Genomic DNA, 110,468 nt, shown 5'->3' on the forward strand with positions numbered 1-110,468 from the left:
AAATGTAGGTAGGTCATAGGCTTGTGTGTGACTCAGGGTTATGTGAGATGTCACCAGCAGTCATGAGAAATAGCAGAGTGAGATAGAGGACAATGGAGGATGATTTGTGGGTGTAAAATTTGTTTCTGCTTCTGTAGATTGGTGAGTAAGGTAGGTGAAGGTAATGCAGGTCAGTGGAAAAGGTGAAGGCTTCTTTGCTGCACACTTGGCTGGAGTAACAGTGTTAGCAGTCTCTGCTGCTTGAGAACATGGTCTGGGACACTGAGAGTTGAGCTCTGTGTGTCCAGCAGCTGAACAGCGATGGTGGTCTAGTAGGCCCTCGAATCAACTTTGTTTTTGTTGTGATGTTTCTTCTCAGCACTACTGTGTCATTTAGCACCATTTGTAACAGATTGTAGGTGCTTTAATATCTATGAGAATAAGATAATATGGAGCTGAAATAATGTGGTTTATTCCCTGTACAGAACTAAATTGCAATCTATCAAATCCATTATCTCTGCGTTGGTCTGTGTTTTAATCTGGTGTAATACAGAGGAGATACTCTTTATACTCTGCACCAATCAGCTTTGGTATAACAAGCAGAACACTGAGGTTTTACACATATTAGGCCTGTTTTATGTTGGATATAAGTCCGTTGTGTAGTGTGAAGTAGTCTTATGTATGCCCAGAAATGGACCTTATGCCAATGAAAGCAACACAGATCCGGCTGATTCAGGTCCTGTGTCTGCCGTATGTCCGCATGTTTTCAGCACTGTCTTTTGTACCCACTACAGGGCCAGAGTAAATGCCGGCTGATAGTGATGACTGGCACAACATCAGAGGCTGGCAGGGATGGGGGGGCAGATGCCTCCCGGGGCCGGTCCCACAATGAGCTACCTTGGGCTGGGTCTCTGTGCTAACTGCAATTGTTTTTCTCTAAAATGTTCCTCATAGGCTGCTGATTCGAGTTTCGCCCCCTGAGCTAAATTTTGCCATCCCTCCCCTGCACGACACAGCCTTTGATTTAAAAGTTATATGTATGTGCACCAGTAGCTATCGCAGACAGCTGTATACAGCTAAGATAGACTAAATAAATGCATCGAATGTGTACAGTATGAATTGCAAACAGGTTTATTTATGTAATTAGTATTAAAAAAGTTTGAAAATTAAATATATATATATATACAAGTTAACCCGTGCATGATACTCATGCATTCTAGTCAAATCAAGCTACTTAAGGTGTTAAAAAGGTTCTTGTCATGCATTTGGGCCATAGCCCAGGCCTCAACCACCAACCACTCCCCACTGTCACCCCCGGCAACCACCAACCACTCCCAACTGTCACTTCTCCTTCAAGAAATATATATATTTTTTTTTTAAATCTTTATAAACACTTTTAACAATTAACAAATTAAAAATATCTTAGTATACCAAATTTCAGCCCTTTCTGAATTTTTTTTTTCACACACACTAAGAATTTAGTAGGTCAGTGTATAACTCTGCCCAGCAGGTGGCGCTGCAGCTTGGTTTTATATTTTCCACACACACACAGACAGACTAACACACGCCACTAGACATTTATGTTATAGATATATATTTATGCTGATAAGTTTCTATTTTATGCTCATATTAAAGTGTTCTGGGTTCTGATGAGACCTTGATTGCGCATATGTGTGCGTGTGCTGCAGTCTGATCTGTATGTCATATGGAAATGTTCTTGAGATACGCATGTATTTGAAAACGGTCGGAGCAATAGACAACTTTCCCGCAAGTTGCGTTTCGACTTCATTTAGGCCCTTTGTATTGTATAGTAATTATAGTATTAAATTGCTGTACACAATTCTGTTCTCTATGGAGGACATTTCTGACAATTGGTGCACAGATGTTTTCTAAAGGGTATTTATAAAATCAAACGTATAATCTGAGTGGTTGCTATGGGTTACAGCACCTTTTGCACCAGTTTAAAAAAAATGGCCCCTTGATAAATATGAGCAAAAATTTTAAACCTGCTCTACGGAATTTTCAGCTCGCTTCATATTTGGCGGAAATTCCAGTCCTACCCCAACCACACCTAACAGCGGAATGAATTGGACATTGCCCCAACTCATAGGATATAAATACAGCAAAATGCAATTTTACAAATTCAATTTGAAATGGCACAATGTCTGGAGTGTTCCTCAACAATTTTAAGTTTGTTGGTTATCTCTACCTCTCATCTGGCCATCAGTATCTGCCCGCACACACCACCTTTACTCTATGTGGTACTTTAGTCATTAACTGGCAGTGATGTGCAGTTGTTAGTTTACCAGTTGTCCCAGTTTAGGCAGTAAGGGTCTGATTGATGAGTCATCCCAACTTTCGGCACCTTTGTCAGGATGGTTACATTTTGGGTGGTACGTTACACTCACTTGTGTATGTGGGAAGGATTGGTAGTCTTTAGAGAAGTTAGAGGCAGCCTAGAGTATCAATACATCTTGTTTCCATACCCACTTACACCTTCTTCTCTGCCACTCATTGGGGCTGTAACTTCTCAGTGAATCCAGGTAGATCGCTGGGTCAAATTCTTAGGAATTTTACAGTTTGTGACAGTTTTGTTTTGACCTATGATGTCACAGAATCTATGCACACACAATCCTTCGATAGCTCAGCTGGTAGAGCGGAGGACTGTAGTGGAAGTTGATGCAGAAATCCTTAGGTCGCTGGTTCAATTCTGGCTTGAAGGAGTTATTTTTTTTGTTTTGAATAAGTTCTACAATTCTCATTTTTTATAATAATAAATTACCCAAAAAAATACAAAATATACATCACTCATCTTGATTTAATCTTTTTAATGTAATTTTTCTGCTACATATTAATCATACTGCATGCTGCTGAGCCTCTATTACGGTGATTACGTTTTACCACACTACATGTAAGAGCAGGGCACAGACAGCTGATAGAGACACAATTCCTGATCCTGGTGACACTTTCCATAGCTCAGCTCACTGAGAGAGAGGAGATTCCCTGGGATTAGCAGGCAGGTAAAGGGTTACCAGGTTATATAGGACATACACATGGTGTCTGGCTGCAGGGCAGGTTGGTGAGATGTCTGTAAGCAGCTGCTACTTCAGAGGCAATCTCATCAGATCCCATATGGTCTAGCGGTTAGGATTCCTGGTTTTCACCCAGGCGGCCCGGGTTCGACTCCCGGTATGGGAATATGATATTTTATTTGTGCTAATAACAGCTCTACTTGGTTACTTGGCACAAAAATCCATGAGAAAGTGTACTATGGTCATGATAAGGGCTCCCTCACTTCTTATCTTCAGACATCCCCACCATCATCATGGGTGACTTCAACATCCCCATTGATAACCCACCTTCCAAAGCTGCTTCCAAACTACTCTCTCTAACATCCTCACTTGACCTCTCCCAGTGGATTGAATCATCTACTCATAAGGATGGCCACTGCCTTGATCTTGTTTTCTCTAGACTATGCTCAGTTTCTAACTTTATTAATACACCCTTCCCCCTCTCGGATCATCACCTTATCAGCTACACTCTCACCCCCACTGCTCTAACCTCTCTACTGTCTAACTCAACCAAGCCTCCTCATACTCGTAGAAATCTGAATTCTATTAATCTTCAACAATTTTCCACCTCTCTCCAACACCTTCTCTCCCCTATCTCTACATTCTCATCCCCTGAGATGGCAGTACCTCATTTTCACCTAACCTTAGCAACGGCCCTTGATCAAGTGGCTCCAGCGACACTTCATACTACACGTCGACTTCGATGTCAACCGTGGCACACCAAAGCAACACGAAATCTTCAAAAACTGTCCCGTAAAGCAGAACGTCACTGGCGTAAATCTCGAAACTCTAATGACTTCTTCACATATACTTCTGTCTACCACTCCTATCGAAATGCTCTGGACACTGCAAAACAAACATACTTTCAATCTCTTATCTATGCTCAGGCTTCTAACCCCAAACGCCTTTTCAATACATTTAATCATCTTCTCAATCCTCCCACCCCGAACCCTCCATCTACTATCAGTGCTCAGGATCTTGCTACCTACTTCAAGGACAAGATTGATAAGATCAGACTAGAAATGGTATCCTCTTCCTCAACAAGCCATCAGCTCATTTCCTTCCCACTACCCTCTGACACCCTTTCTTCATTTGACCCCACAAATGAAGAGGAAATTTCTACGCTCTTCTTATCTTCCTACTCTACCTCCTGTCCTCTTGATCCTATTCCCTCGCAAATTGGTAGATCCCTGTCTTCTGTGCTCATTTCACCTCTAACTCAAATCTGTAATCTCTCACTCTCTACTGGCATCTTTCCATCACTATACAAGCATGCAGTGATTACTCCTATTCTAAAAAAACAAAACTCCGACCCAAACTCTCTCTCAAATTACCGTCCCATCTCTCAGCTCCCTTGCCCCTCCAAGCTTCTAGAGAGACTTGCCTACACTCGCCTCACACGCTTTCTTTCCGCAAACAACCTGTTGGATCCTCTTCAGTCAGGCTTTCGTTCTCAACACTCCACAGAGACTGCGCTGACCAAGGTTGTTAATGATCTGATCACTGCTAAGACTGAACGCCATTACTCTCTCCTAATTCTCCTTGATCTCTCGGCTGCATTTGACACAGTTGACCACTCTCTTCTCATACAAACGCTGCAATCCCTAGGTCTTCAAGACACAGTTCTATCCTGGTTCTCATCTTACCTCTCTAATCGCTCTTTCACTGTTAATTTCTCTGGAGCCACATCTGCTCCGCTTCCCCTATCAGTTGGGGTACCACAAGGCTCGGTGCTAGGTCCTCTGCTGTTCTCTATCTATACCGCTTCTCTTGGAAATCTAATAAGTTCCTTTGGCTTTCAGTATCATCTCTATGCGGATGATACCCAAATCTATCTATCCTCTCCTGATATCTCGACATCTGTGTTGTCCCGTGTAACTGACTGTCTTTCTGCCATTTCATCTTGGATGTCCTCTCGTCAACTCAAACTTAATCTTTCTAAAACAGAGTTAATAATATTCCCACCCGCCAACAAGAGCATACCTGACATTTCTATCTCTGTTGATAACATGACCATAAATCCCACCCCACAAGCTCGCTGCCTAGGTGTAATCCTTGATTCACGCCTATCCTTTGTTCCCCACATTGACTCTATATCTAAATCATGTTACATACATCTAAAGAACATTTCCAGAATCCGCACATATCTCACACAAGACACTGCTAAAACCTTAATTCATGCACTAATCATCTCCCGCATTGACTATTGCAATTCCCTCCTTACTGGTCTTCCCAAAAACAGACTCAAACCCCTAAAATCTATTTTGCATGCTTCGGCAAGACTGATTTTCCTTGCAAATAGCTATTCCTCTGTTGAATCACTCTGTATGTCTCTACACTGGCTGCCTGTCTTCTACCGAATCCAATATAAAATACTTTTACTAACCTACAAGGCCATCAACAAAGCTGCACCAACATACATCTCCTCTCTTGTCTCAAAATATCTCCCAACTCGGCAACTCCGTTCTGCAAAAGATCTGCGTCTCTCATCCACCCTCATTACATCCTCCCATTCCCGGTTACAGGACTTTTTTCGGGCTGCACCCACTCTATGGAACTCTCTCCCTCGCACAATAAGACTCTCCTCTGTTCTACAAACTTTCAAGCGTTCTCTGAAAACCTACCTATTCAGACAAGCGTATAATATTCCTCAACCACCATCTTAACCTCACTACCTTTAGCCTGTTACACAATTTCACACAAGACAATTACCCCCGAACCAACATTATTGTGTGACAGGATCATTTAGCTTATGAGTCACCCTACCTTTGCAGTCTGGCTGGGCCAAGATGCAAAATGTATACTTAACCTCATGTGTCAATCTCCCATTGTCCCATAGATTGTAAGCTTGCGAGCAGGGCCTTCTCACCTCTTTGTCTGTTTTACCCAGTTTGTTTATTAGTTTATTACGTTTGTCCCCAATTGTAAAGCGCTACGGAATATGTTGGCGCTATATAAATAAATGATGATGATGATGATGATGATGATAAGGGAAGTAGGACAAATTCAGAGGTTTCATGTACTTCCCAACATTTCTAGTTAAAAAGTCTGGAGAAAACCGGTATGTCATTGTCATCAATGTCTATTTAAAGGGCACCACTGATTCTGTACTGCCGCACAATCATCAAACAGATGTGACATATATGAATACAATAACTATAATAACTCATAAATAAATAATCATGAGCTAACAATTATAGCTATTAGCATGAATATAGGTACATATTCCATGCACATGAGTAAACAAACAGCAAATCATCCGGCTTAAGAGAGGACAACAGAGAGCTGCACATGCGCGTTTTACTTACAACACTCGCGGCGCCGTTAGCTGCTGGTGAAGAGTAAGATTACTTTGTTGCACAGGGCAGTCTTCATCAGGGCTCCAAGAGCAGCCTGGCACAGGGAATAGCAGAGGTTTCCGGCTCAAAGGAGTTATTTTTTTAATTTTGTAGAATTCCTAAAATGCTCACTTTTTAAAATAGAAAATTCCCTCAAAAAAACATAATATACATTACTTATCCTGATTTCCACTTTTTTTATATGAGAGAAATAATATTTTTGCTACATGTTAATCATACCGAATGCTGCTGAGCCTCTCTTATGGTGATTACGGTTTACCACGCTACATGTAAGAACAGGGCACAGACATCTGATAGAGACACAAGTCCTAATCCAGGTGATACTTTCCATAGCTCAGCTCACTGAGAAAAAGAAGATTCCCTGTGACTAGCAGGCAGGTAAAGGGTTACCAGGTAATATAGGACATACACATGGGGTCTGGCTGCTCGGCAGGTAGGTGAGATGTCTGTGGTCAGCTGTTAGTATGTGTGTTGGAGAGGGGGTTGTCAAGTGGCGATTTTTGGCTTAGTTCTGGGTGATTATATCAATGCCAAACCACTTAAATATGAAGAGGGGAAGGGACCACAGTTAAGTTACAAGTACATTTACAGAGCAAACAGTCCTAACATATCTTTCAAAACTGAAAGTGGATAAATCAATGGGGCCACATGGGATCCATCCACGGATTCTAAAAGGGTTTAAAGGGTGCTGGTAACACCATTAACAGAATTATTCAACCAGTCACTAGATACAGTAATTCTGGAATAGGGCGAAGGTAGCCCCAATGCACAAAAGTGGAAGCAAGGAAGAGGCGAGCAACTAAGTGAGCCTTACATCAGTAGTAGGGTAAGAGATGGAAACACTCTTAAAAGAAAGAGTTGTAGAATATCTCAAATCCAGCAATTTAATAAGATACCAAACTGCATGGATTTACTGGGGGGAGATGTCAAACAAATCTTAATGACTTTTTTGACTGGGTGACTAATGTAATAGATCAAGGAGGGGCTGTAGATGTAGCTTATATAGATCTCAGAAAGGCTTTTGATATTGTCCCACATTGCAGACTGTTAAATAAACTCAACAGTTTGAGATTGAATTCTAAGATGGTTGAATGGATAAGATCTTGGTTGCAGGATAGAAAGCAGCGAGTTGTAGTAAACGTAGTACATCCACAGGAGGGAAAGGTTACCAGTGGAGTACCCCAAGGATCTGTACTTGGACCAGTGCTTTTTAATATTTTTATTGGAGACATTGCAAATTGTAATGGAAGGAAAGTATGTCTTACTGCAGATGACACAAAGATATGCAACAGGGTAGACGCATCAGGAGGGATAATAGAAATGATTGATGATCTAGGTAAACTAGAGCAGGGGTCGGCAACCTTTTTCTGTCAGTGTGCCGGCTAAAACCTTGTCAAGCCCAGGTGTGCATATATATATATATATATATATACACACACGCAAAGGACAGATATTTTGTGTTAAATAGGCTTCACTGTGCAAAAGCCTCCTTTAGGGGTTACCTCCAACAATAGCAGTATTATACCCAGAGGTAACCCTCTGAAGAAAAAGCCCACACGATTTATTAAAGGAAAGTTTTGCTTACCCACCAGCCTCAGGTTACAATTTTCAGGTTCAGTTATGTGGCGGTGGATGCGGTTTTGCCTTTGTTCCTTTACGTCGCTTCAGATCAGCAGCTATTAACGCTGCCTACCACATTCAGGAGAGCAGAACAAAAGGTGAGAAAAGAGGAGATGTGGAAGACAATGGGTTAGCAGGTGTTGTACAATAGGACTGTGGGTTGTGGGGGCACATAGGAAAAAAGGGGAAACAAATGGGATGGGAGGGACAAGGGAGGCATGCACACAAAGCAGGAGAGATAAAGGAACAGGCAGCCACAATGTAAGACAGGTACAAACAGTTTGGGCACACATGGGCAGGGAGGACAGATGCACATATGGGCAGGGGAGACACAGTGACACTTGGTGCAGGGGGGACACAGGCACACATGGGGCAGGAGGGACAGAGGCACACATGGGGCAGGAGGGACAGAGGCACACATGGGGCAGGAGGGACAGAGGCACACATGGGGCAGGAGGGACAGAGGCACACATGGGGCAGGAGGGACAGAGACACACATGGGGCAGGAGGGACAGAGGCATATATTGGCTGGGAGACAGAGGCACACATGGGTCAGGTGGGACAGAGGCACTCATGGGGCAGAGGCATGCAAGTGGGTGGCAGATGCACACATTGGGAGGGAAAAATGGAGGCAGGAAAAGGCAGAGTTGTAATGCAGATGGGAGATCTAACTTACTTCAGGCTTCTCTTTTACAGTGCACCACGAGAGAGGCACTCAATAATAATGAGTCAGAAAGGAGACGAAGAGGGGAAAAACAGGTAGAAGGAGGCTGTAGGTAGAGGATGTAGTGCTGCGGTACTTGAATAAATGACCGCACGTGCGCTACAGTTCAAATGGAGACTACCTGTTCCCCCAGAGACACTAGCGGCGGAAGCTCGGAGTTCCCGAAAACAGCGTTCCCCCTTGATGTCGGGACGTGACCTGGGGGCCGGCGTACCAGCGAAAACGCCCCGCGTGCCACGTCTGACTCGCGTGCCGGGGGTTGCCGACCCCTGAACTAGAGGAATAGTCAAGAGAGTGGTAACTACAGTTTAATGCCAAAATATGCAAAATCTTGCACTTGGGTCTCAAAAATCTAAAGCCTAAATATAGTATTAATGGCACTATAATGGAAACTACTGAGGAGGAATGGGATCTAGCAGTCACTATTCCAGGTGACATAAAGGCAGGTAAGCAATGTAACAAAGCAATGAGGAAGGCGAGTCAGATGCTTGGTTGTATTGGGAGAAGAATCAGTAGCAGAAAGAAAGAAGTAATATTATTCTTCTTTATTTACATGGCGCCACAAGGTGTCCGCAGCGCCGTACAAAATACAAATATACTGTACAGACAGAAATACAAGGGTACGACAGTACAGAGTAGAACAAATATAGCCAAGACTTCAATATCTCCAAGCATAGCAAGTAGAGTGGTATAGGAGAAGAAGAAATGGTATTGAGACAGAAGGGAAGAGGACCCTGCTCATAAGAGCTTACATACTAAGGGGAGGGGAAATGGACAGCAGGCACAAGAGTAGTCAGTAGAGGGGTTCAAATACAAGAGGAGACAGGAAAGTGGGAGGTGATGAGAACGATAAGGTTATGTGGATTGTTTGTAGGCCTTAAGGAACAGATGGGTTTTGAGAGCCCGTTTGAAAGAGCCAAGATTAGGGGACCGGCGGATGGAGGGAGGGAGATTGTTCCAGTGAAGGGCGGCAGCACGGGAGAAGTCTTGAATTGGGATGAGGTGATCAGTGCAGAGGAAAGGTGGCGGTCATTGGCCGAACGCAGGGAACATGCGGGAGTGTGGATGGAGAGGAGGTTAGAGATATAAGGGGCAGTGGAAAGAGAGAGGGCCTTGTAGGTGACAGTGAGGAGTTTAAAGAGGATTTGGAAGGGGAAAGGGAGCCATTGAAGGGCAAGGCAGAGAAGGGAGGAAGAGCAGCGTGAGAGAAAGATAAGTTTTGCAGCCACTTTAAGAACAGAGCGAACGAACGAAGAGGGGCAAGATGGGAGTGGGGGAGGCCGATGAGGAGAAGGTTGTAGTAATCGAGACGGGAAATAATGAGTGCATGGATGATGGTTTTTAGCAGCCTCCTGAGAGAGGAAGGGCCAAATGCAGGCAATATTGTGTAGTTGGAAGCGACAGGAGTGGGCAAGAGATTGAATATGGGGGGCAAAAGAGGGAGGAGTCCAGGGTGACACCCAGGCAGCAGGGTTGGTGAACAGCAGAGATGGTAGTGTTATTAATGGTGATGGAAAGTTCACGGTGGGTAGAAGATTTAGAAGGAGGGAAAACAATGAGTTCAGTTTTCGCAATGTTGATTTTGAGAAAACGCGAAGACATCCAGGAGGAGATAGCGGAGAGGCAGTCAGAAACATGAGATAGGAAGGGGGGGGAAGGTCAGGAGAGGAGATTTAGAATGTCATCAGCATAGAGGTGATACTGGAGACCAAAGGAAGAGATGAGTACAGCCAGGGAGGTGGTGTACAGAGAGAAAAGAAGAGGGCGAGAACAGAGCCCTGAGGGACCCCAATGAGGAGGGCACAGGGGAGTGAGCATGAGTCAGGAGTGGAAACAGAGAAGGAGCGGTTGGCAAGGTAGAAGGTGATCCAAGTGAGGACAGTGCCAGAGAGAGAAGGGTCTGCAGAAGAAGGGGGTGGTCCACGGTGTCAAAGGCCGCAGAGAGGTCCAAGAGAATGAGCAGGGAGGTTCATTAGTGACTTTGAGTGGAGGGGGCGGTAGGGAGGAGGTCAAGTAGGGAGTTAGCAGAGAGTGGAGTGGAGAGGCGGTTGAAGACAATCCGCTCAAGTAGTTTGGAGGACAAGGGGATAAGATATATGGGGCGGTAGTTAGCTAGAGAGGTGAGGTTAAGTTTAGGTTTCTTAAGAATGGGGGAGATAAGGGCATGTTTGAAGGAAGAGGGGACACTGCCAGTAGAGAGAGACAGATTGAAGAGGTGTGCAAGGTGGGCGTAGTCAGAGGGGGAAAGCGAGCGAAGGATGTGAGAGGGGATGAGATCCAGTTGGCAGGTGGAAGGAGGAGAAGAGAGAATGAGGGAGTGGACTTCATCACTCGATATGGGGCAGAAGGAGCACCAGAGCGCTCCTTCTTCCCTCATATTTGTGAAAAGCGAGTCCAGGGAGCGGGTCAACGTCACAAATCACATAATTTTGGCCCTGTACATTCTAGGAGTGGGCAAGTATGCTTGTGTGTCTTGTCATTCTCTGTCTGCCTTCCTGAGTCAACATAGGGATTATCTGTAGTACACCACTGCCACCTAGTGGCTAAATATACACTCTGTTGCAGATTATTGGTCATATAGAAAAAAAAAATGAATCGGCAGGATTTGAACCTGCGCGGGGAGACCCCAATGGATTTCTAGTCGGCCACGACTACAATTACTAAAATTCTAATTTTTTTAAAATAGTAAATTACCTCAAAATAAAAAATATACATTACTCATCCTGATTTCAACTTTTTAATGGAGAGAACTAGTCATTTTTTTGCTACAAGTTAATCATACTGCATTCTTCTGAGCCTCTATTATATTGATTACGGTTTACCACACTACATGTAAGAACAGGGCACAGACAGATGTTAGAGACATAAGTCCTGATCCTGGTGACACTTTCCATAGCTCAGAGAGAGAGGAGATTCCCTGTGATCAGCAGGCAGGTAAAGGGTTACCAGGTTATATAGGACATACACAGGGGGCCTGAGTGCAGGGCCGTAACTAGGGCTGTGCGACAGGGGCGACCGCCCAGGGCACAACGCTTAAGGGGGACGCAAATTAGGAATATTTTAGGTTAATTTGGTTAAAATTGAGGGCTAGGGGGGTGGCGTTTGTATTTCTCGCCCCAGGAGCTACAATTCTAAGTTACGGCTCTGCCTGAGTGATTAAGGAAAGTAAAACATAAAAAAGTATGCACCTGGGCAAAACCATGATGCATTGGAGGGGGAGGTAAATTTAAAATGTGGGGACAGATTTATAGTTGGGGTAGGACATGGCCCAGATCAACTTTAAATTTTAGTGTAAAACTAAAGCTATCATGTAATTGTGTGCTACATGAAAAAACAGCCAGATTTTTACTTATGTGCAAAACAATAAACTAATTTGCACCCCTTGTATTGTAACATGGTTTGTCTAGGAAAAAATTTGCATGTTTTTTTTTGTGTTTTTGCTTAATGTCCTCAATGACTCAGACCCCTGGTGTCTGTCTGCACAGCAGGTAGGTGAGAGATCTGTGTTCAGCTATTACTATGGAGGGGGTGGGTTTTGTCAAGTGAGGATTTGGGTCATTTTATCAATAGCAAACCACTGAAATTTAGCAGAAAAACTGCTGGGTGTACTGTTACTATTTTAATTAATAAAGGTGGTTCTATTAGTATTTTTATTTATAAAGGGGGCATGTATATGATTTGTTTGTTTTTTTACTCAAGGGGACACAGAAAACAGTTTGATTTATTAAGGAGACACATTTTTTTTAACTTGGTATCGGCCAGATGTACCATGATAATGGCAATGCTGCTTAGTACTGGCACAAGTTGTATCCCTAGGTAAGATCAGGACCCCCCTGTGGGGCACATCCCCAGCAGTGTGAATGTTAATATCACTGGTGAAATGCTTTGATGTGCGGTGGGCTTGATCTCCCTGCCAAACCCTCACATTGATAAATTCCCCCCATGTAGTCTGGTTGCATTGCAGGTAGATGACATATCTGTGTTCAGTTCTTATCACACGTATCCTGCTGTCAGGTCACATAGATTCTAGAGGTTAGGATTCCTGATTGTGGCCCAGGTTCAACTCCCGGTATTGGAAATTTAAAATGTATTTGTACTTGTAGCAGAGCTCTTAGCTTTAGTCATTTATGACTTTTCACCTGTGCCCACCCCAGACTTGTGCTCCTATATAGCAGTGCCCACCCCTGACTTGTGCTCCTATACAGCTGTGCCCACCCCGGACTTGTGCTCCCATACAGCTGTGCCCACCCCAGACTTGTGCTCCCATACACCTGTGCCCACCCCGGACTTGTGCTCCCATACAGCTGTGCCCACCCCGGACTTAGTCTCCCATACACCTGTGCCCATCCTTGACTTGTTCTCCCATACAGCTGTGCCTGTCCCTGACTTGTGCTCCCATACAATTGTGCCCACCCTTGACTTGTGCTTCCATACAGCGGTGCCCACCCCGGACTTGTGCTCCCATACACCTATGCCTGTCCCTGACTTGTGCTCCCATATAGCTGTGCCCACCCTTGACTTGTGCTCCCATATAGCTGTGCCCACCCTTGACTTGTGCTACCATATAGCTGTGCCCACCCTTGACTTGTGCTCCCATACAGCTGTGCCCACCCTTGACTTGTGCTCCTATACAGCTGTGCCCACCAATGACTTGTGCTTCCATACAGCTGTGTCTACCCTTGACTTGTGCTCCCATGTAACAGTGCCCACCCTTGACTTGTGCTCCTATACAGCTGTGCCCACCCTTGACTTGTGCTCCTATACAGCTGTGCCCACCATTGACTTGTGCTCCCATACAGCTGTGTCTACCCTTGACTTGTGCTCCCATGTAACAGTGCCCACTAAGACTTGAGCCTGTCCCTGACTTGTGCTCCCATACACCTTTTCCCTCCTGGGACTTGCAAGAATCCCTAAATAAGTTTTGCTTAAAATGTGATTGCTCGGCACACACAGACTTTTTGGCTTTGTAATTATGTTTGTTTTATGTTTACATTTACATCTTTTTACAGTTTATGTAAATTGAATTCATTAAAATGTAGTTGAACAGAACAAATGAATTATCTTTAGGATACTATGCTGTTAATGTCATCTCTACATATGTTGGGGGGTTGTCTATTATTTCAGATGACCTAAAGGTGAGTAAACAATGTAACAAAGTAATGAGAAAGGCAAGTCAGATGTCTGGTTGACATTCAGTACAAGCTGGAAACCTGTTCCCAAGAGGGTGGGCGCTGGTTAAGAGAGACGGAAAAGGTGCAGAGAAAAGCAAGATATATTTATGTAAATTTCATTCATTAAAATGTAGATTTACAGAACATATGGATTATATTTTGAAGACACTTTTCGGTTAATATCATCTCTAAGTATATATTCATTGTTACTTAATTATTTCAGAAATATATTAGACTTTTAAAGGGCAGTTAAATAACGATGCTCCTGAGTATGATTATCCAAATATTGTCTTAATCACACTTACTTGTACAGTTCTAGCAGCAGTAATAATAATACATGTGATCTGACTTTACTTCACTTGTTTCATGATACCTGACTCCAATGTTTCTTGTATAGATTAATTAAAAATATTGTTGCGTTGGCCGGGAATCGAACCCGGGTCAACTGCTTGGAAGGCAGCTATGCTCACCACTATACCACCAACGCTGTACATTGCTCACTGAACAAAGCTCCTCTTTTCTGTACTACCTCATACACAGACGTCTCCTTTTCACTGGATCCAACCTTCAAACTATCGCATAAGTATAATATAACAATATGGGAATCGTTCACTCCTATTACTGCCCATGGTTTTGATTTTACTTAATTTTGATAATGAATTGCCAAGGTAATAATAGTATTAATAGAGTGTTAGCAATAAAACTAAAATTGAGCAAAATAAACTAATAAATAGTGAAAATAAAGTGATTAATGTGATTCAGAATGTTCGGCATGCAGGAATCTGTCCAAACTTGATTCACCAGAGTTCTTTTCTTTTTTTTTTCAAGAAACTTTCTGCCTTTGAGGGCAACTCCTGAACTCTTTTCTTATCTTATTCTAATATTACCAATAATTCTTCATTCGCAATGTTATTACTATTATGTAAGCCTATTGTTACTATTAATATATACTTTGCTGTCATCTGTCTCAGTGAAGAAATAAAGTATACAAAAGGGATTCCTTCATAATGTTCAGTCATTATATTACAGGTGATAAATAAGGTTCAAGCTTGCCCCATTGAGGGTGTACCAGTGTGGGTAGTGTAGGAGGCAGTAGGGTAAGCTCTAATAAAGAGGTGAGTGTTCACAGAGCATATAAAGATTTGAAGCCTGGGGTTAAATAAGATTATGTGTTATAGGGAATAGAATAGATAGGTAATAGCATGGGATGAGTCATAGAGACAGGAGTGAGAGGTGTTTATCAGGGACAAGGCACAGGTCAGTGGTAGATCTAAGAGAGTGAGAGGAAGTGTATCTTGAGATGAGATTTGATTTATATGTAGGGCTGTTTTATTGAGGGCTTTGAAGGTAATGTTGAGTAATTTGAATTAGATTCTGGAGGACACAGTAAGACTGTGTGGGAATTTGCAAAATGGGGCAGCAGATGTTAAGTAGCAAAGGAAGTAGATCAATCTTGCTGTGGCATTTAGGGTGCTTTGACGTGGGTGTCCGGTTAGCACATGCAGGAGTGTGATCCTGCTTTTTGAACTGGGATAACTAGACGCCCCTGGAGGCGCGCGGAGTCTAACAGGGTGGAAGGTCTTCACCAGGGAATCCCGCAAGGGAATTTGGGCTTTGCAGCTCCCACCTTGCAGGTCGCGGTCCTCCAGGGAAGTTCCCAGTATAACAGTTGGGAGAACAGAACCAAACAGCATAGAAGAGGATACGATTTAAGTATCAATTTAATAAAAACTGTCTCCACTAGAATTGAAACGTAAGTACAAGTTCAAATGAGGAACAGGATACACTACAATGAAGAACCACGGCAATAGTAGTAGAATGGCACCAATCACGAAGTTCCACAAATATGAGCAGGATATATAATAACTGTAGACAACAGCAATACCTCCTAGGGAATGAGATATAAATACAAAGTACACTGAAGTGCTGAGATTACTACAGATGGAGGAGCACAGCTTGATACTATAGGAGAATAGACACAGTAGCAGCATCGGCAACAACGAATATTCCTAACAGTCATTAGAATGAAAGTTCAACTGTATCCAAATATGTAGCAACGAAGAAAGGACCCAGTCATCAGTGAGATATGGAACGAGTCAACAAAGGTAAGTGATCCAAGCAGATTAGCTAGCAGGTTTTGATAGCAGAAGTCAGTGGAATCAGAAACACCGCAAGATGAATCATAGCTTACCACAAGAGTGTAGAGCAATTCAGCAGTAAGCAGCGATACATATAAGAGAGGCAGCAAACGTAGACCGCAGCAACAGCACAGATGACATAGAGCAAGTGAACAAAGAAACAATGACCCATGACTTTACCACAAAGATGTGGAAGGAGTAACAGCAGTCAGCGGTGTATGCAGAGTAGCTTAGCGGGCATTGGTCACAGCGATTACCACAGGTGAGTGGACCAGATGAGCAGAAATCAGCGAACTCCGAACATGCAGCAATGATGACCCACGGCTTTACCACATAGATGTATAAGAAGTAGCAGCAGTCAGCAGTATAAGCAGAGTAGCTATAACAGAACAGGCAGCTGAACAAGGCCAGGTGTAGACTGGAACCAGCAAAAGACAAGTAAAAGGAGGAGCCTTATAAGGGAGGACTGGCCAATAGTAGAATGACTAACCACATGTGTGGATAATCAGAGATGTCAAGCGTGGCTGACAGCCTATACCAAGAAGTTTAATATGAAAATCAGTACTTTGAGGCTCGGGTAGAGATACCTGGGGAGCAGAGTGTGACAGTGGGGATAGATGGGTGAGGAGAATAGCAGATAGGAGGAGGTTACAATAGCCATGGCGGAAGAAGATGAGAGAATGATACTAAGTTTTAGTATCATCTTCGGTATGGAACATATTCTAGCAATGTTTTGAAGATGGAGGCGACAAGACTGGAAGACAGACTTGATGTGAATGTCACAGCCTTCGGCTACAGTAACCCCTGGCATAGAGTTTGGAGAGAAGGAGAGGCTGTGTCAATAGGTGTCCATTACTGTAAGTGAAAGTTGGAGGACACAGGGAAAGCCCAAAGACACAAGTAAGAGAAACAGGCTTTGTTGTGGCAGAGACACTGTCAAAAGCAATGTTGAAATTGTCTAATCTAACTATAGGTAGGTCATAGGCTTGTGCGTGACTCAGGGTTATGTGAGATGTCACCAGCAGTCATGAGAAATAGCAGAGTGAGATAGAGGACAACGGAGGATGATTTGTGGGTGTAAAATTTGTTTCTGCTTCTGTAGATTGGTAAGGTAGGTGAAGGTAATGCAGTTCATTGGAAAAGGTGAAGGCTTCTTTGCTGCACACTTGGCTGGAGTTACAGAGTTAGCAGTCTCTGCTGCTTGAGAACATGGTCTGGGACACTGAGAGTTGAGCTCTGTGTGTCCAGCAGCTGAACAGCGATGGTGGTCTAGTAGGCCCTCGAATCAACTTTGTTTTTGTTGTGATGTTTCTTCTCAGCACTACTGTGTCATTTAGCACCATTTGTAACAGATTGTAGGTGCTTTAATATCTATGAGAATAAGATAATATGGAGCTGAAATAATGTGGTTGATTCCCTGCACAGAACTAAATTGCAATCTATCAAATCCATTATCTCTGCGTTGGTCTGTATTTTAATCTGATGTAATACAGAGGAGATACTCTTTATACTCTGCACCAATCAGCTTTGGTATAACAAGCAGCGTTGTGTAGTGTGAAGTAGTCTTATGTATGCCCAGAAATGGACCTTATGCCAATGAAAGCAACACAGATCCGGCTGATTCAGGTCCTGTGTGTGCCGTATGTCCGCATGTTTTCAGCACTGTCTTTTGTACCCACTACAGGGCCAGAGTAAATGCCGGCTGATAGTGATGACTGGCACAACATCAGAGGCTGGCAGGGATGGGGGGGCAGATGCCTCCCGGGGCCGGTCCCACAATGGGCTACCTTGGGCTGGGTCTCTGTGCTAACTGCAATTGTTTTACTCTAAAATGTTCCTCATAGGCTGCTGATTCGAGTCTCGCCCCCTGAGCTAAATTTTGCCATCCTTCCCCTGCACGACACAGCCTTTGATTTAAAAGTTATATGTATGTGCAGCAGTAGCTATCGCAGACAGCTGTATACAGCTAAGATAGACTAAATAAATGCATCGAATGTGTACAGTATGAATTGAAAACAGGTTTATTTATGTAATTAGTATAAAAAAAGTTTGAAAAATATATATATACAAGTTAACGCGTGCATGATACTCATGCATTCTAGTCAAATCAAGCTACTTAAGGTGTTAAAAAGGTTCTTGTCATGCATTTGGGCCATAGCCCAGGCCTCAACCACCAACCACTCCCCACTGTCACCCCCGGCAACCACCAACCACTCCCAACTGTCACTTCTCCGTCAAGAGATATATATATATTTTTTTTAAATCTTTATAAACACTTTTAACAATTAACAAATTAAAAACATCTTAGTATACCAAATTTCAGCCCTTTCTGAATTTTTTTTTTCACACACACTAAGAATTTAGTAGGTCAGTGTATAACTCTGCCCAGCAGGTGGCGCTGCAGCTTGGTTTTATATTTTCCACACACACACAGACAGACTAACACACGCCACTAGACATTTATGTTATAGATATATATTTATGCTGATAAGTTTCTATTTTATGCTCATATTAAAGTGTTCTGGGTTCTGATGAGACCTTGATTGCGCATATGTGTGTGTGTGCTGCATTCTGATCTGTATGTCATATGGAAATGTTCTTGAGATACGCATGTATTTGAAAACGGTCGGAGCAATAGACAACTTTCCCGCAAGTTGCGTTTTGACTTCATTTAGGCCCTTTGTATTGTATAGTAATTATAGTATCAAATTGCTGTACACAATTCTGTTCTCTATGGAGGACATTTCTGACAATTGGTGCACAGATGTTTTCTAAAGGGTATTTATAAAATCAAACGTATAATCTGAGTGGTTGCTATGGGTTACAGCACCTTTTGCACCAGTTTAAAAAAAATGGCCCCTTGATAAATATGAGCAAAAATTTTAAACCTGCTCTACGGAATTTTCAGCTCGTTTCATATTTGGCGGAAATTCCAGTCCTACCCCAACCACACCTAACAGCGGAATGAATTGGACATTGCCCCAACTCATAGGATATAAATACAGCAAAATGCAATTTTACAAATTCAATTTGAAATGGCACAATGTCTGGAGTGCTCCTCAACAATTTTAAGTTTGTTGGTTATCTCTACCTCTATCCTGGCCATCAGTATCTGCCCGCACACACCACCTTTACTCTATGTGGTACTTTAGTCATTAACTGGCAGTGATGTGCAGTTGATAGTTTACCAGTTGTCCCAGTTTAGGCAGTAAGGGTCTGATTGATGAGTCATCCCAACTTTCGGCACCTTTGTCAGGATGGTTACATTTTGGGTGGTACGTTACACTCACTTGTGTATGTGGGAAGGATTGGTAGTCTTTAGAGAAGTTAGAGGCAGCCTAGAGTATCAATACATCTTGTTTCCATACCCACTTACACCTTCTTCTCTGCCACTCATTGGGGCTGTAACTTCTCAGTGAATCCAGGTAGATCGCTGGGTCAAATTCTTAGGAATTTTACAGTTTGTGACAGTTTTGTTTTGACCTATGATGTCACAGAATCAATGCACACTTAATCCTTCGATAGCTCAGCTGGTAGAGCGGAGGACTGTAGTGGAAGTTGATGCAGAAATCCTTAGGTCGCTGGTTCAATTCCGGCTCGAAGGAGTTATTTTTTTTGTTTTGAATAAGTTCTACAATTCTCATTTTTTATAATAATAAATTACCCAAAAAAATACAAAATATACATCACTCATCTTGATTTAATCTTTTTAATGTAATTTTTCTGCTACATATTAATCATACTGCATGCTGCTGAGCCTCTATTACGGTGATTACGGTTTACCACACTACATGTAAGAGCAGGGCACAGACAGCTGATAGAGACACAATTCCTGATCCTGGGGACACTTTCCATAGCTCAGCTCACTGAGAGAGAGGAGATTCCCTGGGTTTAGCAGGCAGGTAAAGGGTTACCAGGTTATATAGGACATACACATGGTGTCTGGCTGCAGGGCAGGTTGGTGAGATGTCTGTACGCAGCTGCTACTTCAGAGCCAATCTCATCAGATCCCATATGGTCTAGCGGTTAGGATTCCTGGTTTTCACCCAGGCGGCCCGGGTTCGACTCCCGGTATGGGAATATGATATTTTATTTCTGCTAATAACAGCTCTACTTGGTTACTTGGCACAAAAATCCATGAGAAAGTGTACTATGGTCATGATAAGGGAAGTAGGACAAATTCAGAGGTTTCATGTACTTCCCAACATTTCTAGTTAAAAAGTCTGGAGAAAACCGGTATGTCATTGTCATCAATGTCTATTTAAAGGGCACCACTGATTCTGTACTGCCGCACAATCATCAAACAGATGTGACATATATGAATACAATAACTATAATAACTCATAAATAAATAATCATGAGCTAACAATTATAGCTATTAGCATGAATATAGGTACATATTCCATGCACATGAGTAAACAAACATCAAATCATCCGGCTTAAGAGAGGACAACAGAGAGCTGCACATGCGCGTTTTACTTACAACACTCGCGGCGCCGTTAGCTGCTGGTGAAGAGTAAGATTACTTTGTTGCACAGGGCAGTCTTCATCATGTCTGTAAGCAGCTGATACTTCAGAGCCAATCTCATCAGATCCCATATGGTCTAGCGGTTAGGATTCCTGGTTTTCACCCAGGCGGCCCGGGTTCGACTCCCGGTATGGGAATATGATATTTTATTTGTGCTAATAACAGCTCTACTTGGTTACTTGGCACAAAAATCCATGAGAAAGTGTACTATGGTCATGATAAGGGAAGTAGGACAAATTCAGAGGTTTCATGTACTTCCCAACATTTCTAGTTAAAAAGTCTGGAGAAAACCGGTATGTCATTGTCATCAATGTCTATTTAAAGGGCACCACTGATTCTGTACTGCCGCACAATCATCAAACAGATGTGACATATATGAATACAATAACTATAATAACTCATAAATAAATAATCATGAGCTAACAATTATAGCTATTAGCATGAATATAGGTACATATTCCATGCACATGAGTAAACAAACAGCAAATCATCCGGCTTAAGAGAGGACAACAGAGAGCTGCACATGCGCGTTTTACTTACAACACTCGCGGCGCCGTTAGCTGCTGGTGAAGAGTAAGATTACTTTGTTGCACAGGGCAGTCTTCATCAGGGCTCCAAGAGCAGCCTGGCACAGGGAATAGCAGAGGTTTCCGGCTCGAAGGAGTTATTTTTTTAATTTTGTAGAATTCCTAAAATGCTCACTTTTTAAAATAGAAAATTCCCTCAAAAAAACATAATATACATTACTTATCCTGATTTCCACTTTTTTTATATGAGAGAAATAATATTTTTGCTACATGTTAATCATACCGAATGCTGCTGAGCCTCTCTTATGGTGATTACGGTTTACCACGCTACATGTAAGAACAGGGCACAAACATCTGATAGAGACACAAGTCCTAATCCAGGTGATACTTTCCATAGCTCAGCTCACTGAGAAAAAGAAGATTCCCTGTGACTAGCAGGCAGGTAAAGGGTTACCAGGTAATATAGGACATACACATGGGGTCTGGCTGCTCGGCAGGTAGGTGAGATGTCTGTGGTCAGCTGTTAGTATGTGTGTTGGAGAGGGGGTTGTCAAGTGGCGATTTTTGGCTTAGTTCTGGGTGATTATATCAATGCCAAACCACTTAAATATAAAGAGGGGAAGGAACCACAGTTAAGTTACAAGTACATTTACAGAGCAAACAGTCCTAACATATCTTTCAAAACTGAAAGTGGATAAATCAATGGGGCCAGATGGGATCCATCCACGGATTCTAAAAGGGTTTAAAGGGTGCTGGTAACACCATTAACAGAATTATTCAACCAGTCACTAGATACAGTAATTCTGGAATAGGGCGAAGGTAGCCCCAATGCACAAAAGTGGAAGCAAAGAAGAGGCGAGCAACTAAGTGAGCCTTACATCAGTAGTAGGGAAAGAGATGGAAACACTCTTAAAAGAAAGAGTTGTAGAATATCTCAAATCCAGCAATTTAATAAGATACCAAACTGCATGGATTTACTGGGGGGAGATGTCAAACAAATCTTAATGACTTTTTTGACTGGGTGACTAATGTAATAGATCAAGGAGGGGCTGTAGATGTAGCTTATATAGATCTCAGAAAGGCTTTTGATATTGTCCCACATTGCAGACTGTTAAATAAACTCAACAGCTTGTGAATGAATTCTAAGATGGTTGAATGGATAAGATCTTGGTTGCAGGATAGAAAGCAGCGAGATGTAGTAAACGTATTACATCCACAGGAGGGAAAGGTTACCAGTGGAGTACCCCAAGGATCTGTACTTGGACCAAAGCTTTTTAATATTTTTATTGGAGACATTGCAAATTGTAATGGAAGGAAAGTATGTCTTACTGCAGATGACACAAAGATATGCAACAGGGTAGACGCATCAGGAGGGATAATACAAATGATTGATGATCTAGGTAAACTAGAGCAGGGGTCGGCAACCTTTTTCTGTCAGTGTGCCGGCTAAAACCTTGTCAAGCCCAGGTGTGCATATATATATATATATACACACACGCAAAGGACAGATATTTTCTGTTAAATAGGCTTCACTGTGCAAAAGCCTCCTTTAGGGGTTACCTCCAACAATAGCAGTATTATACCCAGAGGTAACCCTCTGAAGAAAAAGCCCACACGATTTATTAAAGGAAAGTTTTGCTTACCCACCAGCCTCAGGTTACAATTTTCAGGTTCAGTTATGTGGCGGTGGATGCGGTTTTGCCTTTGTTCCTTTACGTCGCTTCAGATCAGCAGCTATTAACGCTGCCTACCACATTCAGGAGAGCAGAACAAAAGGTGAGAAAAGAGGAGATGTGGAAGACAATGGGTTAGCAGGTGTTGTACAATAGGACTGTGGGTTGTGGGGGCACATAGGAAAAAAGGGGAAACAAATGGGATGGGAGGGACAAGGGAGGCATGCACACAAAGCGGGAGAGATAAAGGAACAGGCAGCCACAATGTAAGACAGGTACAAACAGTTTGGGCACACATGGGCAGGGAGGACAGATGCACATATGGGCAGGGGAGACACAGTGACACTTGGTGCAGGGGGGACACAGGCACACATGGGGCAGGAGGGACAGAGGCACACATGGGGCAGGAGGGACAGAGGCACACATGGGGCAGGAGGGACAGAGGCACACATGGGGCAGGAGGGACAGAGGCACACATGGGGCAGGAGGGACAGAGGCACACATGGGTCAGGTGGGACAGAGGCACTCATGGGGCAGGAGGGACAGAGACACACATGGGGCAGGAGGGACAGAGACACACATGGGGCAGGAGGGACAGAGGCATATATTGGCTGGGAGACAGAGGCACACATGGGTCAGGTGGGACAGAGGCACTCATGGGGCAGAGGCATGCAAGTGGGTGGAAGATGCACACATTGGGAGGGAAAAATGGAGGCAGGAAAAGGCAGAGTTGTAATGCAGATGGGAGATCTAACTTACTTCAGGCTTCTCTTTTACAGTGCACCACGAGAGAGGCACTCAATAATAATGAGTCAGAAGGGAGAGGAAGAGGGGAAAAACAGATAGAAGGAGGCTGAAGGTAGAGAATGTAGTGCTGCGCTACTTGAATAAATGACCGCATGTGCGCTACAGTTCAAATGGAGACTACCTGTTCCTCAGAGACACTAGCGGCGGAAGCTCGGAGTTCCCGAAAACAGCGTTCCCCCTTGATGTCGGGACGTGACCTGGGGGCCGGCGTACCAGCGAAAACGCCCCGCGTGCAACGTCTGACTCGCGTGCCGGGGGTTGCCGACCCCTGAACTAGAGGAATGGTCAAGAGAGTGGTAACTACAGTTTAATGCCAAAATATGCAAAATCTTGCACTTGGGTCTCAAAAATCTAAAGCCTAAATATAGTATTAGTGGCACTATAATGGAAACTACTGAGGAGGAATGGGATCTAGCAGTCACTATTCCAGGTGACATAAAGGCAGGTAAGCAATGTAACAAAGCAATGAGGAAGGCGAGTCAGATGCTTGGTTGTATTGGGAGAAGAATCAGTAGCAGAAAGAAAGAAGTAATAATATTATTCTTCTTTATTTACATGGCGCCACAAGGTGTCCGCAGCGCCGTACAAAATACAAATATACTGTACAGACAGTATACAAGGGTACGACAGTACAGAGTAGAACAAATATAGCCAAGACTTCAATATCTCCAAGCATAGCAAGTAGAGTGGTGTAGGAGAAGAAGAAATGGTATTGAGACAGAAGGGAAGAGGACCCTGCTCATAAGAGCTTACATACTAAGGGGAGGGGAAATGGACAGCAGGCACAAGAGTAGTCAGTAGAGGGGTTCAAATACAAGAGGAGACAGGAAAGTGGGAGGTGATGAGAACGATAAGGTTATATGGATGGTTGGTAAGCCTTAAGGAACAGATGGGTTTTGAGAGCCCGTTTGAAAGAGCCAAGATTAGGGGACCGGCGGATGGAGGGAGGGAGATTGTTCCAGTGAAGGGCGGCAGCACGGGAGAAGTCTTGAATTGGGATGAGGTGATCAGTGCAGAGGAAAGGTGGCGGTCATTGGCCGAAAGCAGGGAACATGCGGGAGTGTGGATGGAGAGGAGGTTAGAGATATAAGGGGCAGTGGAAAGAGAGAGGGCCTTGTAGGTGACAGTGAGGAGTTTAAAGAGGATTTGGAAGGGGAAAGGGAGCCATTGAAGGGCAAGGCAGAGAAGGGAGGAAGAGCAGCGTGAGAGAAAGATAAGTCTTGCAGCCACGTTAAGAACAGAGCGAACGAACGAAGAGGGGAAGATGGGAGTGGGGGAGGCCGATGAGGAGAAGGTTGTAGTGATCAAGACGGGAAATAATGAGTGCATGGATGATGGTTTTTAGCAGCCTCCTGAGAGAGGAAGGGCCAAATGCAGGCAATATTCTGTAGTTGGAAGCGACAGGAGTGGGCAAGAGATTGAATATGGGGGGCAAAAGAGGGCGGAGTCCAGGGTGACACCCAGGCAGCAGGGTTGGTGAACAGCAGAGATGGTAGTGTTATTAATGGTGATGGAAAGTTCACGGTGGGTAGAAGATTTAGAAGGAGGGAAAACAATGAGTTCAGTTTTCGCAATGTTGATTTTGAAAAAACCACGAAGACATCCAGGAGGAGATAGCGGAGAGGCAGTCAGAAACATGAGATAGGAAGGGGGGGGGGAAGGTCAGGAGAGGAGATTTTGAATGTCATCAGCATAGAGGTGATACTGGAGACCAAAGGAAGAGATGAGTACAGCCAGGGAGGTGGTGTACAGAGAGAAAAGAAGAGGGCGAGAACAGAGCCCTGAGGGACCCCAATGAGGAGGGCGCAGGGGAGTGAGCATGAGTCAGGAGTGGAAACAGAGAAGGAGCGGTTGGCAAGGTAGAAGGTGATCCAAGTGAGGACAGTGCCAGAGAGAGAAGGGTCTGCAGAAGAAGGGGGTGGTCCACGGTGTCAAAGGCCGCAGAGAGGTCCAAGAGAATGAGTAGGGAGGTTCATTAGTGACTTTGAGTGGAGGGGGCGGTAGGGAGGAGGTCAAGTAGGGAGTTAGCAGAGAGTGGAGTGGAGAGGCGGTTGAAGACAATCCGCTCAAGTAGTTTGGAGGACAAGGGGATAAGTGATATGGGGCGGTAGTTAGCTAGAGAGGTGGGGTTAAGTTTAGGTTTCTTAAGAATGGGGGAGATAAGGGCATGTTTGAAGGAAGAGGGGACACTGCCAGTAGAGAGAGACAGATTGAAGAGGTGTGCAAGGTGGGCGTAGTCAGAGGGGGAAAGCGAGCGAAGGATGTGAGAGGGGATGAGATCCAGTTGGCAGGTGGAAGGAGGAGAAGAGAGAATGAGGGAGTGGACTTCATCACTCGATATGGGGCAGAAGGAGCACCAGAGCGCTCCTTCTTCCCTCATGTTTGTGAAAAGCGAGTCCAGGGAGCGGGTCAACGTCACAAATCACATAATTTTGGCCCTGTACATTCTAGGAGTGGGCAAGTATGCTTGTGTGTCTTGTCATTCTCTGTCTGCCTTCCTGAGTCAACATAGGGATTATCTGTTGTACACCACTGCCACCTAGTGGCTAAATATACACTCTGTTGCAGATTATTGGTCATATGGAAAAAAAAAAATGAATCGGCAGGATTTGAACCTGCGCGGGGAGACCCCAATGGATTTCTAGTCGGCCACGACTACAATTACTAAAATTCTAATTTTTTTAAAATAGTAAATTACCTCAAAATAAAAAATATACATTACTCATCCTGATTTCAACTTTTTAATGGAGAGAACTAGTCATTTTTTTGCTACAAGTTAATCATACTGCATTCTTCTGAGCCTCTATTATATTGATTACGGTTTACCACACTACATGTAAGAACAGGGCACAGACAGATGATAGAGACACAAGTCCTGATCCTGGTGATACTTTCCATAGCTCAGAGAGAGAGGAGATTCCCTGTGATCAGCAGGCAGGTAAAGGGTTACCAGGTTATATAGGACATGCACAGGGGGCCTGAGTGCAGGGCCGTAACTAGGGCTGTGCGACAGGGGCGACCGCCCAGGGCACAACGCTTAAGGGGGACGCAAATTAGGAATATTTTAGGTTAATTTGGTTAAAATTGAGGGCTAGTTGGGTGGCGTTTGTATTTCTCGCCCCAGGCGCTACAATTCTAAGTTACGGCTCTGCCTGAGTGATTAAGGAAAGTAAAACATAAAAAAGTATGCACCTGGGCAAAACCATGATGCATTGGAGGGGGAGGTAAATTTAAAATGTGGGGACAGATTTATAGTTGGGGTAGGACATGGCCCAGATCAACTTTAAATTTTAGTGTAAAACTAAAGCTATCATGTAATTGTGTGCTACATGAAAACACAGCCAGATTTTTACTTATGTGCAAAACAATAAACTAATTTGCACCCCTTGTATTGTCACATGGTTTGTCTAGGAAAAAATTTGCATGTTTTTTTTTGTGTTTTTGCTTAATGTCCTTAATGACTCAGACCCCTGGTGTCTGTCTGCACAGCAGGTAGGTGAGAGATCTGTGTTCAGCTATTACTATGGAGGGGGTGGGTTTTGTCAAGTGAGGATTTGGGTCATTTTATCAATAGCAAACCACTGAAATTTCGCAGAAAAACTGCTGGGTGTACTATTACCATTTTAATTAATAAAGGTGGTTCTATTAGTATTTTTATTTATAAAGAGGGCATGTATATGATTTGTTTGTTTTTTTACTCAAGGGGACACAGCAAACAGTTTGATTTATTAAGGAGACACATTTTTTTTTAACTTGGTATCGGCCAGATATACCATGATAATGGCAATGCTGCTTAGTACTGGCACAAGTTGTATCCCTAGGTAAGATCAGGACCCCCCTGTGGGGCACATCCCCAGCAGTGTGAATGTAATATCACTGGTGAAATGCTTTGATGTGCGGTGGGCTTGATCTCCCTGCCAAACCCTCACATTGATAAATTCCCCCCATGTAGTCTGGTTGCATTGCAGGTAGATGACATATCTGTGTTCAGTTCTTATCACACGTATCCTGCTGTCAGGTCACATAGATTCTAGAGGTTAGGATTCCTGATTGTGGCCCAGGTTCAACTCCCGGTATTGGAAATTTAAAATGTATTTGTACTTGTAGCAGAGCTCTTAGCTTTAGTCATTTATGACTTTTCACCTGTGCCCACCCCAGACTTGTGCTCCTATATAGCAGTGCCCACCCCTGACTTGTGCTCCCATACAGCTGTGCCCACCCCGGAATTGTGCTCCCATACAGCTGTGCCCACCCCAGACTTGTGCTCCCATACACCTGTGCCCACCCCGGACTTGTGCTCCCATACAGCTGTGCCCACCCCGGACTTAGTTTCCCATACACCTGTGCCCATCCTTGACTTGTTCTCCCATACAGCTGTGCCTGTCCCTGACTTGTGCTCCCATACAATTGTGCCCACCCTTGACTTGTGCTTCCATACAGCGGTGCCCACCCCGGACTTGTGCTCCCATACACCTATGCCTGTCCCTGACTTGTGCTCCCATATAGCTGTGCCCACCCTTGACTTGTGCTCCCATATAGCTGTGCCCACCCTTGACTTGTGCTACCATATAGCTGTGCCCACCCTTGACTTGTGCTCCTATACAGCTGTGCCCACCATTGACTTGTGCTTCCATACAGCTGTGTCTACCCTTGACTTGTGCTCCCATGTAACAGTGCCCACTAAGACTTGAGCCTGTCCCTGTCTTGTGCTCCCATACACCTTTTCCCTCCTGGGACTTGCAAGAATCCCTAAATAAGTTTTGCTTAAAATGTGATTGCTCGGCACACACAGACTTTTTGGCTTTGTAATTATGTTTGTTTTATGTTTACATTTACATCTTTTTATTGTTTATGTAAATTGAATTCATTAAAATGTAGTTGAACAGAATAAATGAATTATCTTTAGGATACTATGCTGTTAATGTCATCTCCACATATGTTGGGGGGTTGTCTATTATTTCAGATGACCTAAAGGTGAGTAAGCAATGTAACAAAGTAATGAGAAAGACAAGTCAGATGTCTGGTTGACATTCAGTACAAGCTGGAAGCCTGTGCCCAAGAGGGTGGGCGCTGGTTAAGAGACACGAACAAGGTGCAGAGAAAAGCAAGATATATTTATGTAAATTTCATTCATTAAAATGTAGATTTACAGAACATATGGATTATATTTTGAAGACACTTTTCCGTTAATATCATCTCTAAGTATGTATTCATTGTTACATAATTATTTTAGAAATATATTAGACTTTTAAAGGGCTGTTAAATAACGATGCTCCTAAGCATGATTATCCAAATATTGTCTTAAACACATTTACTTGTACAGTTCTAGCAGCAGTAATAATAATACATATGATCTGACTTTACTTCACTTGTTTCATGATTCCTGACTCCAATGTTTCTTGTATAGATTAATTAAAAACATTGTTGCGTTGGCTGGGAATCGAACCCGGGTCAACTGCTTGGAAGGCAGCTATGCTCACCACTATACCACCAACGCTGTACATGTCTCACTGAACAAAGCTCCTCTTTTCTGTACTACCTCATACACAGACTTCTCCCTTTTACTGGATCCAACCTTTAAACTATCGCATGAGTATAATATAACAATATGGGAATCGTTCACTCCTATTACTGCCCATGGTTTTGATTTTACTTAATTTTGATAATGAATTTCCAAGGTAATATTAGTACTAATAGAGTATTACCAATAAAAGTAGAATGCAACAAAATATAATACAAGCCTTTGAGGGCAACTCCTGAACTCTTTTCTTATCTTATTCTAATATTACCAATAATTCTTCATTTGCAATGTTATTACTATTATGTAAGCCTATTATTACTATTAATATATGCTTTGCTGTCATCTGTCTCAGTGAAGAAATAAAGTCTACAAAAGGGATTCCTTTATAATGTTCAGTCACTATATTACAGGTGATAAATAAGGTTCATGCTTGCCCCATTGAGGGTGTACCAGTGTGGGTAGCCGTAGGAGGCAGTAGGGTAAGCTCTAATAAAGAGTTGAGTGTTCACAGAGCATGTAAAGATTTGAAGCCTGGGGTTGAATAAGATTATGTGTTGTAGGGAATAGAATAGATACGTGATAGCATGGGATGAGTCATAGAGACAGGAGTGAGAGGTGGTTATCAGGGACAAGGCACAGGTCAGTGGTAGATCTAAGAGTGTGAGAGGAAGTGTATCTTGAGATGAGATTTGATTTATATGTAGGGCTGTTTTATTGAGGGCTTTGAAGGTAATGTTGAGTAATTTGAATTAGATTCTGGAGGACACAGTAAGACTGTGTGGGAATTTGCAAAATGGGGCAGCATATGTTAAGTAGCAAAGGAAGTAGATCAATCTTGCTGTGGCATTTAGGGTGCTTTGACGTGGGTGTCCGGTTAGCACATGCAGGAGTGTGATCCTGCTTTTTGAACTGGGATAACTAGACCCCCCTGGAGGCGCGCGGAGTCTAACAGGGTGGAAGGTCTTCACCAGGGAATCCCGCAAGTAAATTTGGGCTTAGCAGCTCCCACCCTGCAGGTCGTGGTCCTCCAGGGAAGTTCCCAGTATAACAGTGGGGAGAACAGAACCAAACAGCATACAAGAGGATAGGATTTAAGTATCAATTTAATAAAAACTGTCTCCACTAGAATTGAAACGTAAGTACAAGTTCAAATGAGGAACAGGATACACTACAATGAAGAACCACGGCAATAGTAGTAGAGTGGCACCAATCACGAAGTTCCACAAATATGAGCAGGATATATAATAACTGTAGACAACAGCAATACCTCCTAGGGAATGAGATATAAATAGAAAGTACACTGAAGTGCTGAGATTACTACAGATGGAGGAGCACAGCTTGATACTATAGGAGAATAGACACAGTAGCAGCATCGGCAACAACGAATATTCCTAACAGTCATTAGAATGAAAGTTCAACTGTATCCAAATATGTAGCAACGAAGAAAGGACCCAGGCATCAGTGAGATATGGAACGAGTCAACAAAGGTAAGTGATCCAAGCAGATTAGCTAGCAGGTGTTGATAGCAGAAGTCAGTGGAATCAGAAACACCGCAAGATGAATCATAGCTTACCACAAGAGTGTAGAGCAATTCAGCAGTAAGCAGCGATACATATAAGAGAGGCAGCAAACGTAGACCGCAGCACCAGCACAGATGACATAGAGCAAGTGAACAAAGAAACAATGACCCATTACTTTACCACAAAGATGTGGAAGGAGTAACAGCAGTCAGCGGTGTATGCAGAGCAGCTTAGCGGGCATTGGTCACAGCGATTACCACAGGTGAGTGGACCAGATGAGCAGGGATCAGCGAACTCCGAACATGCAGCAATGATGACCCACGGCTTTACCACATAGATGTATAAGAAGTAGCAGCAGTCAGCAGTATAAGCAGAGTAGCTATAACAGAACAGGCAGCTGAACCAGGCCAGGTGTAGACTGAAAGAACCAGCAAAGGACAAGTAAAAGGAGGAGCCTTATAAAGGAGGACTGGCCAATAGTAGAATGACTAACCACAGGTGTGGATAATCAGAGATGTCAAGCGTGGCTGACAGCCTATACCAAGAAGGTTAATATGAAAATCAGTACTTTGAGGCTCGGGTAGAGATACCTGGGGAGCAGAGTGTGACAGTGGGGATAGATGGGTGAGGAGAATGGCAGATAGGAGGAGGTTACAATAGCCATGGCGGAAGAAGATGAGAGAATGATACTAAGTTTTAGTATCATCTACGGTATGGAACGTATTCTAGCAATGTTTTAAGATGGAGGCGACAGGACTGGAAGACAGACTTGATGTGAATGTCACAGCTTTCCGCTATAGTAACCCCTGGGTCTATGATCATGATCCCTTCTAACTTCCTATGCTTTTAATGCCATGCATACTGATGCCTTGCTAGAGCATATGACTCCCTGGTTTCTGTGGGTCTTGATCCTGAGTCTGGCTGTTTGGGGAAGCATGGAGTATTATGGAGAGACATATAACACCATTTTTAGAGAACTTTTACCTTACATATTTGCCTGAAACAGGATGAGGTCAGCTTATGCCAAATTCTGTCTTCAGGGGCTATATAAGTCTATTAGTCCATTGCACAAACCGTCACATTATTATACCTATATCTTACTTTACTTTCTCTCTGACAAGCATATAACTGTGTACCAACTCCTGGCATTGTATTATGACTCTTACATTCATGCAATGTGGTTTCAACTATGGAAGATTCAAGAGTGATACCAAGGCAGCAGGCTTTGGGCCTCATGAAATTTGTGGTGTTGTTGATTGTGATGGAGGAGAAGTGGTGACTCTGGGAGGAGGAATTGTGATAAGTTCTGTTTTGAACATGTAGAAATTAAGGTAGATTTGGTATATACATATAGAGATAGAGAGACAGCATGTCAAAGAAGTTATTAGAGAAGTGGCATGGTATGGGAAAGAGAGGTAAATTTGGGTGTTGTCAGCATAGAGGTGATACTGAAAGCCAAATGAGCAAATTAGTTCAAAGGGCCAAGATTGGAGCATTGTGGGACAAATAATGAATTTGTAGGCATAGGGGTGGAGAAGTTTATGGTAGAGTTTGGAGAGAAGGAGAGGCTGTGTCAATAGGTGTCCATTACTGTAAGTGAAAGTTGGAGGACACAGGGAAAGCCCAAAGACACAAGTAAGAGAAACAGGCTTTGTGGTGGCAGAGACACTGTCAAAAGCAATGTTGAAATTGTCTAATCTAAATGTAGGTAGGTCATAGGCTTGTGCGTGACTCAGGGTTATGTGAGATGTCACCAGCAGTCATGAGAAATAGCAGAGTGAGATAGAGGACAACGGAGGATGATTTGTGGGTGTAAAATTTGTTTCTGCTTCTGTAGATTGGTGAGTAAGGTAGGTGAAGGTAATGCAGGTCATTGGAAAAGGTGAAGGCTTCTTTGCTGCACACTTGGCTGGAGTAACAGTGTTAGCAGTCTCTGCTGCTTGAGAACATGGTCTGGGACACTGAGAGTTGAGCTCTGTGTGTCCAGCAGCTGAACAGCGATGGTGGTCTAGTAGGCCCTCGAATCAACTTTGTTTTTGTTGTGATGTTTCTTCTCAGCACTACTGTGTCATTTAGCACCAATTGTAACAGATTGTAGGTGCTTTAATATCTATGAGAATAAGATAATATATAGCTGAAATAATGTGGTTGATTCCCTGCACAGAACTAAATTGCAATCTATCAAATCCATTATCTCTGCGTTGGTCTGTGTTTTAATCTGGTGTAATACAGAGGAGATACTCTTTATACTCTGCACCAATCAGCTTTGGTATAACAAGCAGAACACTGAGGTTTTACACATATTAGGCCTGTTTTATGTTGGATATAAGTCCGTTGTGTAGTGTGAAGTAGTCCTGTGTATGCCCAGAAACTGACCTTATGCCAATGAAAGCAATTCATGTCTGAGCACAAATGACACAACTGTCCACCACTTGAGAGGGGAAGGGGAGGACTAACATAGTCCATGTACAGTGAGGATGTTCCAACAAAGATCCGGCTGATTCAGGTCCTGTGTCTGCCGTATGTCCGCATGTTTTCAGCACTGTCTTTTGTACCCACTACAGGGCCAGAGTAAATGCCGGCTGATAGTGATGACTGGCACAACATCAGAGGCTGGCAGGGATGGGGGGGCAGATGCCTCCCGGGGCCGGTCCCACAATGAGCTACCTTGGGCTGGGTCTCTGTGCTAACTGCAATTATTTTCCTCTAAAATGTTCCTCATAGGCTGCTGATTCGAGTTTCGCCCCCTGAGCTAAATTTTGCCAGCCCTCCCCTGCACGACACAGCCTTTGATTTAAAAGTTATATGTATGTGCACCAGTAGCTATCGCAGACAGCTGTATACAGCTAAGATAGACTAAATAAATGCATCGAATGTGTACAGTATGAATTGAAAACAGGTTTATTTATGTAATTAGTATAAAAAAGTTTGAAAATTATATATATATATATACAAGTTAACCCGTGCATGATACTCATGCATTCTAGTCAAATCAAGCTACTTAAGGTGTTAAAAAGGTTCTTGTCATGCATTTGGGCCATAGCCCATTCCTCAACCACCAACCACTCCCCACTGTCACCCCCGGCAACCACCAACCACTCCCAACTGTCACTTCTCCGTCAAGAGATATATATATATTTTTTTTAAATCTTTATAAACACTTTTAACAATTAACAAATTAAAAACATCTTAGTATACCAAATTTCAGCCCTTTCTGATTATTTTTTTTCACACACACTAAGAATTTAGTAGGTCAGTGTATAACTCTGCCCAGCAGGTGGCGCTGCAGCTTGGTTTTATATTTTCCACACACACACAGACAGACTAACACACGCCACTAGACATTTATGTTATAGATATATATTTATGCTGATAAGTTTCTATTTTATGCTCATATTAAAGTGTTCTGGGTTCTGATGAGACCTTGATTGCGCATATGTGTGCGCGTGCTGCATTCTGATCTGTATGTCATATGGAAATGTTCTTGAGATATGCATGTATTTGAAAACGGTCGGAGCAATAGACAACTTTCCCGCAAGTTGCGTTTGGACTTCATTTAGGCCCTTTGTATTGTATAGTAATTATAGTATCAAATTGCTGTACACAATTCTGTTCTCTATGGAGGACATTTCTGACAATTGGTGCACAGATGTTTTCTAAAGAGTATTTATAAAATCAAACGTATAATCTGAGTGGTTGCTATGGGTTACAGCACCTTTTGCACCAGTTTAAAAAAAATGGCCCCTTGATAAATATGAGCAAAAATTTTAAAACTGCTCTACGGAATTTTCAGCTCGTTTCATAGTTGGCGGAAATTCCAGTCCTACCCCAACCACACCTAACAGCGGAATGAATTGGACATTGCCCCAACTCATAGGATATAAATACAGCAAAATGCAATTTTACAAATTCAATTTGAAATGGCACAATGTCTGGAGTGTTCCTCAACAATTTTAAGTTTGTTGGTTATCTCTACCTCTCATCTGGCCATCAGTATCTGCCCGCACACACCACCTTTACTCTATGTGGTACTTTAGTCATTAACTGGCAGTGATGTGCAGTTGTTAGTTTACCAGTTGTCCCAGTTTAGGCAGTAAGGGTCTGATTGATGAGTCATCCCAACTTTCGGCACCTTTGTCAGGATGGTTACATTTTGGGTGGTACGTTACACTCACTTGTGTATGTGGGAAGGATTGGTAGTCTTTAGAGAAGTTAGAGGCAGCCTAGAGTATCAATACATCTTGTTTCCATACCCACTTACACCTTCTTCTCTGCCACTCATTGGGGCTGTAACTTCTCAGTGAATCCAGGTAGATCGCTGGGTCAAATTCTTAGGAATTTTACAGTTAGTGACAGTTTTGTTTTGACCTATGATGTCACAGAATCAATGCACACCTAATCCTTCGATAGCTCAGCTGGTAGAGCGGAGGACTGTAGTGGAAGTTGATGCAGAAATCCTTAGGTCGCTGGTTCAATTCCGGCTCGAAGGAGTTATTTTTTTTGTTTTGAATAAGTTCTACAATTCTCATTTTTTATAATACTAAATTACCCAAAAAAATACAAAATATACATCACTCGTCTTGATTTAATCTTTTTAATGTAATTTTTCTGCTACATATTAATCATACTGCATGCTGCTGAGCCTCTATTACGGTGATTACGGTTTACCACACTACATGTAAGAGCAGGGCACAGACAGCTGATAGAGACACAATTCCTGATCCTGGAGACACTTTCCATAGCTCAGCTCACTAAGAGAGAGGAGATTCCCTGAGATTAGCAGGCAGGTAAAGGGTTACCAGGTTATATATGACATACACATGGTGTCTGGCTGCAGGGCAGGTTGGTGAGATGTCTGTAGGCAGCTGATACTTCAGAGCCAATCTCATCAGATCCCATATGGTCTAGCGGTTAGGATTCCTGGTTTTCACCCAGGCGGCCCGGGTTCGACTCCCGGTATGGGAATATGATATTTTATTTGTGCTAATAACAGCTCTACTTGGTTACTTAGCACAAAAATCCATGAGAAAGTGTGCTATGGTCATGATAAGGGAAGTAGGAGAAATTCAGAGGTTTCATGTACTTCCCAACATTTCTAGTTAAAAAGTCTGGAGAAAACCGGTATGTCATTGTCATCAATGTCTATTTAAAGGGCACCACTGATTCTGTACTGCCGCACAATCATCAAACAGATGTGACATATATGAATACAATAACTATAATAACTCATAAATAAATAATCATGAGCTAACAATTATAGCTATTAGCATGAATATAGGTACATATTCCATGCACATGAGTAAACAAACAGCAAATCATCCGGCTTAAGAGAGGACAACAGAGAGCTGCACATGCGCGTTTTACTTACAACACTCGCGGCGCCGTTAGCTGCTGGTGAAGAGTAAGATTAATTTGTTGCACAGGGCAGTCTTCATCAGGGCTCCAAGAGCAGCCTGGCACAGGGAATAGCAGAGGTTTCCGGCTCGAAGGAGTTATTTTTTTAATTTTGTAGAATTCCTAAAATGCTCACTTTTTAAAATAGAAAATTCCCTCAAAAAAACATAATATACATTACTTATCCTGATTTCCACTTTTTTTATATGAGAGAAATAATAATTTTTTTGCTACATGTTAATCATACCGAATGCTGCTGAGCCTCTCTTATGGTGATTACGGTTTACCACATTACATGTAAGAACAGGGCACAGACATCTGATAGAGACACAAGTCCTAATCCAGGTGATACTTTCCATAGCTCAGCTCACTGAGAAAAAGAAGATTCCCTGTGACTAGCAGGCAGGTAAAGGGTTACCAGGTAATATAGGACATACACATGGGGTCTGGCTGCTCGGCAGGTAGGTGAGATGTCTGTGGTCAGCTGTTAGTATGTGTGTTGGAGAGGGGGTTGTCAAGTGGCGATTTTTGGCTTAGTTCTGGGTGAATATATCAATGCCAAACCACTTAAATATAAAGAGAGGAAGGGACCACAGTTAAGTTACAAGTACATTTACAGAGCAAACAGTCCTAACACATCTTTCAAAACTGAAAGTGGATAAATCAATGGAGCCAGATGGGAATCATCCACGGATTCTAAAAGGGTTTAAAGGGTGCTGGTAACACCATTAACAGAATTATTCAACCAGTCACTAGATACAGTAATTCTGGAATAGGGCGAAGGTAGCCCCAATGCACAAAAGTGGAAGCAAGGAAGAGGCAAGCAACTAAGTGAGCCTTACATCAGTAGTAGGGAAAGAGATGGAAACACTCTTAAAAGAAAGAGTTGTAGAATATCTCAAATCCAGTAATTTAATAAGATACCAAACTGCATGGATGTCAAACAAATCTTAATGACTTTTTTGACTGGGTGACTAATGTAATAGATCAAGGAGGGGCTGTAGATGTAGCTTATATAGATCTCAGAAAGGCTTTTGATATTGTCCCACATTGCAGACTGTTAAATAAACTCAACAGTTTGAGATTGAATTCTAAGATGGTTGAATGGATAAGATCTTGGTTGCAGGATAGAAAGCAGCGAGTTGTAGTAAACATAGTACATCCACAGGAGGGAAAGGTTACCAGTGGAGTACCCCAAGGATCTGTACTTTTACCAGTGCTTTTTAATATCTTTATTGGAGACATTGCAAATTGTAATGGAAGGAAAGTATGTCTTACTGCAGATGACACAAAGATATGCAACAGGGTAGACGCATCAGGAAGGATAATACAAATGATTGATGATCTAGGTAAACTAGAGCAGGGGTCGGCAACCTTTTTCTGTCAGTGTGCCGGCTAAAACCTTGTCAAGCCCAGGTGTGCATATATATATATATATATACACACACGCAAAGGACAGATATTTTGTGTTAAATAGGCTTCACTGTGCAAAAGCCTCCTTTAGGGGTTACCTCCAACAATAGCAGTATTATACCCAGAGGTAACCCTCTGAAGAAAAAGCCCACATGATTTATTAAAGGAAAGTTTTGCTTACCCACCAGCCTCAGGTTACAATTTTCAGGTTCAGTTATGTGGCGGTGGATGCGGTTTTGCCTTTGTTCCTTTACGTCGCTTCAGATCAGCAGCTATTAACGCTGCCTACCACATTCAGGAGAGCAGAACAAAAGGTGAGAAAAGAGGAGATGTGGAAGACAATGGGTTAGCAGGTGTTGTACAATAGGACTGTGGGTTGTGGGGGCACATAGGAAAAAAGGGGAAACAAATGGGATGGGAGGGACAAGGGAGGCATGCACACAAAGCGGGAGAGATAAAGGAACAGGCAGCCACAATGTAAGACAGGTACAAACAGTTTGGGCACACATGGGCAGGGAGGACAGATGCACATATGGGCAGGGGAGACACAGTGACACTTGGTGCAGGGGGGACAGAGGCACACATGGGGCAGGAGGGACAGAGGCATATATTGGCTGGGAGACAGAGGCACACATGGGTCAGGTGGGACAGAGGCACTCATGGGGCAGAGGCATGCAAGTGGGTGGCAGATGCACACATTGGGAGGGAAAAATGGAGGCAGGAAAAGGCAGAGTTGTAATGCAGATGGGAGATCTAACTTACTTCAGGCTTCTCTTTTACAGTGCACCACGAGAGAGGCACTCAATAATAATGAGTCAGAAGGGAGACGAAGAGGGGAAAAACAGGTAGAAGGAGGCTGTAGGTAGAGGATGTAGTGCTGCGGTACTTGAATAAATGACCGCACGTGCGCTACAGTTCAAATGGAGACTACCTGTTCCCCCAGAGACACTAGCGGCGGAAGCTCGGAGTTCCCGAAAACAGCATTCCCCCTTGATGTCGGGACGTGACCTGGGGGCCGGCGTACCAGCGAAAACGCCCCGCGTGCCACGTCTGACTCGCGTGCCGGGGGTTGCCGACCCCTGAACTAGAGGAATGGTCAAGAGAGTGGTAACTACAGTTTAATGCCAAAATATGCAAAATCTTGCACTTGGGTCTCAAAAATCTAAAGCCTAAATATAGTATTAATGGCACTATAATGGAAACTACTGAGGAGGAATGGGATCTAGCAGTCACTATTACAGGTGACATAAAGGCAGGTAAGCAATGTAACAAAGCAATGAGGAAGGCGAGTCAGATGCTTGGTTGTATTGGGAGAAGAATCAGTAGCAGAAAGAAAGAAGTAATAATATTATTCTTCTTTATTTACATGGCGCCACAAGGTGTCCGCAGTGCCGTACAAAATACAAATATACTGTACAGACAGTATACAAGGGTACGACAGTACAGAGTAGAACAAATATAGCCAAGACTTCAATATCTCCAAGCATAGCAAGTAGAGTGGTGTAGGAGAAGAAGAAATGGTATTGAGACAGAAGGGAAGAGGACCCTGCTCATAAGAGCTTACATACTAAGGGGAGGGGAAATGGACAGCAGGCACAAGGGTAGTCAGTAGAGGGGTTCAAATACAAGAGGAGACAGGAAAGTGGGAGGTGATGAGAACGATAAGGTTATGTGGATGGTTGGTAGGCCTTAAGGAACAGATGGGTTTTGAGAGCCCGTTTGAAAGAGCCAAGATTAGGGGACCGGCGGATGGAGGGAGGGAGATTGTTCCAGTGAAGGGCGGCAGCACGGGAGAAGTCTTGAATTGGGATGAGGTGATCAGTGCAGAGGAAAGGTGGCGGTCATTGGCCGAACGCAGGGAACATGCGGGAGTGTGGATGGAGAGGAGGTTAGAGATATAAGGGGCAGTGGAAAGAGAGAGGGCCTTGTAGGTGACAGTGAGGAGTTTAAAGAGGATTTGGAAGGGGAAAGGGAGCCATTGAAGGGCAAGGCAGAGATGGGAGGAAGAGCAGCGTGAGAGAAAGATAAGTCTTGCAGCCACGTTAAGAACAGAGCGAACGAACGAAGAGGGGCAAGATGGGAGTGGGGGAGGCCGATGAGGAGAAGGTTGCAGTAATCGAGACGGGAAATAATGAGTGCATGGATGATGGTTTTTAGCAGCCTCCTGAGAGAGGAAGGGCCAAATGCAGGCAATATTCTGTAGTTGGAAGCGACAGGAGTGGGCAAGAGATTGAATATGGGGGGCAAAAGAGGGAGGAGTCCAGGGTGACACCCAGGCAGCAGGGTTGGTGAACAGCAGAGATGGTAGTGTTATTAATGGTGATGGAAAGTTCACGGTGGGTAGAAGATTTAGAAGGAGGGAAAACAATGAGTTCAGTTTTCGCAATGTTGATTTTGAGAAAACGCGAAGACATCCAGGAGGAGATAGCGGAGAGGCAGTCAGAAACATGAGATAGGAAGGGGGGGGGAAGGTCAGGAGAAGAGAATTTGAATGTCATCAGTATAGAGGTGATACTGGAGACCAAAGGAAGAGATGAGTACAGCCAGGGAGGTGGTGTACAGTGAGAAAAGAAGAGGGCGAGAACAGAGCCCTGAGGGACCCCAATGAGGAGGGCGCAGGGGAGTGAGCATGAGTCAGGAGTGGAAACAGAGAAGGAGCGGTTGGCAAGGGAAGGTGATCCAAGTGAGGACAGTGCCAGAGAGAGAAGGGTCTGCAGAAGAAGGGGGTGGTCCACGGTGTCAAAGGCCACAGAGAGGTCCAAGAGAATGAGCAGGGAGGTTCATTCATTAGTGACTTTGAGTGGAGGGGGCGGTAGGGAGGAGGTCAGGTAGGGAGTTAGCAGAGAGTGGAGTGGAGAGGCGGTTGAAGACAATCCGCTCAAGTAGTTTGGAGGACAAGGGGATAAGTGATATGGGGCGGTAGTTAGCTAGAGAGGTGGGGTTAAGTTTAGGTTTCTTAAGAATGGGGGAGATAAGGGCATGTTTGAAGGAAGAGGGGACACTGCCAGTAGAGAGAGACAGATTGAAGAGGTGTGCAAGGTGGGCGTAGTCAGAGGGGGAAAGCGAGCGAAGGATGTGAGAGGGGATGAGATCCAGTTGGCAGGAGGAAGGAGGAGAAGAGAGAATGAGGGAGTGGACTTCATCACTCGATATGGGGCAGAAGGAGCACCAGAGCGCTCCTTCTTCCCTCACATTTGTGAAAAGCGAGTCCAGGGAGCGGGTCAACGTCAGAAATCACATAATTTTGGCCCTGTACATTCTAGGAGTGGGCAAGTATGCTTGTGTGTCTTGTCATTCTCTGTCTGCCTTCCTGAGTCAACATAGGGATCATCTGTTGTGCACCACTGCCACCTAGTGGCTAAATATACACTCTGTTGCAGATTATTGGTCATATGGAAAAAAAAAAAATGAATCGGCAGGATTTGAACCTGCGCGGGGAGACCCCAATGGATTTCTAGTCGGCCACGACTACAATTACTAAAATTCTAATTTTTTTAAAATAGTAAATTACCTCAAAATAAAAAATATACGTTACTCATCCTGATTTCAACTTTTTAATGCAGAGAGATAGTCATTTTTTTGCTACAAGTTAATCATACTGCATTCTTCTGAGCCTCTATTATATTGATTACGGTTTACCACACTACATGTAAGAACAGGGCACAGACAGATGATAGAGACACAAGTCCTGATCCTGGTGATACTTTCCATAGCTCAGAGAGAGAGGAGATTCCCTGTGATCAGCAGGCAGCTTCCGGCTCGAAGGAGTTTTTTTTTGTTTTGTATAATCTCTAAAATTCTCATTTTTTTGAAATAGTAAATTACCTCAAAATACAAAATATACGTTACTCAACCTGATTTCAACTTTATAATAAAGAAAACTAGTCATTTTTATGCTAAATGTTAATCATACTGCATGCTGCTCAAAACGCACACTTTCCCACTTTCTGCACACACTGTCCCCCTTAGAACACACTAATCATATAAAGTCCAAATGTCACATACAGCTTCAATGACCTTATACTTTTATAGTACCTTATTGGGAATAACATTCAAAACCTGACCTTCTTTGTAATCAGGGGTATTCTATTTAAGGGGTATTAAGAGGGTTCCAGTAAGATGAGAGTCAATGGAAAAAGTACACGATTTCAAGTGATTTGTTTAAAAAAAAAAAAAACTAGAGTAAAAGACATAAATAAAATACAAACCTCAATCTTAAAGTGTTCCTGTCATACAATTTTTTTAAAAAAAAGTAACAGCTCTAATAGACAATTATTTGGGTATGGCAACCTGGGGAATGTTTCATATAAATTGCACTGTGCTGGTTTTTCTGATAAACTTATTAGACACACCACATGTCTGTCCACTCAGGTTCGATCAGACCGGCACAATTTGGATTCAAAGTTCTAAATAATTCATGCTAGAACAATCATTCATTACACAGCACCAAGTATGTGACTATGTGGTTTTAGTAGTAAGGGAATGAGATATAAAAATTGAAAACAAAATTATGCATTGAGCTTAACCTTTAAAAACTTGATCATTACGTTCACATAGACCTGGCATTAATATAGCCCAATTCTAGGATCTGGAGTTTGCACCTGCTCCAAGCATTATTCTGAAACCTAATGTAATCCAAGAATAAACCCTAACCCTTTACATTATATATGTATAAATTATAAATATATTACATATTTATATATGTATAAACTGTAAATATATAAACATATAAATGTATGTGTTATAAATGGGTTAGTAGTGTCACAATAAATCAATTACTCTGAAATGCATGCAAAAGGTTCAAATTTGCGGCATTGCACACGATTTTGTGCAACACTCTAGATTTCAATGTAATGTTCTTTGGAAAAGTCTATAGAATGAGTTAGCTAAAGAGTTATCCACCAGAGCTAGGAAGCTACACAGTGACAATGCCACCCACCCCTGTGATGTCATATTAGTTTGAAGCTGGGAACCTCTGGGATGTGACAGATGCAATTGGTTAATATCAGCACAGAGAGGTAATTTGCCTGCAAACAAAGTATATATATATTATTTATCTGGACACTCAACCAAACAAATTCTTCCTCTACCTGGACTTATTGCACACACATCCACACATTATGGTAGCTTTGACCTAGCAGTATCTGGATCACTGCACAGCCCTTCCTATCTCTGGCGAGTGAGGTCCCTGACAGACAAGCTCCACACCTTTTGAAGACAGAGAGAACGAGCTCTGATCCTGAAGATAAGCTGATCAAGTCAGATTCGTCCACTCCGAGCAACTTCACTTTCTTCCTGCACGGCAATCTGCACGATACAGGTAACCGCTGTGCCAGTGAGGAGAGGGGAGGAGGGAGGAGAGTGGAAGGAGGAGAGGGAAGGAGAGAGCGACAGTGTTGAGGAGGGGGGAGGGGCGCCTACGGTGAACCTAATCAAAAGTAGAAAAAAAAAAGTCATTTTTTTAACTGCTGTCGGCGTTGCGCCCCCCAAGTCCTAGCGCCCCAGGCTGCAGCCTGATCAGCCTATTGGTTGATCAGGCCCTGGGTCAGATGTTACTATGTGTGGGGGGGAGGTTGTCAAGTGGCGATTTTTGGCTTGGATTCGGTTGATTATATCAATGCAAAGAGGGGAAATGACCACAGTTAAGTTACAAGTACATTTACAGAGCAGACAGTCCTAACACATCTTTCAAAACTGAAAGTGGATAAATCAATGGGGCCAGATGGGATCCATCGAAGGATTATAAAAGAGTTTAAAGGGGTGCTGGTAACACCATTAACAGAATTATTCAACCAGTCACTAGCTACAGTAATTCTCTAATTGGATGACGGTAGTCCCAATGCACAAAAGTGGAAGCAAGGAAGAGACAAGCAACTAAATGAGCCTTACATCAGGGAAATCAATGGAAACACTCTTAAACTAAAGAGTTGTAGAATATCTCAAATCCAGCAATTTAACAAGACAGCATGGATTTTCTGGGGGGAGATGTCAAACAAAACTTATTGACTTTTTTGATTAGGTGACTAATGTAATAGATCGAGGCTTTTGATACTGTCCCACCATGCAGAGTGTTAAATAAACTCAACAGTTTGGAATTGAATTCTAAGATTGTTGAATGGATAGGATCTTGGTTGCAGGATAGAAAACAGCGAGTTGTAGTAAACGTAGTACATTCACAGGAGGGAAAGGTTACCAGTGGAGTACCCCAAGGATCTGTACTTGGACCAGTGCTTTTTAATATCTCTATTGGAGACTTTGCAAATTGTATTGAAGGGATAGTATGTCTTACTGCAGATGACACAAAGATATGTAACAGGGTAGATGCATCAGGAGGGGTAAAACAAATGATTGATGATCTAGGTAGACTAGAGGAATGGTCAAGAGAATTTTGCCAAAATATGCAAAATCATGCACTTGGGGCTTAAAAATCCAAGGGTTAAATATAGTATTACCGGCACTATAATGGAATCTACTGAGAAGGAAAGGGATCTAGGAGTCACTATTTCAGGTGACTTAAAGGCAGGTAAGCAATGTAACAAAGTCATGAGAAAGGCAAGTCAGATGCTTGGTTACATAGGGAGAGGAATCAGTAGCAGAAAGAAAGAAGTAATAATACCACTGTATAGGTCATTGCTACGGCCTCATCTAGATACTGTGTTCAATTCTGGAGGCCGTATCTCCAGAAGGATATAAATACATTAGAAACTGTACAAAGAAGGGAAACTAAAACGGTGCATGGCCTACAGCACAAAACTTACCCGGAAATATTAAAAGATCTTAATATGTATAGTTTGGAGTAGAGAAGACACCAAGGGGACATTATGGAAACTTTAATATTTCCAAGGGTTATAACAAGGTACAGGAGGAAAACATTCTACAAAGGAAGAGAAGTACTAGAACACGAGGACATGTACTGACACTGGGGGGAAGTAGGTTCAGAGGAAATGTGAGGGAAAACTACTTCACATAAAGGGTTGTGGATAAGTTGAATAGCCTCCATCAGAGGTGGTAGAGTCTGATACAGTAGAGCAGTTTAAACATACTTGGGATAGACATAAGGATATCCTTAAAAAGAACTGTTGAATCTAAATCAGATTGTTCACCTGTAAGTGTCAGTTTATCAGTTATGAGCTCATCAGCTGGAGAGAATTAAATACACTGCATGGTTTGAGTGTACAATAAACTCTGCTTTATTAGTTACAAGTCCCTATCTATATAGCAAAAATCACGTATTACAGAAAACTACACCCCAAAAGGTTTTAACTACTCATGTTCCCTTTACACAGATGTTAGTATATTCTCTCATTATCACACAAAAATACTCCCTGGAGGGGGGGTTGGCTTATCTCCTGTCTGCTATGTCCAAGGTTATAAGCATAGCTTTGCAAATAATGAATTACTCCTACAAAACAGGTGCATCTAATTTGTATTTAAACTATAACAGAACAAAATGGCTATAAGGTAACAAGATGGCATCAGCTTAGCAAAATCACATTTCTCCTTTCCCATCTTTTTATTCATTATTTGCCCTAACACTACCTATCAGAGATCACATTCTTGCTGTCGCTTTTAATGGGTACTTATACACATACACCCTTCTAACAGAACATATGAATAGGGATGCCTAAAATTGGATAAATAGAACAACCCATCCCCCACCAGGAGCAAGTCCATGATCCCTCTTCTAGCTGATAGATGGTCAATGAGTCGACAACCGTCTTGCACCCGCTACATGTCCTGATGTCAGATCTTCACATACATCAGTGAACATGAGAGGCTCTGGGGCCTTTTGTGCTTCCTTTTTGTCTTTTAACTATGGATTTTTTTAGGGAAGGAAAAAAAGGAAAGGGAGGGAGAAAATACACAGTGCGCTCGGCAAGTGTTATATGTCACTTATTTCACAATAGAAGGGATTGTCCATTGTGCTGTATATCTTCATAAGGATAAACTTCAGTAATGACCATGTGGATTCCGAGGAAAAGGTTCTTGGTTTCTGTACTGATCACAACTAGCTGTAGTACTGAGAGTTCCACAAGGTTCACACTCATTAGATGGGGTGTACAGTACAGCGGTTAAGACAGATGTGGTAACTTAAATTTTTCTGGAAGAGAAACACTTAGCTTTACTACACTTGCTATAAGCCACATCATCAGTTTTATTAGTATATATAATAATAAGGATTAGTAACAGTCCTTGAAGCACAACATGTATAAAACCTGATAACCATCCTCCTATACCCTTGAACCAATCGGCCAGGTACAGCCATGAAAACTATCCTTCTAGATAAGCATCTCCAGTGTGTTCCTTTAAAAATTTATATTTCATGTCTTAATATTTTTGTAAGTGTTCATTAAACATTTTCTCTGGATCATCTGCGTCACTAGTTGAAAAGGTGCAACCCTGGGCTTCAATTTACATACTTAGGGTCAGGCTGTACCCTCCAGACTAAGCTGTCAGGTAGTCCAATATTAACCTATTGTCTTGTGTAAATGTAATAATGTGTTGGGCCACAATACTTACAAATACATTTCTGTATTGGGTGTAAACCCCTACAGTCATGGGTTGCTCTTTTCTTATTTGGTTGAGTTAAACTTTCATATTAGAATTTTTCTCATTATGTATAATGATCTCTACATTACTATTGGCATGAGTCTGGTTCTTCCAGACCTAGACTAGTACACATCTACAGCCTACAGCAAAGGAACATAATGTGCAATCAATATTCCTCCTGCTAATATCAATGAACACCACTCTCTGGTCCCCCTTGGACCTTTAAACAACTTTTAAAATACATTTTACCCAGACTCCCCTTGTCTGAAGATCTAGCAGTGGGATGCGTGTATTCAGGTGTCATGTCCCTGTACTTCCACTACCATGGGAGTCGTCAATAAGACCTGGAAAGAACTCTCATATCTGGGTTCAAGACTCATCTGACATGCTTTCTCACGACCACCCAGTCCCTAGGTTGCAGTTTATGGGTATCTGTATCAAAATTTGGGTCTGGAATGGAGGAGAACATTTGACCATGTATTTCAGTTATTTATTTCTAAAATAAAGCAACATAGTTCAACAAATCCCCATGTGCTTGCTGTAGTTGCTATGGAAAATAACAATTTATTATAGCATATAAAAATGTTGTATAGATGTTATAAATAGGACACATATAGGTAAACCAATTAATCTAAATTGAATCCTAGTAATAGTGTTCAATAAGTAGAAATATAGTGATCAGCAACTGTTGGATTCCAAAAGTTCTGGTATAAAAACAGTATCCCAGGATAATGGCCAAAAAATATAATATGGTACCATAAATAAAATGCAAGAAAACCACTCCGCAATTGGAAAGATCCGTAGCATAAACAGGAGATGTATCATATAGATATTAGATCCTCGGTATGCTCAAATGACAAGTCTGAAAAGTATCCAATGTATAGGTGTCCGGTAGATATGTACACCATTAGGTGCCGATAACACCATCGAATTTCAAAGTAAACAGGTACTTATCTTGTAGTATGAGCCCATAGAATTTCAAAAGACAGTCACAGGTAGTGCTGCTGAGGTGCTTAGCATAACATGCAGATGATTTCCAAAATGCGGACAGATCCTTCAGTAATCCAATTTAACCCCGGGGTTGTAAATTGGCCAGCACCTGGTATATGGATGGCTGACGCGTTTCTCTGCGTACTAACATTTCATCAGAGGTAATCCCCCAAATCCCATGGGGAACCCCGATATATACAGGTACTTCTCCCATCTTTTGAAACTTGCTGCAATAAGGCAGCAGGATTCAACATTGTGCACAACTTAAGTGTAACATTACAGGGAGTTAATAGTGCTACTTAGTCTAGCTGCTGAGAAGTGTTTTGTTTGTGCTTGATTTAAAATTTATATTATCGCATGTGGCACCATTAGGGTTAGTGGGTGCCCTAGCACAATATCTGTACTTTTTCCAAACAAATATGACCAAATATTCACACATATTTCCAGATTATGTGATTTCCAGGTTTAAAGTACGAATATATATTCACAATTCTCGCTCACAGACGACATTTTATCTCATAACATTTCTTTATGGGCATAAAAAACCCTCCTGATTTCTGAGAACATTCATCAACGGCTTTTTTACACAGATTAAAACAGCTTTTAATAGCTTCATTAAAGAGAAAGCTATTTTCTCAACTTCGGAAACAAAATTACTTTGTTCAAATACAGAAACAGCTTGTTGGACCTCAGCCAGCTGAAAGTCATTGTGTTCTTCTGACTTATCTACATTATTTACAAATGTACAACTTTTTCAACCTTGAACCATGTATCTTTTAAAATGGACAAGACAGACAAACATTGATTTAAACTAAATCACACATCTCCCTTACAGAACACTAAGACAGAGAACAAACAGCGTGAACTTATCACGGATCTCCCTCACACGCAGTAAGACGGAGGTAAAACTCACATACAGAGAAAGAAAACTTAACTGATATCTTCCAGCCTACTGCCGTGGAACTACAAGTCCCAGCATTAGACTAAATACAAATTAGCTTCAACATGTTATTATCACTCAGCAATCAACATATTTTTTCCTCTTGAAATATTGAAGTATTCTTGAAGAACCTTTTTATCAATGTAACATACATTGCCAGATAACAAAATACAGAGTCCTTCTTTTCTCAACACACTAAAATCTTTTACATAGAATAAGGGAGGGGCCCATTTCACTCTCATCAAAGATACATTTTGTACACAACCAACTTGATTCATTATTTTAGTCATATCATTTAGCTTGTGATACATTTAGCCTATCTACATATTTTGCGACTTTCCAGATCTCTTAACTTTCCTTTGCCACCTCAAACTATCTCTTGGGGTTTGGGCTCAATACCCCTTTGTTCATGTCACATTACCACTTGCAACACCCTTGTTTCTCCATTATCACATGTCAATTCCTTCTTTGGCTATCCCCACTTTCTTGATAAATTACTTGCAGACCTTCTACTCCCCACATATCCTAGAAATCTGCGCATCATTTCTATGTGGGGGGGGTTGCTGTCATCTATCTGCTTACTGTCTATATTCCCCTATAGCAGTGGTTCCCAAACTTTCTCAGCTCGAGGCACCCTTAGGGTCACCATAATTTTACCAAGGCACCCCTAAGCAAAAATAATTACCGGTTAGTCCCGTTTTTTAAGTAGTTGGGTCAAAATGACGTAAGATGTATTTAGACCCCTTCACCATCACATTGTGCCCCTTTATCATATCACTCTGTATCCCCTTCGCCATCTCACACCATGTGTCGCCCTCTTCGCCATCTCACACCCTGTGTCCTCCTCTTCACCATCTCACACCCTGTGTCCCCCTCTTCGCCATTTCACACCCTGTGTCCCTCTTCATCAGCTCACACCCTGTGTCCCTCTTCAGCGTCTCTCTCTGTCCCCCTCCTTCAGCGTCTCTCTGTCCCCCTCCTTCAGCGTCTCTCTGTCCCCCTCCTTCAGCATCTCTCTGTCCCCCTCCTTCAGCGTCTCTCTCTGTCCCCCTCCTTCAGTGTCATTCTCTCCCCCTCCTTCAGTGTCTATCTGTCCCCTTCAGCCTCTCTCTGTCCCCCATCAGCCTCTCTGTGTCCCCCTTCAGTGTCTCTCTGCCCCCTTCAGCCTCTCTCTGCCCCTTCAGCCTCTCTGTGTCCCCCATCAGCCTCTCTGTGTCCCCCATCAGCCTCTCTGTGTCCCCCATCAGCCTCTGTGTCCCCCTTCAGTGTCTCTCTGTCCCCTTCAGTGTCTCTCTGTCCCCTTCAGTGTCTCTCTGTCCCCTTCAGCCTCTCTGTCCCCTTCAGTGTCTCTCTGTCCCCTTTAGCGTCTCTCTGTCCCCTTCAGCCTCTCTCTGTCCCCTTCAGCGTCTCTCTGTCCCATTCAGCGTCTCTCTGTCCCCTTCAGTGTCTCTCTGTCCCCTTCAGCCTCTCTGTCCCCTTCAGCGTCTCTCTGTCCCCTTCAGCCTGTCTGTGTCTCCCTTCAGTGTCTTTCTGTCCCCTTCAGTGTCTCTCAGTGCCCCCCTTCAGCGTCTCTCTGTGTCCCCCTTCAGTGCCTCTGTCACTCACCGGACTGTGAGTGCCATTTCCCGTGTGTTCAGGAACCGTGGCCGTCCGCCATCCTGAGGGTCTGCGCATGTGCAGCCCTTATCAAGCCTTCAATACCTGTTGCTTTTAATTGATTGGATGATCAGGCAACCCTCCCTTTTTAAACCACCTGTGATCATTACCTGTTTGCCTGATCTTGGAGTCTCATTCCCCATGAGCCTCTGAAGGTGTTCCTGTGTTCCTCGTGTATTCAGCTTCTGCTGATTCCTGTTTACTGCTATTGTGGTTGACAGACCACTTCAACTCTGCTGTGTTCATCGTGCCTGCACTCAGCTGATTCCTATCCGCTGCCTCCGTTACTACTACAGAGAGCCTGCTCACTTCAACTCTCCTGTGTTCATCGTGCCTGCACTCAGCTGATTCCTATCCGCTGCCTCCGTTACGACTTCAGTGTTCCTGATTGTCTCAACTCTCCTGTGTTTATCGTGTCAGCTCTCCGCTGCCTCCGTTACCACTACTACTGGATACCAGACCACCTCAACTCTCCCGTGTTCATCATGTTTCCAGTTTCACTTACTACTGCTTCCTGAGTATTGCTTCTTTGATTCTGGATTACCTGCCGTGCGCTGCACCAACCTGATTACCGCTTCCACCCTCCAGTGGTCTCTCCTCCTGCCGGCCTTCAACCTTCAGTTATCCCTGCACGTCGCTCTGACAGCCTGCTCTCCTGAACCGCGGTATGCATACTTTCCATTGACTTTGCTTTTGTATTGCATATCCACCTGGACTGAGTTGTGTTCTTCTCCGGAGCCTCCTATCCACTGAAGCTATTGTTACCATTGACTTTGTTTTCTATTGCCTGGATTGCTATTGAGACTTTGTATACTTCAAGCAGCGCTGGTCAGTTATTGTTGTATTGTGGATATCATCGTGGGATCAAGTTCTGTGTGCCCCGTGTATACTCTGCTTTACATTCATCTCCTCGTGCCCCTCCTCACATATATATAGCAGTGGTACAACTTGCTGACGCAGACCACTGACTCCTGTTCCCTGTGACACCAGTTTCAAGTATCCTCTCACATAGCAGTGGTACAACTTGCTACACGCAGACCACTGACTTCCCCGTTACCTACCTTCACCTGGACTCCATTCCTTCACTATAGACAGTGGTACAACTTGCTATACGCAGACCGCTGACTCTCACTACCTCCTCGCTACCCCTGGACATTCCTCCTCACTATAGCAGTGGTACAACTTGCTATACGCAGACCACTAACTCTCCTCACGTTTCCTTGTCCATCTGGATCCTCGTGTACATTCATCTACTCATTACCAGTTGCTGCTAGTCATAGACTTTCCTTGAGCATTCTCTCACCATCTGCTGTTTCTCCTGTTCCGTTGTCACCCTGCTACCAGAGAACCATAATACCAGCTATATTACTCTGGTAAGTCCATCATCTGGTGCTATCCTGGGCAAAGACTCCTAGTGCCCGTGACAGTAAGATCAGGCCATGACAGACCCAGGTGCAGAACCTACAGCTAAAGAGATGCTGCAGTATCTGGTTACCCGTATTGAACAACAGGATGTTCGCCAACAACATTTGCTGCAATGTTGCCAGGCGTTAGCCTCCCAAAGAACATCTGTGCAAAATATCACAGCTACTGTTGATACTCCTGTGCCTTCCTCCATTTCCCCAGTGCCATCCCAGGTGTCTACTGCTTCCACGCTACACCTGCCTACTCCCTCAAAATATGATGGAGACCCCAAAACATGCAGGGGTTTTCTAAATCAATGCTCAGTTCATTTTGAGCTTCAACCTCACAATTTCTCTACTCATCGTTCCAGAGTGGCCTATCTCATTTCCTTGTTTTCCGGACAAGCATGGGCTTCCCCTCTGTGGGAAAGAAATGATCCATTATTACAGGATAGTGCCAAATTTATTTCCACGTTTCGAAGTATATTTGATGAACCTGGTCGTGTTATTTCCGCTGCATCCAGCATCCTCCGTCTACGTCAGGGTCCTCGTACTGTAGGCCAGTACGTCATTCAATTTCGGATATTAGCCTCTGAATTTCAGTGGAACACTGAAGCGTTAATTGCCGCCTTCTGGCAGGGGCTTTCTGATAAAATTAAAGATGCACTGACTACTCAAGAATTACCTACTTCTCTAGAAGATTTGATTTCTCTTTGCCACCGTGTAGACATGAGATTTCGTGAAAGAGAGTCTGAAAAAACAACTTCATTTAAAGCACCTCTTCGTTCAAGCCCTCAAGTTCGCCTAGTTTCATCTCCGGCGATACCCATGGAGATAGGTCGCTCCAAATTAACTTCAGAGGAGAGGGACCGAAGAGTAAGAAATAGAATTTGTATCTATTGTGCTGATTCTACTCATATGCTCAATTCATGCCCTAAAAAAATCGGGAAATGCCAGGCCCTAACCAGTTCTGGAGAGGTGAAGTTAGGGTCCCTGGAGTCCTCTCCATGTTCTACGAAATTAAAAGTTTGTGCTTTTGATGTTACAGTTTCCTTTGCTACCAAATCCTTTAAGTCCCAAGCATTTATTGACTCTGGAGCTGCAGGAAATTTTATTTCTAAATCCCTCGTGAATCAATGGTCCCTACCAGTGATTACTTTGAAAATACCTATTACTGTGACTGCTATCGATGGATCACGCATTATTAATGGTCTCATCACCCAGAGTACGTCTCCAGTAACCCTTCAAATTGGTGTATTACACCAGGAAAAAATTTCATTTTTAATTCTCCCTGTTACTACCAGTCCGATTGTATTAGGCCTTCCATGGCTTCAACGTCACTCTCCTCAGATTGACTGGCACACTCCTCAAGTTACGTCTTGGGGGCCTGAATGTCATCATCGTTGCCTCTCTCAAGTCGTTCCTCTCAAAATACAGCAATCCTCCATTTCACCTTGTTAACCGGGACTTCCTCCTCAGTATGCTTCTTTTGCCGATGTATTTGATAAAACTCAGTCTGAACGTCTTCCTCCTCATCGTTCATGGGACTGTCCGATTGATCTGCAAGACTCCTCCCAGGGGACGTGTGTATCCACTTTTGTTACCTGAAACTCAAGCTACATCTGAATACATCCAGGAGAAATTTCCAGCGAGGATTTATTCGACCTTCTACCTCTCCCGCTGGAGCAGGGTTTTTCTTCGTAAAAAAGAAGGATGGGTCATTACGCCCCTGCATAGATTTTCGTGGACTTAACGCCATAACTATCAAAAATCGGTATCCCATTTCATTAATTACTGAGTTATTTGATCGTATCAAGGGATCCCGGATCTTTACCAAGTTGGATCTTCGTGGTGCCTACAATTTAATTCGAATCAGGTCCGGTGACGAATGGAGGACAGCTTTCAACACCAGAGACGGGCATTATGAATATTTAGTAATGCCCTTCGGGTTATGTAATGCCCCCGCTGTTTTCCAGGGTTTCATTAATGAGATCTTCCGGGACTTGTTATATGTTTGTGTCGTCGTCTATCTGGACGACATATTGATCTTTTCGCAGGACCTGCCTTCTCATCATCAACATGTGGCAGAGGTCCTTTCCAGACTCCGGAAAAATTCATTATTCTGCAAGTTAGAAAAATGTTCATTCGAGTTGCCCCAGATTCCATTTCTGGGATATATTGTCTCCGGAGTTGGTCCTCAGATGGATCCAGAAAAGATGAATGCTGTGTTACATTGGCCTCAGCCAACTACTCTTCGTGCAATTCAGCGGTTTTTAGGTTTTGCCAATTACTATAGACGCTTCATTCAAGATTTTTCCTCGATTGCATCCCCTATTGTGGCCCTAACTCGTAAAGGGGCCAATACTAAACAATGGTCCTCTGAGGCTCTTCAAGCTTTCCAGTTTCTCAAAGAGTCCTTCTCCTCTGCTCCTGTTCTTCGACAGCCTGATGTGACGCTTCCCTTCTTCCTAGAGGTAGATGTCTCTAATGTTGGTTTAGGAGCCATTCTCTCCCAAAGATCGGAGCAACAAAAATTCCATCCTTGTGCCTTTTACTCTCGGGGTCTTCTGCCTGCGGAGAAGAATTATACCATCGGGGACAAGGAGTTGCTGGCTATAAAAGTAGCATTAGAGGAATGGAGATATTTGTTGGAGGGAGCTCGTCATCCTGTGACAATTTTTACTGATCATAAAAATTTGTCATATTTACAGTCTGCTCAATGTTTGAATCCTCGTCAAGCAAGATGGTCTCTTTTCTTTTCTTGTTTTGAACTAATCATAACCTTCAAACCAGCTGCAAAAAATAAAAAAGCAGAAGCCCTATCTCGAGCTTTTGTGACGTCCTCAGACGTTGAAGATGGTCCCAACCACTCTATATTAGACCCCAAATGTGTTTCTCTGGCTGCTTCTTCCACTAAGGTGCTACCATTTGGGAGAACCCTCGTGCCTCCTGCTCTTAGGAAGAAAATCCTTTCGTGGTTTCACTCTTCTCGTTTTTCTGGACACTTTTGTGAACGCAAGACCTTTGAAATTCTTTCTCGAAGTTACTGGTGGCATTCTATGAGGAAAGATGTCAAAGATTTTGTGGCTGCGTGTGATTTGTGTTCCCAGTTTAAGACTCCCCGCAGAACTCCAGCGGGTTTGCTTCAACCACTACCCATTCCTTCCAAGCCGTGGACCCATATTAGTATGGACTTTGTTACTGATCTTCCTCCTAGTAAAAACTGCAATACTATTTGGGTAGTGGTGGACAGATTTTCGAAGATGGCACATTTCGTTCCTTTGACCGGTTTACCTTCTTCATCTACTCTGGCTGATTATTTCATCAAAGAAATCTTCCGTATTCATGGATGTCCTTCCGAGATTGTTTCAGATAGAGGAGTACAATTTGTTTCCAGATTCTGGCGGTCCCTCTGTAAGACCTTGGGTATCCGATTATCACTCTCATCCTCCTACCATCCTCAATCAAACGGACAAACCGAAAGGGTCAATCAAGATCTTGAGACTTTTATAAGGATGTTCTCTTCAGCCAACCAAGACAACTGGGTAGATTTGCTTCCATGGGCTGAATTCGCTCATAACAACATGTATCATGAGTCATCTTCTAAAACTCCATTCTTTCTGGTTTACGGTCACCATCCGTCTTTTCCGGAATTCCTGCCCTCCCTCCCACCCACGTTCCTGCTGTAGAGATTGTTTGTCAGACCTTCAAAAATATTTGGTCTCAGGTCAAAACCTGTTTAAAGAAAACATCTGCCAGATATAAGTCTTTTGCAGATAAAAAGAGACGGGCTATTCCACCACTGAAAATCGGAGATCGTGTCTGGTTATCAACCAAAAATATTCGTTTGAAGGTCCCATCTATGAAGTTCGCTCCTCGTTTTATTGGTCCGTATAAGATCATTCAAGTGATAAATCCAGTTTGTTTCAAACTTCTACAACCTAAGAACCTTCGTATTTCCAATGCCTTCCATGTGTCTTTGCTCAAACCTCTTATCATCAACCGTTTCTCGGTCCCTCCTTCAGCACCTCGGCCAGTTCAAATTCATCAAGAGGAGGACTTTGAGTTTACTCACATATTGGATGCAAAAATTTTGCGAGGAGTTCTTCGTTTCCTCGTTCATTGGAAGGGCTTTGGTCCTGAAGAGCGGTCATGGATCAAAGCAGAAGATCTCAATGCTCCAGCTCTTCTTAAGAAGTTTTATTCCAAGTTTCCGGACAAACCCGGTTCCAGGTGTTCTGTGCCCACCTTTAAAAGGGTGGGTACTGTCACTCACCGGACTGTGAGTGCCATTTCCCGAGTGTTCAGGAACCGTGGCTGTCCGCCATCCTGAGGGTCTGCGCATGTGCAGCCCTTATCAAGCCTTCAATACCTGTTGCTTTTAATTGATTGGATGATCAGGCAACCCTCCCCATTTAAACCACCTCTGATCATTACCTGTTTGCCTGATCTTGGAGTCTCATTCCCCATGAGCCTCTGAAGGTGTTCCTGTGTTCCTCGTGTATTCAGCTTCTGCTGATTCCTGTTTACTGCTATTGTAGTTGCCAGACCATTTCAACTCTCCTGTGTTCATCGTGCCTGCACTCAGCTGATTCCTATCCGCTGCCTCCGTTACTACTACAGAGTTCCTGCTCACTTCAACTCTTCTGTGTTCATCGTGCCTGCACTCAGCTGATTCCTATCCACTGCCTCCGTTACCACTTCAGTGTTCCTGATTGTCTCAACTCTCCTGTGTTTATCGTGTCAGCTCTCCGCTGCCTCCGTTACCACTACTACTGGATACCAGACCGCCTCAACTCTCCCGTGTTCATCATGTTTCCAGTTTCACTTACTACTGCTTCCTGAGTATTGCTTCTTTGATTCTGGATTACCTGCCGTGCGCTGCACCAACCTGATTACCGCTTCCACCCTCCAGTGGTCTCTCCTCCTGCCGGCCTTCAACCTTCAGGTATCCCTGCACGTCGCTCTGACAGCCTGCTCTCCTGAACCGCGGTATGCATACTTTCCATTGACTTTGCTTTTGTATTGCATATCCACCTGGACTGAGTTGTGTTCTTCTCCGGAGCCTCCTATCCACTGAAGCTATTGTTACCATTGACTTTGTTTTCTATTGCCTGGATTGCTATTGAGACTTTGTATACTTCAAGCAGCGCTGGTCAGTTATTGTTGTATTGTGGATATCATCGTGGGATCAAGTTCTGTGTGCCCCGTGTATACTTTGCTTTACATTCATCTCCTCGTGCCCCTCCTCACATATATATAGCAGTGGTACAACTTGCTGACGCAGACCACTGACTCCTGTTCCCTGTGACACCAGTTTCAAGTATCCTCTCACATAGCAGTGGTACAACTTGCTACACGCAGACCACTGACTTCCCTGTTACCTACCTTCCATTCCTTCACTATAGACAGCGGTACAACTTGCTATACGCAGACCGCTGACTCTCACTACCTCCTCGCTACCCCTGGACATTCCTCCTCACTATAGCAGTGGTACAACTTGCTATACGCAGACCACTGACTCTCCTCACATTTCCTTGTCCATCTGGATCCTCGTGTACATTCATCTACTCATTACCAGTTGCTGCTAGTCATAGACTTTCCTTGAGCATTCTCTCACCATCTGCTGTTTCTCCTGTTCCGTTGTCACCCTGCTACCAGAGAACCATAATACCAGCTATATTAGTCTGGTAAGTCCATCATCTGGTGCTATCCTGGGCAAAGACTCCTAGTGCCCGTGACAGCCTCTCTGTCCCCTTCAACCTGTCTGTGTCTCCTTTCAGCGTCTCTCTGTCCCCTTTAGTGTCTCTCTGCCCCCTTCAGCGTCTTTCTGTCCCCTTCAGCCTATATCTGTCCCCTTTAGCGTGTCTCTCAGTGCCCCCTTCACTTACCTTCTTTCCTGACGTCTTCTCTGCTGCAGCTCCTCACTGAGGCTGCCGGACATGATGACGTCACGCCCGGCAGTCAGTGAGGAGGAGGATCCGGCGCTGGATGATGGGTACGGTTTTTTTTTGCTGTTTTTTTTCTAGGGCGATCGCGGCACCCCTATGACAGCGCCGCGGCACCCCAGGGAGACGCGTCGCACAGTTTGGGAACCGCCGCACTATAGTGACAGTACTTTTGAGTCCCAATAGAGACTCTGGTCTAGTTTCTGTGGGTTGTCCCAATAGTGGACGTCCCGTTCTAGGGACTCCTAACAGTGAATGTCCGGGTCTGTGGGGTCCGTACACTAAATTCCACTTTTGGGCTCCATACACTGGATGCCCTTTTTGGACTCCTTATACTGGATGTCCGGTTCAGTGGGCTCTGTGCACTGGATGCCCCTTTTGGATTCCTTACACTGGATGTCCCTCTTGGATTCTTTACACTGGGTGTCCGTGCAGAATAGCCTGACAGCATCTGGGACGAAGGTCTGAACTCTTTCTAAACTTCTTGACAAAGTTCTGGGGATGGTGTATGACACATGCACTCAAAATTCACTCATCTTTCAGAAATCTAATTACCAATACAATTACAATAAACAAATTGTTAGCAACTGTACAATTCTGAGACTTACAGATCTGCGTGCCTGATACCTTAGACGGACATGAGGAAGCTATAAACAGAGGAACCTGACGAGTAGAAAACTCTAATCACCCGGGTTATAGTCAGAGTCCTGTGTCCAGGGCGACCTCCAGTTCTGTCTGTCCTTGGCTCAGGTCAGCAGTCTCGGTGTGGACCTCCATTGCTGTCAAATCTAATTCAGATTGTTCACCTGTAAGTGTCAGTCTATCAGTTATGAGCTCATCAGCTGGAGAGAATTAAACACACTGCATGGTTTGAGTGTACAATAAACTCTGCTTTATTAGCTACAAGTCCCTATCTATATAGTAAAAATCACATATTACAGAAAACTACGCCCCAAAAGGTTTTAACCACTCATGTTCCCTTTACACAGATGTTAGTATATTCTCTCATTATCAACAGGAAAACTCCCCAGGGGGGGGGGGGGGGGGGGGCGGGGGGCTGGCTTATCTCCTGTCTGCGATGTCCAAGGTTATAAGCATAGCCTTGCAAAGAAATGAATTACTCCTACAAAACAGGTGCATCTAATTTCTATTTAAGCTATACCAGAACAAAATGGCTATAAGGCAAAAAGATGGCGTCAGGTTAGCAAAATCCCATTTCTCAGAACTAGGGAACAAATAGGGTTTGAGATGACTGTAGGATAATTAAATGAACAAGATGGGCCTTGAGGTTCCTATCTGTTGTCAAATTCTATGTTTCTATGTCACATACAGAAGATTCATATAATTACCAACAGTTCTACAAAAAATATCAGGACAAAACTTATCTGTCATTATTATCAATGTTTATTAATAGGGTAAAACAGGTTTCGCAGATCTGCACAATTGTCAAACTGATATGACATACATGGACACAATAAATATAACACGTACATGGACACAATAAATATAACACGTACATAGACACAATAAATATAACACGTACATGGACACAATAAATATAACACGTACATGGACACAATAAATATAACACGTACATGGACACAATAAATATAACACGTACATGGACACAATAAATATAACACGTATATGGACACAATAAATAGAACACGTACTTGGACACAATAAATATAACACATAAATGGACAAAATATATATAACACGTACATGGACACAATAAATATAACACGTACATGGACACAATAATATAACACGTACATGGACACAATATATATAACACGTACATGGACACAATAAATATAACACGTACATGAACACAATAAATATAACACGTACATGGTGTGGCAAGAGCCCGCTACTGCAGAAGCACACGCGAGCAACTTCTTCCTTTTTATGGTGCTTTATTGCCAGGATGGTAAATGTTTGACACCGTATACTTGCACAGCAATCATGGAGACCCTAAACACTAGCTATACATAGTCCAGCTCTCTCTCAGGACCAGCCAGCTCACCCAGCGTTTGTCTCCGTGCACAAATGATATAAACAAGCTTTTATACCTGATACTCCTCCCCCAGCCTTAGCTTGATGGACAGGTGACACACCCACCTTCTCTTTAAAAGGAAACACCCATCACTGGCTTTGTAATTCAAACAGACACACCCTGTCTGTTTGCTGAGAGGAAAGATTTCAAGTCATGCAAGTTAAACCAAATTTAAACTATTGCTTTTCATACATAGGTCTTTACATTCAATCTAGGTGCATTACTGCACAAATGTTTTACTCTACTTCCCTGCTTTCTCTGCATATTGCCAGCTAAATGCCTCCTTTTGTTACAATGGACACAATAAATATAACACGTACATGTACACAATAAATATAACACGTACATGGACACAATAATATAACACATACATGGACACAATAAATAGAATACGTACATGGACACAATAAATATAACACGTACATGGACACAATAAATATAACACGTATATGGACATAATATATATAACACGTACATGGACTCAATATATATAACACGTACATGGACACAATAAATATAACACGTACATGGACACAATATATATAACACGTACATGGACACATTATATATAACATGTACATGGAAACAATAAATAGAATACGTATATGGACACAATAAATATAACACGTACATGGACACAATATATATATAACACGTACATGGACACAATAAATAGAACACGTACATGGACACAATAATATAACACGTACATGGACACAATAAATAGAACACGTACATGGACACAATATACATAACATGTACATGGACTCAATATATATAACACGTACATGGACACAATAAATATAACACGTACATGGACACAATAAATATAACACATACATGGACACAATAAATATAACACGTACATGGACACAATATATATAACACGTACATTGACACAATATATATAACACGTACATGGACACAATATATATAACACGTACATGGACACAATATATATAACTCGTACATGGACTCAATATATATAACACGTACATGGACACAATATATATAACATGTACATGGACACAATAAATATAACATGTACATGGACACAATAAAGATAACACGTACATGGACACAATAAATATAACACGTACATGGACACAATACATATAACACGTACATGGACACAATATATATAACACGTACATGGACACAATAAATATAACACGTACATGGACACAATACATATAACACGTACATGGACACAATACATATAACACGTACATGGACACAATATATATAACACGTACATGGACACAATAAATATAACACATACACGGATGCTATGAGATAACAGTTACAGTTATTAGAATTAATAAGCAGCAAATTCTATCCACGTCAGTAAACAAACAGCAAAACATTCACCTTAATACAGGACATCAGGGATGTTCGAGGTAGAGAGGACGCTGCTCATGTGACTTATAGTCTAGAGGGAAAAATACTTGAACAACCGCACTGATTACCATTATGATTTGGCCGCGCTCCTATCTGATAAGCAACACATTTTTATGATGAAAATTAAGAATTTTTCTGAAAAAAATCCCAAAACTGTTGGAGTTATAGATTCCTTCTCTGAATGGATTTCCCTGGAGAGTTCACAGATCTGTAATAGGGACAGAATGAATATTGTGAATAAAACTACACTACACCATACTTGTCTACTTTTGTGAAGAGCGAGTCCAGGGTGCGGGACGACGTCACACATCACATCATTTTGGCCCTGTACATTCTAGGAGAGTGGGCAAGTATGCTTGTGTGTCTTGTCCTTCTCTGTCTGCCTTCCTGAGTCAACATAGGGATCATCTGTTGTACACCACTGCCACCTAGTGGCTAAATATACACTCTGTTACAGATGATTGGTCATACAAAAGAAAAGAAAATGAAACCGTAGTCGGCAGGATTTGAACCTGCGCGGGGAGACCCCAATGGATTTCTAGTCCATCGCCTTAACCACTCGGCCACGACTACAACCTCTCTGATATCTGACTTATACGTGGTATTATCCATGGACTCAGGGATATCACAGATCACCATCTCTGTACATTAGGCGACATTTCTAAAATAATCTTTCTGATGACTGTAAGATTCAAAAGTCTGATCTGTAAATATAAAGCACGAAATTGTGACAAGATTATTACCTTACGAATTTAATTAACAAAGTTCCTTTAAACTGGGGTTTTCAACTTCAGTTTACTTTGATGTATTTGTTTACATATGTTTATTTTTTTCACTTAAATATTTTTATATTTTGACCTATCATTTCACATCAATGAAAATAACACTGAAAAATCAACCCTTCGATAGCTCAGCTGGTAGAGCGGAGGACTGTAGTGGAAGTTGATGCAGAAATCCTTAGGTCGCTGGTTCAATTCCGGCTCGAAGGAGTTATTTTTTTAATTTTGTAGAATTCTTAAAATGCTCAGTTTTTAAAACAGAAAATTTCCTCAAAAATGCAAAATATACGTTACTTGTCCTGATTTCCACTTTTTTAAAGGAGAGAAATACAAATTATTGTGCTACATGTTACATGTTGTTGATGAGCCTCTATTAGGGTGATTACGGTTTACCACACTACATGTAAGAACAGGGCACAGACAGCTGATAGAGACACAAGTCCTGATCCTGGTGACACTTTCCATAGCTCAGCTCACTGAGAGAGAGGAGATTCCCTGTGATCAGCAGGTTATATAGGACATACACATGGTGTCTGGCTGCACAGCAGGTAGGTGAGGTGTCTGTGGTTACTATATGGGGGGGTTGTCTAGAGGTGATTTTTGGCTTATTTTGGGTGATTATATCAATGCCAAATTGCTTGAATATAGGAAAAAAAAAACAGAGCGAAATGTTACTATGTTAAATTATAAAGGTCGCACTATTAGTAGTTTTATTTATAAAGGAGTCACGTATGATTTTCCTATTACTTAAGGAGCACCGAAAATAGTATTTTATATTCAGGATTTTTTTTACATTGTTCCCCACCGACCAGGTGTATCAGGATGGGGACAATGCTTATCATTGGCACAAGCATCTTTGGGTCTGTTCAGTCCCCCATAGAATGGGGCGAGGCCACACATCGCCAGTAGTGTGGAGGTGATAATCGCTGGTGAAATGCTTCAATGTGCGGTTGGTTTGAACTTGGTGCCAAATCTGTACATTAATAAATTCCCCCCATGGTGTCTGGCTGCGCTGCAGGTATGTAACATACGTGTGTTCAGCTCTTACTACATGTATCCAGCTCTCAGGTCACATGTGGTCTATATAGTGATTGTAATCTGAGGGGAAGAGTGTGACTGTGTCTGTATCTCTGCTGTGCTTTCCTATTATTAAAAATTAGGTGTGAAGTCATCTCCGGGAGGGGCTCCGTGGATCACTTTTTTAAGCCACACCACTGTCAAACTTTATCAATATCAGCCTATCACAAAAGGGAGGCGGGCCCAGGATTATGCATTTAGCTCCGCCCCCACTCACTACACCAACAAAGTGGGCACAATGCGGGAGGTTTCAGAAACGTTTGGTAGTCTCCTGGACATTCCAGAAGAGTAGGTAACTATGGCCTAGGGACAAATGCTGAAGTTATGATCGGAACAGATGAATTTTGAAAGTTAGGGGCTGATCTTAAGCAACTGACAATACTGTGAATTTCTCAGCAGTTTTACCAGTACACAGAAGTGAGGACAGAACTGAACTCATTGCCTCAGAAACTTCAATGTGTGGCTAAATATATGGTGTAATGAGGAAAGATTTGGATTAATAGACCACAGTCATGTTATCTGGTAAGATAAGGGCCTATACCAGTGGTTCCCAAACTCTTTCAGTTCGAGGCACCCTTAAGGTCATCATAATTTTTCCAAGGCACCCCTAAGCCAAAATAATTACCGGGTTGTCCCGTTTTTGATGTAGTTGGGTCAAAATGACGTAAGATGTATTTAGGCCCCTTCACCATCACATTGTGCCCCTTCATCATATCACTGCACCCCTTCACCATATTACTCTGTCCCCCTCTTCGCCATCTCACACTCTGTGTCCCCTTCTTCACCAACTCTCTGTCCCCCTTCAGTGTCTCTCTCTGTCCCCCTTCAGTGTCTCTCTATGTCCCCCTTCAGTGTCTCTCTCTCTGTTCCCCTTCAGCATCTCTCTCTGTCCCCCTTCAGCATCTCTCTCTGTCCCCCCTTCAGTGTCTCTCTCTGTCCCCCTTCAGTGTCTCTCTCTGTCCCCCTTCAGTGTGTCTCTCTCTCTGTCCCCCTTCAGCATCTCTCTCTGTCCCCCTTCAGCATCTCTCTCTGTCCCCCTTCAGTGTCTCTCTCTGTCCCCCTTCAGTGTCTCTCTCTGTCCCCCTTCAGTGTCTCTCTCTGTCCCCCTTCAGTGTCTCTCTCTCTCTGTCCCCCTTCACCATCTCTCTCTGTCCCCCTTCAGCATCTCTCTCTGTCCCCCTTCAGTGTCTCTCTCTGTCCCCCTTCAGTGTCTCTCTCTGTCCCCCTTCAGTGTCTCTCTCTCTCTCTGTCCCCCTTCAGCATCTCTCTCTGTCCCCCTTCAGCATCTCTCTCTGTCCCCCCTTCAGTGTCTCTCTCTTTCCCCCTTCAGTGTCTCTCTCTGTTCCCCTTCAGCGTCTCTCTCTGTTCCCCTTCAGCGTCTCTCTCTGTCCCCTTCAGTGTTTTTATTATTTGAGTTTACAGTATGTGCCTTTTTTTTTACCTATGATGTCACAGCATCACTGTGAGTATGCACCTTCGATAGCTCAGCTGGTAGAGCGGAGGACTGTAGTGGAAGTTGATGCAGAAATCCTTAGGTCGCTGGTTCAATTCCGGCTCGAAGGAGTTTTTTTTTTGTTTTGTACAATTCCTAAAATTCTCATTTTTTAAAATAGTAAATTACCTCAAAATACAAAATATACGTTACTCATCCTGATTTCAACTTTTTAATGGAGAGAACTAGTCCTTTTTCTGCTACATGTTAATCATACTGCATGCTGCTGAGCCTCTCTTATAATGATTACGGGTTACCACACTACATGTAAGAACAGGGCAGAGACAGCTGATAGAGACACAAGTCCTGATCCTGGTGATACTTTCCATAGCTCAGCTCACTGAGAGAGAGGAGATTCCCTGTGATCAGCAGGCAGGTAAAGGGTTACCAGGTTATATAGGACATACACAGGGGGCCTGAGTGATTAAGGAAAGCAAAACATAAAAAAGTATGCACCTGGGCAAAACCATGATGCATTGGAGGGGGAGGTAAATTTAAAATGTGGGGACAGATTTATAGTTGGGGTAGGACATGGCCCAGATCAACTTTAAATTTTAGTGTAAAACTAAAGCTATCATGTAATTGTGTGCTACATGAAAACACAGCCAGATTTTTACTTATCTGCAAAACAATAAACTAATTTGCACCCCTTGTATTGTCACATGGTTTGTCTAAGAAAAATTTTGCATGGTTTTTTTTTTGTGTTTTTGCTTAATGTTCTTAATGACTCAGACCCCTGGTGTCTGTCTGCACAGCAGGTAGGTGAGAGATCTGTGATCAGCTATTACTATGGAGGGGGTGGGTTTTGTCAAGTGAGGATTTGGGTCATTTTATCAATAGCAAACCACTGAAATTTAGCAGAAAAACTGCTGGCTGTACTGTTACTATTTTAATTAATAAAGGTGGTTCTATTAGTATTTTTATTTATAAAGGGGGCATGTATATGATTTGTTTTTTTTTTTTTATTCAAGGGGACACAGAAAACAGTTTGATTTATTCAGGAGACACATTTTTTTTAACTTGGTATCGGCCAGATGTACCATGATAATGGCAATGCTGCTTAGTAATGGCACAAGTTGTATCCCTAGGTAAGACCAGGACCCCCCTGTGGGGACACATCCCCAGCAGTGTGAATGTAATATCACTGGGGAAATGCTTTGATGTGCGGTGGGCTTGATCTCCCTGCCAAACCCTCACGTTGATAAATTCCCCCCATGGAGTCTGGTTGCATTGCAGGTAGGTGACATATCTGTGTTCAGTTCTTATCACACGTATCCTGCTGTCAGGTCACATAGATTCTAGAGGTTAGGATTCCTGATTGTGGCCCAGGTTCAACTCCCGGTGTTGGAAATTTAAAATGTATTTGTACTTGTAGCAGAGCTCTTAGCTTTAGTCATTTATGACTTTTCACCTGTGCCCACCTCAGACTTGTGCTCCTATATAGCAGTGCCCACCCCGGACTTGTGCTCCCATACAGCTGTGCCCACCCCGGACTTGTGCTCCCATACAGCTGTGTCCACCCCGGACTTGTGCTCCCATATAGCTGTGCCCACCCTGGACTTGTGCTCCCATACAGCTGTGCCCACCCCGGACTTGTGCTCCTATAAAGCAGTGCCCACCCCTGACTTGTGCTCCCATACAGCTGTGCCCACCCCGGACTTGTGCTCCCATACAGCTGTGCCCACCCTTGACTTGTGCTCCCATACACTTGTGGCCATCCCGGACTTCTGCTCCCATACAGCTGTGCCCACCCCAGACTTGTGCTCCCATACACCTGTGACCACCCTTGACTTGTTCTCCCATACAGCTGTGCCTGTCCCTGACTTGTGCTCCCATACAGTTGTGCCCACCCTTGACTTGTGCTTCCATACAGCTGTGCCCACCCCGGACTTGTGCTCCCATACACATGTGCCTGTCCTTGACTTGTGCTCCCATATAGCTGTGCCCACCCTTGACTTGTGCTCCCATATAGCTGTGCCCACCCTTGACTTGTGCTACCATATAGCTGTGTCCACCCTTGAGTTGTGCTCCCATACAGCTGTGCCCACCCTTGACTTGTGCTCCCATACAGCTGTGCCCACCCTTGACATGTGCTCCCATACAGCTGTGCCTACCCTTGACTTGTGCTCCCATACAGCTGTGCCTACCCTGACTTGTGCTCCCATACACCTTTTCCCTCCCGGGACTTGCAAGAATCCCTAAATAAGTTTTGCTTAAAATGTGATTGCTCAGCACACACAGACTTTTTGGCTTTGTAATTATGTTTGTTTTATGTTTACATTTACATCTTTTTATTGTTTATGTAAATTTAATTCATTAAAATGTAGTTGAACAGAAGAAATTAATTATCTTTAGGATACTATGCTGTTAATGTCATCTCCACATATTTTGAGGGATTCTCTATTATTTCAGATGACCTAAAGGTGAGTAAACAATGTAACAAAGTAATGAGAAAGGCAAGTCAGATGCCTGGTTGACATTCAGTACAAGCTGGAAACCTGTTCCCAAGAGGGTGGGCGCTGGTTAATAGACACGGAAAAGGTGCAGAGAAAAGCAAGAAATATTTATGTAAATCTCATTCATTAAAATGTAGATTTACAGGACATACGGATTATATTTTGAAGACACTTTTCCGTTAATATAATCTCTAAGTATGTATTCATTGTTACATAATTATTTTAGAAATATATTAGACTTTTAAATGGCAGTTAAATAATGATGCTCCTAAGCATGATCATCCAAATATTGTCTTAAACACACTTACTTGTACAGTTGTAGCAGCAGTAATAATATATATAATCTGACTTTACTTCACTTGTTTCATGATACCTGACTCCAATGTTTCTTGTATAGATTAATTAAAAACATTTTTGCGTTGGCCGGGAATCGAACCCGGGTCAACTGCTTGGAAGGCAGCTATGCTCACCACTATACCACCAACGCTGTACATGTTTAACTGAACAAAGCTCCTCTTTTCTGTACTACCTCATACACAGACTTCTCCTTTTCACTCGATCCAACCTTCAAACTATCGCATGAGTATAATATAACAATATGGGAATCGTTCACTCCTATTACTGCCCATGGTTTTGATTTTACTTAATTTTGATAATGAATTTCCAAGGTAATATTAGTACTAATAGAGTATTACCAATAAAAGTAGAATGCAACAAAATATAATACAAGCCTTTGAGGGCAACTCCTGAACTCTTTTCTTATCTTATTCTAATATTACCAATAATTCTTCATTTGCAATGTTATTACTATTATGTAAGCCTATTATTACTATTAATATATATTTTGCTGTCATCTGTCTCAGTGAAGAAATAAAGTCTACAAAAGGGATTCCTTTATAATTAACTGTTAACAACTCCACAATCTCCTCTGTCACCCAACTCTGCTGCCTAGGAGTCACTCTTGACTCCTCTCTCTCTTTTGCCCCCCACATTCAATCCCTTGCCCATGCCTGTCGCTTCCAACTCCGTAACATTGCCCGCATCCGTCCTTTCCTCTCTCAAGATGCTACCAAAACTGTCATCCATGCTCTCATCATCTCCTGCCTCGACTACTGCAATCTCCTCCTTACTTGCCTCCACTGCTCCCACCTCACCCCCCTCCTCTCTATACTTAATGCGGCTGCGAGACTCATCTTCCTCACACGCCGCTCCTCCTCTGCCTCCCCTCTCTGTCTTGCCTTACACTGGCTCCCCTTCCCCTACAGAATCCTTTTCAAACTCCTCACCACCACCTACAAGGCTCTCTCCCAGTCTACTGCCCCTTATATCTCTAACCTCCTCTCCATCCACACTCCCGCCCGCTCCCTGCACTCAGGCAATGATCGCCGCCTCTCCTCCACTCTGATTACTTCTTCCCACTCTAGAATACAAGACTTCTCCCGAGCTGCCCCCCTTCACTGGAACGACCTCCCTCGCTCCATCCGTCTCTCAACCTATCTGTGCTCCTTCAAGCGGGCACTTAAAACTCACCTGTTCCTTAAGGCCTACCAACCATCCACTTAACCTCTCACATCTTCTGTTTCTCACTGGCTCCTTTTTCTCTCCCTTTTGCTTCACTGGCTCCCTTTTGTGCCTGATTTTGTCTACCCTCCCTTAGGATGTAAGCTCGTATGAGCAGGGCCCCTCTCCCCTCCTGTCTCCAGACCTGTTCTTCCGCTCCGTCTTTACAGTATTTGCCTGCCTGGAGTTTCTGAAGTTCTGGTACTTTGTGTTTATTGTTCTGTATTGTTTTACCCTGTATAGTCTACTGTTTGTACCATGTACGGCGCTGCGGATACCTTGTGGCGCCTAACAAATAAACGATAATAATAATAATATAATGTTCAGTCATTATATTACAGGTGATAAATAAGGTTCATGCTTGCCTCATTGAGGGTGTACCAGTGTGGGTAGCCGTAGGAGGCAGTAGGGTAAGCTCTAATAAAGAGGTGAGTGTTCACAGAGCATATAAAGATTTGAAGCCTGGGGTTGAATAAGATTATGTGTTGTAGGGAATAGAATAAATACGTGATAGCAGGGGATGAGTCATAGAGACAGGAATGAGAGGTGGTTATCAGGGACAAGGCACAGGTCAGTGGTAGATCTAAGAGAGTGAGAGGAAGTGTATCTTGAGATGAGATTTGATTTATATGTAGGGCTGTTTTATTGAGGGCTTTGAAGGTAATGTTGAGTAATTTGAATTAGATTCTGGAGGACACAGTAAGACTGTGTGGGAATTTGCAAAATGGGGCAGCAGATGTTAAGTAGCAAAGGAAGTAGATCAATCTTGCTGTGGCATTTAGGGTGCTTTGAAGTGGGTGTCTGGTTAGCACATGCAGGAGTGTGATCCTGCTTTTTGAACTGGGATAACTAGACCCCCCTGGAGGCGCGCGGAGTCTAACAGGGTGGAAGGTCTTCACCAGGGAATCCCGCAAGGGAATTTGGGCTTAGCAGCTCCCACCCTGCAGGTCGCGGTCCTTCAGGGAAGTTCCCAGTATAACAGTTGGGAGAACAGAACCAAACAGCATACAAGAGGATACGATTTAAGTATCAATTTAATAAAAACTGTCTCCACTAGAATTGAAACGTAAGTACAAGTTCAAATGAGGAACAGGATACACTACAATGAAGAACCATGGCAATAGTAGTAGAATGGCACCAATCACGAAGTTCCACAAATATGAGCAGGATATATAATAACTGTAGACAACAGCAATACCTCCTAGGGAATGAGATATAAATACAAAGTACACTGAAGTGCTGAGATTACTACAGATGGAGGAGCACAGCTTGATACTATAGGAGAATAGACACAGTAGCAGCATTGGCAACAACGAATATTTCTAACAGTCATTAGAATGAAAGTTCAACTGTATCCAAATATGTAGCAACGAAGAAAGGACCCAGGCATCAGTGAGATATGGAACCAGTCAACAAAGGTAAGTGATCCAAGCAGATTAGCTAGCAGGTGTTGATAGCAGAAGTCAGTGGAATCAGAAACACCGCAAGATGAATCATAGCTTACCACAAGAGTGTAGAGCAATTCAGCAGTAAGCAGCGATACATATAAGAGAGGCAGCAAACGTAGACCGCAGCACCAGCACAGATGACATAGAGCAGGTGAACAAAGAAACAATGACCTATGACTTTACCACAAAGATGTGGAAGGAGTAACAGCAGTCAGCGGTGTATGCAGAGTAGCTTAGCGGGCATTGGTCACAGCGATCACCACAGGTGAGTGGACCAGATGAGCAGAAATCGGCGAACTCCGAACATGCAGCAATGATGACCCACGGCTTTACCACATAGATGTATAAGAAGTAGCAGCAGTCAGCAGTATAAGCAGAGTAGCTATAACAGAACAGGCAGCTGAACCAGGCCAGGTGTTGACTGGAAGAACCAGCAAAGGACAAGTAAAAGGAGGAGCCTTATAAAGGAGGACTGGCCAATAGTAGAATGACTAACCACAGGTGTGGATAATCAGAGATGTCAAGCGTGGCTGACAGCCTATACCAAGAAGGTTAATATGAAAATCAGTACTTTGAGGCTCGGGTAGAGATACCTGGGGAGCAGAGTGTGACAGTGGGGATAGATGGGTGAGGAGAATGGCAGATAGGAGGAGGTTACAATAGCCATGGCGGAAGAAGATGAGAGATTGATACTAAGTTTTAGTATCATCTTTGGTATGGAACATATTTGTCACTCACCAGACTGTGAGTGCTTCTTTCCGTGTGTTTAGGAACCGTGGCCGTCCACCATCCTGAGGGTCTGCGCATGCGCAGCCCTTTCAAAACCTTCAGTACCTGTTCCTTTAACTTAATTGGCTGATCAGGCAACACTCCCTATTTAAAGCACCTGCTGTCCATACCTCGTTGCCTGATCTTGGAGTCTCATTCCCCATGAGCCTCTGAAGGTGTTCCTGTGTTTCCTCGTGTATTCAGCGCTGCTGATTCCTGTGGTTTCCAGACCACTTCTACTCCTGTGGTTTCCAGACCACTTCAACGCTCCTGTGTTTCATCGTGACTGTTAGCTGATTCCTATCCGCTGCCTCCGTGCACTACAGTCCTCTGACCACTTCAACTCACCTGTGTTTCATCGTGACTGTTAGCTGATTCCTATCCGCTGCCTCCGTGCACTACAGTCCTCTGACCACTTCTACTCACCTGTGTTTCATCGTGACTGTTAGCTGATTCCTATCCGCTGCCTCCGTGCACTACAGTCCTCAGACCACTTCAACTCTCCTGTGTTTCATCGTGACTGTTTGGCTGATTCCTATCCGCTGCCTCCGTGCGCTACAGTCTTCAGCTCATCTCAACTCTCCTGTGTTTCCTCGAGACTGCTACAACTGATTCCTATCCGCTGCTCTCCGTGCTCAACAGTTCCAGCTCAGCTCTACTCTCCCGTGTTTCATCGTGGCTGCACCTGCTGGTTGCTATCCGCTACCTCTGTGTTCCTGCAGAGTCCTGTTGGCTGCTACTCCTCAGTTCTACTCGTGTCTGCAGCAGCTGATCCGCTCTCCGTGCTTCTCAGTGTTCCTGCTGGTGTCTACTCGCCAGTCTGCATCGGATCTGCGCCTCACTGCTTTCATCTCGTCTAGACCATCGCTACTCTTCAGGGTCCTCCAGGAGTCCAGTTCTACATACTACTGCTTCCTGAGTATTTGTTCCCCTGATGGTCTACCTACCTGTGCGCTGCACCTACTTGATTACCGCTTCACCCTCCAGGGACTTCGCATCCTGCCGGCCTCCAGCCGTTCAGGTATCTCTGCACTCCTGTCTGACAGCCTGCTCCTGAACCACGGTATGCATACTTCTCATTGACTGTGCTGGTGTATTGCATATCTTGCTGGACTGAGTTGTTCTCCTCTGGAGCTTACTATCCGCTGAGACTTTTGTCATCATTGACTGTGTTATCTTTTGCCCGGATAGTTTCTATGACTTTGTATTATTGCAGTGCTGTTCAGTCATTACTATATTGTGCATGTCATTGTGGATCAAGTTCAAGGTGCCCGTGTATCCTCTGTATTGCAGTCTCTCCCCGTGCTCCTCCTCACATATATATTCAGTGGTACAACTTGCTAGAGGCAGACCACTGATTCCTGTTTCCAGTGTCACCTGTTCCAGTGTCCTCTCACATAGCAGCGGTACAACTTGCTAAACGCAGACCGCTGACTCTCATCACCTCCTCGTTTCTGTTGGACATTCCTCCTCACTATAGCAGTGGTACAACTTGCTATCGCAGACCACTGACTACCCTCACGTGTCCTTTGTCCATTCAGTTCCTCGTGTATTTCCACATATATATTACCAGTGCTGCTAGTCATAGACTTTCCCGAGCATCTCTATCATCTGCTGTCTCCTGTTCCGTGATCACCCCGCTACCAGAGTACCATATTACCACCTATACTGCTCTGGTAAGCTTATCACCTGGTGATCCCTGGGTAAAGACTCCTAGTGCCCGTGACAGTAAGATCAGGCCATGACAGACCCAGATACGGAACCTACAGCCAAAGAGATGCTGCAGCATCTGGTTACCCGTGTGGAGCAACAGGATGCTCGCCAACAACTGTTACTTCAATGCTACCAGTCGTTAGCCTCCCAAGGAAAATCTGGACAGACCGTTACAGCTAATGCTGAAGCTCCTGTGCTTTCCTCCGTTCCCCCAGTGCCATCCCAGGTGTCTACGGCTTCCACGCTTCACCTGCCTACTCCGTCAAAATACGATGTAGACCCCAAAACTTGTAGGGGTTTTCTCAACCAATGCTCAGTTCATTTTGAGCTCCAACCTCAAAATTTTTCTACCCATCGTTCCAGAGTGGCCTATCTTATCTCATTGTTTTCTGGACAAGCTCTGGCTTGGGCCTCCCCTCTGTGGGAGAGAAACGATCCTGTATTACAAGATAGTGCCAAATTAATTTCTATGTTCCGAAGTGTGTTCGATGAACCAGGTCGTGTGACCTCCGCTGCTTCCAGCTTTCTTCGTTTACGTCAGGGTTCTCATACAGTAGGCCAGTACGTCATTCAATTCAGGATATTAGCCTCTGAACTTCAGTGGAACACTGAAGCATTAATTGCCGCCTTCTGGCAGGGGCTCTCCGATAAAATTAAAGATGCACTGACTACCCAAGAGCTTCCTACGTCATTAGAAGATTTGATCTCTCTTTGCCATCGTGTAGACATGAGGTTTCGTGAAAGAGAATCTGAGAAAACAACTTCAGTTAAAGCACCTCTTCGCTCAACCCCTCAATTTCGTCCAGCTTCACCTTCTGTGATTCCCATGGATATAGGACGTTCCAAATTAACTTCAGAGGAGAGGAACCGAAGAGTAAAGAATAGACTTTGTATCTATTGTGCTGATTCCACACATATGCTCAGTTCTTGCCCTAAGAAATCGGGAAATGCCAGGCCCTAACTAGTTCTGGAGAGGTGAAGTTAGGGTCCCTGGAGTCCTCTCCATCTTCTACAAAATTAAAAGTCTGCGCTTTTGATGTTACGATTTCCTTTGCTACCAAATCCTTTGAGTCTCAAGCACTGATTGATTCTGGAGCAGCAGGAAATTTCATTTCTAAATCCCTAGTGAATCAATGGTCCCTACCAGTGATTACTTTGAAAACACTGATTACTGTGACTGCTATAGATGGATCACGTCTCATCAATGGTCTCATCACCCAGAGTACGTCTCCAGTAACGCTTCAGATTGGTGTGCTACACCATGAAGAGATTTCGTTTTTAATTCTTCCTGTTACGACAAGTCCGATTGTCTTAGGCCTTCCATGGCTTCAATGTCATTCTCCCCAGATTGACTGGCGCACTCCTCAAGTTACGTCTTGGGGAGCTGAATGTCATCATCGTTGTCTTTCTCAAGTCATTCCTCTTAAAGTACAGCAATCTTCCATCTCATCTTCCTCACCGGGACTCCCTCCTCAGTATGCTTCATTTGCCGATGTTTTTGATAAAGCTCAGTCTGAACATCTTCCTCCTCATCGTTCATGGCATTGTCCGATCGATCTTCTACCTGGCAAGACTCTTTCTAGGGGTCGGGTCTATCCACTTTCGTTACCCGAAACTCAAGCTACATCTGATTACATCCAGGAGAATCTCCAGCGAGGGTTTATTCGACCTTCCACCTCTCCCGCTGGAGCCGGGTTCTTCTTCGTAAAAAAGAAGGATGGATCACTACGCCCCTGCATAGATTTTCGTGGACTCAATGCCATTACTATTAAAAATCGGTATCCCATTCCGTTGATCACTGAGTTATTTGATCACATCAAGGGAGCTCGGATCTTTACCAAGTTGGATCTTCGTGGTGCCTATAATTTAATTAGAATCCGGCCCGGTGACGAATGGAAGACAGCGTTCAACACCAGAGATGGGCATTATGAATATCTAGTAATGTCTTTCGGGTTGTGTAATGCCCCCGCTGTTTTCCAGGGCTTCGTTAATGAGATCTTTCGGGACTTGTTATATGTATGTGTCGTTGTCTACCTGGACGACATATTGATCTTTTCACAGGACATGCCTTCTCATCACCAACATGTGGCAGAGGTCCTTTCCAGACTCCGGAAAAATTCATTATTCTGCAAACTAGAAAAATGTTCATTCGAGTTGCCCCAGATTCCATTTTTGGGGTATATTGTTTCCGGAGTTGGCCTGAAAATGGATCCAGAAAAGGTGAATGCTGTATCACATTGGCCCCAGCCAACTACTCTTCGTGCTATCCAGCGTTTTTTAGGTTTTGCCAATTACTATAGACGCTTCATTCAAGACTTCTCGTCCATTGCATCTCCTATTGTGGCCCTGACTCGTAAAGGGGCCGATACTAAGCAATGGTCATCCGAGGCCCTCCAAGCCTTTCAATTTCTTAAAGAGTCCTTCTCCTCTGCTCCCATTCTTCGACAGCCTGATGTGACACTTCCCTTCTTCCTAGAAGTAGATGCCTCTAATGTGGGCTTAGGAGCCATTCTCTCCCAACGATCGGAGCAACAAAAATTCCATCCTTGTGCCTTTTACTCTCGGGGCCTCCTGCCTGCGGAGAAAAATTACACTATCGGGGACAAGGAGTTGCTGGCTATCAAAGTTGCATTAGAGGAGTGGAGATACTTATTGGAAGGAGCTCGTCACCCTGTGACGATTTTCACGGATCATAAGAACTTGTCATACCTACAGTCTGCCCAATGCTTGAATCCTCGTCAAGCAAGATGGTCTCTTTTCTTTTCCCGTTTCGAATTAATCATAACCTTCAAACCAGCTGCCAAGAACAAGAAAGCTGACGCTCTATCTCGAGCTTTTGTGACGTCCTCTGACGTTGAAGAGGTCCCCAACCATTCTATACTAGACCCCAAATGTATCTCGCTGGCTGCTTCTTCCACTAAAGTGCTACCATTTGGGAAGACCCTCGTGCCTCCTACTCTTAGGAGGAAAATCCTTTCGTGGTTCCATTCTTCTCGTTTTTCTGGACATGCTGGTGAACGCAAGACCTTTGAGATTCTCTCTCGAAGTTACTGGTGGCCCTCGATGAGGAGAGACGTCAAAGAGTTTGTTGCTTCTTGTGAATTGTGTTCTCAGTTTAAATCCTCCCGCAGAACTCCAGCGGGGTTGCTGCAACCACTACCCATTCCGTCCAAGCCCTGGACCCATATTAGTATGGACTTTGTTACTGATCTGCCATCTAGTAAAAATTGTAATACTATTTGGGTAGTGGTAGACAGATTTTCGAAGATGGCTCATTTTTTCCCTTTGTCTGGTTTGCCTTCCTCGTCTACTCTGGCTGAACATTTCGTTAAGGAAATCTTTCGTATCCATGGATGTCCGTCTGAGATTGTGTCAGATAGAGGAGTACAATTCGTTTCCAGATTCTGGCGGGCCCTTTGTAAAACCTTGGGCATACGATTAGCACTCTCATCTTCTTACCATCCGCAATCAAACGGACAAACTGAACGGGTCAATCAAGATCTCGAGACCTTTATAAGGATGTTCTCATCAGCCAATCAAGACAACTGGGTAGAATTGCTTCCTTGGGCTGAATTCGCTCATAACAACATGTACCATGAGTCATCGTCCAAAACTCCATTCTTTGTGGTTTACGGTCACCATCCGTCTTTTCCGGAATTTCCTGCCCTCCCTCCCACCCAAGTTCCTGCCGTAGAGACTGTTTGTCAGACCTTCAAAAATATTTGGTCTCAGGTCAAAACCTGTTTAAAGAAGACATCTGCCAAATATAAGTCTTTCGCAGATAAGAAGAGGCGGGCTATTCCACCACTGAAAATTGGAGATCGTGTCTGGTTATCTACCAAAAATATTCGTTTGAAGGTTCCATCTATGAAATTCGCTCCCTGTTTTATTGGTCCATATAGGATCATTCAAGTGATAAATCCAGTTTGTTTCAAACTTCTACTTCCTAAGAACCTTCGTATTTCCAATGCCTTCCATGTGTCCTTGCTCAAACCTCTCATCATCAACCGTTTCTCGGCTCCTCCTTCAGCACCTCAGCCAGTTCAAGTTCATCAGGAGGAAGATTTCGAGCTTACTCATGTATTGGACGAAAAAATTTCGCGAGGAGTTCTCCGTTTCCTCGTTCATTGGAAGGGCTTTGGTCCTGAGGAGCGTTCATGGATCAAAGCTGAAGATCTCAACGCCCCAGCTCTTCTTAAGAAGTTTTATTCCAAAAATCCGGACAAGCCCGGTTCCAGGCGTTCTGTGCCCACCTTTAAAAGGGGGGGTACTGTCACTCACCAGACTGTGAGTGCTTCTTTCCGTGTGTTTAGGAACCGTGGTCGTCCACCATCCTGAGGGTCTGTGCATGCGCAGCCCTTTTAAAACCTTCAGTACCTGTTCCTTTAACTTAATTGGCTGATCAGGCAACACTCCCTATTTAAAGCACCTGCTGTCCATACCTCGTTGCCTGATCTTGGAGTCTCATTCCCCATGAGCCTCTGAAGGTGTTCCTGTGTTTCCTCGTGTATTCAGCGCTGCTGATTCCTGTGGTTTCCAGACCACTTCTACTCCTGTGGTTTCCAGACCACTTCAACGCTCCTGTGTTTCATCGTGACTGTTAGCTGATTCCTATCCGCTGCCTCCGTGCACTACAGTCCTCTGACCACTTCAACTCACCTGTGTTTCATCGTGACTGTTAGCTGATTCCTATCCGCTGCCTCCGTGCACTACAGTCCTCTGACCACTTCAACTCACCTGTGTTTCATCGTGACTGTTAGCTGATTCCTATCCGCTGCCTCCGTGCACTACAGTCCTCAGACCACTTCAACTCTCCTGTGTTTCATCGTGACTGTTTGGCTGATTCCTATCCGCTGCCTCCGTGCGCTACAGTCTTCAGCTCATCTCAACTCTCCTGTGTTTCCTCGAGACTGCTACAACTGATTCCTATCCGCTGCTCTCCGTGCTCAACAGTTCCAGCTCAGCTCTACTCTCCCGTGTTTCATCGTGGCTGCACCTGCTGGTTGCTATCCGCTACCTCTGTGTTCCTGCAGAGTCCTGCTGGCTTCTACTCCTCAGTTCTACTCGTGTCTGCAGCAGCTGATCCGCTCTCCGTGCTTCTCAGTGTTCCTGCTGGTGTCTACTCGCCAGTCTGCATCGGATCTGCGCCTCACTGCTTTCATCTCGTCTAGACCATCGCTACTCTTCAGGGTCCTCCAGGAGTCCAGTTCTACATACTACTGCTTCCTGAGTATTTGTTCCCCTGATGGTCTACCTACCTGTGCGCTGCACCTACTTGATTACCGCTTCACCCTCCAGGGACTTCGCATCCTGCCGGCCTCCAGCCGTTCAGGTATCTCTGCACTCCTGTCTGACAGCCTGCTCCTGAACCACGGTATGCATACTTCTCATTGACTGTGCTGGTGTATTGCATATCTTGCTGGACTGAGTTGTTCTCCTCTGGAGCTTACTATCCGCTGAGACTTTTGCCATCATTGACTGTGTTATCTTTTGCCCGGATAGTTTCTATGACTTTGTATTATTGCAGTGCTGTTCAGTCATTACTATATTGTGCATGTCATTGTGGATCAAGTTCAAGGTGCCCATGTATCCTTTGTATTGCAGTCTCTCCCCGTGCTCCTCCTCACATATATATTCAGTGGTACAACTTGCTAGAGGCAGACCACTGACTACCCTCACGTGTCCTTTGTCCATTCAGTTCCTCGTGTATTTCCACATATATATTACCAGTGCTGCTAGTCATAGATTTTCCCGAGCATCTCTATCATCTGCTGTCTCCTGTTCCGTGATCACCCCGCTACCAGAGTACCATATTACCATCTATACTGCTCTGGTAAGCTTATCACCTGGTGATCCCTGGGTAAAGACTCCTAGTGCCCGTGACAATATTCTAGCAATGTTTTGAAGATGGAGACGACAGGACTGGAAGACAGACTTGATGTGAATGTCACAGCCTTCCGCTACAGTAAACCCTGGGTCTATGATCATGATCCCTTTTAACTTCCTATGCTTTTAATGCCATGCATACTGATGCCTTGCTAGAGCATATGACTCCCTGGTTTCTGTGGGTCTTGATCCTGAGTCTGGCTGTTTGGGGAAGCATGGAGTATTATGGAGAGACATATAACACCAGTTTTAGAGAACTTTTACCTTACATATTTGCCTGAAACAGGATGAGGTCAGCTTATGCCAAATTCTGTCTTCAGGGGCTATATAAGTCTATTAGTCCATTGCACAAACCATCACATTATTATACCTATATCTTACTTTACTTTCTCTCTGACAAGCGTATAACTGTGTACCAACTCCTGGCATTGTATTATGACTCTTACATTCATGCAATGTGGTTTCAACTATGGAAGATTCAAGAGTGATACCAAGGCAGCAGGCTTTGGGCCTCATGAAATTTGTGGTGTTGTTGATTGTGATGGAGGAGAAGTGGAGACTCTGGGAGGAGGAATTGTGATAAGTTCTGTTTTGAACATGTAGAAATTAAGGTAGATTTGGTATATACATATAGAGATAGAGAGACAGCATGTCAAAGAAGTTATTAGAGAAGTGGCATGGTATGGGAAAGAGAGGTAAATTTGGGTGTTGTCAGCATAGAGGTGATACTGAAAGCAAAATGAGCAAATTAGTTCAAAGGGCCAAGATTGGAGCATTGTGGGACAAATAATGAATTTGTAAGCATAGGGGTGGAGAAGTTTATGGTAGAGTTTGGAGAGAAGGAGAGGCTGTGTCAATAGGTGTCCATTACTGTAAGTGAAAGTTGGAGGACACAGGGAAAGCCCAAAGACACAAGTAAGAGAAACAGGCTTTGTGGTGGCAGAGACACTGTCAAAAGCAATGTTGAAATTGTCTAATCTAAATGTAGGTAGGTCATAGGCTTGTGCGTGACTCAGGGTTATGTGAGATGTCACCAGCAGTCATGAGAAATAGCAGAGTGAGACAGAGGACAACGGAGGATGATTTGTGGGTGTAAGATTTGTTTCTGCTTCTGTAGATTGGTGAGTAAGGTAGGTGAAGGTAATGCAGGTCAGTGGAAAAGGTGAAGGCTTCTTTGCTGCAAACTTGGCTGGAGTTACAGAGTTAGCAGTCTCTGCTGCTCGAGAACATGGTCTGGGACACTGAGCGTTGAGCTCTGTGTGTCCAGCAGCTGAACAGCGATGGTGGTCTAGTAGGCCCTCGAATCAACTTTGTTTTTGTTGTGATGTTTCTTCTCAGCACTACTGTGTCATTTAGCACCATTTGTAACAAATTGTAGGTGCTTTAATATCTATGAGAATAAGATAATATGGAGCTGAAATAATGTGGTTGATTCCTTGCACAGAACTAAATTGAAATCTATCAAATCCATTATCTCTGCGTTGGTCTGTGTTTTAATCTGGTGTAATACAGAGGAGATACTCTTTGTACTCTGCACCAATCAGCTTTGGTATAACAAGCAGAACACTGAGGTTTTACACATATTAGGCCTGTTTTATGTTGGATATAAGTCCGTTGTGTAGTGTGAAGTAGTCTTATGTATGCCCAGAAACGGACCTTATGCCAATGAAAGCAACACAGATCCGGCTGATTTAGGTATTGTGTCTGCCGTATGTCCGCATGTTTTCAGCACTGTCTTTTGTACCCACTACAGGGCCAGAGTAAATGCCGGCTGATAGTGATGACTGGCACAACATCAGAGGCTGGCAGGGATGGGGGGCAGATGCCTCCCGGGGCCGGTCCCACAATGGGCTACCTTGGGCTGGGTCTCTGTGTTAACTGCAATTATTTTCCTCTAAAATGTTCCTCATAGGCTGCTGATTCGAGTCTCGCCCCCTGAGCTAAATTTTGCCAGCCCTCCCCTGCACGACACAGCCTTTGATTTAAAAGTTATATGTATGTGCACCAGTAGCTATCGCAGACAGCTGTATACAGCTAAGATAGACTAAATAAATGCATCGAATGTGTACAGTATGAATTGAAAACAGGTTTATTTATGTCATTAGTATAAAAAAAGTTTGAAAATTATATATATATATATACAAGTTAACCCGTGCATGATACTCATGCATTCTAGTCAAATCAAGCTACTTAAGGTGTTAAAAAGGTTCTTGTCATGCATTTGGGCCATAGCCCAGGCCTCAACCACCAACCACTCCCCACTGTCACCCCTGGCAACCACCAACCACTCCCAACTGTCACTTCTCCGTCAAGAGATATATATATATATTTTTTAAATCTTTATAAACACTTTTAACAATTAACAAATTAAAAACATCTTAGTATACCAAATTTCAGCCCTTTCTGAATTTTTTTCCCCACACACACTAAGAATTTAGTAGGTCAGTGTATAACTCTGCCCAGCAGGTGGCGCTGCAGCTTGGTTTTATATTTTCCACACACACACAGACAGACTAACACACGCCACTAGACATTTATGTTATAGATATATATTTATGCTGATAAGTTTCTATTTTATGCTCATATTAAAGTGTTCTGGGTTCTGATGAGACCTTGATTGCGCATATGTGTGCGTGTGCTGCATTCTGATCTGTATGTCATATGGAAATGTTCTTGAGATACGCATGTATTTGTAAATGGTCGGAGCAATAGACAACTTTCCCGCAAGTTGCGTTTGGACTTCATTTAGGCCCTTTGTATTGTATAGTAATTATAGTATCAAATTGCTGTACACAATTCTGTTCTCTATGGGGGACATTTCTGACAATTGGTGCACAGATGTTTTCTAAAGAGTATTTATAAAATCAAACGTATAATCTGAGTGGTTGCTATGGGTTACAGCACCTTTTGCACCAGTTTAAAAAAAATGGCCCCTTGATAAATATGAGCAAAAATTTTAAAACTGCTCTACGGAATTTTCAGCTCGTTTCATATTTGGCGGAAATTCCAGTCCTACCCCAACCACACCTAACAGCGGAATGAATTGGACATTGCCCCAACTCATAGGATATAAATACAGCAAAATGCAATTTTACAAATTCAATTTGAAATGGCACAATGTCTGGAGTGTTCCTCAACAATTTTAAGTTTGTTGGTTATCTCTACCTCTCATCTGGCCATCAGTATCTGCCCGCACACACCACCTTTACTCTATGTGGTACTTTAGTCATTAACTGGCAGTGATGTGCAGTTGTTAGTTTACCAGTTGTCCCAGTTTAGGCAGTAAGGGTCTGATTGATGAGTCATCCCAACTTTCGGCACCTTTGTCAGGATGGTTACATTTTGGGTGGTACGTTACACTCACTTGTGTATGTGGGAAGGATTGGTAGTCTTTAGAGAAGTTAGAGGCAGCCTAGAGTATCAATACATCTTGTTTCCATACCCACTTACACCTTCTTCTCTGCCACTCATTGGGGCTGTAACTTCTCAGTGAATCCAGGTAGATCGCTGGGTCAAATTCTTAGGAATTTTACAGTTTGTGACAGTTTTGTTTTGACCTATGATGTCACAGAATCAATGCACACACAATCCTTCGATAGCTCAGCTAGTAGAGCGGAGGACTGTAGTGGAAGTTGATGCAGAAATCCTTAGGTCGCTGGTTCAATTCTGGCTCGAAGGAGTTATTTTTTTTGTTTTGAATAAGTTCTACAATTTTCATTTTTTATAATACTAAATTACCCAAAAAAATACAAAATATACATCACTCATCTTGATTTAATCTTTTTAATGTAATTTTTCTGCTATATATTAATCATACTGCATGCTGCTGAGCCTCTATTACGGTGATTACGGTTTACCACACTACATGTAAGAGCAGGGCAGAGACAGCTGATAGAGACACAATTCCTGATCCTGGGGACACTTTCCATAGCTCAGCTCACTAAGAGAGGGGAGATTCCCTGGGATTAGCAGGCAGGTAAAGGGTTACCAGGTTATATAGGACATACACATGGTGTCTGGCTGCAGGGCAGGTTGGTGAGATGTCTGTAGGCAGCTGCTACTTCAGAGCCAATCTCATCAGATCCCATATGGTCTAGCGGTTAGGATTCCTGGTTTTCACCCAGGCGGCCCGGGTTCGACTCCCGGTATGGGAATATGATATTTTATTTGTGCTAATAACAGCTCTACTTGGTTACTTGGCACAAAAATCCATGAGAAATTGTGCTATGGTCATGATAAGGGAAGTAGGACAAATTCAGAGCTTTCATGTACTTCCTAACATTTCTAGTTAAAAAGTCTGGAGAAAACCGGTATGTCATTGTCATCAATGTCTATTTAAAGGGCACCACTGATTCTGTACTGCCGCACAATCATCAAACAGATGTGACATATATGAATACAATAACTATAATAACTCATAAATAAATAATCATGAGCTAACAATTATAGCTATTAGCATGAATATAGGTACATATTCCATGCACATGAGTAAACAAACAGCAAATCATCCGGCTTAAGAGAGGACAACAGAGAGCTGCACATGCGCATTTTACTTACAACACTCGCGGCGCCGTTAGCTGCTGGTGAAGAGTAAGATTACTTTGTTGCACAGGGCAGTCTTCATCAGGGCTCCAAGAGCAGCCTGGCACAGGGAATAGCAGAGGTTTCCGGCTCGAAGGAGTTATTTTTTTAATTTTGTAGAATTCCTAAAATGCTCACTTTTTAAAATAGAAAATTCCCTCAAAAAACATAATATACATTACTTATCCTGATTTCCACTTTTTTTATATGAGAGAAATAATATTTTTGCTACATGTTAATCATACCGAATGCTGCTGAGCCTCTCTTATGGTGATTACGGTTTACCACGCTACATGTAAGAACAGGGCACAGACATCTGATAGAGACACAAGTCCTAATCCAGGTGATACTTTCCATTTCTCAGCTCACTGAGAAAAAGAAGATTCCCTGTGACTAGCAGGCAGGTAAAGGGTTACCAGGTAATATAGGACATACACATGGGGTCTGGCTGCTCGGCAGGTAGGTGAGATGTCTGTGGTCAGCTGTTAGTATGTGTGTTGGAGAGGGGGTTGTCAAGTGGCGATTTTTGGCTTAGTTCTGGGTGATTATATCAATGCCAAACCACTTAAATATGAAGAGAGGAAGGGACCACAGTTAAGTTACAAGTACATTTACAGAGCAAACAGTCCTAACACATCTTTCAAAACTGAAAGTGGATAAATCAATGGGGCCACATGGGATCCATCCACGGATTCTAAAAGGGTTTAAAGGGTGCTGGTAACACCATTAACAGAATTATTCAACCAGTCACTAGATACAGTAATTCTGGAATAGGGCGAAGGTAGCCCCAATGCACAAAAGTGGAAGCAAGGAAGAGGCGAACAACTAAGTGAGCCTTACATCAGTAGTAGGGAAAGAGATGGAAACACTCTTAAAAGAAAGAGTTGTAGAATATCTCAAATCCAGCAATTTAATAAGATACCAAACTGCATGAATTTACTGGGGGGAGATGTCAAACAAATCTTAATGACTTTTTTGACTGGGTGACTAATGTAATAGATCAAGGAGGGGCTGTAGATGTAGCTTATATAGATCTCAGAAAGGCTTTTGATATTGTCCCACATTGCAGACTATAACTGTTAAATAAACTCAACAGTTTGAGATTGAATTCTAAGATGGTTGAATGGATAAGATCTTGGTTGCAGGATAGAAAGCAGCGAGTTGTAGTAAACGTAGTACATCCACAGGAGGGAAAGGTTACCAGTGGAGTACCCCAAGGATCTGTACTTGGACCAGTGCTTTTTAATATTTTTATTGGAGACATTGCAAATTGTAATGGAAGGAAAGTATGTCTTACTGCAGATGACACAAAGATATGCAACAGGGTAGACGCATCAGGAGGGATAATACAAATGATTGATGATCTAGGTAAACTAGAGCAGGGGTCGGCAACCTTTTTCTGTCAGTGTGCCGGCTAAAACCTTGTCAAGCCCAGGTGTGCATATATATATATATACATACACACACGCAAAGGACAGATGTTTTCTGTTAAATAGGCTTCACTGTGCAAAAGCCTCCTTTAGGGGTTACCTCCAACAATAGCAGTATTATACCCAGAGGTAACCCTCTGAAGAAAAAGCCCACACGATTTATTAAAGGAAAGTTTTGCTTACCCACCAGCCTCAGGTTACAATTTTCAGGTTCAGTTATGTGGCGGTGGATGCGGTTTTGCCTTTGTTCCTTTACGTCGCTTCAGATCAGCAGCTATTAACGCTGCCTACCACATTCAGGAGAGCAGAACAAAAGGTGAGAAAAGAGGAGATGTGGAAGACAATGGGTTAGCAGGTGTTGTACAATAGGACTGTGGGTTGTGGGGGCACATAGGAAAAAAGGGGAAACAAATGGGATGGGAGGGACAAGGAAGGCATGCACACAAAGCGGGAGAGATAAAGGAACAGGCAGCCACAATGTAAGACAGGTACAAACAGTTTGGGCACACATGGGCAGGGAGGACAGATGCACATATGGGCAGGGGAGACACAGTGACACTTGGTGCAGGGGGGACACAGGCACACATGGGGCAGGAGGGACAGAGGCACACATGGGGCAGGAGGGACAGAGGCACACATGGGGCAGGAGGGACAGAGGCACACATGGGGCAGGAGGGACAGAGGCACACATGGGGCAGGAGGGACAGAGACACACAAGGGGCAGGAGGGACAGAGGCATATATTGGCTGGGAGACAGAGGCACACATGGGTCAGGTGGGACAGAGGCACTCATGGGGCAGAGGCATGCAAGTGGGTGGCAGATGCACACATTGGGAGGGAAAAATGGAGGCAGGAAAAGGCAGAGTTGTAATGCAGATGGGAGATCTAACTTACTTAAGGCTTCTCTTTTACAGTGCACCACGAGAGAGGCACTCAATAATAATGAGTCAGAAGGGAGACGAAGAGGGGAAAAACAGGTAGAAGGAGGCTGTAGGTAGAGGATGTAGTGCTGCGGTACTTGAATAAATGACCGCACGTGCGCTACAGTTCAAATGGAGACTACCTGTTCCCCCAGAGACACTAGCGGCGGAAGCTCGGAGTTCCCGAAAACAGCGTTCCCCCTTGATGTCGGGACGTGACCTGGGGCCGGCGTACCAGCGAAAACGCCCCGCGTGCCATGTCTGACTCGCGTGCCGGGGGTTGCCGACCCCTGAACTAGAGGAATGGTCAAGAGAGTGGTAACTACAGTTTAATGCCAAAATATGCAAAATCTTGCACTTGGGTCTCAAAAATCTAAAGCCTAAATATAGTATTAATGGCACTATAATGGAAACTACTGAGGAGGAATGGGATCTAGCAGTCACTATTCCAGGTGACATAAAGGCAGGTAAGCAATGTAACAAAGCAATGAGGAAGGCGAATTAGATGCTTGGTTGTATTGGGAGAAGAATCAGTAGCAGAAAGAAAGAAGTAATAATATTATTCTTCTTTATTTACATGGCGCCACAAGGTGTCCGCAGCGCCGTACAAAATACAAATATACTGTACAGACAGTATACAAGGGTACGACAGTACAGAGTAGAACAAATATAGCCAAGACTTCAATATCTCCAAGCATAGCAAGTAGAGTGGTGTAGGAGAAGAAGAAATGGTATTGAGACAGAAGGGAAGAGGACCCTGCTCATAAGAGCTTACATACTAAGGGGAGGGGAAATGGACAGCAGGCACAAGAGTAGTCAGTAGAGGGGTTCAAATACAAGAGGAGACAGGAAAGTGGGAGGTGATGAGAACGATAAGGTTATGTGGATGGTTGGTAAGCCTTAAGGAACAGATGGGTTTTGAGAGCCCGTTTGAAAGAGCCAAGATTAGGGGACCGGCGGATGGAGGGAGGGAGATTGTTCCAGTGAAGGGCGGCAGCACGGGAGAAGTCTTGAATTGGGATGAGGTGATCAGTGCAGAGGAAAGGTGGCGGTCATTGGCCGAACGCAGGGAACATGCGGGAGTGTGGATGGAGAGGAGGTTAGAGATATAAGGGGCAGTGGAAAGAGAGAGGGCCTTGTAGGTGACAGTGAGGAGTTTAAAGAGGATTTGGAAGGGGAAAGGGAGCCATTGAAGGGCAAGGCAGAGAAGGGAGGAAGAGCAGCGTGAGAGAAAGATAAGTCTTGCAGCCACGTTAAGAACAGAGCGAACGAACGAAGAGGGGCAAGGTGGAAGTGGGGGAGGCCGGTGAGGAGAAGGTTGTAGTAATCGATACGGGAAATAATGAGTGCATGGATGATGGTTTTTAGCAGCCTCCTGAGAGAGGAAGGGCCAAATGCAGGCAATATTCTGTAGTTGGAAGCGACAGGAGTGGGCAAGAGATTGAATATGGGGGGCAAAAGAGGGAGGAGTCCAGGGTGACACCCAGGCAGCAGGGTTGGTGAACAGCAGAGATGGTAGTGTTATTAATGGTGATGGAAAGTTCACGGTGGGTAGAAGATTTAGAAGGAGGGAAAACAATGAGTTCAGTTTTCGCAATGTTGATTTTGAGAAAACGCGAAGACATCCAGGAGGAGATAGCGGAGAGGCAGTCAGAAACATGAGATAGGAAGGGGGGGGAAGGTCAGGAGAGGAGATTTAGAATGTCATCAGCATAGAGGTGATACTGGAGACCAAAGGAAGAGATGAGTACAGCCAAGGAGGTGGTGTACAGAGAGAAAAGAAGAGGGCGAGAACAGAGCCCTGAGGGACCCCAATGAGGAGGGCACAGGGGAGTGAGCATGAGTCAGGAGTGGAAACAGAGAAGGAGCGGTTGGCAAGGTAGAAGGTGATCCAAGTGAGGACAGTGACAGAGAGAGAAGGGTCTGCAGAAGAAGGGGGTGGTCCACGGTGTCAAAGGCCGCAGAGAGGTCCAAGAGAATGAGCAGGGAGGTTCATTAGTGACTTTGAGTGGAGGGGGCGGTAGGGAGGAGGTCAAGTAGGGAGTTAGCAGAGAGTGGAGTGGAGAGGCGGTTGAAGACAATCCGCTCAAGTAGTTTGGAGGACAAGGGGATAAGTGATATGGGGCGGTAGTTAGCTAGAGAGGTGGGGTTAAGTTTAGGTTTCTTAAGAATGGGGGAGATAAGGGCATGTTTGAAGGAAGAGGGGACACTGCCAGTAGAGAGAGACAGATTGAAGAGGTGTGCAAGGTGGGCGTAGTCAGAGGGGGAAAGCGAGCGAAGGATGTGAGAGGGGATGAGATCCAGTTGGCAGGTGGAAGGAGGAGAAGAGAGAATGAGGGAGTGGACTTCATCACTCGATATGGGGCAGAAGGAGCACCAGAGCGCTCCTTCTTCCCTCACATTTGTGAAGAGCGAGTCCAGGGAGCGGGTCAATGTCACAAATCACATAATTTTGGCCCTGTACATTCTAGGAGTGGGCAAGTATGCTTGTGTGTCTTGTCATTCTCTGTCTGCCTTCCTGAGTCAACATAGGGATTATCTGTTGTACACCACTGCCACCTAGTGGCTAAATATACACTCTGTTGCAGATTATTTTTCATATGGAAAAAAAATAATGAATCGGCAGGATTTGAACCTGCGTGGGGAGACCCCAATGGATTTCTAGTCGGCCACGACTACAATTACTAAAATTCTAATTTTTTTAAAATAGTAAATTACCTCAAAATAAAAAAATATACATTACTCATCCTGATTTCAACTTTTTAATGGAGAGAACTAGTCATTTTTTTGCTACAAGTTAATCATACTGCATTCTTCTGAGCCTCTATTATATTGATTACGGTTTACCACACTACATGTAAGAACAGGGCAGAGACAGATGATAGAGACACAAGTCCTGATCCTGGTGACACTTTCCATAGCTCAGCTCACTGAGAGAGAGGAGATTCCCTGTGATCATCAGGTTATATAGGACATACACAGGGGGCCTGAGTGCAGGGCCGTAACTAGGGCTGTGCGACAGGGGCGACCGCCCAGGGCACAATGCTTAAGGGGGACGCAAATTAGGAATATTTTAGGTTAATTTGGTTAAAATTGAGGGCTAGGGGGGAGGTGTTTGTATTTCTCGCCCCAGGCGCTAGAATTCTAAGTTACGGCTCTGCCTGAGTGATTAAGGAAAGTAAAACATAAAAAAGTATGCACCTGGGCAAAACCATGATGCATTGGAGGGGGAGGTAAATTAAATTGTGGAGACAGATTTATAGTTGGGGTAGGACATGGCCCAGATCAACTTTAAATTTTAGTGTAAAACTAAAGCTATCATGTAATTGTGTGCTACATGAAAAAACAGCCAGATTTTTACTTATCTGCAAAACAATAAACTAATTTGCACCCCTTGTATCGTAACATGGTTTGTCTAAGAAAAATTTTGCATGTTTTTTTTTTGTGTTTTTGCTTAATGTTCTTAATGACTCAGACCCCTGGTGTCTGTCTGCACAGCAGATAGGTGAGAGATCTGTGTTCAGCTATTACTATGAAGGGGGTGGGTTTTGTCAAGTGAGGATTTGGGTCATTTTATCAATAGCAATCCACTGAAATTTAGCAGAAAAACTGCTGGGTGTACTGTTACTATTTTAATTAATAAAGGTGGTTCTATTAGTATTTTTATTTATAAAGGGGGCATGTATATGATTTGTTTGTTTTTTTTTATTCAAGGGGACACAGAAAACAGTTTGATTTATTCAGGAGACACATTTTTTTTAACTTGGTATCGGCCAGATGTACCATGATAATGACAATGCTGCTTAGTAATGGCACAAGTTGTATCCCTAGGTAAGACCAGGACCCCCCTGTGGGGACACATCCCCAGCAGTCTGAATGTAATATCACTGGTGAAATGCTTTGATGTGCGGTGGGTTTGATCTCCCTGCCAAACCCTCACATTGATAAATTCCCCCCATGGAGTCTGGTTGCATTGCAGGTAGGTGACATATCTGTGTTCAGTTCTTATCACACGTATCCTGCTGTCAGGTCACATAGATTCTAGAGGTTAGGATTCCTGATTGTGGCCCAGGTTCAACTCCCGGTATTGGAAATTTAAAATTTATTTGTACTTGTAGCAGAGCTCTTAGCTTTAGTCATTTATGACTTTTCACCTGTGCCCACCTCAGACTTGTGCTCCCATACAGCTGTGCCCACCCCAGACTTGTGCTCCCATACAGCTGTGTCCACCCCGGACTTGTGCTCCCATATAGCTGTGCCCACCCCGGACTTGTGCTCCTATATAGCAGTGCCCACCCTGGACTTGTGCTCCCATACAGCTGTGCCCACCCCGGACTTGTGCTCCTATATAGCAGTGCCCACCCCTGACTTGTGCTCCCATACAGCTGTGCCCACCCTTGACTTGTGCTCCCATACACTTGTGGCCACCCCGGACTTCTGCTCCCATACAGCTGTGCCCACCCCTGACTTGTGCTCCCATACAGCTGTGCCCACCCTTGACTTGTGCTCCCATACACTTGTGGCCACCCCGGACTTCTGCTCCCATACAGCTGTGCCCACCCCAGACTTGTGCTCCCATACACCTGTGCCCACCCTTGACTTGTTCTCCCATACAGCTGTGCCTGTCCCTGACTTGTGCTCCCATACAGTTGTGCCCACCCTTGACTTGTGCTTCCATACAGCTGTGCCCACCCCGGACTTGTGCTCCCATACACATGTGCCTGTCCCTGACTTGTGCTCCCATATAGCTGTGCCCACCCTTGACTTGTGCTACCATATAGCTGTGCCCACCCTTGACTTGTGCTCCCATACAGCTGTGCCCACCCTTGACTTGTGCTCCCATACAGCTGTGCCCATCCTTGACTTGTGCTCCCCTACACCTGTGCCCAACCTTGACTTGTTCTCCCATACAGCTGTGCATGTCCCTGACTTGTGCTCCCATACAGTTGTGCCCACCCTTGACTTGTGCTTTCATACAGCTGTGCCCACCCCGGACTTGTGCTCCCATACACCTGTGCCTATCCCTGACTTGTGCTCCCATATAGCTGTGCCCACCCTTGACTTGTGCTCCCATATAGCTGTGCCCACCCTTGACTTGTGCTACCATATAGCTGTGCCCACCCCAGACTTGTGCTCCCATACAGCTGTGCCCACCCTTGACTTTTGCTCCCATACAGCTGTGCCCACCCTTGACTTGTGCTCCCATACAGCTGTGCCTACCCTGACTTGTGCTCCCATACACCTTTTCCCTCCCGGGACTTGCAAGAATCCCTAAATAAGTTTTGCTTAAAATGTGATTGCTCGGCACACACAGACTTTTTGGCTTTGTAATTATGTTTGTTTTATGTTTACATTTACATCTTTTTATTGTTTATGTAAATTTAATTCATTAAAATGTAGTTGAACAGAAGAAATTAATTATCTTTAGGATACTATGCTGTTAATGTCATCTCCACATATTTTGAGGGATTCTCTATTATTTCAGATGACCTAAAGGTGAGTAAACAATGTAACAAAGTAATGAGAAAGGCAAGTCAGATGCCTGGTTGACATTCAGTACAAACTGGAAACCTGTTCCCAAGAGGGTGGGCGCTGGTTAAGAGAGACGGAAAAGGTGCAGAGAAAAGCAAGATATATTTATGTAAATCTCATTCATTAAAATGTAGATTTACAGGACATACGGATTATATTTTGAAGACACTTTTCCGTTAATATAATCTCTAAGTATATATTCATTGTTACATAATTATTTTAGAAATATATTAGACTTTTAAATGGCTGTTAAATAACGATGCTCCTAAGCATGATCATCCAAATATTGTCTTAAACACACTTACTTGTACAGTTCTAGCAGCAGTAATAATATATATAATCTGACTTTACTTCACTTGTTTCATGATTCCTGACTCCAATGTTTCTTGTATAGATTAATTAAAAACATTTTTGCGTTGGCCGGGAATCGAACCCAGGTCAACTGCTTGGAAGGCAGCTATGCTCACCACTATACCACCAACGCTGTACATCTTTAACTGAACAAAGCTCCTCTTTTCTGTACTACCTCATACACAGACTTCTCCTTTTCACTGGATCCAACCTTCAAACTATCGCATGAGTATAATATAACAATATGGGAATCGTTCACTCCTATTACTGCCCATGGTTTTGATTTTACTTAATTTTGATAATGAATTTCCAAGGTAATATTAGTACTAATAGAGTATTACCAATAAAAGTAGAATGCAACAAAATATAATACAAGCCTTTGAGGGCAACTCCTGAACTCTTTTCTTATCTTATTCTAATATTACCAATAATTCTTCATTTGCAATGTTATTACTATTATGTAAGCCTATTATTACTATTAATATATATTTTGCTGTCATCTGTCTCAGTGAAGAAATAAAGTCTACAAAAGGGATTCCTTTATAATTAACTGTTAACAACTCCACAATCTCCTCTGTCACCCAACTCTCTGCCTAGGAGTCACTCTTGACTCCTCTCTCTCTTTTGCCCCCCACATTCAATCCCTTGCCCATGCCTGTCGCTTCCAACTCCGTAACATTGCCCGCATCCATCCTTTCCTCTCTCAAGATGCCACCAAAACTGTCATCCATGCTCTCATCATCTCCTGCTTCGACTACTGCAATCTCCTCCTTACTTGCCTCCACTGCTCCCACCTCACCCTTTCCTCTCTATACTTAATGCGGCTGCGAGACTCATCTTCCTCACACGCCGCTCCTCCTCTGCCTCCTCTCTCTGTCTTGCCTTACACTGGCTCCCCTTCCCCTACAGAATCCTTTTCAAACTCCTCACCACCACCTACAAGGCTCTCTCCCAGTCTACTGCCCCTTATATCTCCAACCTCCTCTCCATCCACACTCCCGCCCGCTCCCTGCACTCAGGCAATGATCGCCGCCTCTTCTCCACTCTGATTACTTCTTCCCACTCTAGAATACAAGACTTCTCCCGAGCTGCCCCCCTTCACTGGAACGACCTCCCTCGCTCCATCCGTCTTTCACCCTATCTGTGCTCCTTCAAGCGGGCACTTAAAACTCACCTGTTCCTTAAGGCCTACCAACCATCCACTTAACCTCTCACATCTTCTGTTTCTCACTGGCTCCTTTTTCTCTCCCCTTTGCTTCACTGGCTCCCTTTTGTGCCTGATTTTGTCTACCCTCCCTTAGGATGTAAGCTCGTATGAGCAGGGCCCCTCTCCCCTCCTGTCTCCAGACCTGTTCTTCCGCTCCGTCTTTACAGTATTTAGCTGCCTGGAGTTTCTGAAGTTCTGGTACTTTGTGTTTATTGTTCTGTATTGTTTTACCCTGTATAGTCTACTGTTTGTACCATGTACGGCGCTGCGGATACCTTGTGGCGCCTAACAAATAAACTATAATAATAATAATATAATGTTCAGTCATTATATTACAGGTGATAAATAAGGTTCATGCTTGCCTCATTGAGGGTGTACCAGTGTGGGTAGCCGTAGGAGGCAGTAGGGTAAGCTCTAATAAAGAGGTGAGTGTTCACATAGCATATAAAGATTTGAAGCCTGGGGTTGAATAAGATTATGTGTTGTAGGGAATAGAATAGATACGTGATAGCAGGGGATGAGTCATAGAGACAGGAATGAGAGGTGGTTATCAGGGACAAGGCACAGGTCAGTGGTAGATCTAAGAGAGTGAGAGGAAGTGTATCTTGAGATGAGATTTGATTTATATGTAGGGCTGTTTTATTGAGGGCTTTGAAGGTAATGTTGAGTAATTTGAATTAGATTCTGGAGGACACAGTAAGACTGTGTGGGAATTTGCAAAATGGGGCAGCAGATGTTAAGTAGCAAAGGAAGTAGATCAATCTTGCTGTGGCATTTAGGATGCTTTGAAGTGGGTGTCTGGTTAGCACATGCAGGAGTGTGATCCTGCTTTTTGAACTGGGATAACTAGACCCCCCTGGAGGCGCGCAGAGTCTAACAGGGTGGAAGGTCTTCACCAGGGAATCCCGCAAGGGAATTTGGGCTTAGCAGCTCCCACCCTGCAGGTCGCGGTCCTTCAGGGAAGTTCCCAGTATAACAGTTGGGAGAACAGAACCAAACAGCATAGAAGAGGATACGATTTAAGTATCAATTTAATAAAAACTGTCTCCACTAGAATTGAAACGTAAGTACAAGTTCAAATGAGGAACAGGATACACTACAATGAAGAACCACGGCAATAGTAGTAGAATGGCACCAATCACGAAGTTCCACAAATATGAGCAGGATATATAATAACTGTAGACAACAGCAATACCTCCTAGGGAATGAGATATAAATACAAAGTACACTGAAGTGCTGAGATTACTACAGATGGAGGAGCACAGCTTGATACTATAGGAGAATAGACACAGTAGCAGCATTGGCAACAACGAATATTTCTAACAGTCATTAGAATGAAAGTTCAACTGTATCCAAATATGTAGCAACGAAGAAAGGACCCAGGCATCAGTGAGATATGGAACCAGTCAACAAAGGTAAGTGATCCAAGCAGATTAGCTAGCAGGTGTTGATAGCAGAAGTCAGTGGAATCAGAAACACCGCAAGATGAATCATAGCTTACCACAAGAGTGTAGAGCAATTCAGCAGTAAGCAGCGATACATATAAGAGAGGCAGCAAATGTAGACCGCAGCACCAGCACAGATGACATAGAGCAGGTGAACAAAGAAACAATGACCCATGACTTTACCACAAAGATGTGGAAGGAGTAACAGCAGTCAGCGGTGTATGCAGAGTAGCTTAGCGGGCATTGGTCACAGCGATTACCACAGGTGAGTGGACCAGATGAGCAGAAATCGGCGAACTCCGAACATGCAGCAATGATGACCCACGGCTTTACCACATAGATGTATAAGAAGTAGCAGCAGTCAGCAGTATAAGCAGAGTAGCTATAACAGAACAGGCAGCTGAACCAGGCCAGGTGTTGACTGGAAGAACCAGCAAAGGACAAGTAAAAGGAGGAGCCTTATAAAGGAGGACTGGCCAATAGTAGAATGACTAACCACAGGTGTGGATAATCAGAGATGTCAAGCGTGGCTGACAGCCTATACCAAGAAGGTTAATATGAAAATCAGTACTTTGAGGCTCGGGTAGAGATACCTGGGGAGCAGAGTGTGACAGTGGGGATAGATGGGTGAGGAGAATGGCAGATAGGAGGAGGTTACAATAGCCATGGCGGAAGAAGATGAGAGAATGATACTAAGTTTTAGTATCATCTTCGGTATGGAACATATTCTAGCAATGTTTTGAAGATGGAGGCGACAGGACTGGAAGACAGACTTGATGTGAATGTCACAGCCTTCCGCTACAGTAACCCCTGGGTCTATGATCATGATCCCTTCTAACTTCCTATGCTTTTAATGCCATGCATACTGATGCCTTGCTAGAGCATATGACTCCCTGGTTTCTGTGGGTCTTGATCCTGAGTCTGGCTGTTTGGGGAAGCATGGAGTATTATGGAGAGACATATAACACCAGTTTTAGAGAACTTTTACCTTACATATTTGCCTGAAACAGGATGAGGTCAGCTTATGCCAAATTCTGTCTTCAGGGGCTATATAAGTCTATTAGTCCATTGCACAAACCGTCACATTATTATACCTATATCTTACTTTACTTTCTCTCTGACAAGCGTATAACTGTGTACCAACTCCTGGCATTGTATTATGACTCTTACATTCATGCAATGTGGTTTCAACTATAGAAGATTCAAGAGTGATACCAAGGCAGCAGGCTTTGGGCCTCATGAAATTTGTGGTGTTGTTGATTGTGATGGAGGAGAAGTGGTGACTCTGGGAGGAGGATACAGAGGAGATACTCTTTATACTCTGCACCAATCAGCTTTGGTATAACAAGCAGAACACTGAGGTTTTACACATATTAGGCCTGTTTTATGTTGGATATAAGTCCGTTGTGTAGTGTGAAGTAGTCTTATGTATGCCCAGAAATGGACCTTATGCCAATGAAAGCAACACAGATCCGGCTGATTCAGGTCCTGTGTCTGCCGTATGTCCGCATGTTTTCAGCAGTGTCTTTTGTACCCACTACAGGGCCAGAGTAAATGCCGGCTGATAGTGATGACTGGCACAACATCAGAGGCTGGCAGGGATGGGGGGGCAGATGCCTCCCGGGGCCGGTCCCACAATGGGCTACCTTGGGCTGGGTCTCTGTGCTAACTGCAATTGTTTTTCTCTAAAATGTTCCTCATAGGCTGCTGATTCGAGTCTCGCCCCCTGAGCTAAATTTTGCCAGCCCTCCCCTGCACGACACAGCCTTTGATTTAAAAGTTATATGTATGTGCACCAGTAGCTAACGCAGACAGCTGTATACAGCTAAGATAGACTCAATAAATGCATCGAATGTGTACAGTATGAATTGCAAACAGGTTTATTTATGTAATTAGTATTAAAAAAGTTTGAAAATTATATATATATATATATACAAGTTAACCTGTGCATGATACTCATGCATTCTAGTCAAATCAAGCTACTTAAGGTGTTAAAAAGGTTCTTGTCATGCATTTGGGCCATAGCCCAGGCCTCAACCACCAACCACTCCTCACTGTCACCCCCGGCAACCACCAACCACTCCCCACTGTCACCCCCGGCAACCACCAACCACTCCCAACTGTCACTTCTCCGTCAAGAGATATATATATATTTTTTTTAAATCTTTATAAACACTTTTAACAATTAACAAATTAAAAACATCTTAGTATACCAAATTTCAGCCCTTTCTGATTATTTTTTTTCACACACACTAAGAATTTAGTAGGTCAGTGTATAACTCTGCCCAGCAGGTAGCGCTGCAGCTTGGTTTTATATTTTCCACACACACACAGACAGACTAACACACGCCACTAGACATTTATATTATAGATATGTATTTATGCTGATAAGTTTCTATTTTATGCTCATATTAAAGTGTTCTGGGTTCTGATGAGACCTTGATTGCGCATATGTGTGCGTGTGCTGCAGTCTGATCTGTATGTCATATGGAAATGTTCTTGAGATACGCATGTATTTGAAAACGGTCGGAGCAATAGACAACTTTCCCGCAAGTTGCGTTTGGACTTCATTTAGGCCCTTTGTATTGTATAGTAATTATAGTATCAAATTGCTGTACACAATTCTGTTCTCTATGGGGGACATTTCTGACAATTGGTGCACAGATGTTTTCTAAAGAGTATTTATAAAATCAAACGTATAATCTGAGTGGTTGCTATGGGTTACAGCACCTTTTGCACCAGTTTAAAAAAAATGGCCCCTTGATAAATATGAGCAAAAATTTTAAAACTGCTCTACGGAATTTTCAGCTCGTTTCATATTTGGTGGAAATTCCAGTCCTACCCCAACCACACCTAACAGCGGAATGAATTGGACATTGCCCCAACTCATAGGATATAAATACAGCAAAATGCAATTTTACAAATTCAATTTGAAATGGCACAATGTCTGGCGTGTTCCTCAACAATTTTAAGTTTGTTGGTTATCTCTACCTCTCATCTGGCCATCAGTATCTGCCCGCACACACCACCTTTACTCTATGTGGTACTTTAGTCATTAACTGGCAGTGATGTGCAGTTGTTAGTTTACCAGTTGTCCCAGTTTAGGCAGTAAGGGTCTGATTGATGAGTCATCCCAACTTTCGGCACCTTTGTCAGGATGGTTACATTTTGGGTGGTACGTTACACTCACTTGTGTATGTGGGAAGGATTGGTAGTCCTTAGAGAAGTTAGAGGCAACCTAGAGTATCAATACATCTTGTTTCCATACCCACTTACACCTTCTTCTCTGCCACTCATTGGGGCTGTAACTTCTCAGTGAATCCAGGTAGATCGCTGGGTCAAATTCTTAGGAATTTTACAGTTTGTGACAGTTTTGTTTTGACCTATGATGTCACAGAATCAATGCACACACAATCCTTCGATAGCTCAGCTGGTAGAGCGGAGGACTGTAGTGTAAGTTGATGCAGAAATCCTTAGGTCGCTGGTTCAATTCCGGCTCGAAGGAGTTATTTTTTTTGTTTTGAATAAGTTCTACAATTCTTATTTTTTATAATACTAAATTACCCAAAAAAATACAAAATATACATCACTCATCTTGATTTAATCTTTTTAATGTAATTTTTCTGCTACATATTAATCATACTGCATGCTGCTGAGCCTCTATTACGGTGATTACGGTTTACCACACTACATGTAAGAGCAGGGCACAGACAGCTGATAGAGACACAATTCCTGATCCTGGGGACACTTTCCATAGCTCAGCTCACTAAGAGAGAGGAGATTCCCTGGGATTAGCAGGCAGGTAAAGGGTTACCAGGTTATATAGGACATACACATGGTGTCTGGCTGCAGGGCAGGTTGGTGAGATGTCTGTAAGCAGCTGATACTTCAGAGCCAATCTCATCAGATCCCATATGGTCTAGCGGTTAGGATTCCTGGTTTTCACCCAGGCGGCCTGGGATCGACTCCCGGTATGGGAATATGATATTTTATTTGTGCTAATAACAGCTCTACTTGGTTACTTGGCACAAAAATCCATGAGAAAGTGTACTATGGTCATGATAAGGGAATTAGGACAAATTCAGAGGTTTCATGTACTTCCCAACATTTCTAGTTAAAAAGTCTGGAGAAAACCGGTATATCAATGTCTATTTAAAGGGCACCACTGATTCTGTACTGCCGCACAATCATCACACAGATGTGACATATATGAATATAATAACTATAATAACTCATAAATAAATAATCATGAGCTAACAATTATAGCTATTAGCATGAATATAGGTACATATTCCATGCACATGAGTAAACAAACAGCAAATCATCCGGCTTAAGAGAGGACAACAGAGAGCTGCACATGCGCGTTTTACTTACAACACTCGCGGCGCCGTTAGCTGCTGGTGAAGAGTAAGATTACTTTGTTGCACAGGGCAGTCTTCATCAGGGCTCCAAGAGCAGCCTGGCACAGGGAATAGCAGAGGTTTCCGGCTCGAAGGAGTTATTTTTTTAATTTTGTAGAATTCCTAAAATGCTCACTTTTTAAAATAGAAAATTCCCTCAAAAAAACATAATATACATTACTTATCCTGATTTCCACTTTTTTTATATGAGAGAAATAATATTTTTGCTACATGTTAATCATACCGAATGCTGCTGAGCCTCTCTTATGGTGATTACGGTTTACCACGCTACATGTAAGAACAGGGCACAGAAATCTGATAGAGACACAAGTCCTAATCCAGGTGATACTTTCCATAGCTCAGCTTACTGAGAAAAAGAAGATTCCCTGTGACTAGCAGGCAGGTAAAGGGTTACCAGGTAATATAGGACATACACATGGGGTCTGGCTGCTCGGCAGGTAGGTGAGATGTCTGTGGTCAGCTGTTAGTATGTGTGTTGGAGAGGGGGTTGTCAAGTGGCGATTTTTGGCTTAGTTCTGGGTGATTATATCAATGCCAAACCACTTAAATATGAAGAGGGGAAGGGACCACAGTTAAGTTACAAGTACATTTACAGAGCAAACAGTCCTAACATATCTTTCAAAACTGAAAGTGGATAAATCAATGGGGCCACATGGGATCCATCCACGGATTCTAAAAGGGTTTAAAGGGTGCTGGTAACACCATTAACAGAATTATTCAACCAGTCACTAGATACAGTAATTCTGGAATAGGGCGAAGGTAGCCCCAATGCACAAAAGTGGAAGCAAGGAAGAGGCGAACAACTAAGTGAGCCTTACATCAGTAGTAGGGAAAGAGATGGAAACACTCTTAAAAGAAAGAGTTGTAGAATATCTCAAATCCAGCAATTTAATAAGATACCAAACTGCATGGATTTACTGGGGGGAGATGTCAAACAAATCTTAATGACTTTTTTGACTGGGTGACTAATGTAATAGATCAAGGAGGGGCTGTAGATGTAGCTTATATAGATCTCAGAAAGGCTTTTGATATTGTCCCACATTGCAGACTGTTAAATAAACTCAACAGCTTGTGAATGAATTCTAAGATGGTTGAATGGATAAGATCTTGGTTGCAGGATAGAAAGCAGCGAGATGTAGTAAACGTATTACATCCACAGGAGGGAAAGGTTACCAGTGGAGTACCCCAAGGATCTGTACTTGGACCAAAGCTTTTTAATATTTTTATTGGAGACATTGCAAATTGTAATGGAAGGAAAGTATGTCTTACTGCAGATGACACAAAGATATGCAACAGGGTAGACGCATCAGGAGGGATAATACAAATGATTGATGATCTAGGTAAACTAGAGCAGGGGTCGGCAACCTTTTTCTGTCAGTGTGCCGGCTAAAACCTTGTCAAGCCCAGGTGTGCATATATATATATATATACACACACGCAAAGGACAGATATTTTCTGTTAAATAGGCTTCACTGTGCAAAAGCCTCCTTTAGGGGTTACCTCCAACAATAGCAGTATTATACCCAGAGGTAACCCTCTGAAGAAAAAGCCCACACGATTTATTAAAGGAAAGTTTTGCTTACCCACCAGCCTCAGGTTACAATTTTCAGGTTCAGTTATGTGGCGGTGGATGCGGTTTTGCCTTTGTTCCTTTACGTCGCTTCAGATCAGCAGCTATTAACGCTGCCTACCACATTCAGGAGAGCAGAACAAAAGGTGAGAAAAGAGGAGATGTGGAAGACAATGGGTTAGCAGGTGTTGTACAATAGGACTGTGGGTTGTGGGGGCACATAGGAAAAAAGGGGAAACAAATGGGATGGGAGGGACAAGGGAGGCATGCACACAAAGCGGGAGAGATAAAGGAACAGGCAGCCACAATGTAAGACAGGTACAAACAGTTTGGGCACACATGGGCAGGGAGGACAGATGCACATATGGGCAGGGGAGACACAGTGACACTTGGTGCAGGGGGGACACAGGCACACATGGGGCAGGAGGGACAGAGGCACACATGGGGCAGGAGGGACAGAGGCACACATGGGGCAGGAGGGACAGAGGCACACATGGGGCAGGAGGGACAGAGGCACACATGGGGCAGGAGGGACAGAGGCACACATGGGTCAGGTGGGACAGAGGCACTCATGGGGCAGGAGGGACAGAGACACACATGGGGCAGGAGGGACAGAGACACACATGGGGCAGGAGGGACAGAGGCATATATTGGCTGGGAGACAGAGGCACACATGGGTCAGGTGGGACAGAGGCACTCATGGGGCAGAGGCATGCAAGTGGGTGGAAGATGCACACATTGGGAGGGAAAAATGGAGGCAGGAAAAGGCAGAGTTGTAATGCAGATGGGAGATCTAACTTACTTCAGGCTTCTCTTTTACAGTGCACCACGAGAGAGGCACTCAATAATAATGAGTCAGAAGGGAGAGGAAGAGGGGAAAAACAGATAGAAGGAGGCTGAAGGTAGAGAATGTAGTGCTGCGCTACTTGAATAAATGACCGCATGTGCGCTACAGTTCAAATGGAGACTACCTGTTCCTCAGAGACACTAGCGGCGGAAGCTCGGAGTTCCCGAAAACAGCGTTCCCCCTTGATGTCGGGACGTGACCTGGGGGCCGGCGTACCAGCGAAAACGCCCCGCGTGCAACGTCTGACTCGCGTGCCGGGGGTTGCCGACCCCTGAACTAGAGGAATGGTCAAGAGAGTGGTAACTACAGTTTAATGCCAAAATATGCAAAATCTTGCACTTGGGTCTCAAAAATCTAAAGCCTAAATATAGTATTAGTGGCACTATAATGGAAACTACTGAGGAGGAATGGGATCTAGCAGTCACTATTCCAGGTGACATAAAGGCAGGTAAGCAATGTAACAAAGCAATGAGGAAGGCGAGTCAGATGCTTGGTTGTATTGGGAGAAGAATCAGTAGCAGAAAGAAAGAAGTAATAATATTATTCTTCTTTATTTACATGGCGCCACAAGGTGTCCGCAGCGCCGTACAAAATACAAATATACTGTACAGACAGTATACAAGGGTACGACAGTACAGAGTAGAACAAATATAGCCAAGACTTCAATATCTCCAAGCATAGCAAGTAGAGTGGTGTAGGAGAAGAAGAAATGGTATTGAGACAGAAGGGAAGAGGACCCTGCTCATAAGAGCTTACATACTAAGGGGAGGGGAAATGGACAGCAGGCACAAGAGTAGTCAGTAGAGGGGTTCAAATACAAGAGGAGACAGGAAAGTGGGAGGTGATGAGAACGATAAGGTTATATGGATGGTTGGTAAGCCTTAAGGAACAGATGGGTTTTGAGAGCCCGTTTGAAAGAGCCAAGATTAGGGGACCGGCGGATGGAGGGAGGGAGATTGTTCCAGTGAAGGGCGGCAGCACGGGAGAAGTCTTGAATTGGGATGAGGTGATCAGTGCAGAGGAAAGGTGGCGGTCATTGGCCGAAAGCAGGGAACATGCGGGAGTGTGGATGGAGAGGAGGTTAGAGATATAAGGGGCAGTGGAAAGAGAGAGGGCCTTGTAGGTGACAGTGAGGAGTTTAAAGAGGATTTGGAAGGGGAAAGGGAGCCATTGAAGGGCAAGGCAGAGAAGGGAGGAAGAGCAGCGTGAGAGAAAGATAAGTCTTGCAGCCACGTTAAGAACAGAGCGAACGAACGAAGAGGGGAAGATGGGAGTGGGGGAGGCCGATGAGGAGAAGGTTGTAGTGATCAAGACGGGAAATAATGAGTGCATGGATGATGGTTTTTAGCAGCCTCCTGAGAGAGGAAGGGCCAAATGCAGGCAATATTCTGTAGTTGGAAGCGACAGGAGTGGGCAAGAGATTGAATATGGGGGGCAAAAGAGGGCGGAGTCCAGGGTGACACCCAGGCAGCAGGGTTGGTGAACAGCAGAGATGGTAGTGTTATTAATGGTGATGGAAAGTTCACGGTGGGTAGAAGATTTAGAAGGAGGGAAAACAATGAGTTCAGTTTTCGCAATGTTGATTTTGAAAAAACCACGAAGACATCCAGGAGGAGATAGCGGAGAGGCAGTCAGAAACATGAGATAGGAAGGGGGGGGGGAAGGTCAGGAGAGGAGATTTTGAATGTCATCAGCATAGAGGTGATACTGGAGACCAAAGGAAGAGATGAGTACAGCCAGGGAGGTGGTGTACAGAGAGAAAAGAAGAGGGCGAGAACAGAGCCCTGAGGGACCCCAATGAGGAGGGCGCAGGGGAGTGAGCATGAGTCAGGAGTGGAAACAGAGAAGGAGCGGTTGGCAAGGTAGAAGGTGATCCAAGTGAGGACAGTGCCAGAGAGAGAAGGGTCTGCAGAAGAAGGGGGTGGTCCACGGTGTCAAAGGCCGCAGAGAGGTCCAAGAGAATGAGTAGGGAGGTTCATTAGTGACTTTGAGTGGAGGGGGCGGTAGGGAGGAGGTCAAGTAGGGAGTTAGCAGAGAGTGGAGTGGAGAGGCGGTTGAAGACAATCCGCTCAAGTAGTTTGGAGGACAAGGGGATAAGTGATATGGGGCGGTAGTTAGCTAGAGAGGTGGGGTTAAGTTTAGGTTTCTTAAGAATGGGGGAGATAAGGGCATGTTTGAAGGAAGAGGGGACACTGCCAGTAGAGAGAGACAGATTGAAGAGGTGTGCAAGGTGGGCGTAGTCAGAGGGGGAAAGCGAGCGAAGGATGTGAGAGGGGATGAGATCCAGTTGGCAGGTGGAAGGAGGAGAAGAGAGAATGAGGGAGTGGACTTCATCACTCGATATGGGGCAGAAGGAGCACCAGAGCGCTCCTTCTTCCCTCATGTTTGTGAAAAGCGAGTCCAGGGAGCGGGTCAACGTCACAAATCACATAATTTTGGCCCTGTACATTCTAGGAGTGGGCAAGTATGCTTGTGTGTCTTGTCATTCTCTGTCTGCCTTCCTGAGTCAACATAGGGATTATCTGTTGTACACCACTGCCACCTAGTGGCTAAATATACACTCTGTTGCAGATTATTGGTCATATGGAAAAAAAAAAATGAATCGGCAGGATTTGAACCTGCGCGGGGAGACCCCAATGGATTTCTAGTCGGCCACGACTACAATTACTAAAATTCTAATTTTTTTAAAATAGTAAATTACCTCAAAATAAAAAATATACATTACTCATCCTGATTTCAACTTTTTAATGGAGAGAACTAGTCATTTTTTTGCTACAAGTTAATCATACTGCATTCTTCTGAGCCTCTATTATATTGATTACGGTTTACCACACTACATGTAAGAACAGGGCACAGACAGATGATAGAGACACAAGTCCTGATCCTGGTGATACTTTCCATAGCTCAGAGAGAGAGGAGATTCCCTGTGATCAGCAGGCAGGTAAAGGGTTACCAGGTTATATAGGACATGCACAGGGGGCCTGAGTGCAGGGCCGTAACTAGGGCTGTGCGACAGGGGCGACCGCCCAGGGCACAACGCTTAAGGGGGACGCAAATTAGGAATATTTTAGGTTAATTTGGTTAAAATTGAGGGCTAGTTGGGTGGCGTTTGTATTTCTCGCCCCAGGCGCTACAATTCTAAGTTACGGCTCTGCCTGAGTGATTAAGGAAAGTAAAACATAAAAAAGTATGCACCTGGGCAAAACCATGATGCATTGGAGGGGGAGGTAAATTTAAAATGTGGGGACAGATTTATAGTTGGGGTAGGACATGGCCCAGATCAACTTTAAATTTTAGTGTAAAACTAAAGCTATCATGTAATTGTGTGCTACATGAAAACACAGCCAGATTTTTACTTATGTGCAAAACAATAAACTAATTTGCACCCCTTGTATTGTCACATGGTTTGTCTAGGAAAAAATTTGCATGTTTTTTTTTGTGTTTTTGCTTAATGTCCTTAATGACTCAGACCCCTGGTGTCTGTCTGCACAGCAGGTAGGTGAGAGATCTGTGATCAGCTATTACTATGGAGGGGGTGGGTTTTGTCAAGTGAGGATTTGGGTCATTTTATCAATAGCAAACCACTGAAATTTCGCAGAAAAACTGCTGGGTGTACTATTACCATTTTAATTAATAAAGGTGGTTCTATTAGTATTTTTATTTATAAAGAGGGCATGTATATGATTTGTTTGTTTTTTTACTCAAGGGGACACAGCAAACAGTTTGATTTATTAAGGAGACACATTTTTTTTTAACTTGGTATCGGCCAGATATACCATGATAATGGCAATGCTGCTTAGTACTGGCACAAGTTGTATCCCTAGGTAAGATCAGGACCCCCCTGTGGGGCACATCCCCAGCAGTGTGAATGTAATATCACTGGTGAAATGCTTTGATGTGCGGTGGGCTTGATCTCCCTGCCAAACCCTCACATTGATAAATTCCCCCCATGTAGTCTGGTTGCATTGCAGGTAGATGACATATCTGTGTTCAGTTCTTATCACACGTATCCTGCTGTCAGGTCACATAGATTCTAGAGGTTAGGATTCCTGATTGTGGCCCAGGTTCAACTCCCGGTATTGGAAATTTAAAATGTATTTGTACTTGTAGCAGAGCTCTTAGCTTTAGTCATTTATGACTTTTCACCTGTGCCCACCCCAGACTTGTGCTCCTATATAGCAGTGCCCACCCCTGACTTGTGCTCCCATACAGCTGTGCCCACCCCGGAATTGTGCTCCCATACAGCTGTGCCCACCCCAGACTTGTGCTCCCATACACCTGTGCCCACCCCGGACTTGTGCTCCCATACAGCTGTGCCCACCCCGGACTTAGTTTCCCATACACCTGTGCCCATCCTTGACTTGTTCTCCCATACAGCTGTGCCTGTCCCTGACTTGTGCTCCCATACAATTGTGCCCACCCTTGACTTGTGCTTCCATACAGCGGTGCCCACCCCGGACTTGTGCTCCCATACACCTATGCCTGTCCCTGACTTGTGCTCCCATATAGCTGTGCCCACCCTTGACTTGTGCTCCCATATAGCTGTGCCCACCCTTGACTTGTGCTACCATATAGCTGTGCCCACCCTTGACTTGTGCTCCTATACAGCTGTGCCCACCATTGACTTGTGCTTCCATACAGCTGTGTCTACCCTTGACTTGTGCTCCCATGTAACAGTGCCCACTAAGACTTGAGCCTGTCCCTGTCTTGTGCTCCCATACACCTTTTCCCTCCTGGGACTTGCAAGAATCCCTAAATAAGTTTTGCTTAAAATGTGATTGCTCGGCACACACAGACTTTTTGGCTTTGTAATTATGTTTGTTTTATGTTTACATTTACATCTTTTTATTGTTTATGTAAATTGAATTCATTAAAATGTAGTTGAACAGAATAAATGAATTATCTTTAGGATACTATGCTGTTAATGTCATCTCCACATATGTTGGGGGGTTGTCTATTATTTCAGATGACCTAAAGGTGGGTAAGCAATGTAACAAAGTAATGAGAAAGACAAGTCAGATGCCTGGTTACCATTCAGTACAAGCTGGAAGCCTGTGCCCAAGAGGGTGGGCGCTGGTTAAGAGACACGAACAAGGTGCAGAGAAAAGCAAGATATATTTATGTAAATTTCATTCATTAAAATGTAGATTTACAGAACATATGGATTATATTTTGAAGACACTTTTCCGTTAATATCATCTCTAAGTATGTATTCATTGTTACATAATTATTTTAGAAATATATTAGACTTTTAAAGGGCTGTTAAATAACGATGCTCCTAAGCATGATTATCCAAATATTGTCTTAAACACATTTACTTGTACAGTTCTAGCAGCAGTAATAATAATACATATGATCTGACTTTACTTCACTTGTTTCATGATTCCTGACTCCAATGTTTCTTGTATAGATTAATTAAAAACATTGTTGCGTTGGCTGGGAATCGAACCCGGGTCAACTGCTTGGAAGGCAGCTATGCTCACCACTATACCACCAACGCTGTACATGTCTCACTGAACAAAGCTCCTCTTTTCTGTACTACCTCATACACAGACTTCTCCCTTTTACTGGATCCAACCTTTAAACTATCGCATGAGTATAATATAACAATATGGGAATCGTTCACTCCTATTACTGCCCATGGTTTTGATTTTACTTAATTTTGATAATGAATTTCCAAGGTAATATTAGTACTAATAGAGTATTACCAATAAAAGTAGAATGCAACAAAATATAATACAAGCCTTTGAGGGCAACTCCTGAACTCTTTTCTTATCTTATTCTAATATTACCAATAATTCTTCATTTGCAATGTTATTACTATTATGTAAGCCTATTATTACTATTAATATATGCTTTGCTGTCATCTGTCTCAGTGAAGAAATAAAGTCTACAAAAGGGATTCCTTTATAATGTTCAGTCACTATATTACAGGTGATAAATAAGGTTCATGCTTGCCCCATTGAGGGTGTACCAGTGTGGGTAGCCGTAGGAGGCAGTAGGGTAAGCTCTAATAAAGAGTTGAGTGTTCACAGAGCATGTAAAGATTTGAAGCCTGGGGTTGAATAAGATTATGTGTTGTAGGGAATAGAATAGATACGTGATAGCATGGGATGAGTCATAGAGACAGGAGTGAGAGGTGGTTATCAGGGACAAGGCACAGGTCAGTGGTAGATCTAAGAGTGTGAGAGGAAGTGTATCTTGAGATGAGATTTGATTTATATGTAGGGCTGTTTTATTGAGGGCTTTGAAGGTAATGTTGAGTAATTTGAATTAGATTCTGGAGGACACAGTAAGACTGTGTGGGAATTTGCAAAATGGGGCAGCAGATGTTAAGTAGCAAAGGACCCAGGCATCAGTGAGATATGGAACGAGTCAACAAAGGTAAGTGATCCAAGCAGATTAGCTAGCAGGTGTTGATAGCAGAAGTCAGTGGAATCAGAAACACCGCAAGATGAATCATAGCTTACCACAAGAGTGTAGAGCAATTCAGCAGTAAGCAGCGATACATATAAGAGAGGCAGCAAACGTAGACCGCAGCACCAGCACAGATGACATAGAGCAAGTGAACAAAGAAACAATGACCCATTACTTTACCACAAAGATGTGGAAGGAGTAACAGCAGTCAGCGGTGTATGCAGAGCAGCTTAGCGGGCATTGGTCACAGCGATTACCACAGGTGAGTGGACCAGATGAGCAGGGATCAGCGAACTCCGAACATGCAGCAATGATGACCCACGGCTTTACCACATAGATGTATAAGAAGTAGCAGCAGTCAGCAGTATAAGCAGAGTAGCTATAACAGAACAGGCAGCTGAACCAGGCCAGGTGTAGACTGAAAGAACCAGCAAAGGACAAGTAAAAGGAGGAGCCTTATAAAGGAGGACTGGCCAATAGTAGAATGACTAACCACAGGTGTGGATAATCAGAGATGTCAAGCGTGGCTGACAGCCTATACCAAGAAGGTTAATATGAAAATCAGTACTTTGAGGCTCGGGTAGAGATACCTGGGGAGCAGAGTGTGACAGTGGGGATAGATGGGTGAGGAGAATGGCAGATAGGAGGAGGTTACAATAGCCATGGCGGAAGAAGATGAGAGAATGATACTAAGTTTTAGTATCATCTACGGTATGGAACGTATTCTAGCAATGTTTTAAGATGGAGGCGACAGGACTGGAAGACAGACTTGATGTGAATGTCACAGCTTTCCGCTATAGTAACCCCTGGGTCTATGATCATGATCCCTTCTAACTTCCTATGCTTTTAATGCCATGCATACTGATGCCTTGCTAGAGCATATGACTCCCTGGTTTCTGTGGGTCTTGATCCTGAGTCTGGCTGTTTGGGGAAGCATGGAGTATTATGGAGAGACATATAACACCAGTTTTAGAGAACTTTTACCTTACATATTTGCCTGAAACAGGATGAGGTCAGCTTATGCCAAATTCTGTCTTCAGGGGCTATATAAGTCTATTAGTCCATTGCACAAACCGTCACATTATTATACCTATATCTTACTTTACTTTCTCTCTGACAAGCATATAACTGTGTACCAACTCCTGGCATTGTATTATGACTCTTACATTCATGCAATGTGGTTTCAACTATGGAAGATTCAAGAGTGATACCAAGGCAGCAGGCTTTGGGCCTCATGAAATTTGTGGTGTTGTTGATTGTGATGGAGGAGAAGTGGTGACTCTGGGAGGAGGAATTGTGATAAGTTCTGTTTTGAACATGTAGAAATTAAGGTAGATTTGGTATATACATATAGAGATAGAGAGACAGCATGTCAAAGAAGTTATTAGAGAAGTGGCATGGTATGGGAAAGAGAGGTAAATTTGGGTGTTGTCAGCATAGAGGTGATACTGAAAGCCAAATGAGCAAATTAGTTCAAAGGGCCAAGATTGGAGCATTGTGGGACAAATAATGAATTTGTAGGCATAGGGGTGGAGAAGTTTATGGTAGAGTTTGGAGAGAAGGAGAGGCTGTGTCAATAGGTGTCCATTACTGTAAGTGAAAGTTGGAGGACACAGGGAAAGCCCAAAGACACAAGTAAGAGAAACAGGCTTTGTGGTGGCAGAGACACTGTCAAAAGCAATGTTGAAATTGTCTAATCTAAATGTAGGTAGGTCATAGGCTTGTGCGTGACTCAGGGTTATGTGAGATGTCACCAGCAGTCATGAGAAATAGCAGAGTGAGATAGAGGACAACGGAGGATGATTTGTGGGTGTAAAATTTGTTTCTGCTTCTGTAGATTGGTGAGTAAGGTAGGTGAAGGTAATGCAGGTCATTGGAAAAGGTGAAGGCTTCTTTGCTGCACACTTGGCTGGAGTAACAGTGTTAGCAGTCTCTGCTGCTTGAGAACATGGTCTGGGACACTGAGAGTTGAGCTCTGTGTGTCCAGCAGCTGAACAGCGATGGTGGTCTAGTAGGCCCTCGAATCAACTTTGTTTTTGTTGTGATGTTTCTTCTCAGCACTACTGTGTCATTTAGCACCAATTGTAACAGATTGTAGGTGCTTTAATATCTATGAGAATAAGATAATATGGAGCTGAAATAATGTGGTTGATTCCCTGCACAGAACTAAATTGCAATCTATCAAATCCATTATCTCTGCGTTGGTCTGTGTTTTAATCTGGTGTAATACAGAGGAGATACTCTTTATACTCTGCACCAATCAGCTTTGGTATAACAAGCAGAACACTGAGGTTTTACACATATTAGGCCTGTTTTATGTTGGATATAAGTCCGTTGTGTAGTGTGAAGTAGTCCTGTGTATGCCCAGAAACTGACCTTATGCCAATGAAAGCAATTCATGTCTGAGCACAAATGACACAACTGTCCACCACTTGAGAGGGGAAGGGGAGGACTAACATAGTCCATGTACAGTGAGGATGTTCCAACAAAGATCCGGCTGATTCAGGTCCTGTGTCTGCCGTATGTCCGCATGTTTTCAGCACTGTCTTTTGTACCCACTACAGGGCCAGAGTAAATGCCGGCTGATAGTGATGACTGGCACAACATCAGAGGCTGGCAGGGATGGGGGGGCAGATGCCTCCCGGGGCAGGTCCCACAATGAGCTACCTTGGGCTGGGTCTCTGTGCTAACTGCAATTATTTTCCTCTAAAATGTTCCTCATAGGCTGCTGATTCGAGTTTCGCCCCCTGAGCTAAATTTTGCCAGCCCTCCCCTGCACGACACAGCCTTTGATTTAAAAGTTATATGTATGTGCACCAGTAGCTATCGCAGACAGCTGTATACAGCTAAGATAGACTAAATAAATGCATCGAATGTGTACAGTATGAATTGAAAACAGGTTTATTTATGTAATTAGTATAAAAAAGTTTGAAAATTATATATATATATATACAAGTTAACCCGTGCATGATACTCATGCATTCTAGTCAAATCAAGCTACTTAAGGTGTTAAAAAGGTTCTTGTCATGCATTTGGGCCATAGCCCATTCCTCAACCACCAACCACTCCCCACTGTCACCCCCGGCAACCACCAACCACTCCCAACTGTCACTTCTCCGTCAAGAGATATATATATATTTTTTTTAAATCTTTATAAACACTTTTAACAATTAACAAATTAAAAACATCTTAGTATACCAAATTTCAGCCCTTTCTGATTATTTTTTTTCACACACACTAAGAATTTAGTAGGTCAGTGTATAACTCTGCCCAGCAGGTGGCGCTGCAGCTTGGTTTTATATTTTCCACACACACACAGACAGACTAACACACGCCACTAGACATTTATGTTATAGATATATATTTATGCTGATAAGTTTCTATTTTATGCTCATATTAAAGTGTTCTGGGTTCTGATGAGACCTTGATTGCGCATATGTGTGCGCGTGCTGCATTCTGATCTGTATGTCATATGGAAATGTTCTTGAGATATGCATGTATTTGAAAACGGTCGGAGCAATAGACAACTTTCCCGCAAGTTGCGTTTGGACTTCATTTAGGCCCTTTGTATTGTATAGTAATTATAGTATCAAATTGCTGTACACAATTCTGTTCTCTATGGAGGACATTTCTGACAATTGGTGCACAGATGTTTTCTAAAGAGTATTTATAAAATCAAACGTATAATCTGAGTGGTTGCTATGGGTTACAGCACCTTTTGCACCAGTTTAAAAAAAATGGCCCCTTGATAAATATGAGCAAAAATTTTAAAACTGCTCTACGGAATTTTCAGCTCGTTTCATAGTTGGCGGAAATTCCAGTCCTACCCCAACCACACCTAACAGCGGAATGAATTGGACATTGCCCCAACTCATAGGATATAAATACAGCAAAATGCAATTTTACAAATTCAATTTGAAATGGCACAATGTCTGGAGTGTTCCTCAACAATTTTAAGTTTGTTGGTTATCTCTACCTCTCATCTGGCCATCAGTATCTGCCCGCACACACCACCTTTACTCTATGTGGTACTTTAGTCATTAACTGGCAGTGATGTGCAGTTGTTAGTTTACCAGTTGTCCCAGTTTAGGCAGTAAGGGTCTGATTGATGAGTCATCCCAACTTTCGGCACCTTTGTCAGGATGGTTACATTTTGGGTGGTACGTTACACCATAC

At 43.5% G+C, this 110,468-nt stretch overlaps 1 long non-coding RNA gene and 18 other non-coding genes across 19 annotated transcripts; 12 read left to right on the forward strand and 7 right to left on the reverse strand.

The window, feature by feature from the left end:
- Positions 1-2,612: 2,612 nt before the first annotated feature.
- TRNAY-GUA (transfer RNA tyrosine (anticodon GUA)) lies at positions 2,613-2,702 on the forward strand. Its single transcript is given in 2 exon segments — positions 2,613-2,649; positions 2,667-2,702. It is a non-coding gene; the product is annotated as a tRNA-Tyr (tRNA).
- Positions 2,703-3,105: 403 nt separating this feature from the next.
- On the forward strand, positions 3,106-3,177 carry TRNAE-UUC (transfer RNA glutamic acid (anticodon UUC)). The gene has a single exon. It is a non-coding gene; the product is annotated as a tRNA-Glu (tRNA).
- Positions 3,178-14,339: 11,162 nt separating this feature from the next.
- On the reverse strand, positions 14,340-14,411 carry TRNAG-UCC (transfer RNA glycine (anticodon UCC)). The gene has a single exon. It is a non-coding gene; the product is annotated as a tRNA-Gly (tRNA).
- Positions 14,412-19,577: 5,166 nt separating this feature from the next.
- Positions 19,578-19,667, forward strand: TRNAY-GUA (transfer RNA tyrosine (anticodon GUA)). The gene is given in 2 exon segments: positions 19,578-19,614; positions 19,632-19,667. It is a non-coding gene; the product is annotated as a tRNA-Tyr (tRNA).
- A 403-nt stretch (positions 19,668-20,070) lies between these two features.
- Positions 20,071-20,142, forward strand: TRNAE-UUC (transfer RNA glutamic acid (anticodon UUC)). The gene has a single exon. It is a non-coding gene; the product is annotated as a tRNA-Glu (tRNA).
- A 513-nt stretch (positions 20,143-20,655) lies between these two features.
- On the forward strand, positions 20,656-20,727 carry TRNAE-UUC (transfer RNA glutamic acid (anticodon UUC)). Its single transcript has one exon. It is a non-coding gene; the product is annotated as a tRNA-Glu (tRNA).
- An 8,295-nt stretch (positions 20,728-29,022) lies between these two features.
- TRNAG-UCC (transfer RNA glycine (anticodon UCC)) lies at positions 29,023-29,094 on the reverse strand. Its single transcript has one exon. It is a non-coding gene; the product is annotated as a tRNA-Gly (tRNA).
- Positions 29,095-35,038: 5,944 nt separating this feature from the next.
- Positions 35,039-35,128, forward strand: TRNAY-GUA (transfer RNA tyrosine (anticodon GUA)). The gene is given in 2 exon segments: positions 35,039-35,075; positions 35,093-35,128. It is a non-coding gene; the product is annotated as a tRNA-Tyr (tRNA).
- Positions 35,129-35,531: 403 nt separating this feature from the next.
- TRNAE-UUC (transfer RNA glutamic acid (anticodon UUC)) lies at positions 35,532-35,603 on the forward strand. Its single transcript has one exon. It is a non-coding gene; the product is annotated as a tRNA-Glu (tRNA).
- Positions 35,604-45,435: 9,832 nt separating this feature from the next.
- On the reverse strand, positions 45,436-60,436 carry LOC142142583 (uncharacterized). The gene is made up of 3 exons (XR_012689226.1): positions 60,363-60,436; positions 57,621-57,738; positions 45,436-45,546 (listed from the first exon to the last, which is right to left on the reverse strand). It is a non-coding gene; the product is annotated as an uncharacterized LOC142142583 (long non-coding RNA).
- A 447-nt stretch (positions 60,437-60,883) lies between these two features.
- Positions 60,884-60,965, reverse strand: TRNAS-AGA (transfer RNA serine (anticodon AGA)). Its single transcript has one exon. It is a non-coding gene; the product is annotated as a tRNA-Ser (tRNA).
- Positions 60,966-61,291: 326 nt separating this feature from the next.
- Positions 61,292-61,381, forward strand: TRNAY-GUA (transfer RNA tyrosine (anticodon GUA)). Its single transcript is given in 2 exon segments — positions 61,292-61,328; positions 61,346-61,381. It is a non-coding gene; the product is annotated as a tRNA-Tyr (tRNA).
- A 2,340-nt stretch (positions 61,382-63,721) lies between these two features.
- On the forward strand, positions 63,722-63,811 carry TRNAY-GUA (transfer RNA tyrosine (anticodon GUA)). Its single transcript is given in 2 exon segments — positions 63,722-63,758; positions 63,776-63,811. It is a non-coding gene; the product is annotated as a tRNA-Tyr (tRNA).
- Positions 63,812-66,611: 2,800 nt separating this feature from the next.
- TRNAG-UCC (transfer RNA glycine (anticodon UCC)) lies at positions 66,612-66,683 on the reverse strand. Its single transcript has one exon. It is a non-coding gene; the product is annotated as a tRNA-Gly (tRNA).
- Positions 66,684-81,653: 14,970 nt separating this feature from the next.
- TRNAE-UUC (transfer RNA glutamic acid (anticodon UUC)) lies at positions 81,654-81,725 on the forward strand. Its single transcript has one exon. It is a non-coding gene; the product is annotated as a tRNA-Glu (tRNA).
- An 8,721-nt stretch (positions 81,726-90,446) lies between these two features.
- Positions 90,447-90,518, reverse strand: TRNAG-UCC (transfer RNA glycine (anticodon UCC)). Its single transcript has one exon. It is a non-coding gene; the product is annotated as a tRNA-Gly (tRNA).
- Positions 90,519-96,452: 5,934 nt separating this feature from the next.
- On the forward strand, positions 96,453-96,542 carry TRNAY-GUA (transfer RNA tyrosine (anticodon GUA)). The gene is given in 2 exon segments: positions 96,453-96,489; positions 96,507-96,542. It is a non-coding gene; the product is annotated as a tRNA-Tyr (tRNA).
- A 403-nt stretch (positions 96,543-96,945) lies between these two features.
- Positions 96,946-97,017, forward strand: TRNAE-UUC (transfer RNA glutamic acid (anticodon UUC)). Its single transcript has one exon. It is a non-coding gene; the product is annotated as a tRNA-Glu (tRNA).
- Positions 97,018-105,303: 8,286 nt separating this feature from the next.
- Positions 105,304-105,375, reverse strand: TRNAG-UCC (transfer RNA glycine (anticodon UCC)). Its single transcript has one exon. It is a non-coding gene; the product is annotated as a tRNA-Gly (tRNA).
- Positions 105,376-110,468: the final 5,093 nt, after the last annotated feature.

Source organism: Mixophyes fleayi, chromosome 3 (assembly GCF_038048845.1).
Source record: "Mixophyes fleayi isolate aMixFle1 chromosome 3, aMixFle1.hap1, whole genome shotgun sequence".
NCBI lineage: Eukaryota > Metazoa > Chordata > Amphibia > Anura > Limnodynastidae > Mixophyes > Mixophyes fleayi.